General features: G+C 43.9%; 3 protein-coding genes across 6 annotated transcripts; 2 read left to right on the forward strand and 1 right to left on the reverse strand.

Annotated features, from left to right (window-relative positions):
* Positions 1–12,467: 12,467 nt before the first annotated feature.
* Positions 12,468–60,587, reverse strand: CMPK2 (cytidine/uridine monophosphate kinase 2). 2 transcript variants are annotated; one of them, XM_072143529.1, is made up of 6 exons: positions 60,500–60,587; positions 17,284–18,126; positions 15,865–15,976; positions 15,258–15,459; positions 14,429–14,662; positions 12,468–12,629 (listed from the first exon to the last, which is right to left on the reverse strand). In XM_072143529.1, exons 2-6 carry the CDS (start codon positions 17,947–17,949, stop codon positions 12,509–12,511), a joined length of 1,335 nt encoding a protein of 444 aa, XP_071999630.1. In that variant the 5' UTR covers positions 17,950–18,126; positions 60,500–60,587; the 3' UTR covers positions 12,468–12,508. The 2 variants fall into 2 exon arrangements, with proteins under 2 accessions (XP_071999630.1, XP_071999629.1); XM_072143528.1 differs by lacking the exon at positions 60,500–60,587 and adding an exon at positions 23,122–23,205.
* RSAD2 (radical S-adenosyl methionine domain containing 2) lies at positions 25,051–31,988 on the forward strand. Its single transcript, XM_072143527.1, has 6 exons — positions 25,051–25,435; positions 26,547–26,708; positions 27,317–27,546; positions 28,724–28,873; positions 29,883–29,915; positions 30,602–31,988. The coding sequence occupies exons 1-6, from the start codon at positions 25,126–25,128 to the stop codon at positions 30,764–30,766; spliced, it is 1,050 nt and encodes a 349-aa protein (XP_071999628.1). The 5' UTR covers positions 25,051–25,125; the 3' UTR covers positions 30,767–31,988.
* RNF144A (ring finger protein 144A) lies at positions 44,662–100,863 on the forward strand. Of its 3 annotated transcripts, none has more exons than XM_072143532.1 (8): positions 44,662–44,744; positions 63,916–64,061; positions 86,003–86,107; positions 87,568–87,628; positions 91,027–91,234; positions 91,428–91,575; positions 97,556–97,645; positions 100,180–100,863. In XM_072143532.1, exons 2-8 carry the CDS (start codon positions 63,927–63,929, stop codon positions 100,309–100,311), a joined length of 879 nt encoding a protein of 292 aa, XP_071999633.1. In that variant the 5' UTR covers positions 44,662–44,744; positions 63,916–63,926; the 3' UTR covers positions 100,312–100,863. The 3 variants fall into 3 exon arrangements, with proteins under 3 accessions (XP_071999633.1, XP_071999631.1, XP_071999632.1); XM_072143530.1 differs by lacking the exon at positions 44,662–44,744 and adding an exon at positions 49,025–49,183; XM_072143531.1 differs by lacking the exon at positions 44,662–44,744 and adding an exon at positions 49,401–49,600.
* Positions 100,864–144,179: the final 43,316 nt, after the last annotated feature.

Here is a 144,179-nt window from a genome sequence, read left to right on the forward strand (position 1 = left end):
TACAGGACCACTGCTCTACTATATACAGGGCCACTTCTTCTCCAGCTCTACTATATGCAGGACCACTAATTCTCCAGCTCTACTATATGCAGGGCCACTTCTTCTCCAGCTCTACTTTATGCGGGACCACTAGTTCTCCAGCTCTAATATATGCAGGAGCATTTCTTTTCCAGCTCTACAGGATGCAGGACCACTTCTTCTCCAACTCTACTATATGCAGGGCCACTAATTTTCCAGCTGTACTATATGCAAGGCCACTTCTTCTCCAGCTCTACTATAAGCAGGACCACTAATGCTCCACATCTACTATATGCAGGACCACTTCTTCTCCAGCTCTACTATATGCAGGACCACTAATTCTCCTGCTCTACTATATGCAGGACCACTAATTCCCCACCTCTACTACATGCAGGACCACTTCTTCTCCAGCTCTACTATATACAGGACCACTAATTCTCATGCTCAACTATATGCAGGGCCACTAATTCTTCACCTCTACTATATGCAGGACCACTTATTTTCCAGCTCTACTATATAAAGGACCACTTCTTCTCCAGCTCTACTATATGCAGGACCACTAATTCTCCAGCTCTACTATATGCAGGGCCACTTCTTCTCCAGCTCTACTATATGCAGGAGCACTTCTTTTCCAGCTCTACTGGATGCAGGACCACTTCTTCTCCAACTCTACTATATGCAGGACCACTAATTCTCCGGCTGTTCAATATGGAAGGCCACTTCTTCTCCAGCTCTACTATATGCAGGACCTCTAATGCTCCACATCTACTATATGCAGGACCACTTCTTCTCCACCTCTACTATATGCAGGACCACTAATTCTCCTGCTCTACTATATGCAGGACCACTGATTCCCCACCTCTACTATATGCAGGACCACTTCTTCTCCAGCTCTACTATATGCAGGATCACTAATTCTCCTGCTCTACTATATGCAAGACCACTAATGCTCCACCTCTACTATTTGCAGGACCACTTATTCTCCAGCTTTACTATATACAGGACCACTTCTTCTCCAGCTATACTATATGCAGGACCACTAATTCTCCTGCTCTACTATATGCAGGACCACTAATTCCCCACCTCTACTATATGCAGGACCACTACTTCTCCAGCTCTACTATATACAGGACCATTGATTCTCCATCTCTACTATATGCAGGGCCACTAATTCTCCACCTCTACTATATGCAGGACCACTTATTCTCCAGCTCTACTATATACAGGACCACTTCTTCTCCAGCTCTACTACATGCAGGTCCACTTCTTCTCCACCTCTACTATATGCAGGGCCACTAATTCTCCACCTCTACTATATGCAGGAGCACTTCTTCTCCAGCTCTACTGGATGCAGGACCACTTCATCTCCAGCTCTACTATATGCAGGACCACTTCTTCTCCACCTCTACTATATGCAGGACCACTTAATCTCCACCTCCACTATATTCAGGACCACTAATTCTCCAGCTCTATTATATACAGGACCACTTCTTCTCCAGCTCTACTATATGCAGGACCACTAATGCTCCACCTCTACTATATGCTGGACCACTTCTTCTCCAGCTCTACTATATGCAGGACCACTTCTTCTCCAGCTCTACTATATGCAGGACCACGTCTTCTCCAGCTCTACTATATGCAGGACCACTTCTTCTCCACCTCTACTATATGCAGGACCATGTCTTCTCCAGCTCTACTATATACAGGGCCACTAATTCTCCAGCTCTACTATATGCAGGGCCACTAATGCTCCACCTCTACTATATGCAGGACCACTTCTTCTCCAGCTCTACTATATGCAGGGCCACTTCTTCTCCAGCTACACTATATGCAGGACCACTAATTCTCCTGCTCTACTATATGCAGGACCACTAATTCCCCACCTCTACTATATGCAGGACCACTAATTCTCCATCTCTACTATATGCAGGACCACTAATTCCCCACCTCTACTATATGCAGGAGCACTTCTTCTCCAGCTCTACTATATGCAGGGCCACTTCTTCTCCACCTCTACTATATGCAGGGCCACTTCTTCTCCACCTCTACTATATGCAGGGCCACTAATTCTCCACCTCTACTATATGCAGGACCACTTCTTCTCCAGCTCTACTATATGCAGGACCACTTTATTGGACTATTTCTTCTCACATATTCTGGACCTCTCCAGTATGTCTGCTCAGTCCAGCTCTTCCATAATCTGGACCACTCCTTCTCTTAGTCTTTCAGCCTCCTGGTGGATAGACAGGTGGCATTTAATGCCAAATTCTCCTTAAGGAGTTTGTTTTCCATAGCTTTTAAAGTATCACTTAGAGGAGCATTTATAAATTTTGGCGCAGGGTGCCACTGGAACGTGATATGTTTTCGGTGGGATGTAAGTTTGTGCCACAAGGGATCAATGAATTGGTTCATGGACTAAAAGCTTTAGAACTCCCTGGACCGACTTTTAGCTGGGCTCTTTTTGTATCACAAATTGCGTCAAAAAATAGAACAAGTCGAGAATGTCGGAAAACAACAATATTACAGCAAATTCCCGAGAGGGAAAAAAAACACCACCAGTTTTCCATTTGAAAAGCAATAGTAAATGCCCCCTTTGGTGTAATATATAGGTAATCTACTATAAGTCCTGTAGAAGGAGCGGATGTAGTGTGCGGTGAACTACAAAGATCAGCCACATATATCACTAATATGACATCCACTGCTCCTGAGCCCTGATCACACATGGTACCAGGTTTCTCACGTCTGGAGGGGATGTGCGAGAGATTAATATTCCTTATGCTCCTGGGGAATACGACAGCAGGACCGGAGTTTTCTGTTGTCAAAAAGTGTCATAAAACACAGAAGGTGTTGGGAAGTGTTTTATATTGCAACTGGTTTAAAAGAAGAAAAGAATTAGATTAGATTTAAAGGGATATCCCTAATAAATTGTACAGGAACGTGTTTATATCGATAACCTCATACATACTGTCCCTCCATGGTCTCAGCCATGAGGTTTCATGTGCCCTATGTATAAAAAGTAAACGTTGCTATGTTCTGCTTTATGACGGTATCACAGCAGAGATGTCTTCGCAGCGTGCACCAGACAACTCTGACATTTGGCTTGTTGTTAAGTCCAATTTTACTGAGAGTCTTCAGCGGATTTAATTACAGATAATGCATTTTGCTTCTTATGGGAGATGTGCAGCTCTCTGGTGCCATCTAGGGGGGCTCAGTGCATTCACCTGAAATGCTATGGAGAAACTCATCAGCATTATGGGGCACATTTCCTTACCCGGTCCTGCGGAGTTCACGAAAGTGCATTGTCCGACGATCATGCATTCTGCCGCGATTCACTAAGATTGTGCGCCTGATATCCTGCATGTGTCGCTTCCCTGCTCAGGTCCGACAGAGTTCACCTTCTTCTTCCTGGTGCATGTAAGTGCTTGGGCTTGTGACACAATCTGAAAGTTAAATCCCGCGATCAGTCCAAATCAGTTGGATCGTCTGACGGCAGGTCCCCGATTTCTGACACATGAAAGCCAACGCAGCTGCGCCAAAATCCGATCACATGCGTCACAATCCCAGTGCAGACACCTGTTAAATACCTGTCAAAGCTGCGCAAATCCCGAAAACCGTGAACAGTGCGATCCATGACCTTTAGTAAATAAGCCCCTATGTAGTCACAGTGTCCAGGGACAAACTCTCTGCTGCATGTTAAAGGGACTCTATAGACAGACTTTACCCCCTTAAATTACTACACCCCTGAGGAACGGTGTGCAATGGCCTCTTGAGAATTCCCTCTTATAAGTGAAATTTCACCCATTAACCCCATACAAAGCTCCTACAAAGTCATGTGAAAATGAGCAGAGGAGAGTTAGATGTGTTTGAGGTAAGTTTGCAGGGGGAGTGCCACTTCAGACCCCCTTATCTCCAGTTCCATAGCACCTAGAAAATGCTGGTATCATATTAAAGATACGGCTTAAAGCCATTGTGCCATTGCAGCAAATAAAAATTGTGTGTGTATAATGAAAAGTAATTTTCATTACACAGGTGCTTGGCTCATTATATTACTGGTCATGTGATGTCACACAGGTGCATGGCTTATATCCCTTGTCATGTGATTTCACACAGGTACACGGCTCATTATGTCCCTGGTCATGTGATGTCACACAGATGCATGGCTCGATATATCACGGGTCATGTGGTGTCACACAGGTGCATGGCTCGTTATATCCCTGGTCATGCCATTTCACACAGGTGCACAGCTCGTTATATATCTGTGGTCATGTGATGTCACACTGGTAAATTATTCTTTATATTTCTGGTCATGTGATATCACACAGGTGCATGGCTCGTTATATATATCCCTGGTCATGTGATGTCACACTGGTAAATTATTCTTTATATTCCTGGTCATGTGATATCTCACAGGTGCACGGCTCGTTATATCCCTGGTCATGCAATTTCACACAGGTGTGCAGCTCGTTATGTCCCTGGTCATGTGAAGTTGCATAGTTACACGGCTTGTTATTTCCCTGGTCATGTGATGTCACACAGGTGCATGGCTCGTTATATATCTGTGGTCATGTGATGTCATACTGGTAAATTATTCTTTATATTCCTGGTCATGTGATATCACACAGGTGCATGGCTCGTTATATATATCCCTGGTCATGTGATGTCACACGGGTAAATTATTCTTTATATTCCTGGTCATGTGATATCTCACATGTGCACGGCTCGTTATATCCCTGGTCATGTTATATCTCACAGGTGCACAGCTCGTTATATCCCTGGTCATGCAATTTCACACAGGTGCGCAGCTCGTTATGTCCCTGGTCATGTGAAGTTGCATAGTTACACGGCTTGTTATTTCCCTGGTCATGTGATGTCACACAGGTGCATGGCTTGTTATGTCCCTGGTCATGTGATGTTACATAGGGGCATGGCTCGTTATATCCATGGTCATGTGATGTCACACAGGTGCATGGCTTGTTATATCCTTGGTCATGTGATGTCACACTGGTAAATTATTCTTTATATCCCTGGTCATGTGATATCTCACAGGTGCACGGCTTGTTATATCCCTGGTCATGCAATGTAACACAGGGGTATGGCTCGTTCCCTGGTCATGTGATGTTACATAGGGACATGGCTCGTTATATCCCTGGTCTTGTGATGTCACACAGGTGCACAGCTCGTTATAACACACAGCTCTGATTGCTTTCTGTGACATAATGAGCCGTGCACTTAAAGTCTGGAAAGCCCGGTCCCTTACAATCTGTAGGTCGCACAGCAGGGGGCGCAGTGCTCGAGCTGGTTTGTCACCTATATAAATACAATGTGCAGGGACTTTAATTATTTAAAGTTGGTGAATGGTCAATGGTCGGCGTAGCAGGAGGGTCTGGAGTAAGTAGAGGATCCAGGGGAGAGTATTCTTTTTGAATTTCTCAGATCTACCAAGCGATGTGAATGTCCTGCCCCTATGCCCCTGCTCAGCCGATATGCCGTTTTCTGACCTTTAGGGAGTTAAGTACCTCGGTAAAGTGAAGGAAGGACCAATTGAATCTAAGGCAAGGTGCCAGTCCCAGAGCCACCACATTTGGAAGCAAAGCATTGAAGACCGGGAAACTTATTTGAATCTTCCTTACCCAGAATGCAGAGCAAGCAGGCATGGGGTGACCTGCAAAGGACATCCCCAAAGTGAATTCTTTTGGTATGTGAGTATTTCTACTACCATCATTTCTAAGTGACAAGGAGTTACTCAAACTTGTCTTTGTTATCTACTTACCCGTCCTGTTGCGTCCGCCGATTCGGAATGTCCGACGAGGATTCGGGTCTGCCGCGATTCACTAAGATTGTGCGTCCAATTTCCTGCATGTGTCGCTTCCCCGCTGAGGTCCGCTGGAGTTCACCTTCTTCTTCCTGGTGCATGTAAGTGCGTGTTTTGCGACACAATTTTGAAAGTTAAATTCCGCAGTTTGTCCGAATCCGTCGGGTTGCCTGACGGCCACGCCCCCGATTTGTGTCGCATGAAAGCCGTCGCCAAAATCCGATGGTGTGCGCCAAAAACCCGGGGCAAGTCAGGGCAAATCGGAAAAATTTGGGAAACCCGGCGGAAATGCGTCCGACGGACCCTTAGTAAATGTGCCCCCATGGGTCAAATTCTGGATCTTTCTTTGTAAACCTATAAGAACATGTAATCTAATAGAGAACGGCCTGCGATTCAAGATGGAAAAGAACAATACAATGTAGAATAATAGGAGAGCATATAGGTTACACAGGGAGGGCGCTATTATTTATACAGTGGCCTATTTGCATCCAATCAGCCTACATGCTGGAGGGTGACCTGTGCCGCTCTTCATTCATCTCTAATGGGAAAAAAGATGAAAGTGCATTAAAATCCGACAACAAAGGAGACATTTATATGCTAAATCGTCAACTTATAGAAAATTATATCCAGTAGGAGACACACTCATAAATCGATTATTAATACAAAGTAAAATGCTAGAACCTTCATATTCTAATGACATTGGAAAGGTGAATGTCTTCTTGACGACATCCCTGAACATGCTGCGGTTTTCTTTATTGGGTTATTGATGGTGGATCCATACTATTAGTTATCATGGATTTATTGGTGAGGTTTCCGTTTTCAGGAATTCCACAGGATTATAGCAACCTTTTTAGCTGGTGACAGGTTCCAATAGCCTATGCAATGCAGATTTTAGCAGATTTTGCAGCCTGTGTGCCAGTGTCACAGGCATATAGAGTAGAAAAAAATGGCACTCACCACCTTCAGATCTTCTTTAGGTATTTATCTTTGTATACTCACAAAGGAATGGCAATATGCTATTCAAACAAAAGGGAGTGGAGGACAAAAGATGCAGGACATTACAAAGCCTTTAAACGACGGCCGTTTCGCGCTAGAGCACGCTTCATCCGGTGCGTTTCTGTGTGCCAGTGTCAGTCTCCACTCCTCCACATTCATGTAGCTAGGGGGATGGTGAGGAAGGGAGGAAGATTGCATAGGGGGACACAGATACACCAAGGCTGATGCAGATGCTCCTCCCTGGGACTGACCACACACTGCTGGCAGGGAGCCAGGTATTGTGAAATAAACTTTTATAATGTACTGAAATGATTTAGAAAGTGGGGAAAGAAGTGCTCCTCTCTCTTCAGTTTTCTTATAGTATTTCATTAGCCTCCTAAAAAAAATGTATAACTTTAAAGGGAAGGAGTCAGTTATGAGTCCGGGTGGGGGTTCAAACAAGAATCGCTTGCTAACGTAATAAGGGGGAGAGGAACAGAGGAGAGGCTGGGGGAGGGAGAGGTCAATGAGTGAGTAGGACGGATTGAAGAGAAGACGACAACGAGAAGCAGACATGACTACCTGATCAAGTCAAGTGACTGCAGGTCCTGGACACAGCCTGTCATGTGTTTGTAAATGTATGTGTATGACAGGTACAACAGTTTCTTTTAAAAACCATCAAATAATTATTCAAAAATAAATTTATACAATAGTTCAACCATTTATGAAAAATTTATGAAATTTATGAAAAAAATACCATAGACTATATTTGCCAAAATACATGTTTATAATAGAGGTACATCCCTCATATACATGAAGTCATCAGCGGTGTAATGATTGTGTTTGCAGAGGGTGCGACTGTGACCGGGCCTGCAGGGTGAGGGGAGGGCCCGTGGCTGTCACAGTTCTGAATGACAGCATTTTCTGTAATATTGAATTGTGACAGTCACGGAACCCCATGATCCAGCGCACAATCTACTGTCCAGCATCTTCTCAGTGCGCTGGATATGTCCTTCCTCTGGTGGGGGATGGCCAGAAAGAAGCCTTGCCCCAGGTAGGGTCCCACCTGTCAATTGTGACAGAGGGGCACAGGGGTTTTTACTCGCATTCTCTGCTAAATAAGGTATTTATTTCCTTAGTCTATAAAAAGCCCTTTTACTATTGGAGGTGGGGGAGCAGGGACTTATGGCTACTGTGGGGGGTCAATATAATTAACTGCTACTTGAGTGGGGAAACAATATGACTAATGGCTACTATTAGTCATATTATTATTAGGCTACTATGAGGGTAATATGAATGAAGGTTACTGTAGGGAGGGTCAATACGATTAATGGCTACTTTAGGAGGCAATATGAATAATTTCTACCTACTATGGGGGCACTATGACCTGGCTACTGTGGGGGGCACTGTGACTGTTTGCTACTATAAGAGGAACTATGACTATACTGGCTACTGCTGGCATACACTTGTCACCTGCACCAGAGCTTCCAGAGAAGAGAGGTGTTAATAGAAGGGAAATAAGTATTTATCAATTTTTACCCTCAAAGGGGTATTCCCATGAAGACAAGTTTCTTATATTTATTCAGGATAACAAAATAGCACACTCTCTAAGTCACTGTTATTGACAAAAATACAGCATTTCACAGACATAAGTCCAACCTGTCTCTATCAGTCCTGCAGTACACAATTTCAGTGGCCTCTTGTATCTTCTGACTTAAGGGTTGGCAGTGATCTTGCCTGATGCTGTGGATCTGAGCTTCTCTCTCCCTTTGTTCCCTGCAGGGGCACCTCCCCCATGCAGCCCAGGATGGAGCTCACACTGATGCACAGGCACTGACTTCCTGCCGGCAGCAGTGTGAGGAGAGTAAAGCTACACACAGATACATTCTTTATCCTGGGCATTGGATTACAGTAGAGCTGACAGTATGTAATGGCTGTGATAGCAGAGGGGAGAAAGGCATGTGTAATATCCATCTCATGGATCTCATAATCTCTGACCTGTCTCATCTCTCTTTCCAAGTGTCAGATACTATTGTCAAGAAACTAAATGAATGTGTATATACACATGTGATAATCTAACCACATTGTCACCACACAGAACTAGAGGGATCATAAAGTGTCTGCTTAGATAGTCCCCGCCCACACTCTGTAATCTTACACCAACCATCACTGATTGATAGGAGCTAAAACAGTAAAACTGAGTAAAATTGTAAAGTAAGGGGTTAAAAAGTGTCTTAATTGTATATATATCATAGGCGATTGAAATTAGAGGGCTTTCTTTCATGGACAAAACCCTGTTACTATAGGGGGGTGGGGACCAAGTACTTATGGCTACCGTGGGGGAGCAATATGACTAATGACAACTGTGAGGGAGCAATATTAATAATTTCTACTGCAGGGGGCACCATGACTGTTTGCTGCTTTAAAGGGAACCTGTCACCAGGAGACCCATTTTTAGCAGTCCCCCAGTCCCCACAGAGCATAGTACATACACTGCCAAAGTGTTTTTGTATTAAAAATTGGTTTTACAGAAAAAAAGGTATGTTATATTGTACCTTTCATTAGCATCTGCTGTGTGACTAGGCACTCGTCCGCTGGGAGTAGCTGGAAAGGAGCAGTTCCCCCCCCCCCCCACTCTTGGGAAACTGCTGCTCCATGTGTCCTTTTCAAATATATGAAAACACCCATCACTTGGCTTAGCGACGCCCCCTGCTCCTCTACAGCCAATCCAGAGTGAGGGGAGTTATTCATATATTTGAAAAGGTCACATGTTTCCCAAGGGTGGGGGGGGGGACTGCTCCTTTCCAGCCCCTCCCAGCGGACGAGTGCCTAGTCACACAGCAGATGCTAATGAAAGGTACAATATAACATATCTTTTTTTCTGTAAAACCTATTTTTTAGGCAGTGTATGTACTATGCTCTGTGGGGACTGGGGGAGTGCTAAAAATGGGTCTCCTGGTGACAGGTTCCCTTTAAATTTTACTATATCGGCGGGGTCATTGTGACTTGGCTACTGGTGGGGGGCATTGTCCCTAAGCTACTGTGCGGACACTATGACTGTTTGCTCCTATGGGGCGCTTGTGACTATATTGGCTACTGTGGAGGCACTGTAACTAACTTAACTGAGGACATAAAAGAAAATATGAAAGGATAGAAAAACATTTTTCTCATGAAAATAATTATCTGCCTGAAAAACAACATTTAAACAATTGTTATTAATTTCCTTTAAAAACAGACTACTCATGAGCCAAAGCTAGAATCGGTAAATTAGGCTTCTAGTGTATGAAAGCAGCGGTGGAGAAAAAAAAATATTAGCCGACCACACAGGACCATTGGAACACATCACACACGAGATTTGATATGCTGCACATTTGCATGTGATACTGAGCTAAGGTCTCCTCTCAGATCAGGCACTTACCTCTGCTGGGTGTAACCTGCTGATCTCGCTAGCTACTGCATTGACAGAAAGTGAACTAAATAGACTACTAAAAACCTGCCGGATACGTTTCTGCATTTACCTTTATGGTCATTGCATCATCAGCGGCTCAGTCATAGAACCACGTAAGGATAAAGGCTGGTGGACACCTGAGAAAATAATCCTATAGTCCGGGGAAGGGCATTCCAGAGAATTGGTGCAGCTCTGGATAAGAATGAGGGCACAACCTAAGGTCTCATGCACACATATGTGTTTTAGGGGCCCCATTACCTTCACTGCCCCATTACCTTCTATAGGCCCAAGCACATGGCTGTGGATTCCTCGATCCCATGCCTGAGCTGACTTCCCAAACCGTAAAAGATAGAGCAGCACATCACTCGCCACTGACAGAACAACCTCCAGCTTCTATGAAGTATAGCACAATAAAACACTGAACTGGTGCAAAGGGGGTGGGATTCAATGCATTTTGGATATAATGGGGTGGGGGCTGTCAAGAATTTTGCCCCTGGGCCCAGAGGACTCGAGTTAGGCCACATGAGGTCACCTGTGTAGTTTGTAAGGGTTACAAGTCTGTACCAATCTTGATTAATGTGCATCTACACTCACCGGCCACTTTATTAGGTATACCTGTCCAACTGCTCGTTAACACTTAATTTCTAATCAGCCAATCACATGGCGGCAACTCAGTGCATTTAGGCATGTAGACATGGTCAAGACAATCTCCTGCAGTTCAAACCGAGCATCAGTATGGGGAAGAAAGGTGATTTGATGCCTTTGAACGTGGCATGGTTGTTGGTGCCAGAAGGGCTGGTCTGAGTATTTCAGAAACTGCTGATCTACTGGGATTTTCACACACAACCATCTCTAGGGTTTACAGAGAATGGTCCGAAGAAGAAAAAACATCCAGTGAGCGGCAGTTCTGTGGGCGGAAATGCCTTGTTGAGGCCAGAGGAGAATGGGCAGAATGGTTCGAGCTGATAGAAAGGCAACAGTGACTCAAATCGCCACCCGTTACAACCAAGGTAGGCAGAAGAGCATCTCTGAACGTACGTCGAACTTTGAGGCAGATGGGCTACAGCAGCAGAAGACCACACCGGGTGCCACTCCTTTCAGCTAAGAACAGGAAACTGAGGCTACAATTTGCACAAGCTCATCGAAATTGGACAGTAGAAGATTGGAAAAACGTTGCCTGGGCTGATGAGTCTCGATTTCTGCTGCGACATTCGGATGGTAGGGTCAGAATTTGGCGTCAACAACATGAAAGCATGGATCCATCCTGCCTTGTATCAACGGTTCAGGCTGGTGGTGGTGGTGTCATGGTGTTGGGAATATTTTCTTGGCACTCTTTGGGCCCCTTGGTACCAATTGAGCATCGTTGCAACGCCACAGCCTACCTGAGTATTGCTGCTGACCATGTCCATCCCTTTATGAGCACAATGTACCCAACATCTGATGGCTACTTTCAGCAGGATAATGCGCCATGTTATAAAGCTGGAATCATCTCAGACTGGTTTCTTGAACATGACAATGAGGTCACTGGACACAAATGGCCTCCACAGTCACCAGATCTCAATCCAATAGAGCATCTTTGGGATGTGGTGGAACGGGAGATTCGCATCATGGATGTGCAGCCGACAAATCTGCAGCAACTGTGTGATGCCATCATGTCAATATGGACCAAAATCTCTGAGGAGCTTCCAGCACCTTGTTGTATCTATGCCACGAAGAATTGAGGCAGTTCTGAAGGCAAAAGGGGGTCCAACCCGTTACTAGCATGGTGTTCCTAATAAAGTGGCCGGTGAGTGTATATCTTTCCTTCTCAAAGTACAGAAAAGTATTTTACTAAATGGTCCTGAAATTTAAAATATATTTGAGTCTTACTTCCTTGTCTCATCCTAGAAAACGTATTGGCTTATTTCATAAAGTTGTAGACAAATAAAAGGAATTTGTTTGCTTGCAAGGTTATTGTAATCTGTGATGTAAGGTACAGTACTGCAGTAATCGAAAGTCACCAGCGGAGGGCAGCAGAGTCCACATTCAGAAATTATAATGTACAACTACGGAAAATATACATACACAAAACGCATTATAGATTCCAGTCTGCAGTGGAAATTGGGTTTTATTCTTGTACAATCAGAACAATATGGTGATTTCACAGCATTCAGCAGCAGATCAGTTATGTCTGACTTCATTCAATCAAATAAAGACACTTGTTATTTCACTGTATCTTTTGCAGTGTTGCCTGTGTTTATTTTGGACATTTACAGTCATATGTTACAGTGTTTCTTTATAACAGTCAGCGCCTCCTGTAAAACCTTCTCCATTGAGGGGCTGGCGTCAAGGATGACACAGCGGGGGTCCTCCATTCTCTTGTATACTTCCTCCACTCTAGAACAATAATTAGGGTCAGCAACATATTAGACAACTTTTTTATGGTCTTTGGGATAAGAAGTAGTCCAACAGTTTCATCAGCCCCATGTTGTTTAACAAGCTCCCTATATCATCAACTCCCGCTCCCTACATAATCAGGACCACGACCTATGTCATCAGCTCCCACTCCCTACATAATCAGGAGCACCACCTATGTCATCAGCTCCCACTCCCTACATAATCAGGACCACCACCTATGTCATCAGCTCCCACTCCCTACATAATCAGGACCACCACCTATGTCATCACCTCCCACTCCCTACATAATCAGGACTACCACCTATGTCATCATTTTTCATGCTGCCATGTGAGTTCACTGCAAAGGGGCCACTAAGGCTCTGTTGCCCAGGGGCCTTCTGATACCTGGAGCCTACCCTGAACAGCTCCTAATCCCTACATAACCAGGACCACCACCTATGTGGACTGCCCCACAGCCAATCCCCTATGTCTAGCCCTTATCTGTCATTAGGGCTGTCCCGTTTTGTCATTGAAACCACTCCCATCCATTAATGAGACAGTAACCTTTATTTACTTCTGGTAGATTTACCAACTTTTTCAAATAACAATAAATGGGGGGATTTATAGTGCAATTCTATGCCATGCAGGACACAGCCCCCCACCAGATATAACAGGGGGCGGAGCCTGTATATCCGACGGCGCATGAACAGGGAGGTTAACATCAGACGCTGGTGCACCATGTGCCAGTGTATGCTAAATCCCCCCAATTTCTCTATAATAGAAAGTAGTACAAAAGTTTAATAATCGGCCACCTCTGCACCTTCCGCTATAGTGTCCACACATTCCCTTAATGGCCCCCACGTTGTATAATGCTCCCCATGTGGACCCCATATTATATTATGCCCTGTTTCCTTTGACTCTTTGTAATGCCCCCCTAAGGTGGATCCCCACTTATAATGCCCTTTTATGGTGCACAAGATGTGCATTAAATGGGTTGTACCAACCTTGATTTTTGTAACCTATATATAGGGGTCCCATTCTCATTAATTGATGGAGTTGGGGGTTCTGCATATGTACTGCCAATCCGTTCAAGACTATGGGGGCGTCATAAATTGCTGAGCACAGCACTACAAGTATTTCTGGCATCCTATTTACTGTTTATTAGAGTCCTGGATAAAGCTCAGCGCTGTAAGGATGTAAGCCGGACCTGCTGCTTCATTCACTAAGTGAGCACGGGACTCTCTCCTGTGGATCAGGGATGACAATCAAATCCATCATGACAGTGGTAATCTTCTTATATGTGTTATCCATGACCTATAACCCTGTCCCCCCTCCCCCTCTGCTCCTGCACAGCACTTCCCCCTGCCTCTGCCTGATATAATCTCACTGCAGCAGAGGGAGGGGGAAGTGCTCCGGTACAGCCTGTGAATCAGCAGCACTAAGGGGCTCTGAAAACACCACCAGTAGCACTTCTGTCTCATTAACATAATTGTAACAATAATTGTTCTAAGTTCTAAATTATATTTAGAGGGAAGCCATGGATAACAAATATAAGAAGATTACCACAGTCACGGTGCCCGGAGCTATGAGTAATGTCCCTGGTTTTATCATGGTGGATTTTGGTGGTAGATTTGTGGGGCACCACAATCCTAATACCACAATCCCACATCCCAATTTTGGTCAATAACAAAGGTCAATAACAGGGTTTGGTCTTATTGTAATAAGAATGTAGAGAGCATGAAGGTGACATAGGGGTCTGCAGACCACCCTCAGATTTGCTGGTTATTTAGGGCCCTCACCTTTGTCTGAACATGTTGTTAGCTTCTAGCTCCTTCTCTTCTTTGGTCTCCTGAAGTCCTCGCGTGCGGATACGTCGGATTCTCTCCTCATCAGAAACAGTCAGAAGAATGACAAGGTCGGGCTTGAGAAGATCATCTGGCCAATGGTAGACATCATGGTGGGGGTCTGGTAGGTTGTGGATGCCCCCTCCTATCTCTGTGGCTATGGCATAGGCAGCTGTACTGTGCCAGAACCTACGAAAATCACATTTTGTTAATCAAGTCTTTGCCTCTGAAAATATGGGGGCAGGGTAACACACCTAAAAGATGGAATACATATGAGTTAAGGACAACAAATCTTCTTGTCAAGAGGTAATGACTTATGAGGTGAGTTGGGTGGATTGGCTGACAACAGATGTGGCTGGAAAGTGTATTCTGGTTACATCTACTTGTCCCAAAACCCCTAAACTTGGTAATTGTTGGGGTTCCCATCAGTCAGAGAGAAAAGGGGGTCATCTTGTACCTTCCCAAATGAATAAATGAAAGAGAGTGACAAGTCATGGACTAGCTCAGGGTGCCTCTGGCAGACTCTAATAGTGATTGCTGTATGATAGTCATGGAGTCATGGAGTGATAGTCTCAGATGGGTGACAATTGGTTCCAAGTTATAACTTCAGTGGTGCAGTTGCATTCAACCGCACTATAAAAGGTTAACGTGTGTATAATACAGCAGGCACCCGCTCCATATGGAGAGGCCTTAGTGCATGAGCCCTCTCCCTACAGCCACAACACCGTACATTTTTGGCATTGGTGTCAAAAGCTTAAAAGGTACCTCTAGACTTGTCACACACCTGTCCATGATAACTGGAGATGTTTTTGATGCTTTCGCTATTTCCGCAGCTCCGATGTAATTGCCCACGGCGTAATAAGCCCTCTTTATCAGCGATGACTCCGAATCGAAGATGGACCTCCATTGGTTTATGGACCCAGGGGGAGATCTAAGTAATTCCGCCTTCAGGTGACTCCTAAGAGACTCTGTCAGGGTAGTTTTTCCTACAAGGCAGAAATGACAAATGACAACTTGTACACATACCGGGACTTACAGTAATATCATTATGTGACAAAGGCCAAAATCTGGTACAGATGTCATTTGGATCCACAGCCTGAAAAGTTATTTCCTTAATCTTCACATCAAGATTTTCCTATAAGCAGATATTGAGGCTCCTTAAAATTTCTCCAAAAATGGCCGGATAATCTGTAGTCTTGGTGTCACTAGTGATGACTCTCTGGTGGGCCCCAGTGTTGGGCTGAAAGCCACATGTGCATCAACCCCAAACCCCCATCGGGGCTGAGAGGTCATTTCTGTCGCTGTGTGCAGTTCGAGGCCACTAGTAGGCCGGGAAGGGGGTGTAAGATTGGAAATAAGTGACATTTTACTATAGTTGTGCATTTACTTACCTGTGGCATCAAGTCCCTCAATAACTATGATAGGAAAGGGTCCTCTCTCCGAATGTCTATGCTGCTCCATTGAGGCCAGAACTTTCTTAGCTTCAGGGATCACAGTGGAGCTCTAAACCCAAAATAAAGAGTCAAAATGGTAATCTGAGGTGTGTATTATGTTATGCAGCATCTGAGGTGTGTATTATAAGTTTCTGCAGCAGCTTAGGTGTGTATTACTATGTTCTATAACAGCTGAGATGTGTATGATAAGGTTCAGCAGTACTTGAGGTGTGTGTTTTGATGTTCTATCTGCAGAGGTATATATTGCGAGGTTCTGCCACAGCTGAGGTATGTATTATGAGGTTCTGCAGCAGCTGAAGTGTGTATGATAAGGTTCTGCAGCAGCTGAGGTGTGTATGATAAGGTTCTGCAGCAGCTGAGGTATTCGATGAGGATCCGCAGTAGCTGAGGTTTGTATCATGAGGTCCTGCAACAGCTGAGGTGTGGATAACAAGGTTATGCAGCAGCTAAAGTGTGTATTATGAAGTTCTGCATCGGCTGAGGCATGTATGAGGAGGCATCTGTGGTGTCTATTATGATTTTCTGTTGCAGTTGGAATGTGTATTACTATGTGTTTTGCAGAAGCGGAGGGTGTATTATGAGGTTCTGCAGCAGCTAAGGTATGTATTATGATGCATGCAGCAGCTGAGGGTGAATGGTGAGGTTCTTCAGCAGCTGAGTTATGTATTATGATGCAGTGCAGCAGCTGAGGGTGTGTTATGAGGTTCTGCAGCAGCTGATTTGTGTACTATAATGCAGTGCAGCAGCAGAGGTCTGTATTGTGATGTTCAGCAGCAGCTGGAGTGCGTATTATGATGCTCTGCAGAAGATAAGTTGTGTTGTAAGAAAGGTTGTTGATTCCTATAAGATTGACACTGCTTCTGACGGAAAAGATATATGGTGCCCATGTAACACTTATGGGCCCACGTTTATTAGTGCACTGCTTAACAGTGCAGTCTGTACTATATGCGGTTTGCCTGTGTAGTCTGCAGGGGGCGCCAGATTCAGGATTTCTGGCGCCCCCTGCACTGCCCTGACAGAGTGCACCACTTTTATTCGGTGCACCTTTAAGATGGGGCGTGTGACACAATTCTGTCAGACTATGCATGATAAATGTGGCGCATGGTGTGACCGGAATGCTCATTTCAGTACCAAAATTCCCATGGTGCCTAGTCCAGCTGCACAACAAAATGGTCGCGTGACACAGATATGTGGCGCGGACACTTCTTAAATACATGTACAAGCAGTATACACTAGAAAGAACATGCAAAGTCTGACAAAACTGGAGCAAGGTCCATAGTATATGTGCCCCAATATCTCTGCAGAACCATCAGGTTCCATGTAATCCCATAGAGACAGGTGTAGAACACATCTCACCTCCTCCAGCACATCACATGCATCTTCCAATGAGTAGAAGACAGCAGAACCTTTAATACTGTCCACAAACGGAGATGACACGGGTTCCTCAACTCGCGTTACTTTGGACCTTGTAATCTCCTTTGCTCCTCCATCCAGGTCCCATAGACATTGCCAGATCTCCGGTTCCTCTTCTCTCTTATAGCCGCACAGCTGAATGTCCTTCCTGTACTCCATGAGAACATCACAGAGTCTCCTCTCTGCATCAGGGCAGCCTGGAGGGGGTAAGATGAAGAAGCCCTTCTCTAGAGATTCGTGTAGGTTCTCTGGATTATAGGAGACCAGTTTTAGGATCTGGCTGCCTGGAAGCTCTTCAGATAACTGTAGTCCTAATGACTTGTGTAGTCTTGTAGTTTTAACTCTTTGTCCTTTAGTTACACATACAGAAAAGGCAAGTCCTCCTGGAGGCAGCATTGGCCAGTCATTAGGGTCCATGGATGGAGCCTGAGGTCCATGGCTACACAGTGTAAAATAGAAAGGGTTGGGGGAATATTTGCTCGGTTCCACAGCAAACATCCGTGACTTCAAGTCTAGGGAAGACCCGGCCATCCTTTTGCTTTGTATAATTCCAGATCTTAGATGTAAGAAAAGTCCTAGAACAAGTCTGTGTCTTCTCCAGCCTGGCATCAGGAAGGTCTTATATAATCCAATTATTGGCCGGAGCCTTCAGGTCATTACTAGAGGGAAGGGAAAGCCGATGACTGGGGAGAATAGAAACTCACATGTTCAGGCAGCCGGGTTCTTCCCAGTTTAGTTTCTGTTTCCTGACAGATGACGTCGCGCCGATTACTTTCGTTTTCCAAGCTGAAAGCAGAAGAAGAAAAACATGTTTACACTTGAGAGGAGCCGCAGGAGAGGACAACGCTGGATGCCCTAGGCTGGGGATGTCAAACTCATTTTCAGCCAAATGTCAGTGTATTACTGTATAAATGTATCCGCTGCTTCAGTAATTACATTTATACAGCGTTACCATTACAATCAGCCATTGGGGGCAACCACAAAGCTGAACATATTAAAGCTATCGAAAAAGGCCAGACTTGTACAAATGATATTTACAATAAGATCATCATTTTATTGAAACACATAAACATACATATAAGGGGGAGGGGAGAACAGATGCCTGCAAAATAAGCAACCTGTGCTGGAGACAATACAATCCATCTGGGGTATGTGGGCATTACCAAAATCATATGAGAATGTCTCTTAGTTGTATTGACAATAGTTAAACATGTATATTTGGAAATGGAAGGTAACGTATGTGGTATCAAGAAGGGTACAAGAAGGGTCCGCCTTGGTATAAGTTAGTAGACACAAATACATCAATATAAAAACTTATTGCACAACCCTGTATTGCTGTAAGTACTATGAATAGTAAAGGTGCTGGTAGTTAATCAGGTTTGTATGTACAATAGTGATAATACACATTAAAGTCCGCTGCAAGGTGTATCAATGGTTTAAGAAAGCTATTGTTCAATAACAATAACTTGAGACATCGTGTCGGCTCATAATATGTGTCCTCTCCAGCAGTCAAAGTGCCCCCCACAGCAATCAGAGTGCCCTGCAAAGCAGTCAGAGTGCCCCCCACAGTAATCAGCGTGCCCTCTCCAGCAGTCAGAGTGCCCCCCACAGCAATCAGAGTGGCCTCTCCAGCAGTCAGAGTGCCTCCCACAGCAATCGGAGTGCCCTGCAAAGCAGTCAGAGTGCCCCCCACAGTAATCAGCGTGCCCTCTCCAGCAGATTTTCCCTGAATTGCCCTGGGATTTTTGCGCACGCGATGGTATTGTGGCGATTTCGGAAAAAACGCCGTATTTTTTTTTAAAAAGTGTCACTTGACACGCACTTACCTGCACCCAGGGTAGGACAGTGAACTTCAGTGAACTCCGACGGAATTCAGCGCAGCAGCGACACCTGGTGGACATCCGGCGCACTACCATAGTGAATCGCCGGAAGACCCGAATCCCCCACTGAGAATGCGCCGCTGGATCCCGACAGGACCGGGTAAATAAATCTGCCCAATTCTGTACAATTGGAAAAATAGGAGCTGCACGGAGACAGGGAGCCGTAAAATTGATGGGCAGAAAAGGACCTCCCGGGGGGTGTCGGGAGGTTAGTACAATTTTTTTTTCTTATAGGCTGGGCATTCCTCGTGAGGGGCTGTATACTGGGGGCTGCAGGCTGTATACTGAGGGGCTTGCGCTGGTTGGCTGTATACTGGGGGCAGGCTGGGACCATTTCCTACCCTTGGCTTATAGTTGAGTCAATAGATTTTTTCCACTTTTTTGTGTTAAAATTGTCTTGGCTTATACTTGTGTCGACTTATACTCGAGTATATGCGGTTATAGGTGAATGCTATGATGCAACGGAAGATGGTGTTGGAGATACGCGAGAGGCATGGTTTGACAGATTCAGGGTTTTTCAATAGTTAATAACAAGTGTGCCTACGTTATAGTATCACCAGCTGCTTGGGGAGGAAGGGGAGGTTTATAGTATGTATTTGTTATCTTTCTTTATTTGAATATGTTTGGTTAAATAGATTGCTGTATATATTCAAGATATGCAAAATGTATAACTTAAAGGGGTTATGCCACGAAACTATTTACTACAAAAAGCTGTCAAAGAGGTTAAAATATTTAAAAAATCTATTTGTAATGGTTACCTGGAATTAAAGATACCTTTCTATTTGTTATTATGATGCTTGTTCAGCCTCTACTCTGTTCCACACAGAAGCAGATGTGGGAGGGGCCTAGCCAGGCACATGCACAGCACTGACAGCGGCAGTTATTGCACAACTCAGTGCTACAGAGCGCTCAGCCTTCAGAGTCTCCTTCCACCTGCTGTGCTCAAATAGTCCCTGCATTTACTGATCCCCAGCACCGCAGGAATCTGCTATTGGTGCTGTGTGTCACCTACCAAAGCCCTGACACTGCTTCCTCTCCTTTTAATCATTATCAATATATACTTGAATAAGAAAATAAATTTGAAATAAATTTGAGAAAGGCTCAAACACGAGCCGAAACGTCGCTACTGCACATGGAATAAAAGGACCACTTTTTGTTTGACTTGGACGTCTGGAGTGCGGATGGATGGATGGCAGGTGATAGATAATAGGACTTAGATAGATAAATAGGTGACAGCTTCTCACATGTTATTGATCTTTAGCTACTTCCCTGCTAGTCAGGGACAGGGGCCCCTTTGCAGGACAGCAGTGTAACATGGAGGGACAGTGCATGGAGGAGAGTACAGGAGGAGGACTGCAGGAGAGCAGTGTAACATGGAGGGACAGTGAATGGTGGAGAGTACAGGAGGAGGACTGCAGGAGAGCAGTGTAACATGGAGGGACAGTGCATGGTGGAGAGTACAGGAGGAGGACTGCAGGAGAGCAGTGTAACATGGAGGGAGAGTGAATGGTGGAGAGTACAGGAGGAGGACTGCAGGAGAGCAGTGTAACATGGAGGGACAGTGCATGGTGGAGAGTACAGGAGGAGGACTGCAGGACATCAGGGTAACATGGAGGGACAGTGAATGGTGGAGAGTACAGGAGGAAGACTGCAGGACAGCATGGTAACATGGAGGGACAGTGAATGGTGGAGAGTACAGGAGGAGGACTGCAGGACAGCAGGGTAACATGGAGGGACAGTGAATGGTGGAGAGTGCAGGAGGAGGACTGCAGGAGAGCAGTGTAACATGGAGGGACAGTGAATGGTGGAGAGTACAGGAGGAGGACTGCAGGACAGCAGTGTAACATGGAGGGACAGTGAATGGTGGAGAGTATAGGAGGAGGACTGCAGGAGAGCAGTGTAACATGGAGGGACAGTGCATGGTGGAGAGTACAGGAGGAGGACTGCAGGAGAGCAGTGTAACATGGAGGGACAGTGCATGGTGGAGAGTATAGGAGGAGGACTGCAGGAGAGCAGTGTAACATGGAGGGACAGTGAATGGTGGAGAGTACAGGAGGAGGACTGCAGGACAGCAGTGTAACATGGAGGGACAGTGAATGGTGGAGAGTGCAGGAGGAGGACTGCAGGACAGCAGTGTAACATGGAGGGACAGTGAATGGTGGAGAGTACAGGAGGAGGACTACAGGACAGCAGTGTAACATGGAAGGACAGTGAATGGTGGAGAGTGCAGGAGGAGGACTGCAGGACAGCAGTGTAACATGGAGGGACAGTGCATGGTGGAGAGTACAGGAGGAGGACTGCAGGAGAGCAGTGTAACATGGAGGGACAGTGAATGGTGGAGAGTGCAGGAGGAGGACTGCAGGAGAGCAGTGTAACATGGAGGGACAGTGCATGGTGGAGAGTACAGGAGGAGGACTGCAGGACAGCAGTGTAACATGGAGGGACAGTGAATGGTGGAGAGTACAGGAGGAGGACTGCAGGAGAGCAGTGTAACATGGAGGGACAGTGCATGGTGGAGAGTACAGGAGGAGGACTGCAGGACAGCAGTGTAACATGGAGGGACAGTGAATGGTGGAGAGTACAGGAGGAGGACTGCAGGACAGCAGTGTAACATGGAGGGACAGTGCATGGTGGAGAGTACAGGAGGAGGACTGCAGGACATCAGGGTAACATGGAGGGACAGTGAATGGTGGAGAGTGCAGGAGGAGGACTGCAGGACAGCAGTGTAACATGGAGGGACAGTGAATGGTGGAGAGTACAGGAGGAGGACTGCAGGACAGCAGTGTAACATGGAGGGACAGTGAATGGTGGAGAGTGCAGGAGGAGGACTGCAGGACAGCAGGGTAACATGGAGGGACGGTGTATGGTGGAGAGTACAGGAGGAGGACTGCAGGACAGCAGTGTAACATGGAGGGACAGTGAATGGTGGAGAGTACAGGAGGAGGACTGCAGGAGAGCAGTGTAACATGGAGGGACAGTGCATGGTGGAGAGTACAGGAGGAGGACTGCAGGAGAGCAGTGTAACATGGAGGGACGGTGTATGGTGGAGAGTACAGGAGGAGGACTGCAGGACAGCAGGGTAACATGGAGGGACGGTGTATGGTGGAGAGTACAGGAGGAGGACTGCAGGACAGCAGTGTAACATGGAGGGACAGTGAATGGTGGAGAGTACAGGAGGAGGACTGCAGGAGAGCAGTGTAACATGGAGGGACAGTGAATGGTGGAGAGTACAGGAGGAGGACTGCAGGAGAGCAGTGTAACATGGAGGGACGGTGTATGGTGGAGAGTACAGGAGGAGGACTGCAGGAGAGCAGTGTAACATGGAGGGACGGTGTATGGTGGAGAGTACAGGAGGAGGACCGCATCAGGAGAGGTGAGAGCTCAGCCTGTTACTTGTGTTATCTCTGCAGCCTCCTGTGTGACCTGACTAATGGTGGAGGGAGGAAAGGGCTGATACATTGCTATGATCCATGTTAGGGGAGGACTCCTCTGAGCAGACATGTCTGGCTGCAGTTACCTTGTATCTGCTGCTGTAGGCTCCTGTGTGACCTGACTAATGGTGGAGGGAGGAGAGGGCTGATACATTGCTATGATCCATGTTAGGGGAGGACTCCTCTGAGCAGACATGTCTGGCTGCAGTTACCTTGTATCTGCTGCTGTAGGCTCCTGTGTGACCTGACTAATGGTGGAGGGAGGAGAGGGCTGCTACATTGCTATGATCCATGTTATGGGGGACTCCTCTGTGCAGCAGATAGTCATGTATGTCTGCAGTTACCTTGTATCTGCTGCTGTAGGCTCCTGTGTGACCTGACTAATGGTGGAGGGAGGAGAGGGCTGCTACATTGCTATGATCCATGTTAGGGGAGGACTCCTCTGTGCAGACATGTCTGGCTGCAGTTACCTTGTATCTGCTGCTGTAGGCTCCTGTGACGCTGGTAAGCAGTGGCCATCACAGCACAATCTTTGCCCCTCCTCCTCTCTCACCTCCTATTGGCTGCAGTGTGTCAGCTGATCTCTCAGTGTGGAGAGGAGCTGTGTGGAGTGATCTGTAGTGCAGAGCAGCTGGCTGACTCCTTGTGCGCAGACTCGGCCAGATCAGCTGTAGCTCAGGACAGGACACAGCTACCACTAGAGGGCGCCAGCAACCAGGACAATAGGAGTTCTCAGTAAGGCTGGAGATTTTGTAATAAGTGTAAATGGTGAAAGTACTTGTCACAATGCATTGGACCCATTACAGCCATGTGCTATGGTGACACAACCCCTTTAATTGTGAAATTTTTTTGTTCCTTGTCTAAAGAAAAAAGAAAAAGTCTTGTACTGAATCCGGAGTGTTGAGTTCTACTTTTAGACCTGCTTTTGGAGCAACCTCCATAATATTTTGGCTAATTTCCATACAGAGACCCCCTTTCTCCCAAACCACGCCCCTGTTTGAGAGATCACATCACCTTTGATGGACAAAACAGAAAACAGCCAAAAAATGGTCTAGAAGCTTTCATAAATGTGCCGGAAGGCATTTTAGACATTTTTTTGTCATTTTTGGGCGCAGAGGCAATCATGAATTCCCCCATAGTGTTCACAAAATTATTATTTTTATGCAATCATTTTGTTATAACTGAAAGTTTGAACTTTAACTGCATCTGAATTGTTTTGTTAAAATTTCATTGTGGTAATGAACAGAACCAAATTTAAAGACATATTGGGGCTTATTTATCATGGGGGATAAGTAACACGGGGACAGTAACGCCCCCTGCCGGCCCACTCCTGGCCAGCCACACCCCTTCGAACCCCACTGGTGTGAAGGGGGTGGATTGGGGCAAATAATCGCAAGTGCTAGCATGCACACTGACGTGGCGCAGAGGCCCTGATAAACATCCCCCATTATCTGGTTCTGCTTGTCTGCCAACCAGTATGCAGTTGTATCTGTGTCCTGAGACTATGGATATAATTTAAATGTAGTTATTACGGGATCCAATACTATATAACTTAATTTCAATGTTAAGCCCCTAGTGACATATTGGAGTGTCTTAGTTGCTTAAAGAAAATCTAGTATCAAAATCCATCATGATAAACAAGGGTCACTTACTCATAGATCCAGGCACCGTGCCTTTATCCATACTAATGAGGCAGAAGGGCTCTGGGGGTGTTACCAGAGCCCTTCCATGCTTCAGATTAATAAACTGTTACAATGTCTCCCCCTGCTCACTCAGCGTTTTCTCCTTCCCTCTGCCTGATGTAATCTCACTACAGCAGAGGAGGTTTCAGAACACGGTGGGAGAGGGAAGTGCTCCTCTACAGTGTAACAGCCTATGAATCTGCAGAATGATAGGGAGGCCATGGATAAGGAAGGAGGCCATGGATAACACATATAAGAAGATTACCACAGTCACGGTGCCTGGATCTATAAGTAATGTCCCTGGTTTATCATGATGGAGTTTGATGGTCTCCTTAAAGTTGGTTTACCATCTCCCAGATGACATAATCATGCAAGGTAAGGCATGTACCAGTACAACATATAGCTGTTTATACAAAAGTTTTTTGTTTGTTTGTTTTGAACTTTTTTTTTTTTAATGTGCAAAAGAAGTAAAACATGTATACAGCAAGACATATATATGTCTTTTACACAATCCCAGACTGATGGAATAGCTGAGTAATTGTACAATTTCATATCAACACAAAAACAAAGTATTCAAGAAGGAAAGAAACTTTAGAAGTCCAAAGGAAAGGAAAGTACAGGTGTAATTGTAATGTGAGCCACTAGAGGCGCTGCTGAGAAGGATTCCCATTTCTTATGAATGGAAACTGAAACTTGTGCTGATGTTCTTGCAGTAGGAAGATAAGAGGAGGAGGAGTATATAAGGAGTCTGGTGTGGAGATCTGCATCCACATAGCATCACAGCTTCTCATCATGATGTCCCTGTATCTGCTCCCAGTTATGGAGGTGCTCACAGCTGTCTGGAGGAACATGTCCTTCCTGCTGCAATGTATGAAGATGCTGTCATCCTGGTGCTGGATGGAGATTTCAGGGACCAGGAAGGTTTCTTCTCCTAAAATTATTGCACCCCAAGATCCTGGCCGGGTAAAACCCATCAGTGTGAACTATCACTTCACCAGGCAATGCAACTATAAATGCGGCTTCTGCTTCCACACCGCAAAGACGTCATTTGTGTTACCCATAGAAGAAGCCAAGAAAGGACTGGCTATGCTAAAAGATGCAGGTGAGTCAATGACGGCTGCAGAACCGACCCATACGAGGTCCATATGTCAAACTTTGTATTAGTGCAAGTTTTAACAAAGGGACAGATGTATCACAGTTCTGCACACAAGTATCATTGTTGTGCCTATATTCTGGCGCATTGTTGCTCCAGAATTATCAAAAGCTACAACCATCTGTGATGAGTTCCTGCCTATTATTAATCACTTTACACGCAGTTTAGGTGCAATATGGGTGCAATGTTAGATTCGGACGCTTACATGTGATCCTGCTACAAGCTCCTCTCTGCTTCTCTCCTGTACCCCAGCATGAGAATAACCCGCACAGCAGCACCCAGGTGTGTGACACCCAGCACCCAGTGATCTCCTCAGCAGTGGCTTCTCCTGGAGGGGATACCCCAGTGCTGATCTCCTGCTGCCCCCCTGTAATTCTGCACAGTACCCCCCTCAGACACCAGTGGGGTCATCCTGCTAGACGGGGACACTTGTACTATCAGCAAACTTCTGCAAACTTCTCTCCTGTCCTGCTCTGAGCTGAGGCTTTTGCAGATTGTTTGTAAATAGAAGGTCATGACCTGTAAACTAGTGATGAGAATTCCGGCTCTTCTTAGTGAGCTGGCTCATTAGGCTCCGCTCAAGAAGAGTCGGCTCCTCTGGCTCCTGAACCAATCCCTATTAAATCTATAATAGGGAGCCGCAGGCCAGTCAATCACCTCACATCACTCCACTCACTGTTATTGGGGACATCTTTGGCTAGTGTATTGTTATGGGGACATCTTTGACTGATGTATTGTTATGGGGACATCTGTGGCCGATGTATTGTTATGGGGAAATCTTTGGCTGGTGTATTGTTATGGGGACATCTTTGACTGATGTATTGTTATGGGGACATCTGTGGCCGATGTATTTTTATGGGGACATCTTTGGCTGGTGTATTGTTATGGGGACACCTTATCTCATGCACTGTCATGGGGACGTCTTTGGCTCATGTATTTTTATGGGGACGTCTTTGGCTACGTGAATACATGGCAGCGCTGAGTTGGCGGATCTATGGGATCATGAGAAATGGTCATTTCTATCATTTGTATTAGAGTCACCATTTATTCTTCTTCCTAGGAATGGAAAAAATAAACTTCTCCGGAGGGGAACCATTTCTGCAGGAGAGAGGAAACTTTGTCGGGGAACTGGTCAAGTTCTGTAAGAAAGAGCTGAAGTTGCCCAGTGTCAGCATAGTCAGCAATGGCAGCCTGATCACCGAGAAGTGGTTTAAGAGCTACGGTAAGTGAGAGTCACGAAGATATGTACTGTAGGTAGCCCTTAAACAGGAGAGACCCCGATGACCTTTCATATAGACTTTCGTAGACACAAGGGGTCTGCTCCTGGGTTACCATCATCCACTTGCCTTTGCTCCCCAGAGTTTAAATGTGAATTAGCTCAAAATAGTCAAGGGGGCGGTGACCTGAGGTATAGAATGCCATGCATGATTTTGGTTTTTATAACAAGTACCTGTCTCCTATTCTGCTATGTCTACTTTGGTAATTACTTCATTATCCATAAAATGATGGGTCTGTTGCATTTTTTCTTAGTGTTACAGACGTTCTCTGTTATTCCTCCTGGAAACATACGAACATTCACCGGGAACGACAGATTAGGAGTCAGATTATTCTGGATCATAGTCTATTGACAAGAGAAGTAATACTGAGTGTTTAATATACATTTCCAGGAGGAATAATAGAGTTCTTTAAAAAAAGGCAACACAAGTGATTCATCTGTCACCTCTTCTGACCCGTCTGTTTTAACAAAGACTTTCCAGTGACTAGAGATAGGACATAGTATCAGGATAATGCAAGAAAATACATAATAATAGTACAATATGTGCTTTCCAGGAGAATACTTGGATATACTCGCCGTGTCCTGTGACAGTTTTCATGAAGAAGTCAACAAACTCATTGGTCGTGGTCAAGGCAGGAAAAACCACGTGGAAAAACTAATGAAGATCCGTCAGTGGTGCTGTGACTACAACGTGGCCTTTAAGATAAATTCTGTTATCAATAGTTACAATGTGCACGAGGACATGAGAGACGAAATCACCATGATCAGTCCCATACGCTGGAAGGTAAGGAAACCAAGTATCTGAAACTGTAAAGATACATCACATTCTATATTTTATGATGAATGAGAAGTTACTTATAGGGAATGGGTATCAATCATGGAAAGATGTGGAAAGATACCTTTCTGTGTGCTGTTAGTAACAGCAGAACTGTGAAAAATGCATTTATATTTCAGAAATGTAGCTATTTAAAGTATACTTAGTGCATGTCCTCACACTGCTGTGCTCTTTGCTCTCTGTATTGATCTGCTTCACAGCCATTTCCCTTTGCTTTGTAACAAAAGGTTCCAGGCATGGAGCAGGCTCCATAAAATATCCCCCACCCTGTATACTGCTTCCCTGTTCCCCCCACTTATATAGTCCTACCTCTCTGTATCCCTACCCTCAAGTTGTGATGATCTCCTCTATACATTGTGGCCCCCCTCCTCCAAATAATGTGACCACCTCCTACTACATAGATTGTGGCCCCCTCCTCCCCAATACATGGTGGCCCCCCTTCTCCAAACATTGTAACCACCTCCTCCTCAATACATTGTGCCCTCCTCTTCCAAACATTGTACCCACCTCCTCCTCAATACATTGTGCCCTCCCCTCTTCCAAACATTGTAACCACCTCCTCCTCAATACATTGTGCCCCTCCCCCCCCCTCTTCCAAACATTGTACCCACCTCCTCCTCAATACATTGTGGGAATCTTGGGAGGTATGCAGATGTTGCTTCAATCAGAATCCTTCTACAGCTCTTAAATGAGAAGAAGAGAGGCGTGATCAATGTTGCATTCAATCAGAAACATTCAACAGCTCTTACTCAGAGCAGTAATAAGGAGTAACTCATATAGCATTCAATCGATAACATATCATCACTCTTACTAGGAGTAGAAGGGGGGAAATGGTTGATGTTGCATTCAATCAGAAACCTTCTACAGCTCTTACTCAGAGAAGAAAGGTGGAGCTTTGAAGCACCTGAAGGAAGGCTTCTAAGACAACGGCTTTATGATAAAACAGCTCTGCATATCATTATCTTATGCTTCATTTGGCTTAAATGACAGATAAATTGTACTGCTGACTAGATGGCAAAATATGTAAGATGATATTTTACAATCGAAGTTGAGAACATTAGTAGTCACATGATGCCGTCCAATTATGAATATGAATCATCATGATGTCACTTTTATTATTTCTTAGGTGTTCCAGTGTCTCATCATTGATGGTGAGAATTCCGGAGAAGAAGCGCTGAGACAAGCCGAAAAGTTTGTCATCAGTGATGATGATTTTAAGGGTTTTCTGGATCGTCATAAGGACATCAAGTGTCTGGTTCCAGAATCCAACCAGCAGGTATTTATTATTATCTGATACCTTATATATGTGTTTTCTATCAGATTCCATATTATACAACAATGAAAGTGCTAGAATTTAAAAAAGTATTCTGGACCCTCTTTGGTGGGCTTCACCTTGGACACAAGACCTCTAGAGCAGTGGTCCCCAACTTTTTTTGTATTAGGAACTGGCTAGAATTTTTTCCAGGGACTGGTGGTGGGGGTGGTGACAAAAATTTTTGCCCCCTTTCCTGCCATAATTATAATATCCATAGCTATGTGCGGCTATAAAACCAGCAGGTGTGATGACATTTATTTATTGTATGACCCTGGGGTTTAAAGGAAATCCACCATGAAAATCCATCCTGATAAACCAGGGGCACTTCATAGATCCAGGTGCTGTGACTGTGGTAATCTTCTTATATTTAGTATCCATGCCCTCATTTCTTCTAAAATCAACTTTTAGAAATTAATATAATGAACCCGAAAGGCTCTGGGCGGGCATTATTTGAGCCCCTCTTTTCTGCAGCTTCACAGGCTCTTACCCCTCCCACTGGGAAATAATAAGAGGGCAGCGGGGTGGGGGGAGCTCAGTGTAACAGTCTGTGAAGCCAGAGCACTGTAACACCCCACTGAACCCTATTGGCTCATTAGCATAATTTTAAAAGTTGCTTGTAAAAGCCTTAGACAGCCTTAGAAGCTGCATAATGGAGGAGCTCTGGTAACACCCCCTGAGCCCTTCACTAGCATAATTTTGATTTTAGAAGGAAAGAGGCCATAGATATCAAATATAAGAAGATACCACAGTCCCGTTGCCTGGATCTATGAGTAAGTGTTCCTGGCTTATCATGATGGATTTTAATGGTAATTTTCCTTCAAGCTTCAGTACTAGTGTTTTTTTCCATCCCCCACAATGGTAGCGTCATTGACTGCCAAATGATAAACTGCATGTCCTCCAGGTAGCAGTGCAGGTATCTTACATGTTACATATATGAAGTTTTATTCAATTTACATATTTTCTCTCCTAGATGCGGGATTCATATCTCATTTTGGATGAATATGTAAGTTAATAACATTTTAATATAAACTGTATTATGTCATAAAGGTTCTCTCCGTATAACAGCATATTTAGAATCATTTGAGAGGGAATTAGACTTCATAAGAAGTTTGTCTGGTTAGTAAGATAACCGATGGATGTCGCACTGATGCCTATATACTAGCTTTACTTAGCAATTGAGGGATTTAAGCCCCTCCTCTAAGACTTCCGTATCCAGGATGCCAACTTTTGGCCAGGGATTGCACAAACTCTGACCGATTTCTTGTTGGGGCAAACCTCATTTGCCAGGATTGTTGAAAAATTCACTACAATGAATAAATTCTGTACAATTCAGCAAAAAAAAAAATTGGTACAATCTTAGCAAAAATAATTGGTATAATTTCAGCAAAAAATCAGTACAGTCTCAGTAAGTTTGGTTCTGATGTCAGCTATTCTAATGGGAAACCCAGTGATACATTGTAATCTGTACAAGAACTTAGCGTAATGCTTCAATTCCCCTGTCGTGCCACAACAGGAAGTGAGATGAAGTAAGAAAAGTACAATAAAAACCTGATGAATGAAAAAATATGGGGTAGACATAGGATTAGTGGGTGGAGAGACCCCACTTGTATTGCAGGTGGTACAGCTGCTATATATACTTACTATGAAGCCCTCAAGGTTTCTCATAGCCTTTATGTACTTTGATTCCAGATGCGTTTCCTTGACTGCAGAAACGGGCGCAAAGATCCATCGAGGTCAATCTTGGATGTTGGGGTTGAAAATGCCATAATGTTTAGTGGTTTCGACGAAAGGATGTTCTTCAAAAGGGGAGGAAAATATGTGTGGAGCAAGGCAGATCTGAAGCTGGACTGGTGACCAGCGCTCTATGTCTTCTGGACTTGTTCAAGTATGGCAGCTGTACATCTTTAAGTGACTACATGAGAAGAAATTTATATTGTTGTCCTTTAGAGTCTAAACCTTCTAGTATCTAGAACTGTATCCCTCAACATTCCTACACTGAGTGTTTCTGAATGTTCCTACATCAAAGCAAACTAAAGCCTAAGTCCATACATGGGCTACAGCGTGAAGATAGTATGAGTTCCCCTCAGAGACATGGCATGTACCCTTTGAAAGTCAATGATCTGGATAACCTGTCCTCCAGGAAAGGACATATTGCTCCAAAGCTGCCACATTTACTAATCACTGCCTACGATCAAGATTCATGTAGCTCGAGGATAGAAAGCTCCTCCAAATTACTGAGATGTTTGTTGCAAAAGAAGGACAACTATATAGAATCAACTTAATCTCAAGGTCCCAAAAATGTCCATTGTTTAGTTTGGTTGAGGATTACCTGGCATGTCCACCAGCGATACACATATGTAGACATCTCATGAGAATAATCCATCTCATGGAATATACGGCACGTACACAGAAGATCCAAACAGAGAACCCAACGTCTAATGGCTTGTAGAAGTTTCCATAAATTTTACTTACAAAGATGTATTAGATGCCTACACATTTCACTTTTGACCCTTGATCATAGCAAGAGAACTATGACTGAGGGTCCCATGGCTAATGTGTAAGTAGCTACTGCCTGGTGGTTTTATGGGCCTTCAGGAACCTCACACCTTGGTCATATCACTAATTCAGAGCAAGTGACTTACTCTTATCCTTCCAAGTTTTCTGTTTGCTCTTTGTTTGTTTTATAGGTAACATTAACATATAGTTTTACAACTTTATTAAAGGGGTTGTCCACCAGTAAAGAACATGAACAACTCTATTACCTGTTTTCACTTCATTTTTGTTATGAGCATCATTGAACGAAACAGTCAATGAGCAGATGAGCTGACGGAATGTATTACGGGTGTTTTAGGAAATGACACTATTATTGTGGATAATAAGTTGAATACTACAGGAAAATACTAAAAAAAAGTCTATAGGAATGTGTAATTTATTATGAGAATGTTTTTGTCGTTTTGCATTACATTTGTTTTTAAGGATTGTTGTATCTGCCATGCACTTTACTAAGTCATTTTTGTAAATGTATTATATTGCGATTTGCCCGAATGTGGAATAAAGTTTTCATATTTGTATTTTACTTTAAATGTTGTTGTTATTATAATTTTCTTGGGAGAGTTTCTTGGTGGTCATCCAACTATGTACACAAAATATGAATGGGGTTTTTAACATCTTCCCATCCTGTGCTATAAAACATAGTACTAGCACATGTCCATGTAGTACAAGACAACACGTTCCCATTACCCCTTTTACAACACAGACACTCATGTGGGTTCACAATCTAATCAACCTACCAGTATGTTTTGGAGGAAACCGGAGGACCCGGAGGAAACCCACGCAAACACGGAGAGAACCTACAAAATCATTGCACATGTTGACCTTGATGGGACTTGAACCCAGGACTCCAGCGCTGCAAGGCTGTAGTGCTAACCTCTGAGTAACCATGCTGCCCGTAGCATTAATTTATCTTCAGCTGTAGTCTGACTCAAAGGCACCGAATAATACCCTTTAGGATGTTCAAGTATCGCTAACAAATCATTCCCCACAACTACTTGTCACTAAGCCTCCAGTTGAGTTTCCAGAGCACCTACTAATTCCCTTCCCCACCCCAAAAACACCATCTCCATTCATCAACTATGAGGACCCCCACCACAGCCACTTGGGCTTAACACCATAAGCCCTAATGTCTTCCAACAGCCACAAAGCAACTTAAATGCCTTCCTGCATGGACAGTACCCATAAATCCATCCTCACTTCTTCAAGGTTGGCCCGTCTCCAAATCGCACCCTCATTCCTCAAAAAGAGTGAAAGCCCAAAACAACTCCCTCACACTATAGACAACCAAACTGTGATCATGCCAGGAAACATGGCCCAAAGTCTCAACAGATTTATATCCCTCACTAATTTACCCACAAAGCCCCCCCCCCCCCTACTAGAAGAACTGATACGCCCCTGTCTAACCAAGTACGGTTATCACATTCCCTCATCACTCTATTACAGCCAACTCCCTGAAACCCATCAATCTCACATTCTCGTTGGATCCCTAGTTGATGTCTGTCTGGTTGTACTACTGCATGGAGAGCCCCCCTGAACACAAACGTGAACCTGAAGCCCCCATGTCCCCCAACTACCATATCTATACTCAATGCATCAGCAGGGGTGTTGCACATACTGTGAAGGGAAACATGAAGTTTCAGTCTTCTGAGGGGTAAGCAAGGTCAATTAATTATCCTTTTATAGACACTCCCAGAAAGCACAGGTTCTGGAAGGCACAGGAAGTGATTCAGAGTCGTCCGGACAACCTACGGATATGGCACAACAATAAATCACAACCCAGATTTTTTTCCTTTCCATCTAACCCTGAATGGCTATAAGATCCCTTTCACTAGCCTCAGAGAAACAGAACCTTATCAACCGAATTAAGCTGCCACCAGTTCTTGTTTAATATAAGCCTGGTCCGCGGGCTATATAGTGTGAGGAACCTACCCGGTAGCATGTATATAAACCAAGACATGGACGTGGGGATTTGTGGATCGAGATAAAAGAGCAACACAAGTAAAATTTTATATCCAATTGCCTTAAGGGCACACTAGACAAACAGTATATATATATATATATATATATATATTTTTTTTTTTTTTTTTTTTTAACAGAGTAACTGTATATCAGTTCCTACAGGGAACTGGTAGGCCACACTTAAAGATCCTTCCTGTGCTAGTGATGGTGAATCGTTTGCTAAGGCAAAGACAATGGGCATCAGGGGTTCTCTGATTATATTAGGTGTAGACACATCCCCAGGAGGGCTTTGAGGACCCTCCTACCTGGTATTAAATCCAGAACCTTGGAGAAGACATAATTTCTCCAGGGGAAGTCACAGGGTCAGGGTGAATCCCTGGATCACATTGATACCAAACTTGACCCATTTGTTATGGTTCCATTCAGAGATATTTGTATCTCGGTGTACAAGAATGCTAGAAACTAGTGAGACATAGCAATGTAATTCCCCAGGCGATAGAGTCCAAAAATGTAATTGCTCTTGGGCTGAGATGGACCATAACCCATCCCAAATGAACTTTATCTCTTGTATATGCAGGTGCAAGTATTTATGTGGCCACCAGGTGGTGCAGTGACTGCACTATTATGTGACGCACAGTATCACATACTATTTATGTACTTTTGAGTATTTTACTACAAAACTTTTTATTAAAAGAAACTTGACAGATACAAATGACATGCAATCTTATATGACCACTATCCTGCTAGTGATCCTTCATTATGAGACCTAGTTGATATTATAGACAATATTATACATTATATTAATGTTACAGTGGTCTCCTGCTGTACTTTGCATAATGAAAATTATTTGTAAGACTGGCCATGGGCCATGGGCTGTATGAATATTATCGCTCCTACAAATCTGGAATCACTTCCTACGTATGGGACTAGAAACAACTTCTTGAAATGGAGGATGTGGGGGGCGTGTCCGGATGCCGAGGGAGTAGGACGCGTGAGAGACAGGCTCCGCTCTCCCCGACCCGAATAATTGCGGTACCCGCTGCCTACCTCAACGCCATGGGCCACCGCCGCAAACAGAGGACGGCCAGCACCTCACCGGACCGTTTGGGGACACCGCAGACGACCACACTGCCGGAGATGTTCGCCAAGGGAACCAGGGCGTCCGCGGCCAAGATGGCGCCGGCGCGTGCCACAACTGCAGCAGACACGGACTTCCCGGAGCTCCCACCTGCAGGTGCAGATGCCTGGACTATGTCTGGAGTGGGCAGATACATAGGATCCCAAAGTCGGTCATGACCGCTGGATCCACTAACGGAGGCCTAGCCCTACCTGATCTAAAATTATACTATTTCTCCGCCCACCTCCGACACATAGCTTCCTGGTCCACTCTCCCGGCCTATAACAGGTGGACAGAGGTGGAAAAGTTGTGGCTGGCACCGTATCACCCAGGAACCTTGATTTGGGTTCCCCCGAATGACATACCACCATCCACCCTCCTGGGCCCTATACAATTTACTAGAGACATATGGTTTAAATGCAGAGTGCGTTTCCAACTAGCCACCCTTAGGTCGCCACTCACCCCGGTACTTTTTACCCCACACCTCCCAGACAGTGTGACTTCAGGAGGTTTTAAACCTTGGATAGAGGCCAAGTTATTCCAGATTAAGGTCTATACGGACGCTCACAGCAGACTGATTCTTCCCCTCGCCACCTTGGTAGAGAGGTTTCCGACTCTTGCAGAAGGCCTCTTTCAGTACAGACAAATTAAACATTATATATCATCTCATATGGGTCCGGGGGACCAGGGCCCTCTTCCAAGGGTTTAATTTCTAGCATTTTAAACTCCACAGTGAGACTTACTCAGCCTAGACATACGTATATGGCCAAATAGGAAACATGGTTGAATAGGAAATTTTCTATGGAACAATGGCAGAACGCTAAAAAGGCCTCCATAAACTCTCTTTACAAAGGAGAACCAAGTGAAACTCCTTATGCTTTGGTACCACACCCCCGAACTGTTGCACAGACTCAACCCAAATATCTCAAATACCTGCTGGCGATGAAACAGGGAGGTGGGTTCTGTGTACCACATTTTCTGGTCATGTCCAGCTATAGTAAACTACTGGAATATGATTGAAAACCTCTTGCAGGAGATCCTGGGAACTAGTGTCCCCTTGGATCCGACAGTATATTTATTGAATTTACCTCCCACAAACATCAAAGGCCCAAAAGCCAGGCTGCCCCTTCACGTCCTAACGGCAGCCAAATGTTTGATTTCCCTGTTTTGAAAGAGAACGGCCCCACCCCCTTCGACAGATTTGTATGTCCAAATTAAAAATATGAGGTCGATGGAACAACTGACTGCTCAATTGAACAACAAATTGGATCGATTTGGATCAGTTTGGTCTTCATGGGACATTCATTGTATGACTAATAGTCAAGGCTCTTAGGCCATCTGCTCTGAGTTTTTCGCACCGTCTCCTAAACGTGTGTAGCTAATATGACAGGATTGTTGTTTTGTTTCTCCCCATTTGTCTTTTATATGGTTATAAGGCTAATAACATCTACTATCTAATGCTCCTTTCATTAGACATGTCTATAGACCATGTTTGGGCAGATGTTTCTGTCTGTGATTGTTAAAGATAAAGCAAAATAAATAAAGAGTTGAACAAAAAAAAAAGGAAATGGAGGATGTGTCCCATCTGACTGCTTTCAGTCTGCGGTATCAGGACCTTCAAAGGTCCTGAAATGGATACATGTGTATTGAGTGCAGGAACAGATGTATGAGGATTTCATGTGTGAAGGTCCTTCTCAATATTAAATTTGGTGGGTGGTTTGGATGGCCCTGGGCCCCCTGGAAGGCTTGGGCCCCAGGCTACCGCCACTACAACCTATGATGGGCATAGGGCAGTCTAACTGGCAAAGGGCCACTAAATGTTACGAGGAAGCATTGATATGAGGATGCACTAAAGCCTATAAGGGGAAACAAAAAACAATGAAGGGGCACTATTTCCAATTAGTAGTCACAAAGGGGGATAGTTTATGTGGTGGTCATAAAGTGGCATTATAACTGCCTGGAGAGTGCAATAACAGCTGTACTACTGTGGGGCATTATACTCAGATGTGTCTGGAAACAAAACTCCTATAGTTCCTCTAGGCAACTAATGAGAACTCAGCTTTCATTTTATAAACTGCTGTGGGAAAATGAAAGCTGAGTTCTGATTGGTTGCCATTAGCAACTAGACCAGAGTTGCCTTCTCCTGTGTGGTTCTGCCACTGTATGGGGCCTTCAAGGCCTTATCTATTACAGTATATCATTATTTCAATTTACTAATTTGGTTATGATGGTAAATGTGTATATACACCATGGCCCATACATAGCCTTATTGTGGTTTGGACCTATGGAAATGTTATCATTGTTATTATTGAGGGTAATGCCTGGCACTAGGATGTCTGTATACCACTTTTTTATTGGGGTCACAGGTTATGAATATTATTAGTGTCATATTAAATCACTGTATGAAACGATATCTTCTGTACAAAACACAGGGAGAAGATACAAATGTCTGATCAAGTTTGGTCACGTTGACTTTAGATTAGTGGTGTTGTTCACGAATGAGCCGGCTCTTTCGTGAACGACGTGAGCCGATGGCTCACTTAACCCCACCTCTATCCGGCTCACCACGCCCCCCTTAACCTGATACAATCGGGTTAAAAGTGGAGTGGTGTGGGGTGAATAACCCCACATATTTAATAGAGAGCCATTCAGGAGCCAGAAGAGCCGGTCCTTCTTAGTGAGCGGAGCCTTATGAGCCAGCTCACTAAGAAGAGCCGGAATTCCCATGTCTACTTTACATGTGGATCATCCCGATTATATGAAGGGTCAGATATCTGTGGTCCCAACTCTGGTTTGCTCTGCTTCAGGACCGCCCATCTGACAGAAGAGAGCCTAATTAGCATAATTGATGCTTTTGGGGGATGCTAGAAAATAATTGTGGCAGAATCAGAAGAGCAGCACTAATCAAAGGATCAAACACCGTCCTCCTGAAGGATTTGTTGGCTGAGAAGCTTAGCAGAGGCAAATAAGGAGGCAAAACAAATCATAGATTACCAGGAGGAACAACAGAGGCGTGCCACAACACAAAAATCTGGATAGAAAAATCCAATAACAGCTCCACCGCTATTCACAGGCTGCATCTGGTATTGCAGTTGCAACCATCCATCTTCTAAATGGTACGGAGCTAGAATATTAGACACGCGCCTTGGACTTTATTCACAGAAATTAGAAAAAATTTCACAGGCGCCATTTCTAATGATAAATGGTAGGTAAAAAATGTGATTAAAAAAAAAACTGATATATTAATAAAATAAAAATAATAATAAAAATCCAGAATTATGATCTTGGCTAAAGCCGTGGAACAGAGACCGTTGTTATCAGCCACTGACAAAAATTAGAGCAGATGTGGAATTCTTGGAAAAATGATCATAGGGAAATATTTGGGTTTGCCTTACATAGAGCTCTGCGTGAGTCACATCTCCAACGCTCTCAACCCCCCCCCCCCTGTGATATATGGCTGACACTACGGAACCGCCACCACAGCGTAACCGTTTCTGCAATCTCCTATTTTCAGCTTTCAGTCTGTTTGAAATCACAGGGAAAACGAAACTTTTTTTTTTCTACCAGTAATTTTCGCGGGAGGAAAAAGCGAGCAGCTACTGTTTATAGAAAACCAGTTATTTTTGTCAAACGTCCAGGACTGCGGTCTCTTTCATTCAGCCGTAATCTGTCATTTCCCTAAAAACCATTGCACAGAAATAGAGGTGAAGGAAGACTGAACATCGTGTCCTACTTAGGTGAAATACAAAACTTTTACTAGCTCTTCATTTTATGATTAGTTTTTAATGTTTATTATTATTTTCAATTTTTATTCAGAGACATATTTACGGAAATATTTGCTTTATTTATTTTGCTTTTTTTTCGAATTTTTTTTCAGACACCATGACATGAAACGATTCATTTTATAAGAGAGGGTTGGGAGGTAAAAGGGTGGGGAGGAGGAGAGCTCTCCATCACCTATTGTCAATTATGTGATCCTGTGTTATCTGCTCTTAGCTCTAAAATGTAGGAGCTACTTAGCTGATGGAGTGTGTGACCACTAGTCCACTTAAAGGGAACCTGTCAGCAGACAATGACCTCATAAACCACTACCAGTATGTTGCCAAGTAGCTCAACACCTTTCAGATTATCTTTCTTTCATGGCCCAAGGTGGTGACATCATCCAGAAAATCAACTTTGAAGTGAGAAGTAAACAGGTTGTATAAAGTCAAGGAGGCGGAGATTTTAACACTGAAGTCAAGCTCTCTCTCCCTCAGAAAGCCCCCTATCACTGTAATTAATGGTCCTGCATCCAGAGACATCACTAACCAGATCTCCTGAAGCCTGATGCATAATGTCAATAGCAACGGAAGAGGTGTTCAGAGCTCCAAACCTTGAATTTAGCGTAAAACTCTCCGCCTCCTTGACTTTATACAATCAATTTACATCTTGCTTCTAAATCGATTTTCTACATGATGCCACCACACTAGATCATGAAAGACCCATGATCACTTTTCAAATCTCACCGGCTCATGTGGCTGGCACGGCCCTGGGGAAAGCATAAGTGATATTACGGTGGAGCTTAATGGTGCTCTGCAGAGCACTGCAGGCTAATTTGCATATCTTATGAACTTATTTTTTACAAAAATACAGCCATGGAAAGATATAGGAAATCAAGCTTGGGACACAGAGGGACGGGATGGGGAAGTACGTAATAGTCATCTATCACCAGTTATTCTAATGGTAGAGGTCCTTTAAACCCTTTGCCATTTTAACTGTATTGTGAAGAGGATTGTGTACAAGACTCTGGTCTCCTTTTGTAGTGGGAATTGGGTCTTCAATGATAACAAACTGATCACCCATCCTATGGATACGGGTAGGGCCAGATTACAATCAGTGAGGGCATCCGGGGAACGAGCCCCAGGGCCCCCACCATCCTGCCTGCCTCCTGTACTGACACTTTAGCAGCTCGAATGGTCACTAATTGTAGAACCCCCCCCCCTCGATTTCTACCAGTCGTGGAGATGGTGTGAAAAGGTAAATAATCTAAATTGCTGGGAGTTCGCTAGCAATTATGATTATTTCAGGACTTGTACACCAGTTTTCTTCACTCCCATAGAGTTTATTATGGATTTAATATGATTTATGAAAATTATTTATGAAAATATCGATTTTTCGCAATACTGTTTCTCGAAAATATTTGGAGGTCCCCATGAGTTTCTCTACCCTGAGGCCTTTACCAGACTTAATTGTTTGTGTTTCAGGTTCATCATTGGTTCAGCAATGCAACCAATAACAGCTCACCTTTCATTTTACCAGTGCTCATGAATATTTTAAAGGGGAGCTCTGATTGGTTGCCATGGGCAACTAGAAATATTCTGACTTTCAGACAGCCCCAATATTTCTCCCACACACACAATGGCCACACTTAAAGGTATTGGAGAATGTAACTGTCTGACAGATAGACCAGAATGAAGGTGTGAGGAGAACCCTTGAGGTGAGCAAAATACGAGCCAAAATTTGTAACCTCTGGTCCTTTAAATGAAGCCAGCAGAATTCTAGAGTAGAGATGAGTTGATTGCTTTATAGATTTGATTTGTTTCGAAGAATTTCGGGAATTTTCTGGCATCAAATGGAATCTGAATTTTCCTTGATTTGCTAGCACTACTGCTGCCAGACATCCCAGAGCGTGGAATTAGCATTAGAATTAGGGTTAGAGTTTACACTAATACTGACCCCAATAAAGAAAATTGTAGAAAACCAAAGACAAAATCAGTGTTTAGAGCGCTAAAAAGAGTAATATAACGTTTCCAGGACCCTTGAAGCCACATTGGTTCAGACTGATTCGATTTGAACCAAATTTGAGTCTTTTGAAAAAAAATGGTAAAGCTTCAGCTTATCAAATCTTTGAAAATTCACTCATCTCTAGTCTGGAGCACAAGTCTTTCCTTATCATGAAAAGACCACCGCCAATCTGATACTGATCACCTAATCTAAGAGCATATTCACACTGGCGCGTCTTGTTTCCGCTTTGCTTCCATTGCTTCCCATAGGGGGGGGCAATTATCATTGACTTTCTGCCAGAAAAATGGCATTTTTTCCCCTTGCTGCACCTAATGCCCCATATGTATTGAGTGCCGGCGCCACAATATTAGCCCTTTTCCGACACTCCCAAATTTTTCTTTTTTGGGAGCACAATCTGAGCACAATCCAACACTTTTCCTGCGGTTATAGATCTCGAACAAGTTTTTTTGGCACAATTTTCGGCACACATTTTTTGACCTGCAAAACTCTGGTTCTATGGATTCTAAAAGACGATGGATTCTATTTCACCTTCATGAACGTGGAGACAGTTCTAAACCTTTTCGGTCCTGCGGTAATTCATGAACCCATTGAACCACAATCCCAGTGCAAATTATAGCATGACTTGTGTGCCGAAAACACGGACCCTGCACCAAAACAGATAAATGCCTTCTCTAAGCTCCTATTGCCTTCTGTAATCCGAATCCGATCAAAAATGGGACAGGTTTAGAACTTTTTTCCATGACCAACGGATCAGTGAAAAAAAAATAACTATGTGAAAACAGTCATAGAAATCAAGGGCTCAGTAAGGCATCCATGGAAATCACTGAACCACAGATGTGAAAAACACCAGTGTGAAACAGCTCCAAGGATAAGGTCACCAAAAATGGTTAAACTGGTTACCATTTTCATGGTATTCATACATTTTCAGAAGCAGGCGGTCCAAAATAATATTTTCTTTTTAAGAAAAAATACTGATATTTACTCATTTTTTATTTTACTCATTTTTTCCTTTTTTTTACATGTACTTTATGTATTTGTGCCTTTAGTTCCGGAAGCTCAGGGGACAGATTGATCCGACTTGTTCAGAGACTTATTAAATTAGATAACATTCAACCTCCAGTCCTGAACATGACCATTTATCTAAATAATTCACATAATAATCCCGAATGTGGTTGTAGAGGACTGGAAACATGAAGGCGGTATTATATTTCTTATGACAATCAGAGAAGCCACGAATGTTCTATAGCCAGCACTGACGTCAATAGGAAGAGACCTGTTTCTAAGGTAATATCTAGTAGATGAGCTTCTCTGAGTCATGGCCCATAAGTACTAACCATGTATTTATAACAGCGCCAGCTGTGCACAGATAATTGTTACATTTCCCCATCACCTAGAAAAATCTTCATCTCCTAATGAGACAAAACACAACACGTAACATCTCAACGGCAAATGGTCATTTCCTACAAGGAGCAAATAGATCCCGTAAATGACATGATATCACTGGCCTGGAACGCCTGGATTGATGGTTATTTATCATTAGACCAGCTCCTTGGGGCATTTCAATGTCTGTTTTTGGAGCTCCGCTGCCCATCAGATTCATTATACAGGTGGTCCCCGAATTACAGAAAACCCCTAGTTAAAGATGGACCCCTCTGCCCACTGTGACCTCTGCCAAAGTCTCTGAATACTTTACTATAGTCCCAGACTGCAATGATCAGCTGTAAGGCGTCTGTAATGAAGCTTTATTGATAATCCTTGCTCATATCACAGCAAATATTTTGAAACTCCAATTGTCATTGGGACAAAAAAAAATTGGTCTGGAGCTTCAATTATAAAATATACAGTTTCGACATACAAATTCAACTTAAGAACAAACCTATAGAATTTTATCTTGTACGTAACCCAGGGACTGCCTGTAGTGGCTTTGGCCCTTAAATTAAATGTTTTTATGGTCTATTTTCTGTCCATAGTTTTTTTTTTTTTTTTATTAAAGTCCCAAAAAGGTCTCAAAATAATGAAAAGTACATGGACCAGACTGGGGTAACTAAGACTTTTTATGGGACTTTTTGCAAAAGTCTCAAGTCATGAATCGGGCTTTGCAGGTTGTTGCACTAGGAGTAGTTCTATGTTCACACCAAATGAATGAAGAGATGGAAATAGTCCTGTGAGACTTTTTAGCAGTGAAAAGTCTCAAAAAACCTCAATGCGACTACTTTATTTTTGCCAAAAAAGCCCAGGAAAACCAATAATAAATAACCCTCTACACCTATATTTTGACTAACCTTACTAAAAAAGATAACTGATGAGGTCAGTTCTAATATCTCTTTAAACAGTTAACGAAAAAATAAGGGTCAGACACATGAAAACCCCACAACAACAACAACTTTAACCCCCTGCTGCTGAAGCCACTTTTCACCTTTCTGACACGGCCCATTTTTTCAAATCTGACATGTGTCACTAACCCATGTGGTTATAACTTTGGAACGCTTTAACACAGACAGGGTGATTTTGAGATTGTTTTATCGTGACACATTGGGGCATATTTACTAAGGGTCCAAAGCACGTTTTTCCGCTGGGTTTCCCGGGATTTTGGCGCACGCGATCGGATTGTGGCGCATCAGCGCTGGCTTTCACGCGACAGAAATCGGGGGCGTGGCCATCGGAAAACCCAACGGATTCTGAAAAACCGCAGAATTTTTTTTAAAAATTGTGCCGCAAGAATATCACTCACATACACCAGAACAAAGCAGGTGAACTCCGGCGAACCTCGGCGGACCTCGGCGCAGCAGCGACACCTGGTGGACATCGGGCACACAACCTTAGTTGTCCCTCTAGTGAAAATACCAACAATGCTTATACCAAAAAGAATGTAGCACATATAAATATTCACTAGCATGAACAAACAGCACATATAAATATAGACCAAAAATTAATATACTACACTACACATCAATATATACCAGCATTAAATATACTATACATATCAATATATACCAGCATTACATGTTCAACAATACAGCAAGAAAATTAGCCAAGGCACTATTAACTCTTATTTTCAAATCTGTCCTAAGGCAGAAAAACGCCTTATCGGTCAGGCCTAAAACGTAACTTATGATTATTATTATAATTTCAAAGTGGACAAAACCAAATAATATCACACTGACTGCCTTAAACCTCCATGCTTGGACTGCTATCATATCTCTCTAAGTATTTGAGGTGAGTATCCCCTCAATATATAAGTCTTATTATTGGATCTTTCCAGTGATCCTATTGATTAGCAGCCTCAATCATGAAATTTAAAAAGACAAACGAGCCCCCCCTCCCCCCGACATGTTTCGCCGGTCAAACCAGCATCATCAGGGGATCGGTAGCCCCGATCCGCTGATGACGCTGGTTTAATATAAGTTTAATATAAGTTTAATATATATATATATATATATATATATATATATATATATATATATATACAGGCAGTCCCCGGGTTACATACAAGATAGGGTCTGTAGGTTTGTTCTTAAGTTGAATTTGTATGTAAGTCGGAACTGTATAATTTATCAGTGTAACCCCAGCCAACATTTTTTTTTGGTCTCTGTGACAATTGGATTTTAAAAATGTTGGGTTGTCATAAGAACCAGGAGTAACACTAAAGCTTCATTACAGACACCTGTGATAACTGTTATAGCTGTGTATTGTTGTCTAAGGCTAAAGAACAGTAAATTACCAACATCCAGAGGTCCGTATGTAAGTCAGGTGTTCTTAAGTAGGGGACCGCCTGTATATGGTTTATATATATGGTTTAATATAAGTTTCAAGGGGTTTTCCCATGAAGACAGAACTGAGACCCTCACTGATCAGCAGGTTAGGCTCTATCCCGTGGATTGGGCCTAACTTGTCTTTATGGGAAAACCCCTTGAAACTTATATAAAGTACCGAAATGATTCATAATTCTGACAAAGGCATAGCACAGGCTATTGGAACCTGTCACCAGCTAAAAATGACATTACTGGTGACAGGTCCGCTGTAGTGCTGGCTACAGGATGCACATAAAGTAACAGTAATTTTTGGAGTATTTATGACTACAAACATACAGAACGATCTCAGGACCCAAACGTCTACATCTCTTTAGAGGGGGATGAGTTTGATGTTTTATGACTGGACGTTCAGCTACACGGCATCCATGCAAAAGTGGAAGCCGTAAGATAAGACATCGAGTAAACAGATGAGCCAGTGCAGTCTATGCACAGAATATTTGTATCTCCCTAATGATCGCTAACCTGGTTGCCGAGAGACTCAGGCGGCGTTTGTGACATCCACTGTTCAGTTCACTCCGTGTTTACCATGTAGAAGGCTCCATTCACTGAATCCAAATTGATAAACAAGCTGAGATGCTGAATGGGCTTGAACTCAAAGCCACAGACGGTAGGACTGCAGGTTTTGTCAAAAATAATGACAATGAAAAGGGCTTTTTGACAAAAATAAGAAAACATTACTTACCTGTACCCCGATGGTACTTGAACTCATCTTCTTTCCGCTTCAGCACACCACAGGAAACATTGGGAGAATTGATCATTGCCGGAGGTGGAGGACGCTTCATGGTCTAGTCCCCTGTTTAGTCCAATTCCCCCATACACATACATGTTTGGTTCTTCTGGGATCTGGCATAAGATTCCATAAGAATAATGGATCAAGTGTGTACAAGTGAATATGAATGTTCCCTCCAGAGGATGTTAGAGTAGACATGACACATCAGGTGTTTACATGGTGGGTACATAAGTGTCAGTAATTAAAGGAAACCTACCACCACGGATCTACCTATTAAGGTAGATTGGGTGGTAGGTGCCTCTATTGTACATAGGGCTAATCCTCACGTACCATGTATCTTTTTCTAACTTTTATTGCCCTTTATTGCTAATTTACTAAAGAGGCTACTGGGGCTTGTAGTAGCTGGGCTAAGGCTACACGGTGCGGCTACTCCACGCCCCAGTAGCCTCTTTGATCCTCCTACCCGCATATCTTTGGCACGCAACTACGAGGAGCTGCATGCCCTCGTCCGCGAAGCCGTCATTCTGCAAATCCGCAGAACGCAGGCCCGCAGCTGAACTGTGGCTTCACGGACGAGGGCGCGTTGAAGATATGAGAGTAGGAGGATTAAAGAGGCTACTGGGGCGTGGAATAGCCACACCGTGTAGCCTCAGCTCCGGCTACTCCACGCCCCAGTAGCCTCTTAAGAAAATCTACCATTTGCTTTTCTACATTGTGAACCCAACATACCTTGAGAATGCTGTATTCCAGTATAAGAGTGGGTCATTATGGATCTACAGTATAGGAGTGATACTTGTGTGTCAGCTATCCTATACACGGTATATATCTGTAACAATTGGTTTAGTGATAGCTTGAGAATACTGTAGCTACACTGATGCAGAAACATATCTTGTTTAATCCCTGTTCTGAGTGGTTTTACTAAAAAAACTATTATAAAGTTATGATAATCAGGCTCTGTCACACTGCTCCAGCCTTGGTTTGCCCAGCATTAGAAGAGAATATGTCATCACTCTGTTGTACCTGACAGGCAAAAGTAATCAATCCCTGCACCATCCCCCAGCTGAGTCATCCAGCTCAGGTTGATTAGTCCTGTCTGGGCAGTTCAGGCATATTGAACTAATTTGTGTCACGGTTGCTCCCGTGATCCCTGTCTCAGATTGCGGGCGCATCCGTGCTCCCCCGTGTGCCCCCGCTGCAGCCCGATCTCTTCACTCACCTCCTGCTCTTCCCCGGACTGCTGTGCGCGCGCGTCCCCACCCCCTAGGGCGCGCGCACGGCTCCTGATGAAAATTTAAAGGGCCAGCGCACCGCTAATTGGTGCACTGGCTGAACACCTCACCTTTAAGAATCCTGCCTCTTCCTGTGTCCCCTGCCGGATCTTTGTGCCTCATAGCCTTAGAGAAAGCTTCCAAGCAAGTATTCCTGTGTGTTCCCACTCCTGAGTCCTGTGTTGCCGTGTTACCCGAGTTCCTCCGTGTTGCTGTGTTCCGTGTGCCTGTGTTCCCGTTCCAACCTGCCTGGACCTCCTGTTGCTGACCTCGGACTTGGACTTGACGTTGCATCTCTGCCGCCTGCCCTGACCCTGTGCCTGGACCTGACTACGAGATTGTCATCCGCTAAGGTACCTCGACCTCGTCCGCCACCGCGGGCTAGTCGCACCTGTGGAACGACATGGTGGTATCCTGCCGCAGCAAGTCCAACCCGCTTTGCGGCGGGCTTTGGTGATTACCAGGTGCCGCTAGGCTCCGATCCCGGGTGTTGGGTAGTTCCATCTCCCGCGGTGGTCCAGAGGATCCACTGATCCTAACAATGTGTTTATGTACGGCCGTGTGCACCCTGCTTTTCCAAGGTCCTGAATTGTATTTTGAGCCACTCATTTCAGGTATAAAACAAGATAGGTTTCTGCACCAGTGTCGCTACAGCATTCTCAAGGTATGTTTGGTTCAAAATACATAAAAACAAATGGTAGATTTTCTTTAACATCATTACAATTTCTTTAGGGTTCTTCAACCTACCTTGACAAGCCATCGATTACAGACTAATACCATAAAAATCATGTCCGATATCATTCTCTGGAAGGAAGTAACTCGCTATTGGAGACATAAAATGCAAAGAATGGATATTCCCATTGCACTAGATACTAGAATACAGGCAGTCCCCGGGTTACATACAAGATAGGGTCTGTAGGTTTGTTCTTAAGTTGAGTTTGTATGTAAGTCGGAACTGTATATTTTATCATTGTAATCCCAGCCAGAACTTTTTTGGTCTCTGTGACAATAGGATTTTAAAAATGTTGGGTTGTCATAAGAATCAATATTAACACTAAAGCTTCATTACAGACGCCTGTGATAACTGTTACAGCTGATCATTGTAGCCTAGGACTAAAGTACAAGAAATTACCAATATCCAGAGGTCCGTTTGTAACTATGGGTCGTATGTAAGTCGAGTGTTCTTAAGTAGGGGACCGCCTGTATGTCCTCATATGTAATTCAAATACAAAACAAATGTAAACTCTCCCTTGTATATGGATAGTAGATCGAGTTTTGCCCAGCTGAAGACCCTACATGAGCCACATTGTCACATTGTCCATGTCAGATGTTATACACCACTTGGCGGCTGTAGCTTTCCATTTACCAAAAAAGCATCATGGACAGTGCCACCAACAGTGACCCCATAATCACAGCCCCTTATCCTCAAACACTCCAGTCCAGTGTATAAGAGAAATCTTCAGTAACTTCAATGTGGTTCTCTCCCCCTGCCAGGGAGTGAACAGGCAACGAGAAGCCAAGTTCTCCTGGACCTGCTCCCTCCATGTCTGACCGCTGCTGCTGGCTGGAGATTTGCCTGTCCCGTCATTTCTGGTTTTTGCCAGACATTTTTAGAGACGAGGGAAATATTAGGCAATGACTATTTTTATTATGTTGTACTATACGCAGGAAGCAGTTATATAATCTCACGGCTGAGCTTCAACATGAACTAAAATTATTCTCAAAACTGGAAATAAAGGGAATCACCACAATTTACCTACCCAAACTATTTGCTATGTTACATGGGGCTATGCCCAGAGATGCCACCAATGCCTTTGTTTTTTTATTTGCCAGCTTCTCCTTCCCTGAAAAAAACTTCACTTTAGAAATATGTAAATGAGGCAAAAATTCCTCGGGGGCGTTAGCAGAGCACCTCCACGGTCATAACAACGCTGTTACACAACCACCACCCAGCGCCTTCTCTCATCCTCCACCCTTCAGCTACGTTACTCCTGGGTGGGGTCGGTTCTAGGTTTCAGTAGGCCCCTGGGTGACACAGCCTCAGTGGGCACCTGTCAAAGTCAACTGTTCCCTAAAATATTCCCTAGTTTATTATCCCAAACAGCCCCCTCATGGTTATATATAAAGCCCCCTCACTCCCTATGGATCAATTAGATACAACCCCCCTCACCTGCATGGATTCCTTATGTACAGCCTTATGTGGCCCCCCCCAGCAGTTCTGGGCCCCAGCACTTGCCCAGGTATGCCGAGTGCTGGCGCCGACCCTTCTCCTGGGTGCAGCGAGATCTGGAGCAGGAGCAGGATAGAGAGGCTCTATCAAAGCACTTCAGCTAAATTTATAAAGTGATGCTTTGGTGTGGAAGGAGTAACTAGTTCATGAAAGCAAAGGTCAGGATAACATTTGCGGGCAAAGCCATAAATACTGTAACATTGCAGTTAGCTTGGGTAGGAAATGCGCTCCTGAGTGCACTGTAGGAGGAGCCTAAATCTCCTAGTGCACCCATTTTCTTCTTTCTGCTCCTTTTAAGAGCGAATGTTAATCAATGTATGAAAAAGAAGAGAGATGGGTTAGACTGGGATGGGCTGATTTGCATAGAGGTACAAACTAGGATTTCTATGAAATGATGAATTTTTGGGAAATAGGAAAGATATCTCTGGGAGGATTATAAAGTGCTGCACACATTGCTGCTTTGACTTTAGAGGTGTTTTAGATGCAGATGGTTTCCCTTTAAATAATTGAGTGCTTCTGCATGTGTTAATATTCTCACTTTCCTTGCATTCTTAGTACTTAGCTGACATCTTACAATAGGATGCCAGGGATAAGAGCTCATGCAGACTCCCCCCAGTGTGAGTCAGTGCACTCCCCCTGCCAGTCCCTCCAGATTCCTTGCGGCTCAGCTCTAGCATCAGGCACATTATCCCAGCAGCCGGCTCTGCGCATGCGTGACTTGCAGACTGCATCAGGCTCCTTGTCTTGCTGTGCAGAGGCTGTAATATCCCTTCTGTCCAGGGACCACAGGGAGAAGGCTCCTGCCTGCAGTGCTGGAGGTGACATACATGGCTCTAATGCTTTCTTCTATGTTGCTTTCTTCTTGCTGGCCTCTCTCTTGCATTATGTGCTTGTCTTGTGTATAGTGTTTGTGTTGTGTGTGTAGCTGTAGTGATTATATACAGATGATACATTGTAGGAGCCCTGGTTTGGAGACTGCCAGGCACTGTACTCTCTCCCCTCCTCCTGAGGCTGTCACCAGATGAGGAGGAAGAGGAGGAGAGAGCCCAGTACTGCTGTTATACTGGGGGACATCACAGGAGCCCTGTACAGCTGTTATACTGGGGGACATCACAGGAGCCCTGTACAGCTGTTATACTGGGGGACATCACAGGAGCCCAGTGCTGTTATACTGGGGGACATCATAGGAGCCCAGTGCTGTTATACTGGGGGACATCACAGGAGCCCAGTGTGGGGTAAGAGAGCTGCTGCTTACACTACTGGCTGCAGGAGCCCAGGGGCAGAGAGGCTGGAGAAGCATATATGTATAGTGTGAGGGACAGTGTATACATGTATAGTGTGAGGGACAATGTATATATGTATAGTGTGAGGGACAGTGTATACATGTATAGTATGAGGGGCAGTGTATACATGTATAGTGTGAGGGGCAGTGTATACATGTATAGTGTGAGGGACAGTGTATACATGTATAGTGTGAGGGACAATGTATACATGTATAGTGTGAGGGGCAGTGTATACATGTATAGTGTGAGGGACAGTGTATACATGTATAGTGTGAGGGGCAGTGTATACATGTATAGTGTGAGGGACAATGTATACATGTATAGTGTGAGGGACAATGTATACATGTATAGTATGAGGGGCAGTGTATACATGTATAGTGTGAGGGGCAGTGTATACATGTATAGCGTGAGGGGTAGTGTATACATGTATAGCGTGAGGGGTAGTGTATACATGTATAGCGTGAGGGGCAGTGTATACATGTATAGTGTAAGGGACAGTGTATACATGTATAGTGTAAGGGACAGTGTATACATGTATAGTGTGAGGGACAGTGTATACATGTATAGTGTGAGGGGCAGTGTATACATGTATAGTATGAGGGACAGTGTATAGATGTATAGTATGAGGGACAATGTATACATGTATAGTGTCAGGGACAGTGTATACATGTATAGTGTGAGGGACAGTGTATACATGTATAGTGTGAGGGACAGTGTATACATGTATAGTGTGAGGGACAGTGTATACATGTATAGTGTGAGGGACAGTGTATACATGTATAGTGTGAGGCGCAGTGTATACATGTATAGTGTGAGGGGCAGTGTATACGTGTACAGTGTGAGGCACAGTGTATACATGTATAGTGTGAGGGACAGTGTATACATGTATAGTGTGAGGGACAGTGTATACATGTATAGTGTGAGGGGCAGTGTATACATGTATAGTGTGAGGGACAGTGTATACATGTATAGTGTGAGGGACAGTGTATACATGTATAGTGTGAGGGGCAGTGTATACATGTATAGTGTGAGGGGCAGTGTATACATGTATAGTGTGAGGGACAGTGTATACATGTATAGTGTGAGGGACAGTGTATACATGTATATTGTGAGGGGCAGTGTATATATGTATAGTGTGAGGGACAGTGTATACATGTATAGTGTGAGGGGCAGTGTATACATGTATAGTATGAGGGACAGTGTATACATGTATAGTGTGAGGGACAGTGTATACATGTATATTGTGAGGGGCAGTGTATACATGTATAGTGTGAGGGACAGTGTATACATGTATAGTGTGAGGGGCAGTGTATACATGTATAGTGTGAGGGGCAGTGTATACATGTATAGTGTGAGGGGCAGTGTATACATGTATAGTGTGAGGGGCAGTGTATACATGTATAGTGTGAGGGGCAATGTATACATGTATAGTGTGAGGGACAATGTATACATGTATAGTGTGAGGGACAGTGTATACATGTATAGTGTGAGGGACAATGTATACATGTATAGTGTGAGGGACAATGTATACATGTATAGTGTGAGGCGCAGTGTATACATGTATATTGTGAGGGACAGTGTATACATGTATAGTATGAGGGACAATGTATACATGTATAGTGTCAGGGACAGTGTATACATGTATAGTGTCAGGGACAGTGTATACATGTATAGTGTCAGGGACAGTGTATACATGTATAGTGTCAGGGACAGTGTATACATGTATAGCGTGAGGGGTAGTGTATACATGTATAGTGTGAGGGGCAGTGTATACATGTATAGTGTGAGGGGCAGTGTATACATGTATAGTGTGAGGGACAGTGTATACATGTATAGTGTGAGGGACAATGTATACATGTATAGTGTGAGGGGCAGTGTATACATGTATAGTGTGAGGGACAGTGTATACATGTATAGTGTGGGGGCAGTGTATACATGTATAGTGTGAGGGACAGTGTATACATGTATAGCGTGAGGGACAATGTATACATGTATAGTGTGAGGGGCAGTGTATACATGTATAGTGTGAGGGACAGTGTATACATGTATAGTGTGAGGGACAGTGTATACATGTATAGTGTGAGGGACAGTGTATACATGTATAGTATGAGGGGCAGTGTATACATGTATAGTGTGAGGGACAGTGTATACATGTATAGTGTGAGGGACAGTGTATACATGTATAGTGTGAGGGACAGTGTATACATGTATAGTATGAGGGGCAGTGTATACATGTATAGTGTGAGGAGCAGTGTATACATGTATAGTGTGAGGGACAGTGTATACATGTATAGTGTGAGGGACAGTGTATACATGTATAGTGTGAGGGACAGTGTATACATGTATACCGTGAGGGACAGTGTATACATGTATACCGTGAGGGACAATGTATACATGTATAGCGTGAGGGACAGTGTATACATGTATAGTGAGAGGGACAATGTATACATGTATAGTATGAGGGGCAGTGTATACATGTATAGTGTGAGGGGCAGTGTATACATGTATAGTGTGAGGGACAGTGTATACATGTATAGTGTGAGGGACAGTGTATACATGTATAGTGTGAGGGGCAGTGTATACATGTATAGTGTGAGGGGCAGTGTATACATGTATAGTGTGAGGGGCAGTGTATACATGTATAGTGTGAGGGACAATGTATACATGTATAGTGTGAGGGACAATGTATACATGTATAGTGTCAGGGACAGTGTATACATGTATAGTGTGAGGGGCAGTGTATACATGTATAGTGTGAGGACAGTGTATACATGTATAGTGTGAGGGACAGTGTATACATGTATAGTGTGAGGGGCAGTGTATACATGTATAGTGTGAGGAGCAGTGTATACATGTATAGTGTGAGGGGCAGTGTATACATGTATAGTGTGAGGGGCAGTGTATACATGTATAGTGTGAGGGACAATGTATACATGTATAGTGTGAGGGGCAGTGTATACATGTATAGTGTAAGGGACAGTGTATACATGTATAGTGTGAGGGACAGTGTATACATGTATAGTGTGAGGGACAATGTATACATGTATAATGTGAGGGACAGTGTATACATGTATAGTGTGAGGGGCAGTGTATACATGTATAGTGTGAGGGGCAGTGTATACATGTATAGTGTGAGGGGCAGTGTATACATGTATAGCGTGAGGGGCAGTGTATACATGTATAGCGTGAGGGACAGTGTATACATGTATAGCGTGAGGGACAGTGTATACATGTATAGTGTGAGGGGCAGTGTATACATGTATAGTGTGAGGGGCAGTGTATACATGTATAGCGTGAGGGACAGTGTATACATGTATAGTGTGAGGGACAGTGTATACATGTATAGTGTGAGGGACAGTGTATACATGTATAGTGTGAGGAGCAGTGTATACATGTATAGTATGAGGGACAGTGTATACATGTATAGTGTGAGGGGCAGTGTATACATGTATAGTGTGAGGGGCAGTGTATACATGTATAGTGTGAGGGGCAGTGTATACATGTATAGTGTGAGGGGCAGTGTATACATGTATAGCGTGAGGGACAGTGTATACATGTATAGTGTGTGGGGCAGTGTATACATGTATAGTGTGAGGGGCAGTGTATACATGTATAGTGTCAGGGACAGTGTATACATGTATAGCGTGAGGGGTAGTGTATACATGTATAGTGTGAGGGGCAGTGTATACATGTATAGTGTGAGGGGCAGTGTATACATGTATAGTGTGAGGACAGTGTATACATGTATAGTGTAAGGGACAGTGTATACATGTATAGTGTGAGGGACAGTGTATACATGTATAGTGTGAGGGACAATGTATACATGTATAGTGTGAGGGACAATGTATACATGTATAATGTGAGGGACAGGGTATCTATGTATAATGAGACAATGTATAGGTGTATCATTCGATGAACATCTTATAGTGTGTAGATGTATTATGTATGGTGTAAAACACAATGTATAGTGTAGATGTATAGTGTGAGGGGCAGTGTAAAGATATATAATGTAGAGCTCAATGTATGTATCTATCTATAGATGTATAGTATATAGAATGCATGCCTAGGACTATGTATAGTGTAAAGTGTACATGTATAGTGTAGAGCACAATGTATACATGTAGATGTATAGTATGAGGGAGAATGTAAAGATGTGTAGTATACAGTATAGATGTATAGTGTGAGGGGCAGTCATATGTGATGGGAATGTCCCCCTGACAATGAGTGTTACTTCTCTGTTACCAGTCTCTGTAAAGGAAACTTCTCCGGCAGATGCTGTAATATTGTCCTGTATGAGAGCATCTGAAGGTTGTGCTGCAGGAGATGACGTGGGATAGACTGGAGGAGGGTTTTGCTGTACATATTGTTACTATTTATCATTTGCTTTATGATACTTCTGTCTATGGTAAACACATTGGGGCTCATTTACTAAGGGTCCAAATTGCGCATTTTCATCGGGTTTCCCGAATATTTCCAAATTGCACCGAATTGCCACAGGATTTTGGCGAACGCGATCGGATTGTGGCGCATCGGTGCCGGTTTTCACGTGACAGAAATCGGGGGCGTGGCCGTCGGACAAGCCGACGGATTCGGATAAACTGCAGAATTTAAAAAAGAATTTGTGTCGCAAGATCAGCACTTACATGCATCGGGACGAAGAAGGTGAACTCCGACGGAACTCGGCGCAGCAGCGACACCTGCTGGATATCAGGCGCACGGACCTTAGTGATTCCTGGCAGACCCGAATCAGCGTCGGACAACGCCCCAATGGGGCACATTTACTTACCCAGTCCAGTCGCGATCCCGCAGTGCATTGTCCGACGCTGATTCGGGTCTGGCGGGATTCACTAAGGTCCGTGCGCCCGATATCCAGCAGGTGTCGCTGCTGTTCTGAGTTCCGCCGGAGTTCACCTTCTTGCGACACAAATTCTATTTTTTAATTTTGTTTTTTTTTCTGAGTCCGTTAAGTTTTCCAACGACAACGCCCCCCGATTTCGGGGAAACCCTTGGAAAATGCGCAATTCGGACCCTTAGTAAATGAGCCCCATTTTGTCCCTGATCTATTATTTTGGCGGCGCCAGTTTTCTATATGACTTTGCACTTTGATCAGAAGATCTTTGGCTCTCACACGTGGATGTAAGAAGTGTTTGCGCCAGTTTTGTGTTTCGGCTGCGCTGTGCTGACAAAACAGAAACCTGTGTACCTAAAGGGGCGAGTTACTGCTTAGTCTGAGTTTGGGACACATTTATTGTAGCGACTCTACAGAATTGCGCTGCACTCTCTATTTTAAAGGTGCTCCTAAAAAAAAGGATGGTGCACACTTCCCGAGTGGTGCAAGGTGTGCCATATTATTGAACATAGTGGGCCTCATTTACTAAGGGTCGCACGCTGCACTTTTGTTGGACTGTGCACCCAAAGGGTTATTTAACAAGGTATTTAACAAGTGTCTGTGCTGGTATTGTGGCACATGACACATGACACTTGAGCGTCGTATTTAACTTTTAAATTGTGTCGAACGTTGTGGGGGTCATTTACTAAGGGCCCGATTCGCGTTTTCCCGACGTGTTACCCGAATATTTCCGATTTGCGCCGATTGTACCTGAATTGCCCCGGGATTTTGGCGCACGCGATCGGATTGTGGCGCATCGGCGCTGGCATGCACGCGACGGAAATCGGGGGGCGTGGCCGAACGAAAACCCGACGGATTCGGAAAAACCGCCGCATTTAGGACAAAAAATGTGTTGCGAAAATTACTCTTACCTTCACCAGGTATAGGCCGGTGAATTTCAGGGCATTCCAGCGCGCCTCCGGGGAACTTCAGCGCAGCAGCACCACCTGGTGGACGGCGGAGGAACTACCTTAGTGAATCCCGGCCGGACCCGAATCCACCGCAGAGAACGCGCCGTTGGATCGCGAAAGGACCGGGTAAGTAAATCTGCCCCTGTATGTTAAAGTTGCACCACAAAAAATAAGGTGAACTCTGTCGGGCCAGTGCGGGAAAGCAACATATTTATGATTTCAGGCGCACAATCTTAGTGAATCGCCGCACGCAACATTATACACAGACGATGCACTTTGTGTGAACTCCGGTGACCCTGTAAGTAAATGTGCCCCAATGTGGTTATTCTGCTTTTGTCTAGCTACAACTCCCATTATATCCCAACTGCTAGGAGTCATAGTTGTGCAATCGCCAGTTTCAGGGCGACGCTTTAGTCTTTTATTTTACCGCTTCATTATAAGCAATTGAACATGTGGTGCGCTATAGTCACTAATGTATATTTAGGATGCATCATTTTTATTGCTGCACACACTATCTGTCTGTCTCTCCGTCTATTTATCATCACTGACTTTAGTTATAAATGCTGTAAATCTCTAATAGGTTGGTATTTAGGACCCCCAGTGCTCTTTGGCCTCCTCTTACATCTCCTGGTCCATGGGTGTGGTGGCCATGTGCTGCTGCCTGTTGGGGCTCACATTGGATACAACCATAGTATGTATAGCTGATAATGAGGGAGCGCTGATGTCAGAAATCATATACTGTATTGATCGCACTTGTGGAGGTAGATGAACGCCGGTTGCATTTGAATGTAAGTAGTTATTGACCGCATGATGCTTGTTATTTACCTACAGCGGGGGCGTCCAAACATCACTGCTGGAGTAGAGGACTCGTGAGTACAAGTCGTCATTATAGGAGTGAGGGGGGGGGGCGTTTTTGTGTGAATGTGGGGGGAAATGATCTGGGGCTGTTATAAAGATAAAAATGATACAGACTATTGGGAAGTACAGGACACACAGGAGATAATGATGAAGCCTGGGAGATGGCGGCTGAACACACAACTAGTAATTCTCTCCGAGACATGATACAATTTACAACGCGGTTCACTGAATTTAATATCGTGCAAAAGGATAGGAAATGCACATTCTGGGAGATTTTATTCTGCTATAGGCTCTTAAATGGACTGACACTATTGCAACATTTGGTTTTCTGAAAATTGCTACATTTCTGCAATGCATCCTCAATGTTTCCTTGTCGGGAGCCTGGTCGCTGGTGAATCTCTAAACTGCTGAGGATTTCTGGAAACATTACACCATTGAGGAGACCTGCAACTGACCATAGTTGTCATACCTCTGTTTATCTATAGGGGGGAGTATTGAGGTCATTTGTAAGTTGCAATCAGGTCTAATATAGTCTTGAGAAACATTGTCCAAGTTCTGAAATTAGAAGAAGAGTTTGGGGCTTCTATTACATAACACAACTCCCGGTGGCATTCATAGCTTGATACTGTGAGTAGATGAGTGTGGGGCCCTCTGATTGCCAGGGGCCGGAACCATTGCTTTAGTTGCTTTATTGGTAAATTCAGAACTGGACAAAGGAACTGCAGGTCACTTCCTGTCTAACATCACTCCATTTACTTCCTACCATCACTGTTCCATTCACTTCTTTCCCTTCCTGCCCAGCGTGGCCCCCTTCCCTTCCTGCCCGGCGTGGCCCCCTTCCCTTCCTGCCCGGCGTGGCCCCCTTCCCTTCCTGCCCGGCGTGGCCCCCTTCCCTTCCTGCCCGGGGTGGCCCCCTTCCCTTCCTGCCCGGCGGGACCCCGTTCCCTTCCTGCCCGCCGCGGCCCTGTTCCCTTCCTGCCCGGCGTGGCCCCCTTCCCTTCCTGCCCGGCGTGGCCCCCTTCCCTTCCTGCCTGGCGTGGCCCCCTTCCCTTCCTGCCCGGCGTGGCCCCCTTCCCTTCCTGCCCGGCGTGGCCCCCTTCCCTTCCTGCCCGGCGCGGCCCCCTTCCCTTCCTGCCCGGCGTGGCCCCCTTCCCTTCCTGCCCGGCGTGGCCCCCTTCCCTTCCTGCCCGGCGTGGCCACTCAACTCCCTATGGAGAAGGGAGGGGTGAGGAGCGCTCACCCTCGTCCCTTCTCCACCATTTGCAGTGGCCCCGGATACAGGAGCCTAAGACTATATACTAAACTGTATTTACCATGGATAAATTGCATAATGAATTCACTCAGAAGACTTATTCATATTTGATGCCCTTTAAGTAGATGACAAGGTCCCTTCCACTGACCTCCAGTATGAGAAATACATATTTCATGGCAGCATTACTTACACACCAGCTTCAGATCCGATATTCATCTACCTGTATAAAATCCATAAATACCTGCCCTACTATATAGCATATACTACAGAGCGGGCTTCTATAGTATCTTATCTACCCATTCTTTGTTCATCCTGATCCACCTGTTGCATGATTAAAATTCCAGCACTACAATAAAAACTCACACTAACTGGCAGATAATAGAAGAGGGAGAGTAACTGTGTATAACTAAGGGAATGTAGAGAATATTTCATGTGTGTATGTGGAAAGTAGGAGTGTAACAACCTCAGTACAAGGGATTGGCAGTCAGTGTCCTGGCCCGGGGTGATTGACAGGTCACTAAAATGAATGGATCTATACAACATATATAGAATGTAAACATATTCGTTTATACCATCCCCTCTGTATACTGCACTTTTTATGGAACCTCCTCTTATATATGAGATATTTTTCTTGATAAATTTCCCCTTGATGCGCCGAGGAGAGTAAATTGTATCCATAGAAACGTTTATCGGTAGGACACGCCGTGTCAGGCGTAGCAGCGCTCGTGCCGCACAGTACATTGCATTTCCATGGATATTTTCATTACTTTTTCCATTGACATAGATTATGAAGCAGATCATTTCTATAGGGGATGGAGGATGATGGGGCTTGGTGTTGCCTTTGTCCTATATATTTCAATTTCCACATTTTTAACATTTTTCCACGGCCTCCTGAGGACTCGAATCTCCATGTGGTGATGACAGCTCCTGCATAACGTAGGTTGCCAGATCAGAAGAATTGCTGCGGTGCATGAAATGATGGGTTAACGTGTATGGATTATATATACATCTAGTACAGAGCATTAGGGGGGCGATGTATGACTCAGGGAGTCTCTCTCTGCCCCCTCCAGCAGTAACAAATAGTATCATTTATTCCTGGAATGTCTCTAAATACATTCAGTATCCTCTGTAATGCTCTACGGAATATGATGGCGCTACATACATAAATGTTATTAATATTATTATCCACAGTGAGAAGGAGATCTGTCAATTTGTTTTACAAATCCCCCCCCTCCTTCATTTAATGTTCATCTCATGGCAGGGCAGGGAGTTTGTTTCCTCCTGTGCCATAGCTTCCAACTGTATCACCATCCCAAAGATGCCAATACAGTTAGATTGACACACAGCAAGGAGATAGTTCTACATTCCACTACTCTCCTGATCCCTGTATTTAAAGGGGTTGTCCACCCACAGGAAATTAGCTCCTATGCACAAGATAGGGGCTTACTTACTGATCGGTGGGGGATATCGGTGGTGTGACCCCAAGGACAGGGACTGGAATACCCCTTTAATTTTACTTGGATACCCTTTTAATCATCCGCTGATTATTTATGGTATATATTCGATAAAGTTGCCATAGATGTTTTGGGTATTGCAGATGAGCCGGAGTTCAGTATCGGTTCATACATGTCATTGGAATAGTTTGGTGCTGAGTGCATGTACTTCAGTAACATTCAGACAAATAGGACATGTGTGGAAATGTGCAGTGTGAATTGTGTCTAATACTACATGGAAGCAGCGATGTGCATCCCACATGTGCGCCATTCTTCTATTCCGCGTCATGGCCGCGGTCTTCTAGTATCTTACGTACAAATTCAAGGTCATCACGGATGTTGATGAAAGAAAAGCATTGAGTCTTTAGAAAAACAAGGATCTGTGCGTCAAAAGCGATGGACAATGTGTGAAGGCGAGCGATTGTCTGATACTGCTCCTGTATACAATGAGGCATCTGTAGTGGATGTCAGCGGGGAGCTGCACTCTATGAATATTTGGCACCTTATCAATGTGAACATGTACTGAACTTGCTGGAGCCTGAACACAACATAATCTCCCCCCATATTATTCTTCTGCCATCACAGACCACTTCCTAAGGTGGCTACACGCATCCGAATATTGACCGCTGGACCCCACCATCAGCAGTATATTGGGGTGTTACAGTAACGAGCTTGGAAAAAAATTGTGGAAATCTAAGGCCGCATTCACATGGCCATCGGGGAGGATGTATTTGCGGCCGCATATACGTCCCCATTGATGGCAATGGCGGCCCGGTGGGCATTCGGCTGTATGAATGTACCCTAACATCAAAGATCCAACATGATAAACCAGGAAACTTACTCATAGATCCTCTGATAATCTTCTTATATTTGCTCCTTCTACAATCAAAAATTATGCTACCTCCCCTAAAGGGCTCTGGGGGGCATTACCCTCACCCCCTTCCTCTGCTTGCTGTAATCTCACACAGTGGCAGAGGGAAGTACTCCTGCACAGTGTAACGGCCAGTGAAGCTAAAGCACAGAGGAGCTATGGTAACGCTCCTCCGGTGCCTTCTGTTAATTAGCATAATTTTAAAAGCTGATTTGCTAAGGAAGGAGGCCATTTATAATAAATATAAGAAGAGTACCAGAGTCTGGATCTAAGATTAAATCAGACTGTGCTTCATGTTTGGGTGCACTCTGCTCCATAGTGCGCAGTTTGCCTCATTATTAATAAATGTGGGCCAATGACTTTAATTCAGTATAAAAGAAGGATTATGTAGCGATCTCTTCCATACTGCTCCTCAGCTGTATATATCATATAGTGTAATGCCCCCCCCCCCCTCACTCTGTGCTTATGGATGGAAGTTTACAGATACATTATGTAAGGTTAGAATAATGCAGGCTGTTGTAGAGCTGAGCTGTCGCTGCAGTGTTACAGGAAGCCTCTGTATCCCCTTTTCCTGTTACCTTGTAATCTTTTCTATGCGGCCGGCCCCGGATTTAATGTGGGGAATTAGGAAACACAGATGGGTGTCAGTAACCATTCCTCCGTTACCTAGGAAAATAATAATAATGTCAGCGCACGGCTCAGTGTTGCCATAAGTTACATAATTTTCCATCACAAATATGAAGCTGTGTTCACACGAGCCCCTCTGTACCTGATCTCTATGAGACCGATAAATCACTGAGCTGAATAATACTACAGTGTAAGGGCTCACATTAATCATCTGCAATTAAAGGGATATTCCCTTTTCACTGATTTATGACTTATCCACATGTTGTATCACGTGTGTACATGAGAGGAGTGGGACTTACCTGCGAGACCCACACCTATAATTAGGATGGGTCATACCAGGTGTATACATGAGAGGTGCAGGACTTACCTGCCAGACCCACACCTATAATTAGGATGGGTCATACCAGGTGTATACATGAGAGGTGCAGGACTTACCTGCCAGACCCACACCTATAATTAGGATGGGTCATACCAGGTGTATACATGAGAGGTGCAGGACTTACCTGCCAGACCCACACCTATAATTAGGATGGGTCATACCAGGTGTATACATGAGAGGTGCAGGACTTACCTGCCAGACCCACACCTATAATTAGGATGGGTCATACCAGGTGTATACATGAGAGGTGCAGGACTTACCTGCCAGACCCACACCTATAATTAGGATGGGTCATACCAGGTGTATACATGAGAGGTGCAGGACTTACCTGCCAGACCCACACCTATAATTAGGATGGGTCATACCAGGTGTATACATGAGAGGTGCAGGACTTACCTGCCAGACCCACACCTATAATTAGGATGGGTCATACCAGGTGTATACATGAGAGGTGCAGGACTTACCTGCGAGACCTACACCTATAATTAGGATCGGTCATACCAGGTGTATACATGAGCGTAGAACCACGAGATGCTGGAGGAATGGTCCCGTTTTGTTGGAGGCGCTGCTGTCGGAGTGGAATGAGTGTGTACACTCGATAGAATGTAAAACTTCTTTATTTGTTGAGAGACACTACGCGTTTCGGCCCCGGACCGGGGCCTTCGTCAGGTGCAGTAATAATACGATATATATTACTGCACCTGACGAAGGCCCCGGTCCGGGGCCGAAACGCGTAGTGTCTCTCAACAAATAAAGAAGTTTTACATTCTATCGAGTGTACACACTCATTCCACTCCGACAGCAGCGCCTCCAACAAAACGGGACCATTCCTCCAGCATCTCGTGGTTCTACGCTTCCTCCGCCGAGTCCGACATCTGCTATATGCCCGGACCTGACCATCCCGTTGGCAGCAGCTCTCACGTGCGATACACACGCTATAATCGATCACTCCACAAGGTGAGAACCTGACTTTTCTACCTTATATATGGTTTTTAGAAATACACTTGAATCTCTCGCCATTCTTGTCTCCCGCACCGTGGTGAACTGGTACACTACGTGCACCAACCCATAGCATTTTTCGTCTCAGGTGTATACATGAGGCAGGGACCCGTTCCTAAGGGTGATGTCACACATGGCGTTTTGGGGCCGTTTTTAGTTAGTTAGTTTTTTTAAAAACGCATGCATTTTTGACCAGTTTGAGTTAAGATAATTGGTCAAACCTGTCAAAAGCGCATGTTTTTTTTACAATCTGAAAACGCACCAACTAAAACGGCCCAAAAACGACCTAAAAACGGCACGTGTCACCACCCTAAGGCCCCTTCCACACTAGCGTTGCATTTCACGTCAGGGTGCAATGCGTGAAAAACTGACGTTTTTGGCTGCGTTTTTGTTCCATTTTTCCTTGGAGTAATTAGCGTTTTTTTGCGTTTTCGGCGCGTTTTTCACGCGAGAGTCAATGGGAGACTCGAGCATTTTTCAAAGGGACCATGGTTTGGGATTAAAATGTGTTATTTAATTGAAAAATAATGTCTTATGATAAGTTGCAAACATCTGCGATCTATTCTTCACTGTTCCCCGTGTATATTATCTCCCGACAAGTTAGCAGATGTGAAGAACAGTGAAGAATAGAATAAAAACAGTGAACACAGGATCATTTAAGAGAAAAACACAGTGCAGAACACAGTGCAGAATAGATTACAGATGTTCGGCACATCTGCTTACTTGTCGGGAGATACGCACGGAACGGTGCGCCCAAAATAGCATGTGAAGAACAATATATATGTGTGTGAAGAACACATTGCAGATGTTTCTCTTAAATGATCCTGTGTTCACTGTGTTCACTGTTTTTATTCTATTCTTCACTGTTCTTCATTGTGTTTTTTTAATTAAATGATCGTTCGCGAGCAGGGGAAATACTGTTATTCTGGTCACCTAGCAACCCTTACGTTTAAAACGCATTGCACTCGCATTGCACTTGCAATGATTGCGAGTGCAATGCGTTCTTGATGCATCTCCATAGACTTGAATGGGGCGTGAAAAACGTGCAAAACAACGCTAATGAAGAAAGACCCATTGAATACAATGGGACAGAGTGCAATGCAAGTTCTGCGCGTCAAATGCACGCGCAGAACTCGCGCGTGAAAAACGCCAGTGTGGAAGGGGCCTAAGGGTGGCGTGGCGTTTTGAACACATTTTTGGCCCGTTTTCAAGCAGTCCATCAAAAAACCTATGTGTTAAAAACCGCATGCGTTTTTCAAAAACGTATGTGTTTTTTGAAAACTCATCCGTTTTTGACAGGTTTGACCAATTATCTTAATTAAAATGGGTCAGAAATGGATGCTTAAAAAAGGCCCAATGTGCATGCATGAGAGGTGGAGGACCTTTCTATAATGAGAACCGGTCATATCATGTCCATGTGTATACATAAGAGGTGTAGTATCAAGCTGTGGGTCCCTTACCTATAATCCGCATGGGCCATACCATAAACATACAAGATGCTTTTACTAATTATCGGATACCATGTGTCATTGCATTTCCCTGAGAGTCTTTCAAATAACAGTAGATCAGAAGAAAACTTTCAGCATGTGCTTATTAAAAATATATTTAAAGAATATCATTATTATTATTAATAAATCTTCCGCCCATCCTAGAAGCTGTAGACCCTGTTAGAGAACCTTTTGGGGAACCCGACTACACCTGTGCCGGTTTGCAGCTCAGTTGCATAGAGATGAATAGACCTTAGTTACAATATTACACATTACCTGTGTCTAGGTGACAGAAAGCGGCCATGTTTTGGAAGCTTGAACAACCCCTTTAAGTAAAAGGACACTACAACCCTACAACATTGTAATATTTTGACCCTATAATAATCATTCTGTATATAAGTGATGCTGTATATTCTGGTGTGTTTCTATAGATATATATACATTATTGTGTGTGTGTATATGGATGCCTATTGAATATTTCTATTCTTCTTTTTGCTTTTAGCATAACCTGCCATGACTACAGCAAGATACCGGCCGACGTGGGATTTGGCTTTAGACCCACTGGTTTCCTGCAAACTTTGCCTTGGAGAGTATCCAGTGGAACAAATGACCACAATATCACAATGCCAATGCATCTTCTGCACACTGGTATGCATGGATTTCCTAGCATTATTTCTCTATATGATGGGGAAAGTGACGGCCCTGATGGTAACAATGGCTTATGTAAATAGTCCAGCATGTACAATAACATCCAGTCCCTCAAAGTGGTTTTCCAGCATTTGCAAATAACTCTAGTGTGCACCGCGACAGCAGAAATAATAACATTTCCAGTAAACTTACAAGGGGGAGAATCACTAAGGTAAATGGGCCTTAAAAGGAAATGTACCATCAAAATCCAGGGGACACTTACTCATAGATCCAGGCAGAGTGATTGTGATAATCTTCTTATATTTATTATCCATGGCCTACTTCCTTCTAAAATCAACTTTTAAAATTATGCTAATGAGACAGAAAGGCTATGGGCTTCATAGGCTGTTACACTGTGTGAGATTATATCAGGTAAGTGCTGTGGGGGAAGTTCAGCACAGTGTAACAGCCAGCAGCGCAGAGGGGCCCTGCCCATCTCATTCCTTTAAATTAGTCTCAGACAACCCCTTTAAGTCTATTCTGAGACCCCTGTTGCTACACCACACCGCAGCTGGAGTGAAATGGTGGCAAATTTTTACCGAAACAATTTGGTAAAGGTTTTTATCCACTTTTCAAAAATACAGCAGAGGAAAAACTGCATTAAGTTCCCTGCATTAAGTTTTTACGCCTAAACTGAAAAAGTTGGAAATCCCCAATTTTTTACTTTTTGATGCTAAAATTGTACAAAACAACACATGGTATATCCTGTTCTTAGGCTTAACAACCTAAAGTTTTATCATCTAGTCTGATCCAAATCAGTCACCAACAATACATTGGAGACGAATGGGACCAACGACTCGGGCTGCTCAGTATTTTTATGATGGTGACTGCTTAAAGGAGAATTCCACTTTATATATAGCCTAAATCCATATAATGGTCCAGTGGTTACTACATATGGAGGCAGCCATAAAATGCACTAAATTCACACATCACAGTGGCTCATACTTGTGCACCTTTCAGCTATATTTACATATTATTATTATTATTTTTATTATTTATTGTTGGTTATTATTCTCAGCCATGTTTGTAACCTTTGTACTTGTACATGGATGAAGTAGGTCAGTTGGTGATACGTGTTTGGTCACCAATAGTTCCACTTCTGGGTCAACCAGCAAGGGAAGAATAAGGGTCTCCAACGTGAAGCGAGTGGTGGGGCACATCCTTGGTCACTACTTGGTGATCAGACAATGGTCCTTTATTGTACGGAAGTCTTTCCTGACTGTAGGACAGAATCCTTTGCGCTTTATATACAAGCAACCTGCACGCCCTTGCCATAGCCAATGCACCTCCTTCTGGGTGGTAGATGACTCTTGAGTCATGCACAACCTCCTCAAGCCCCAGTAGGTTGACATATCTTAAAGGTGATGGCTACTCCTTTACATAAGTTGCCTGTGTGCCTTTACTGCCTTGTGGATAATCTCTAAATGTTCATCAAGTGATTCAGCAGCCCTGCTGCTTACTTTTTTACTGTGTACAGATCCTCCATGCTTTTTTGTTTACATCTCTGAGCTCAGCTGAATAGTAGGAGCTGTAGCAGGAGATCATGACTCATCCTGCTCCTCCCTCTCCCCTCTTCGTGTCACTGTCAGTGAAGACACACTGTGAGTAGAAAGATACAGTGGGAGACACCATAAGGTCAGTCTAGAGGAGTGCAAGAGAGGAAGCTGTGTATATATAGAGGGCAGCATGGTGACAACAGGGAAAGGCTGAAGCTCTCCAACCAACCCCTTTAAGGTATCATTTGATCTTCACTGGCTTTTGTTAAGCAATAGTTGCATTGTAAAGGTACATATTATTCCTTATTTTTAGTAAATTAAGTTCTTTTGATCAATGTGTCCTGGATATTTCCATTACTATTAGTCATGAGAAGAGTCTAGAAGGTGCTGAGTGGAAACCCCCTGGATTCGGCATGTGCACCTGGAGGGGATCTTTAAGAGGAAGTATGTATAGCGTACAAAACTAGGATGTTGGCTTAGACATGACCTACATGACTTCTCCATGGCCTTTCACAAAAACATAATGAGAGGAAGCAAATCCATACGTTGCCTAATGACTAATCATAGCCAGGCTGGTGGTGAGGAGTCCATGTGCTGAGCTGTGGAAGGATAAATCACAGCTTCATTGCCGTCATAAAAAACTAGCAGCAACATCTTCTGAAAGCTCTGTCCACCACAATGAGCTCAGGAGACAAAAGAAGGATGAAAGCCCAGAGGATACTATTGTGTTATGTAGCTCAGATCGCATCGACAGATGGAGTCTGCGGAGTCAACTGCGGAGTAGCCTTTGCCCCTACATCGCAGGTTCTCGCACTTCTAATGCTCCGGTTCTTGGAGAGATAGAAGACTATGTATGATTAAAGGTCTGTGCAGGGTCATTACTTTTGTAGCTTCTCTACTGATCTGAGAGCTTTCCAATTGTTATTAGCATCTCAGATATACATAGGTGTTAGTGCCTCATGGCCCAAAATCTGTCCCTTTATGGAGTGTCGGGTATAGAATTTTCAGATGTTGTGTACATTATACAGTATATTTGCTGCTCAGAGTGGAGTTTGTTTTATATTTTGTAGAGACTTCTTAATATGCTTCAGAGAGAGAGGGGAAAAACTTGTATAGATAGCCTACTGCTCCTCAGAGGTGTGACTTGTATCCAGACAAACTCCGCCTTCCCTCTTTAAGACAGCTTACTGCTTCTTAGAGGTTCTGTCTTAAAGAGGAAAGGCGGAGTTTGTCTGGATATAAGTCACACCTCTGAGGAGCAGTATGCTGTTTTAAGGAGGGTAGACAGAGTTTGAATAGATATAACCTGCGTCAACATCTGCAAAGAGTTTGTATGTTCTCTCCGTGTTTGCGTGGGTTTCCTCCGGGTCCTCCGGTTTCCTCCCACACTCAAAAACATACGGGTAGGTTGATTACATTGTGAGCCCTATGAGGACAGGGACCGTTTTGGCAAGTTCTGTGCAGCGCTGCGTAATCTGGGTGCGCTATATAAATAAAGGTATTATTATATAACTTACAACTCTGAGGAGCAGAAGGTTGTCTTTAAGAGGGAAGGAGGGGTTTGTTTAGATAAAAGTTACACTCTGAGGAGCAGTAGGTTGCGTTAAAACGGGAAAGCGGAGCTTGTGTGTGTGTGTATATAATATGTTACACCTCTGAGGAGCCGTAGCTAGCTTGTAAGTTAGGGAAAAAAGGAATGTTAGTCTGTCAGCTCCCATATCACCCCACAATTGAAAACAGATTTGTGTAAGGCACTTTACAATCTTCCTTGACAAAGCTTTACCGCTTCCAAGTGATCTATCATTTTTTAAACAAATTAATTTTTAACTTTAACTCCTTTTTCTCCTATTTCCTTTTCTCCTATGTCTTTTATTCTACAGATAGTGTAAATCTTTGTGTAAGGGATAATGATGGGCAGTCATAACCATAATAGAATGGAGAATATGATTGCACCTCTGGGGATCAGTAGCCAGTCCTAAAGAGGAGGAGCTTATGTAGACTTATGTTACACCCCTGAGGATCATAAAGTGATGTTTATCTGCATTTAGAGAAAATCTTTGTGAATGGATCTTAATGTATTTACTATGCTATAACACCCTTGTGTTTTTTCTGCTTGCTGTCAGTGAATTGAAACAAATGTCTGGTTCTGTTCATGCTGAAGCTTCACAACTGTAATGATTTTTCAGCTAGATGATGTCTCCTCATGTGACTCATCCTGGAATAATTCTGAGTTACATAATAGGGGAGATGGCCAATTTTTTTTTCAATGGGCGCCTTTGAATTTTTATTTTTTTCTACATCATTTTAGGGTAAATGAGGACGTGCACTGCTTCGCATGTCAGTGACTACTGAACATGTCTCTTTGTCTGATTTCTACATCTTCAGGTTATGTGGTATGGGGGATGGGCATAACTCCTTGAAGTGTATCCAAACTTTGTTTTGTAATAAGCAGAACTCTTGTATCAGGTTCTGGGGCCCAGGTGCAGCCTCTATAGCCGTATATTGTTATATATGAGTGACACAGTAGCGCCTGTTAGAGTGCAATGTTCCCTCACTCTATTCTGTGACTGTATAATAGGATTCCTTCGTGGACAGGATCGGGCGGTGATACTTGATCAATGGTTTATCATCTGGCAGATGTCAGCTGACTTATTATTGCAATTATATCCTGAAATAATCTCTATTGGTATCGGAGTTTCTATTCTTATTTATTCCCTTGCAGGAAATCCCTGATGTTGTATTCTTTGCAGAGCAGGACAGCTGCACTCACTTATAATAGAGCTACTGGGAGCTTATATTTCATAGTGGAGTTGCCCTTAAAGGGGTATCTCCTGGTGAAGGCAGGCCCTTAACCATATGTTCTGTTGGGGTGTATGGACATCTAGAGGTGGATCTCTCACCAAGTATCTCCCTGGAGAACTGTTCCTTTATCTTAAGATAACTACTACGTCCAAGGCTCAATTTCTCTACTGATGGAAAACGAATAGACAATGGAACCATTATTGAAATGAAATCTGCCATCAAAATCTATCATGATAAACCAGGGGCACTTAACCACAGTCACGATGTATGTGGATCTATGAGTATCTTGTTACATGTGTTATCCATGGTCTCCTTTCTTCTAAAATCCACTTAATTTTATTCTAATGAGACAGAAGGGCTCTGGATGTCATTACCAGAGCCCCTCCGAGCTGTAGCTTCACGGGCTGTTACAGTGCTCCTCTCCCCTCAGTATCCTCAGCACTTCACCCCTCCAACTGCCTGCTCCTGCACAGTGTAACTGCAAAGTCAGGCTTTGGTAATGCCCCCAGAGCACTCTAGGCTCATTTGCATAATTTTAAAAATTGATTTTTTTTTTTAGAAGAAAGGATTTTCCAAGTCATATACTACATAGGTGATGACACATGGAGAATATAGGGATAGGGGTTCTATTTCACCAATAAACATAATCATAGCTACCCACAGAATAATAATGAAAAAAAAACAGCTTGGCAACCCAACTCTTCGCCACTTCGGGAATGCGCATGAAAATAAACGCTCAGTACACGGACATATTAAATCAATTTTTTTTGTTTACATCGAACAATGCGTCAGACAGATATTTCATCAAGCATAATCCCCCATTGCGTGGTTCATATAGTCCAGTGGGAACTCCCAGGGTCTGCAGGCTGAAACGAACATGCAGTACGGCGTCAAGAGCATCATGTGACATTTCGAGGCGTAGCCCATTCTTTGGACATGCTCAGTGACTATCCAACCACCAATATATATACTGCAATCAATATGAACACCATTCTAAAAAACATAAATACAAATATTAAAAACTATTGGCAGTATGATATATATGATATTGACAGAGGATACATACTCTACATAGGTAATTTAACTCATTTGTTTATCATCTCTATATGAATCTAACCTGAAGTAGAATAGAGCCCAAAACTCCTTCCTAAATGACTTAATGCAGAGTAACATAAAACAGAAATTATTACAATGTGAAGTATATCGGATCTTCTGGCTTGAGACACTATTTCCAAAAGGAATGAATGAAAATTGCAATTTTGGTGTCTTTCTGTAAATGTATTAAGTTGTTTAGGAAGGAGTTTCGGGCTCTATTCTACTTAACATTAGATTCTTAAAGAGATGATAAATTAGTTAAATTACCTATCTAGAGTCGATATTATATATATCATGCTGCCAATTGTTTTTAAGGAAATAGGAAGGGGGGAATAAGGTAGTTGACAGAGACGCTGGCTGTGTGTGACTAAGGGAGTTAACAGAAAGATTAGTTGTGTGTGATTGGCTAAAGTGGATTCATGAGTGAGAGGGAAATGTGGGAGGTAACAGAGATGCTGGCTGTGTGTGACTGGCTAAGAAGAATTGGCTGTGAAGGGATTGAGGAAGTTGAGAGAGACATCGGCTGTGTGTAACTCGCTGAAGATGAATCCGCTCCCTTATTCCCCCCTCCCTCAGGTATAGTGGAGGAAATTAATGACAAGGAAGACGTAGGCTACGTTCACACTGCCGTATGGGGGACGTATATAAGGCCGACGTATATACGGCATATATACGTCTCCCACGGACCACGGGAGTGGTACAGTGCAGCACATGTGCGGTACCGTTCCATAGACAGGGAAAGATGGGACACGTCCTATCTTTCCCCGGAATACGGCGCCGTGCCCCATGTTTCTCTATGGAGAGGGGCGGGGGTGAGCAGCGCTCACTCACTCCTTCTCCCCACGGGGCCAATGTGTGCCCGCCGTAGTACGGTACGACGGGCACAGGTTAATGTGAAAGTAGCCTTAGGGTGATTTGCATATATGGTAACACAAATTTACTTACAGGTCTCTTTAAAATAATGCATATGGTAGGTTTTTAGCAGTTTTTTGGGGTCTGCATCAGATAATATTAAATTCTGCAGGACCCCAGCACATTTTTGTGTGTGTTACCAGAGTTCGTTTGGGTTTTACTTCTTAATTATAGCTAATTACAGTCCTTTACAGAAGACGTGCGGCCATAGTGAGTAACTTTGTATAGATTCTGTAAGAGGAATAAATGTCCTGCTTATTCAGCTGGAACACTCCGGAGAGGAACAGACTCGGCAACGCACGCTGCCTGCATAATAAGGAGTAATGTGGACCTCCCTGGCAACGCTCCGCACCATGTCAACACTTCTCACTGGCAAAAATCTCTTCTCTTGTGTGGCATGCTAGCCGGCCTGATAACCGGGGTAAACAGGCTGATTCCCAGGGACAATTGTCTGCAGCACAAAGATTTTCTCATTCAGGAGGGGGAGGGGGTGTCAGAGATGATGCTTGCCTGGTGTCTGGACCTCTGTCAGGGTTTGCTGGTCAGACTTACTAAGACAATTGCAGCTACTGTAAGAAATTATAGATTGCATAGGATGATGTTAGCAATGAGGACAATAGCAGTGATATGTTAGTATATTTTCAGTAGACGGACACTTTATACTATGGGAGATGAGGCTGTGAATGAATGCACTCAAAGGAAATCTACCATGAAAATCCATTGTGATAAACCAAGGACACTTACTCATAGATCCAGGCACTGTGACTGTGGTAATCTTCTTATATTTGTTATCCATAGACTCCTTCCTTCTAAAATCAACTTTTACAATGATACTAATAATTCTGAAGGGTAATGGACATGTTACAGAAACCCTCTGTGCTCTTGCTTCAAAGGCTGCTACACTGCAGCATCACTTCTCAGTCCTGCCATCCCACTTGCATTTCCTGAAATCTCAGCAGTGGTGAGCACACATTGGGAGGGGGAAGTGCTCCTTTACATTGTAGAAATCAGTGAATCTAAAGCATGGAAGGGCTCTGATAACACCCCCAGAGTCCTTCAGACTCATTAGCATAATTTTAAAAGTTATGGAGGAAGGAGGCCATGGATAACAAATATAAGAAGATTACCACAGTCACAGTGCCTGGATTTATTAGTAAGTGCCCCTGGTTTATCAGGATGGATTTTCATTGCAGATTTCCTTTAATTCTGTGGGTGGTATGGAGATAGTTAAAGGGGTGTTCCCATTTCAGTAAATAAATGTAATTGGTTGAATAATTAAAAGTGTAACAATTTTACATCCTATATGTACATCTAATGTTGGATTTTGGGTTTCCACTGCCTGATCCTCTTGTTCTCAAGATATTTTTCCAGCCAGTTTTCAGTTTCAAAGAGAGAGGCATCTGCTGGTATCTCAACAAAAAGCCTTCAAAACATCCCATTTTATGAATAAGTGAAGGGACGCTTAGATAAGCAATGTTTACACAACCCATCCTGTGGATGGATAGGTGGATGGATAGGTGCGTGGATAGGTGGATGGATAGATGGGTGGATAGGTGGATGGATAGGTGGATGGATAGGTGGATGGATAGGTGGGTGGATAGGTGGATGGATAGGTGGGTGGATAGGTGGGTGGATAGGTGGGTGGATAGGTGGGTGGATAGGTGGATGGATAGGTGGGTGGATAGGTGGGTGGATAGGTGGGTGGATAGGTGGATGGATAGGTGGATGGATAGGTGGATGGATAGGTGGATGGATAGGTGGGTGGATAGGTGGGTGGATAGGTGGGTGGATAGGTGGATGGATAGGTGGATGGATAGGTGGGTGGATAGGTGGGTGGATAGGTGGATGGATAGGTGGATGGATAGGTGGGTGGATAGGTGGGTGGATAGGTGGGTGGATAGGTGGATGGATAGGTGGGTGGATAGGTGGGTGGATAGGTGGATGGATAGGTGGATAGGTGGATGGATAGGTGGATGGATAGGTGGATGGATAGGTGGATGGATAGGTGGATGGATAGGTGGGTGGATAGGTGGGTGGATAGGTGGGTGGATAGGTGGATGGATCGATGGATGGATAGATGATAGATTGTCCAATTTAGCATAGTCAAAAACACTTTTCGGACAAATAATTCCTCTAGTAACACAGCTAATAATTTCCAGCACTCCCAAATATCCAAAATCTTGACTCTTTATGCCAAGTTCTACATTCCGATTCACATACTGGGAACCTTTCTACTATAACATATTAGCTAGAATGTAGTGTTCTGTCTGTCCTATTTGCTTGATTTTTAGAACACATAATATTTGTGGAGCTTTATACACGAGGCGTCGATTTATATAAAAAAAAAAAAAAAACTGCTTGTCAACATCCAGAAATAGCAAACTATGGGGTAGAAGTATGAGGCGGGAAAAAGGATATCCAAATATTGTATCAATTGGGCAAAACATTGACTCCAAAATAATCCTGTGTTCTTCACACCTCAATACGCCCACTGTTGCCTGGGGAGATCCTAGGTTCAAATCTGACCATGGGCAGCAATTCCAAAAACAGACTGAAAGATTTTAAAACCTCAGTAGGAACAGATATTGATATTGTAACAAGCAACAATCCTGAGAGGATGGGAGTTATACACAGCGTTTGGTGGCTATGAACATGGGACCCCCACGGATCACAAAAACGGGGGTCCATTTTACCTCCATTGTACCCAACTCCTGTACAACTCGTGTTGTACGAGTTCAACAATCTAAGACGGCGCCATAGAGATGAATAAGCAGGCGGTGCATGCGCAGCCAACTGCTCTCTTCACCTCGTGGTATGATCATGTTCTCGTGATCTGTTGCAGTCCAATCACTGAGACCCCCAACAATCAGCAAATTAGCCCCTATCCTGTGGAGAGCTGGAGAACCCCTTAAAGTAAATTTGACCATGGGAGTGTAAAGAGAGATGTGGTATTTGTCATTGTACAGGGAGAAGGAGGAGATAAGCTGTGACATCATCTATTGTAAGTAGTGATGTAATAATGGGTCAGTGTTATCTATATAGAGGTCATTGTACAGGGAGGGGAAGGAGATAAGCTGTGACATCATATATTGTCAGTAGTGATGTAATGATGGGTCAGTGTTATCTATATAGAGGTCACTGTACTGGGAGGGGGAGGAGATAAGCTGTGACATCATCTATTGTAAGTAGTGATGTAATGATGGGTCAGTGTTATTTATATAGAGGTCATTGTACAGGGGGGGAGGAGATAAGCTGTGACATCATCTATTGTCAGTAGTGATGTAATGATGGGTCAGTGTTATCTATATAGAGGTCACTGTACTTGGAGTGGGAGGAGATAAGCTGTGACATCATCTTTTGTCAGTAGTGATGTAATGATGGGTCAGTGTTATCTATATAGAGGTCATTGTACAGGGAGGGGGAGGAGATAAGCTGTGACATCATCTATTGTCAGTAGTGATGTAATGATGGGTCAGTGTTATCTATATAGAGGTCATTGTACAGGGAGGGGGAAGAGATAAGCTGTGACATCATCTATTGTCAGTAGTGATGTAATGATGGGTCAGTGTTATCTATATAGAGGTCATTGTACAGGGAGGGGGAGGAGATAAGCTGTGACATGATCTATTGTCAGTAGGGATATAATGATAGGTCAGTGTTATCTATATAGAGGTCATTGTACAGGGAATAGGAGGAGATAAGCTGTGACATCATCTATTGTCAGTAGTGATGTAATGATGGGTCAGTGTTATCTATATAGAGGTCATTGTACAGGGAGGGGAAGGAGATAAGCTGTGACATCATCTATTGTCAGTAGTGATGTAATGATGGGTCAGTGTTATCTATATAGAGGTCATTGTACAGGGAGGAGGAGGAGATAAGCTGTGACATCATCTATTGTAAGTAGTGATGTAATGATGGGTCAGTGTTATTTATATAGAGGTCATTGTACAGGGAATAGGAGGAGATAAGCTGTGACATCATCTTTTGTCAGTAGTGATGTAATGATAGGTCAGTGTTATCTATATAGAGGTCATTGTACAGGGAGGGGGAGGAGATAAGCTGTGACATCATCTATTGTCAGTAGTGATGTAATGATAGGTCAGTGTTATCTATATAGAGGTCATTGTACAGGGAGAGGGAGGAGATAAGCTGTGACATCATCTATTGTCAGTAGTGATGTAATGATGGGTCAGTGTTATCTATATAGAGGTCATTGTACAGGGAGGGGGAGGAGATAAGCTGTGACATCATCTATTGTCAGTAGTGATGTAATGATGGGTCAGTGTTATCTATATAGATGTCATTGTTCAGGGAAGGGAGGAGATAAGCTGTGACATCATCTATTGTCAGTAGTGATGTAATGATGGGTCAGTGTTATCTATATAGAGGTCATTGTACAGGGAGGGGGAGGAGATAAGCTGTGACATCATCTATTGTCAGTAGTGATGTAATGATGGGTCAGTGTTATCTATATAGATGTCATTGTTCAGGGAAGGGAGGAGATAAGCTGTGACATCACCTATTGTCAGTAGTGATGTAATGATGGGTCAGTGTTATCTATATAGAGGTCATTGTACAGGGAGGGGGAGGAGATAAGCTGTGACATCATCTATTGTCAGTGGTGATGTAATGATGGGTCAGTGTTATCTATATAGAGGTCATTGTTCAGGGAAGGGAGGAGATAAGCTGTGACATCATCTATTGTCTGTAGTGATGTAATGATGGGTCAGTGTTATCTATATAGAGGTCATTGTACAGGGAGGGGGAGGGGATAAGCTGTGACATCATCTATTGTCTGTAGTGATGTAATGATGGGTCTATGTTATGGGTATGTGTCTAGGTGAATTATTTCAGTCTGCAATGAGCTGTGAACAGAGAAGAGAAAACAAGTTCTAATAGATGTTGCCTGTAGCAGGACTTAGCCCAAGCATGGAAACAATTATTCTATATGGTTTTTAGTAAAATGACTAAATCCTGTAAATGCGGAGCTCAGACTGAGGTGCGGATAGTAATTCATCTAGACTTGCCACAGACTGGGGGTACAGTCGTTGTGGTGACCCAGTCTAAACCAAATGGAAATTGCATAAATCAATATTTATGTAGCCATAAGAAGGCCTGAGGCATGACACACGCTTCGGGGGAGCACATACAGTATGTAAATGAGTTGTGGTACTTTGAGATCTTCAGGAATCTGCCACTTCTATGTGCCAAGATAAGCCTCATGTAACCCGGCCAAGTTTTCCTTGGCATACTAGACTTTCTTACATTCCTACATTGTGGCATGACTCCGACATTTATGGACAAAGGCCGTTATTGAAATCATTGTTAATAATACACATATGACATGTATAGGATGAGATGTGGAAAGTCAGGCGTATAATGGAGCCTGGATTTATAGAGTCTGAAACATTGGGGGGGGGGGGTCTAATATCTTTTTTTTCTAGAGACCTTGTTGAGTTGAAGATTTTGTAGTATAGAGTTTCTTCCAGGGGACTGTCAGTCTCCTGTTCGGCCAATCGTTCCAGAAATCCGACCTATGATTCGTAACCAGGATTACAGAACCAGATTTTCTGCCTACTTTGCTGTGCAAATGCAAAATGTTGCTAAAAAATTGCACAAAATGTTTGAACTTTTTGAAGCAAAAGCCTCCAGATCAGCATAAAGTATAACCCATCCCATGAGTGCTATTTGGAGAAGGGAGTCCTTTGTCGTATAGGGTTGTTTCTGGGGGACTTGTGGTCTCAAATCTGTAATCTGACCTCTAATTCTTAACCAGGATTACAGCGCACAAAAATATTGCTAAAAATTTGCCTTAAATTTCGCCACTTTTAAATCAAAAACAATGAAGTGCATGGATAATACCTCGTAGTTTGCAAAAGTGATAAAAATCGGGGCAGTTTTACACATTTTATCTAATACTTTATTTTTAAACCCCTATTAAATACCTGTCAAAGCTGCGCAAATCACAAAAACGCCGAACAGTTTGACGAAAGTGGGATCCGTGACCCTTAGTAAATAAGCCCCATTGTCTATATTCAAGTATAATCCAAGTTTTTTAGCCCAATTTTTTGCTGAAAATCCCCACGCAGATAATACTCAGGTATGTGTGTGTATATATATATATATATATATATATATATATATATATATAATAAACTTAGTACTTACCTCCCGCCCTCTTCCCCTTGCGTCCTCTTTTCCCCTTGGCTCCGGCTTCCGTGTGAGGAAGCCTGAGCTGAGGGGAGAAGAGGGCACCGGGGGTGAGCGCATGTGGTAAGTACTAAGTTTATTATTTTTAAGGGGGGCTTTTCTGCTGGTTTAAGTAGGGGGACACTATTGGACATTGTTTTATTTTAGGGGGCTCTGCTGCTGGACATTTTATTAAAGAGTTGTTGCTGCATTTCTCATCCTAGGCTTATACTTGAGTTAATACGTTTTCCGAGTTGTTTGTGGTTAAATACGGGACCTCGGCTTATACTCGAGTAAATACATATATGTGTGTACTGTATACGATACTTTGCGACAGAATTTGGCTTGTTGATGGCACCTAGTCTTGCCCCCCCCCCACCCCATCTAAGTCGCGTCCATTCACAGCCTAACCACATCTTGACAAGGTACAGCAAGCGTCTAAAACACATAATAAATGCGGAGCACAGCGTGTTCACTCTAGCAGTTTTATTTGGCACATATTAAGCCAGACTTTGTGGAGCGCTAAGCTTAGTGGATCTCCCTCAACCTGTCAATAACACTTAACCTTTAACCCCTTAAGGACGCAGCCTGTTTGCAGGTTAAGGCTCGCAACTTTTTTTGGAAATTTGACCAGTGTCTCTTCCTGTGGTAATAACTTTTCAACGCTTTAAGATATCTCTGTGATTTTGAGATTGTTTTCTCGTGAGACATTGTAGTTTATGTTAGTAGTGTCATTTCGGTGATCCGTTCCTTTTTTGGGGGGTAAAAATTCAAAAATTTAGGAAAAATTTGAAAAAAATGACTATTTTCAAAGTTTCAAATGTTATAATTTTTAGACAAAAAGTGATACCACAAATTTTTTTTGATAGAAACCTTTTGCCATTGGTCTTCTTTTTATATCCATAATTTGTTTTACGTTTCCATTATTTTTATGGATGTGAGAAGGTTTGAAGTTTTAGTAGCAACTTCTCAGATTTTCTTGAAATTTGAAAAATGCGAACTTTTTGGTGATCAATTCAGTTTGGAAGTGCTCTATAAAGGCTTATGTACTATATACCCCCACAAGTAAACATTTTATGAACCTAACATCTCAACCTATTCAAATCAGCATTTAAGAAGTCTGTTAACCCTTTAATTATTTTTCCGGAAGCATATGAAAATGGAGTGGAAATTTTGAAATTTCAATTTTTGATTTCAATCTTTCCAATTTAGCCCTAAAACGGATACATTCAGAAGGAATTTGAGGTAAATATATATTCCTAATTTCTTGCCCTGCTTCTTCCGAGTACGGCAATACCAGACATGTGGATGTCAGCTGCTGTTTCCCCGCACATCGATGTCCAGAACAGAGTTAGCGCTACTGGGAATTTGGAAGGCCAATTTGGCTGCAAATATTTTGTGGTGCCACAGTGTAATTGAAGAGCCCCTGAAGTAAAAGTACAATAGAAAACCCCCCAAAATGTCACCATTTCGGAAACTAGACCCCTCAAAGAATTTATCGGTGGTTGTGGTGAGCATTTTAACCCCCAACACGCTGGTCAAAATTGAATGCAAAGTAAATGGTGCAGAGTAAAAATTGTGTTTTTATCTCAAAAATGTCATTTTAGTGCCTCATATACTGTGCCCAACCCATGCCACTTTAGACAAACACCCCAAAAATCATTCTGCGGGTTGTCCCGAGTACAGCAATACCACACATGTGCCAATAATTTACAGACTGGGCGCACAGAAGGGATGAGAACGAAAGGAGTGAAATTTTGATTTTCCAGCTCCGTTTTCACATGTTTGGATTTGGAGTGCCATGTCATGTTGGCAGTGCCCGTGAGGTGCCAGTGCAATAGAAACCCCCAATAAATGATACCATTACGGAAACTAGACCCCTCAAAGAATTTATCGGTGGTTGTGGTGAGCATTTTAACCCCCGACACGCTGGTCAAAATTAAATGCAAAGTAAATGGTGCAGAGTAAAAATTGCGTTTTTATCTCAAAAATGTCATTTTAGTGCCTCATATACTGTGCCCAACCCATGCCACTTTAGACAAACACCCCAAAAATCATTCTGCAGGTTGTCCCGAGTACAGCAATACCACACATGTGCCAATAATTTACAGACTGGGCACACAGAAGGGATGAGAACGGAAGGAATGAAATTTTGATTTTCCAGCTCCGTTTTCACATGTTTGGATTTGGAGTGCCATGTCATGTTGGCAGTGCCCGTGAGGTGCCAGTGCAATAGAAACCCCCAATAAATGATACCATTACGGAAACTAGACCCCTCAAAGAATTTATCGGTGGTTGTGGTGAGCATTTTAACCCCCGACACGCTGGTCAAAATTAAATGCAAAGTAAATGGTGCAGAGTAAAAATTGCGTTTTTATCTCAAAAATGTCATTTTAGTGCGTCATATATTGTGCCCAACCCATGCCACTTTAGACAAACACCCCAAAAATCATTCTGTGGGTTGTCCCGAGTACAGCAATACCACACATGTGCCAATAATTTACAGACTGGGCACACAGAAGGGGTCAGGAATAAAGAAGCACAATTTAGGTTTTCAAGCTTCGTTTTCACTAGATTGGTAATGGGGGGTACCCCCGAGGTACCAGTACAATAGAAACCCCCAAGTAGTGAACCTATTTTGGAAAGGGCACCCCTCAAAGAATGTATGTAGGCTTGTATGAGCATTTTAACCCCCAACACGCTGGCCAAAATTGAGTGCAAAGTAAATGGTGCAGAGTAAAAATTGTGTTTTTATCTCAAAAATGTCATTTTAGTGCCTCATGTACTGTGCCCAACCCATGCCACTTTAGACAAACACCCCAAAAATCATTCTGCGGGTTGTCCCGAGTACAGCAATACCACACATGTGCCAATAATTTACAGACTGGGCACACGGCAGGGGTCAGGAATAAAGAAGCACAATTTAGGTTTTCAAGCTTCGTTTTCACTAGATTGGTAATGGGGGGTACCCCCGAGGTACCAGTACAATAGAAACCCCCAAGTAGTGAACCTATTTTGGAAAGGGCACCCCTCAAAGAATGTATGTAGGCTTGTATGAGCATTTTAACCCCCAACACGCTGGCCAAAATTGAGTGCAAAGTAAATGGTGCAGAGTAAAAATTGTGTTTTTATCTCAAAAATGTCATTTTAGTGCCTCATGTACTGTGCCCAACCCATGCCACTTTAGACAAACACCCCAAAAATCATTCTGCGGGTTGTCCCGAGTACAGCAATACCACACATGTGTCAATAATTTACAGACTGGGCACACGGCAGGGGTCAGGAATAAAGAAGCACAATTTAGGTTTTCAAGCTTCGTTTTCACTAGATTGGTAATGGGGGGTACCCCCGAGGTACCAGTACAATAGAAACCCCCAAGTAGTGAACCTATTTTGGAAGGGCACCCCTCAAAGAATGTATGTAGGCTTGTATGAGCATTTTAACCCCCAACACGCTGGCCAAAATTGAGTGCAAAGTAAATGGTGCAGAGTAAAAATTGTGTTTTTATCTCAAAAATGTCATTTTAGTGCCTCATGTACTGTGCCCAACCCATGCCACTTTAGACAAACACCCCAAAAATCATTCTGCGGGTTGTCCCGAGTACAGCAATACCACACATGTGCCAATAATTTACAGGCTGGGCACACGGCAGGGGTCAGGAAGAAAGAAGCACAATTTAGGTTTTCAAGCTTCGTTTTCACTAGATTGGTAATGGGGGGTACCCCCGAGGTACCAGTACAATAGAAACCCCCAAGTAGTGAACCCATTTTGGAAAGGGCACCCCTCAAAGAATGTATGTAGGTTTGTATGAGCATTTTAACCACTAAGGTGCTGGCTCAAATGTAATACAAAGTGAGTAGTGCAGAGAAACAATTGTATTGCAATTTATCAAATATGCCATTGAAGTGACAAAAGTATTTTGCCCAACTCATGCCACTTTAGACAAACACCCCAAAAATCATTCTGCGGGTTACCCCGGTTAGGGCAATACCCCATAGGAGGCAATAACCTGTAAGATGGAGACACGGCAGGGCTCAAAAGGGAATAACTTGTTGGAGCACAGACATTGTACTTTTTTTTTTCTTTTTGGCATCATGAAAGATTTGTAGATGCCAATAGGGGCCAGTACAGTAGAAACCCCTAAGAACTGACCCTATTTTGGAAACTACACCCCTCCATGAATTAATCTAGGGGTATAGTTAGCATTTTAACCCCACAGGTGGACCCCTGAAAAAGTGCATAATGGATAGTGCATAGTAAAAAATATCCATTATGTCATTTTGTGCCCAGCTGCTGCCATGGGAGACAAACGCCCTAAAAATCATGATGCATGTTTTCCCGGGTAAAGCATACGGGACAGTAATCTACAGGCTGGGCACATGGCAGGGCTTAGAAGGGAAGGTGCGGCATGCGGCATGATGTATAAGCTGTGCGTCAGGGTAACAACAGGGTACTCTAAAAATCCAGGGATGTATGATAAATTCGGAAGCAATCTTTCATACATAACCCTGGTTTTTCTGGGCATGTCTCACAGTGATGAATGGTGTCCTTCCGAATGCCATTTTTGGAGCACACCCTGCACCTCTTTTGTGACCTTCCCTTGCTGGCTGTTTGGGGAACTACTCCTGGAAAGTGCTGCCCTGGTACAATACGTGATGTGGCCTCACTTCCAGATGTGCTAGCACTCCCCCCTTCCTGGTCTCCAAAAAGAAAGTACTTTATTACCATCTCTTGAAATTCCAGGAAAGTTCCCCTCTGGCCGGCATATCGATGCAGCACATAAGCATTATACAATGCCATCTGCATGATGTGCACGGCCAGCTTCTTGTACCACACCCTCGACTTCCGCATGGCATTGTACGGCTGAAGCACCTGGTCAGACAAGTCCACCCCTCCCATGTATTTGTTATAATCTAAAATACAGTCTGGCTTGGGGGTTTCTGTACTGGCACCTCGTACTGGGACAGGGGTGGTGGTGTGCTCATGTATTGTGGTTAATACAAGGACCTCTCTCTTGTCCTTGTACTTAACACACAATACAGAGTCGCTGCATAGTGCCCTGCTTTCGTGCCTTTTAAGTTTTTGCCCAAGCAGCGACTTAGGGAGACCTCTCTGATTTCTGCGTACAGTGCCGCATGCCGCAGTATTTCTGGAAGTGAGGCACTTGAACAGGGTGGTGCTGGTGTAGAAATTGTCCAGGTAGAGGTGGTAGCCCTGGTCCAGCAGTGGGTGCACTAAATCCCACACTATCTTCCCTGTAACACCCAGGAAGGGGGGGCATTCTGGGGGCACTATAGTGGAGTCCTTCCCTTCATATATCCTAAACTTGTATGTGTACCCTGATGAACTTTCGCACAGCTTATACATCTTCACACCATATCTTGCCCTCTTATTGGGCAGGTACTGGCGGAATTGAAGTCTCCCTTTGAATTGTACCAGGGACTCGTCTATGCTCACATGTTTGGCGGGAGTATATGCCTGGGCAAACTTGGCACTAAAATGATCTAATATGGGCCTGACCTTAAATAACCGATCATAACTGGGGTCACCTCTGGGTGGGCACTGTGTGTTGTCAGTGTAGTGCAAAAACTTATGGATGGCTTCAAAGCGCATCCTGCTCATTGCCATGCGGAACATGGGGGTGTGGTACAGTATGTCTGTGCTCCAGTAGTCCCTGATTGAAGGCTTCTTTACTATCCCCATAAGGAGTATTATGCCCCAATACATGTACATCTCTGCTGCAGTGACAGGGGTCCACCTGTAGGGTTGTGCATAAAAGGACGTGGGGTTTTGGGCAATATGTTGTGCAGCGTAGAGATTTGCCTGAAATATAATAATATTCAGCAGCTCCTCATCAAAAAAAAACTTAAAAAAGTCCACAGCTCTGAGCCCTGTCGTGTCAAAGTTAATTCCAGGATGGCCCGTAAAGTCAGGGACCTGAGGGGTATAATTATCTGGGGCTACCCATGTGGGGTCAGTGGAAGCCCCAGACGCTTCTCCTGCAGAAGTCCCAGAAACTTCTCCTGCAGAAGTCCCAGGCACTTCTCCTGCAGAAGTCCCAGGCACTTCTCCTGCAGAAGTCCCAGGCACTTCTCCTGCAGAAGTCCCAGGCACTTCTCCTGCAGAAGTCCCAGGCACTTCTCCTGCAGAAGTCCCAGGCACTTCTCCTGCAGAAGTCCCAGGCACTTCTCCTGCAGAAGTCCCAGGCACTTCTCCTGCAGAAGTCCCAGGCACTTCTCCTGCAGAAGTCCCAGGCACTTCTCCTGCAGAAGTCCCAGGCACTTCTCCTGCAGAAGTCCCAGGCACTTCTCCTGCAGAAGTCCCTGGAACCCTACGGCGCCTTCTTGGGGGTCCTTCCAGGTCACTAGAAGATGAGCAGGAGGATGATGATAGGTAAAAGGGACCATCATCCCCACTAGCTGACTCGGTGTCAGAGGCAAGCATGTTATATGCCTCCAACACGGTGTACGTCTTCTGAGACATTGCACACAAAAAAAATAGAGAACTAGAAAAATTAGATAATGTGCACCAAACTACACGGATAAACCGTCTAGCAGGCACACAAAAAAAAAATATAATGCGCACCAAACTACACGGACAAGCCGCACAGATGGCACACACAAAAAATAATGTGCACTAAACTACACTGACAAGCCGCACAGATAGCACACAAAAAAAAAAAGATAATGCGCACCAAACTACACGGACAAGCCGCACAGATGGCACACACCAAAAATAATGTGCACTAAACTACACGGACAAGCCGCACAGATAGCACACAAAAAAAAAATGCGCACTAAACTACACGGACAAGCCGCACAGATAGCACACAAAAAATAATGCGCACTAAACTACACGGACCAGCCGCACAGATAGCACACAAAAAAAAAAAGAGAATGCACACCAAACCACACGGACAAGCCGCACAGATGGCACACACAAAAAATAATGCGCACTAAACTACACGGACAAGCCGCACAGATAGCACACAAAAAAAATAATGCGCACTAAACTACACGGACAAGCCGCACAGATAGCACACAAAAAAAAAGATAATGCACACCAAGCCACACGGACAAGCCGCACAGATAGCACACAAAAAAAAAGATAATGCACACCAAACCACACGGACCAGCCGCACAGATGGCACACACAAAAAGTAGCTATGTACGGGTACACCTACGGCGCTCTGGAAAAAAATATTACCAGGCACCGAAAAAAAACCTATGTGCACCGCGCAAAAAGGCGCTACAAATGCACCTAGCTTGCCCTAAGACAAACTAACTACCGCTAAGACTGCTAAAGATTCTGTGCAGCGCTATTCACACGGCGCACTGAAAAGTGCGTCCAGTGCAGAACAACGCTAACACAGCGCACTGAAAAGTGCGTTTGGGTTCAGAAGGGACAGACAGGGAAAAACGGAAGACACGTGGGATCACACAAGGCGATCACACAGGGAACACACAGGACACAGGAAAAAACAGATAGGGATGGGAATTTGTAGGGAACAATAGGGATCAGATAAGGATCAGAACACTATTTATAGTGTAAAAGTGTATTTTGGTGCACACAGTAACGCTCTCTCCTCTCTCCAGCGATACCAAACCAAAATGGTGCCGCTGGAGGAAGAGGAAAGGGCTAAAAGCACGTTTTTTAGCCCAAAATCGCTGTAATTGGCCAGTCAGGTTTGACTGGCCAATCACGGCGATCGGCGGGCGGGACCGATTTGATTGGTCGGGTGACGGAGACAGGAACTCCTCCTGCCTCTGTCACCCAATTCTCGTCCCGATGTGGTGACAATTCTAAAATCCTATGCGCTCGCGCCGTAGCTGTACAGCGCTGAGCGCTAATCGTCGGAAGCTGCGCAGTACAGCTACGGCGCGGAGCGCTAAGGTGTTAAAGACTCTGCACACATGTACAGTACAGTCACTGGACGTAGAATAGTAGAAGCCACTTGTCAACCAACACCGATCTAAAAGGTTACAAAAACATCACCTCTCCTGTCCAGTTATACGTAGCTCATACCATTGAAGTGAATGAGCCTCAACTGCAATACCACACAAAACCTGAGGACGTGGGAGGCGCTGTTTTGGGGAAGAGAGCAGCAATGTTTAGACTTTTACACCTTCATTTCACTACTTACTACTGTCCGGCCATATCTGCCCTTGTGTGTCTCACTGTTCCCAGTATAAGGGCAGATTGTCCCTATAATCACATAATCTAATATACCGTACAGCTAATCTCATCCGGGTTATGTAATGTCAGTACTGACAGCCGTATTATATGCCCAACATTCATTCATTTTATACATAGTATAGGAGCGTCTGGTATAGTTCACATGTGTGTAGATATCCTAGGAAATTCCTTATTTGCATTTACTTGCATGTCTTGTTTAGGACGACACACATGGCTGTCAATCAAATACTGAGTCCATTGATTTTAATAATAATAATAATAATAATAATATTGATTTTAATGAGTACCTTGCAATTCTTCATTGCCCCTGTGGTGGCGCTGTAGGGTAGTTGAACAATTTCTTGCGTATTTCCCTGCATATTACAGTAGATTACTGGGGGTTTTAGAAGAAACGCCCTCCAAAATGAAGGGATTGGCTGATACGGATAATTCTTTTCGGGACTTTCCCCATTTTTTTAACTTATAATTGATGCCCTACTAGTATATGACTTGGCTCCACATGGAAGGTTGGTACTATGAAAAATAAATCTCCTCTAAAAAGAAGACAATTGTCACTCTAGTGCCCCCTATTGGCAACTATTCTGTAAGTCAATGGCTGATGTAACTAGGTTTGGCCTCCTCCTTCTCTGAATCATTTGGTCACCGAGTTATCAAAAATGAAAATCCCAATGCAAATAGAAGGCAAATACATACTGGCTGTCACTTGTAGGAGAGACTCTGCCTCTAGTTATCTATTCGTCTGGTCTGCTGATGCGGAACCTACACTTTTTTCCGAAATAAGTTTTTAGTAGGCGATATTTGAAAATTTTACCCAATTGATTTTATTTTGTTCCTAATTCTTGGGTTGATTGGACAAACTGCGGCCAACTGCTATCACCGATCCTGCGGAGGTTACTGATTGGCCAAAGCGAATCCTATGATTCCTGACACACTGTTTTGGTTTTTTCTTATACTTGCGCTGTCCTCCTTGTGGATTTTCCAGGATTCCTAGAGATATATTGTTTTTTTTTTTATACAATATATTTTTATATAAATCAGCAAAGGAACAGAACACTGGTGCGGGAACTGGGAAACCTCAGTAAGGCCTCATATACTTTTTCTTCCCCCCTCTCCCTTAGGTGTCCCCTGCCACTAGGGAAACACCACCTTTAATGTTGCAGAAATGCCATGAATTGCACATTTTACCTTTTCCTCTCTTTTATGTTCCAGTGTTTGAAACAATACGTTGAACTTCTAATAAAAGAAGGTTTGGAAACTGCTATCAGCTGTCCTGATGCTGGGTGTCCGAAGAGGGGCAACTTACAAGAGAATGAGGTAAGTTAGCCATGATATGATAACTTCCTGTGTCCTTTGCCACGTTCACTTGTGTCACCGCGACGGAAAAAGGATAGAACGCGCTTTACGGCCCGGCAGTACGGCTTCCTATGGAGAGAGAAGAGGTAAGGAGTGCTCCCCCTCCACCTCTGCAGCTGAACATATGCTGTGCCCGGGTGCCCGGTGTAGCATACGTATGTCTGACAGTGACCATAGAGCTAGCTATTTCTAAGTTGATGCTGCGGTGCCAGGTGTTTTGCATTTTTCTTTTTGTGGAAGTAAAAAAAAAGATAAACAACCTAATTGAAAAATGGATATGGATACAATAATTATAATAAAATACTAATACATACTGAAATATGAAAACGTATGGGTTTTTTGTGGACGTGCAATGGACACACCCGTGTGGATGAGCTCTCACCTGCAAAATAGTGCATTGGTTTTGGCCATTTGCAGTTGCCGCTCCACCCGTGTGACCCTTATGGATTCATTGGGGGTGATGTTGAGTGACGTTGTTGTGGGCCAATGCTGTTTTGCGATTTTTCTTTGAGCAAAATGAACATCGAATGTGCAAAGTCACTTTGACATAGACCCGCCTTGCACCGAAATTCTTCACACTTGCAAAGTCAAGTTTTCACAATAGGTCAGAATTCATGATTTGTGACTTTCCACTTAGGTGCAAGTTTTGGCGCAAAGCGACACCAGTCACACCATGGTCTTTAGATTTTTTTTTTTCAACTTTGTATGCGACTGTCGCTAACAACCCAAGTAGCATAAGACATTGCCAGCAGATTTATGAAGGGCCAAAAGCCACTTTATGAATCTGAAGGACAGTGGTGCGCCAAAGACAGACCTAGAAGGAGCCGGCTGAATTATATATTAGACCCCACTTAGTTTCAGCCAGTAACAGTGGGTGCTGTCCTATGATCACTACTTACATAGGAACATATAAGAAAAGAAAGGCAGCACTCCAGATGCCAATGTAAAGTTATAAAAGAAAAAAACGGAATCCAGCTCACATCACCAGTAGTTGGCTCCTTTGTGGCACGGAGGTAAATTCGAAAGTCCAACTCTTAAAAAAATTATTCTTCTTTATTTCATATTATAAAAAGTTATTCACAGCAACAGTCCAGACATAGTGTGAATACAGACCGACACGTTTCGTCCTAATGTCAAGTTGTGGTGAAGATTATTTCATGTGCTGCAATGTTTCGATTTTGGATGCTGAAACGTCGCTGCACATGAAATATACTTCACCTCAACTTCGCAAAGGCATCTACAGAGCGGCCTGCCCTTCTTCATGTGCCTTCTGTAAGCCTTGCCAGGACCTGTGGGTGCTGCACCCTCCTGATCAGGACACAGTGCTGCGTTGGACCGTCTTCAAAGAAAACACAGATCTGAGAATGCGTCCACATGATTCCCTTTTAGTTCATATGTTCTCTTTTTCTCCTTTGTAACAGATTGAATGCATGGTGGCTGCAGAAATAATGCAAAGGTACAAGAAACTGCAGTTTGAAAGAGGTAAGTGATATAATATGGTATTTCTATGTGAGGGGAGATTAGCCAGGCAAAATTTTTCTCACACAGAATATAGTTTTTGTTGGGACAGGTAAGTAGCCATAGCTGGGGTACTGTAGGTAGCGCTGAGTTTGACTTTGTCATTAATATTGATGATTTATCTATAGGGCAGGTGATCAATATCAGATCAATATGGCTCCGACACTCATGTGGAGCGCAGCTGCAGTTACCTGGCCTGGCCACTACATTTGTTATGGCTCCATTCTTTGTGATATAATGTAACTTTACCTCAAGATTTTTATAATGTGTAGCGGGCAGAATATGAGGTAATTTACCAATATACATCTATTAATGGTTCTGCTCCGCTTTTTTTGATATATGTGAAGCCTCCTGTCTTTTACCTCATCAGTCAAATGGAGCGTCATGTGATCTCTAACTGTCCATGAACAATCGCCCTGCCAGGACCTAATGATACTATTCATGAATTTAAGGATACATTCACATGAACGTATGGGGGACGTATATAAGGCCGACTTATATACAGCATATACGTCCCCCATACATGGCAATGGGCACACGGCACCCTTCGAGAGCGGTACGGTGCAGCACACGTGGGGCACTGTACCGTTCCGTAGCCGGGAGAAAGGACATGTCTTATCTTTCGCCGTAATACGGCACCATGCGCCATATATTGCTATGGAGAGGGTCGGGGTGAGCAGCGCTCATCCCCTTCTCTCCTCGGCGCCGATGTATGCCCACCGTACTACGATACGATAGACATACTGGTATGAATGTAGCTTTATAGCAAGGTCCTGGCAGGGAGATTGTTCATGGAAAGATAGAGATCACATGACCCTCCATCTGCGGCCATTTTATGGTCAGGAATCTCTGGCTAATGAGGTAAAAGACAGGAGGCCTCACTTTACATGTCACGAAAGAGGAGCAGAACTATTAATAGATAGATATTAGCATGTTACCTAATATCCTACCCCCTACACATGAGATAAAGTTTCCAGCCCTTTTAGTACAGATAATGGAGCCATAAGAAATGTATTGGCCAGGTAACTGCAGCTCAGCTCCAAATGAGGGTCGGAGCCGCACTGATCTGTTTTGTGACATACCTATTGTCCCTTTACTTACCAATTTGGAGAAGTAAGCATTGGCCGCCTGCCCCTTCTCATGCCCGTCCATACTGAGCATTACATGGGATGCTTGGGCGCCTTTACCTTTAATGAATGCTCCATCATCTGAAATCTTCTTGCCAAGCTGCATAATTACCAGAGCAAGGAAGCCATGAATGATTTAGGCCGTGTTCCCCTCACAAAAGGTCTTCTATTATTGTCCTTCCAGCATGCCTCAGATGAAAGATTAAGAAATCAGGAGCCTCTAAAGCTATCTCCTTAATTACCAGCCGGGTCGTAGATCGTGCCCAATGTCCTTTCATCTTTGTGTTGAAAAGAAGTCATTGATTTAGTAGCAAATCTTTCAGGGAATAATATCATCTAGATCTAATTCATCTATGGGAGACCTATTCTTCCTACCATGTGTGACTGATAAGAGAGGTGACTGCTCCGAATTATAAGAGCCAATGCACATCCACAATGGATATTTGTTGGCTGAGCTGTGACGATGGACGGTAACACGTGCTCATTGCCTTGGACGAAGTTGCTTGTAAATGCATCGATTGGGCTATATTTTGATGATGGATCATTGGTGAGAATGAAGGCCTTTATATTCAAGATGTAAAGATTGTAGGAGACCTCTGGCAGTGGCTCTGTCCAATCATTACACATGCACTTTTGGCCTGACCAATCATGCTGTTCCCAATCATTACACACGCATTTTTACCAGAGCCGGTTATGCTCTGTCCAATCGTTACACATGCACTTGTGGTCGGGCCAATCATGGTCTGACCGATCATTACACATACAGTTTTGGCAGAGTAGATCATGCTCTGTCCAATCATTACACATCCATTTTTGGCCCGGCCAATCATTCTCTGTCCAATCATTACACATGCTGTTTTGGCTTTGCCAGTCATGCTCTGTCCAATCATCACACATGCAGTTTTGGCCTGGCCAATCGTGGGCTGCCGCCCAATCATCACTTATCTACTTTTGGCCAAGCCAATCATGCTCTGTCCAATCATTACACATGCACTTTTGGCCTGGCCAGTCATGCTATGTCCTGTCATCACACATTTGTAGGAAGGAGTTGGGAGAGATAGCTGTTGGATGGATGATTGTTACTGTCATGTTATGTGTATGGAGATCTGTCCATGAATGAAAGTTCCAATAATACATTTAGTTTTTTGCCCTTGCCCTGTAGTGTTCTTTGCCAATACCCAGTACATTGTATATGTGCTATATCGGTATATGGTACTGTTGGATTTTAAACCATCCAATTTCTTGTGCCTAACGTGTATGGCCCAGACACATGTCTCACACACGTACTACAAGAGACTGTGTAGGTCCTATTATCTCCTCATGCTACGTTCTTCATCTCACAAGTAGCTTGAGAAAATACACGGCCTTCCAATGTGATATTGTGGAAGTATTCCCCAGTGAAGGATTGTTTCTATGGTGGAAACCTCATTTGTTCCATTTGATGCTTTTATGCCGCTTATTCCCTGTAGAAGTTCTTCACCTTTGAGGAAATACATTGAGTAATTCAGGACCGATATACAGGGCAGAAATTCCCACCCAACTTAACTGCATGTAAAGCTTTGGATTATATACTACCCCAATGGTCAAGGCTACAGAACTTTAAAGAGATTCTCCTTAGATATGTAGACACTGTGGCAGATTTACTTACCCGGCCCATTCGCGATCCAGCGGCGCGTTCTCTGAACAGGATTCGGGTCCGGACGGGATTTATGAAGGTAGTTCCTCCGCCGTCCACCAGGTGGCGCTGCTGCGCTGAAATGCATCTGATCGCGCCGGAATACACCGAGCCGGACCAGGTGAAGGTAAGCGCTTCCCAAGCGACACATTTTCGGTTTTTAAATGCGGCGGTTTTTCCGAATACGTTGGGTTTTCGTTCGGCCACGCCCCCCGATTTCCGTCGCGTGCATGCCGGCGCTGATGCGCCACAATCCGATCGCGTGCGCCAAAATACCGGGGCAATTCAGGTACAATCGGCGCAAATCGAAAATATTCGGGTAACACGTCGGGAAAACGCGAATCGGGCCCTTAGTAAATGACCCCCATTATCTCTACGTCAGTGTACGGATGTTTTCTAATGTTGGACTTTAGGTCCATACGTCTTGATGACTATGGTCCATGATGGCATCTTTGGTACATTCTCATGCCCTGTGAATGTTCATCCAGTCAATTGCATTTGCAAAGATTTAGATATTGGCAGTACATAACCTTCTGATGTTTTCTCTTCTCTCCTGTTAGAAGTTCTTTTGGATCCATGTAGGACTTGGTGCCCATCATCATCTTGCCAAGCAGTATGCAAATTACAGGAGCAAGGACCCCAGAATCCACAGCTGGTACAATGCACATCGTGTGACATCGAGTTCTGCTCATCATGCAAGGCCAACTGGCACCCCGGGCAAGGATGCCAGGAGAACATGCCAATCACTTTTCTCCCAGGAGAGTCGAGGTACAGCATAGCCCTAACTGGACTGACTAATAATCCTAACATCTAAAATCTACCTATCTTTCTAATATCTACCTACCTCATATCTGTATGACCTTCCCCAATATACATGAAGCTAGAAGCCCTGTATATAAAGTAGTTAAGTCCTGCTTATACAGTATTATAGCGCTTACAATTTGGGATTTTTGCTCTACAGCTCTGCATTAAAAACAGTAGAAGACGACGTTCCGATCAAACGCTGCCCAAAATGTAAAGTCTACATAGAAAGAGATGAAGGCTGTGCACAAATGATGTGTAAGAACTGCAAGCACGCGTTCTGCTGGTACTGCCTAGAGTCACTCGATGTGAGTATATCATATGTGTCATTCGGGTAGTTGGAGATATAGTTAGAAATGTGAGTCGCAGATAAAGGAAATCTACCAACAAAATCCAGCATGAATAACCAGGGACATTACTCATAGATCCAGGCACCGTGACTGTGGTGATCTTCTTATATTTGTTAAAATCAACTTGTAAAATTATGCCAATGAGTCATAAAAACTCTTAGGGGGTTACCAGTGCACCTCCGTGCTGTAGCTTCCCAGTCTGTTACACTGTGCACTCTCACTGTATGCTGAAACTTCCTGTGATGCAGTGAGATTACAGCAGGCAGAGGGAATGGAGTGTAATGAAGGTGAAACGATTCTGAAAATGACGTCTCTAGACTCCTCCCTTTTTATTTTTACACTTTGCTTAGTTCATGTGGTTTCTGATTTTACTATCACGAGATATGTCTGAAATAAAGGTCTGATCCCTTTAGGAAGCAAAACTAGAATTGTGTTATACATGGAAAGTAGAAATAAAATCAAGAAAAAGGGGAAGTTGTCCGTATATTATATATGTAAAAAACAAACATATAAAAAAAATCAAAAACCTAAGAAGGTTGTCGTAGGTGTAAAGGTATGGTGCAATTTTTAGCCTAGAAGGAGTATGGGGGACATTATTCATAGTCTGTTAGACTGTTTTGAGCGTCTTTTAGCGCTAAAATCTGGCGCATCTAGTTAATTAGGCGCATTTATGCGCCATTTTCTGGCGCACGGCAAAGTTCGGCACTTAGTGATTTTGAGTCCCTGAGACTTATCTGACATAGTGAGTGCGTCCTATACAGATGTTTGCACGGGATCTATCACTATTTTGCGCCTAAAAAGGCACAAAATAGGCGCAGAAAATGCACCTGCTCTGAGCAGCTGCACTTCCAAAAAACTTCCCTTTTCATTACTAAAAACATACATTTTAGGTTCCCAAATGAAGAATCACCTCTATGCAACATGGAAAATCCTTCGGAGCAGTTTTAAAATGTAAAATTTCTCTAGTAACGACTTCATCATTGTCTATAGGATCATCTCTGGGAGTGATTATTGTCTTATTGTACAGATCTGAGAATATTATCAGTCTCCATTTCATGTACATTATAATAAAAAAGGCAAAGACTCATTTCAGCAAGAATTTTTTTTTTTTTTTACATATCTGTAACTTTTAGTCCCTGCAGTTGCATCACAATGATAGTTTTTTGTGCAGAGATGAAGCCCTGAACGTTCTGTCACATTTTCTCAGTCTCCTTTCATTATTGCTCACAAATGAGATCTAACAATTGCGCCAAAATTGGCGCTAATTTAGGCGCAAATGAATGGGACATGCGACAAATCCAAAGTGCATTTACTAAGGCAGAACCAGATCCATCATAGATCATTAGCCAAAAAGAAGAGCAAACCAGGCGCAAAAACAGGCGAACCTGAGACCCACTATGATTAATCTCCCCCTATGACTTTTTCAGTAAAACTAATAAATAACGTGTTCATTGTGTTAGTAGATGAATATCTATGCAAGGAAATCATTACAGTCGGTGTTTTCTGTGCTTAAAGGGGTTATCCGGGTTTAAAAAATTTTTTATGGCCGGGCTGGGGAGGGCTATTTAAACATAATAAACATGTACTTACCTCCTCCGGTGCTGCCGATGTCCCGCGCCGCGGCCGGTCTTCTCCGTGCGCCGGTTTCATTACACCGGCGCACAGGGAGCTTCCGGCCGGCCAGATGCTCCCATGCGCACCATCTCCCAGCGCTTACAACGCTGAGAGATAGGGACGGATGGGAGGAGCCGTCCGCAACGAGAACCGGAAGCTCCCTGTGCACGGATCGAAGTGACCGCGGCGCGGGACATCGGCGGCGCCGGAGGAGGTAAGTCCATGTTTATTATGTTTAACTAGCCCTCCCCAGCCCGGCCATAAAAAGATTTTTAAACCCGGATAACCCCTTTAAATAGCAAATTTAAATAATTATAGTAATTTTACATAATACATTTACTAAAGGGTGCACAACCCTTTTTTGTCACACTACAGAGTGGACTATGACTGATTCCCCAGACTCACCGTCCAGACTATAACTGATACCCCAGACCCCGCTGTCCATACTACGACTGTTGCATCCCCCCTGCCCAGACTACGTATGACACCCCGAATCCCCCTGTCCAGACTATGTCTAACACCCCGAATCCCCCTGTCCAGACTATGTCTAACACCCCGAATCCCCCTGTCCAGACTATGTCTAACACCTTGAATCTCCTTGTCCAGACTATGTCTAACACCCCGAATCCCTCTGTCCAGACTATGTCTAACACCCCGAATCCCCCTGTCCAGACTATGTCTAACACCACGAATCCCTCTGTCCAGACTATGTCTAACACCCCGAATCCCCCAGTCCAGACTATGTCTACCCCGAATCCCCCTGTCCAGACTATGTCTAACACCCCGAATCCCCCTGTCCAGACTATGTCTAACACCCCGAATCCCACTGTCCAGACTATGTCTAACACCCCGAATCCCCCTGTCCAGACTATGTCTAACACCTTGAATCCCCCTGTCCAGACTACATTTGACACCCCGATTTCCCCCTGTCCAGACTATGCCTGAAGCCCCAGATTCCCCCTGTCCAAACTATGGTTGACGCCTTCAAACCCAATGCCCAGACTGTCTGCCATCCCAAACCCCTCAGATCAGACTGACAGATGCCCCAACCCCCCCCCCCCCCCCTAGAATAGACTATGACTGGTATCTGTATTGTAAAAACTTGCAGCTTGAAATTTGAGATTTTTATTTCATTTATTTTTATTTGGGAGTGTGGGGGGTAACTTTGTTTTTTAAATTCTTTTTTCAGTAGGAGCACTGATATTCGGGGGCAGCTGTGACCGGGTACTGATAATATCTTCCCACTGTCACAGTACAGGATCGGGCCGTCACACATTCACTCACTAGATTTATCAATAGTGACACAAAATGCTCTACGTGCAGATTATTGAGTACTGGCACACTTCAATTATCTGGCGCACAATGGACACACCAATCGTATTTAAATTGAGTGCACCAGTTTTTATTTGAGCACTCAGTTTATTCGGAGTGCGCCAATTTTCTGTCTGACTTTTAACCTAAATTTGGCGCCCAGTGAAAAACGCCCCCGGAACGCCCCTTTAGGTGCAGTGTTCTGTGTTTTTAGCAGAAAACAGGTGCAGCCAGTTTAATAAATGAGGTCCATTTTGTGCAGGATGCACAACGCCATGGAGATAGGCAGAGCTCATGTGACTGGAGATCAGCATCTTTTACTGAATAACTGGGCTCTGGTCACATGACCTTTTATCGGTCCGCCGGCTGCAGCAATGAAGAGACGGGAAGAGGCTGCGTCCTGCCAGAAAGAAAACGGAAAATAGTTCTGTGCTGATGTATCTGCATGGGACTAAATTTGAGGAGTAAACCTCCCTGTACAAGCATTTATGATGCTTGTACAGGCATTAATGCGACCTATATATAGTATGATTTATAGATAGAGAAACCTAATATGAGATCAGATGATACCTAATATTTCCACATCGGGGATAGCATCCTTTCCAGGCATTGAGTCAATCATACGATCATACGGTAGATCTTCTCTGCAGCCTATAACTTTAATGTGATATTACTCTCAAAGCTGGGTGGTGGAGACCTAGCTGCTGCGACTCTCCAGAGAACATCTGTGTAGTCTGATATCTCTGTATGTTTCTGTAGAAAGACAGAATTCAGCAGAAGGGCGGGGACATGAGTGGAGCTAAATAAATAGAGAGGCACTATCATTACATAACGTTTAATACAATGTTTTCGTGTTAACGACCACTATGCAAGGTTTGTAAAAAAACTCTTGGTGAATGATGAATACATAATGTACCTTACACTCAGTAAATGAAAGTAGTGCCCATTCATACTTGCTGCAGACCATAAAATAGAACTTTCTTTACAAGGGCCCAGACCTTTCATCTTTCCTACTGTATGGATTCCCTGTGGCACACAGCTGGACCCACTATTGAGCGACGCCGTAGGGGGCAGAATTAGTAGGGGAGATGCAGCATAGTCTTTGACCAATTAATGGTCATGGTAAAGCATCATCCATTACATTTTGTTTGTTGAGTAGCAGGATACACTTGTAGCTCTTTTTTATGTTATGATTAATTTTGGGGTCTGTAATACATACATACACATACTCACACATACACACATACATACACACATACACACACACACACATGCACACATACATACACACATACATACATACACACACACATGCACACATACATACATACATACATACACACACATGCACACATACATACATACATACATACACACACACATGCACACATACATACACACATACATACATACACACACACATGCACACATACATACATACATACATACATACATACACACACATACTCAGCGGTGCCTCCTGTTGAGAACAGGATCACAGTAAGGGATTGTAGTCCTGCGGGAGGCCACGACTCACAGCATCATGGATTATTAGGATGATGTAAGTCCACCTCCCTGGAATGTAATCGGTGTGGTAGATCCAGCTAGAATAGTGTGAATTATCCCTAAGTATTTTTTTATCACAGATATTAGTGATGTTTTTGGGTGGGCGGGTGGAGCCCCAAATGTACGAATACATATAACATATCAAATGTAATAGGGTGAGGTCTCTTCCTCTTTTATCACCAAAATCTTTGCTTCCTTCTTGAACTTTTGGACCTATGTTTTGTCCCGGTCAGACTTTAATTTTTTTCTCAGGCCATTGATTAGAAAAAATAAAGGAAGTCCCTAAAATTGAAAAACGGAGGTGAAAATAATCCCTGAGGTCAGTTTCTTTTGTCATTAGGATTTGTAAGATAAAACAATGAGAATCCAAAAACCTGAGCTAAAAATCTTTTAGTAAGGCCGCCCACTAACATGGGAAAACAACCATATGCAACCCCGACCTTAGTGTTGCGATACGGGTTGCATATATTCCCATGACTGTCAATGTGCAATACATCCATCCATTTTGATGTATGTATTGCCCGCCTTACCGTACCGGGAGGAAAGATAGAGTAGGCTCTATCTTCCCCAGTTAGTACTGGTGTGCCCGCTTCTTCACATGACGAGGGGAGGGGTGAGAAGCACTCGCCCTTCCCCCTCTCCATTGGTTTTCCGTGTGCTTGCCTTACGAGCACATGTCAGTGTGATAGCAGCCTTAGAGCTAGTGCACTCAGCTGTGATCCATGATTGGTGGGCGATCAGGGAGACCCATTAGTGGCGCATACACAAGCATACCTACTAGAACCAGTACAAAATCATATCAGCCCAACAGGCCGGTGTACTAACCAGGTGGTAATCTTACTGATCCGGCCACAAAATATGGTCCTTGTGTTGTCTGCATTTGATCGGCCCACTTGTGATTTATGCAAACAGAACTTACAGTATCCTAGCGAGTAATTACTATTAACTACTCTGATTATGCTGTACTTGCCTCACAAATTTCCAAAAGTAAAGAGAGGGACACAAAATTTTGGGATGGTGAAATTATGTTCTTTCCACTTCTGGATTATGATTCCAACAGTGCTCACTGAAACCTTCTGTAGTTAAGAGATTCTTCTGTAACCAATGTCATCAGGATGTTTTGCAAAAAATAAGATTGTGAAGCTCTGGAGACAGCTCCCTGGTTTTACCCATCCTGAGAGGTTTCTTGTGTGGCACCTTGGTAATGAGACTTTTTTTTTTTTTTTTAATAGGCCATTGTTCGAGGCAACCAATATTATTTGTCAGGGATTGCTCTCTAATTATTGATAGATTTCAGCTGGTGTCATGACTCTCCATGGCTTTTTGCTCCTGTGCTCCATGTAGTTCATCATGTTGCTGGTTGTAGATATATCGTAGATCATGCCCCGTCTTATTTAATGTGACATTTCCACTGATATCTGCTTAATCTCTTCTCTCCCTATACCAGGACGACTTCCTGCTTATACATTACGATAAGGGGCCTTGTCGGAACAAGTTAGGTCATTCCAGGGCGTCCGTCATATGGCACAGGACACAGGTAGGTGAACACGTTTTTTTGCTGATCTGTTAAGAGACTGTTGCTGGTCACATAGAAGAAGTGCAGCAGTCAGCGGGGTAGCTACTTATATAATGGATTGTGTCCTGTATACAAAGGGCCTCTGCACATGGCAGAGCCGCGTGCCCAGAGCCCGTCCTGCAGAACATTGCGTCCTTTGTGCTCCAGGCTTACAGAGCCATGTGCTGCTATATGCTGCCACCATCCTACATCATAATCTCCTCTAAATGTACCAAGGGTCATATATTTTTAGTAAAAATACTGCCTTTTTGTCAGCCAGGTAGCAAATATATTAGGAGTAAGTCATTGGTAAAATATAAAATGTTCTTTAAATATTTTTTTTTTAAATTGGCATAAAAGTGGGTATTTTGGACTAATTTGGGGAATTCTGGAAGTGATGGAGATGGAAACTCCTCGTGACTGGAGATGTGGTTATTGGGGGGGGGGGGTACACCATTACCCATACTGCCCTCTGTTGGACATGAAGATACTTCTAAGGCTAAAATGAGTAAAAATGGTCAACACATAGTCCAATCCATATGTAAAGGGCATCCAGTATCATATAGAAATGCATATACACCGTTATACTTACCTTGTCAAAATGGCTCCAAATAAATGCAGAAGGAAGACAAAAATCTTGAATATCTTGAACCTGTATTTAATTTTACAGTATCACTGGATCTTGTATTTCGTTACCCTGCAGCCACTTTTGGTATAATACTGCCTCCTAGTGGTAAAAAGAAGAAATCCTGATCACAGCGGTGCTGATATTTGTAGATGATACAGATGACAAATAGCACATTTTTATAATATACCATACATAAAGAAAATAATTTAAATAATTCTATATATTTTCTTACATAGTCAGTACAGTATTTCTTATCTTGCAGAGGTTTTTATTGCTTCTTATATTTTGTCTTTGGAGCAGGAGAATATTTAAAGGGGTTTGTCCATTAAAGAAATTTTGCAAATTTTAATCCCCTAGTCATGTTTGCACAATAAAGATAATTCATAACCCCCATACTTTGCAATTTTACTCTTATTTTTACTTTTACTTACTTACTTTTATTGCTTTTAATGCTCCTATCCCTGTCTGGGCATGGACTCTCTACGCAGACACATTATGATCTCTCTAGTGCTGTGAGATGATGTGTGCTGACAATGTGCTTAAATTCTCAGGGTACAGGGTTTATCTACATTTTCATTTAGCTTCTGAACATTCTTCTTATATATGATACATAGAAAAAGAGACAGATCAGAGTCAAGCGATGGATATAAGACACAATTAAACACTCTGTTCTGCTATCTCACCTATAACACACACACAGAGTCAGCGCTGCCTCCCCTTCCCTAAGATAAAGACCTTATCTATCTGTAGCTTGTAGAGTAAGTTTCTGCATGCTGCTGCTTGTCATGTGGAAGTGCCTGTGTTGTGCCTGAGCTGGTCTTGTAATGCAGGGGGAAAGGGCAGGAGGGCGAGAGCTCTGCAGTGTGCAGATAAGAGAAGCTATTCATGATAAGAATCCAACCATAGGGACAGGGACCTGTGAAATGCTGTATTTTTGTTAATAACAGTGAATTAGAGAATGTTTTATTTTGTTATCCTGAGTGTATTTAAGAATCTTTTTATCTTGGAAATACCCCTTTAAAGGATTTGTCCTAAATGTAAATTATTCATAACAAAGTGAACGGTAAGGGTCCACCTGCTTGGACCCCCAATGATCCAGAGAATAAGGGTCCTGTTCTCTCTAAGGGGTGGAGTGGCTGTGCAAAAAATGTGCAAATCGGACCCTTAGTAAATGACCCCTAATGTCTCCAGTTTTATGGTGTATACATCTTATACTTTGTATACATATAAGTTTGTTTTTTCTGTTTTTTTGTGTCATCTTGATCACTTTTTTAAAAATTGAATTAAATATGAACAAAAAAAGTAAAATATGGAGGGATGCATACATTGTGCATACATAAAATCAACTTTTAAAATTATGCTACTGAGCCAGGAAGGCTATGGGCAGAGCCCCTCTGTGCTGTGGGTTCATAGGCTGTTACATTCTGAAGGAGCACCCCCCACGGTGTGCTCACTACCGCCAAGAATACAGGCGAGACTTAGGCTGCATTCAGACGAATTTATGGGGGACAATGACCTCCATACCTCAATGGCCTCACAGGGCTGTACGCTGCTGCACACTTTTGCTATGCGGGCATATGTTTGTCTAAATGCAGCCTTAGACAACAGCCTGTGTAAAGCCAGAGCCCAGGGCCCATAGCCCTTTAAGCTTGTTCGCATAATTTTACAAGGTGATTTTAGAAGGAAGGAGGCAATGGAAAGCAAATATAAGAAGATACCACAGTCCCGGCCTGGATCTATGTTTAAGTGTTCCTGGTTTATCAGGATGGATTTTGAAGACAGATTCCCTTTAGTAAAGTAAATTTGAGATGGGTCATGGTACATAGAACATAGATGATATCACGGACGATCCATTCACATTTTATCCATGTGTGTTTTTCCTCCGCAGGTGGTTGGAATATTTGCAGGATTCGGCCTCCTCCTGTTAGTAGCCTCCCCTTTCCTCCTACTGGCCACACCATTTGTCTTGTGCTGCAAATGTAAATGCAGTAAAGGAGACGATGACCCGCTGCCAACATAATGCTGAGGAGAGTCGTGTGGGTTCCCTCACCGGTCCAGCACACTCCTGATGGCTACATCACACTTGGGACACGTTGCAGCCTTCCCTGGTTCGGCCATCTTTCCCGGGACATGATCTGTGCCATTATCCCAAGACCTCGTGTCCTCGTCGCCCCTTCCAGGACCAAGGTGATGGAGGAGACATGAGGATTACTCCGCACAATGTACAGAACACATCATCCATCCACATAACAATTGTTGGGTCTGACTATGGTTCTGGTCTTGACGGTCCAATTTTAAACAATTTTTAAGCTTAGCGTCCTCCCGTCTGTATCATTCCTGATTTCCGACCTTGATTTGTGTGTCTTTTTTTTTCCGTTTACTTGTAAAATGCTGTACGTTTCATACGGTGCATTGTTCTAAAGGGAATGCGTTGCTGTAGGTTGACTCTTTGTTTTATACCGCCGGGTACATGGGACACTGAGCCTCATGTATGTTGCAGTCTGAATTTACCAAAGTGAGAATTGCTTAAAAAAAATTTGTAAAAAAAAGAAAGAAGTAAAAAAAACCTTCAACCCAGTCTTCTTAGATTTTGTTATTTTTGAGTCTATGCAATTTTTGCTTGTTTTGCACTTCTTTTCTCCCTGCGTTGTATGTTATCTGCACACATGGGGTAATATCTTCATACACACAATTGAAATCATAAAAAGGGCTTTTCCTAGTTAAAATTCTTGATAAGTTTTCTAAGGATAGGTTGTCAATATCATCAATATCAATACCCAGCATCCCCACAGACAATGGTGTAACTAGAAGCTGTAGGACCCCAGTGCAAAGTCTGTGCCAGGCCCCGACTATAATGTATGGTTTATAGTAATAGTCTTCTCATATGGGAAAGTGACACCATAAGGGCCCCCTAAACCTTTTTGGGCCCGGGTGCGATCGCAACCTCTACACCCCCCCAAGTTATGACCCGGCCCACAGATCAGCCGTTCTACAATTGTCCCTGGCCAGTCAACACCGTGGCTAGTTCGGACGCTATTCTGGCAATATGTCCAAGCTTGAACTCACTCATGACCAGAAAGTGGAGCAAGAAGCAGACAGCTCCATTCTCTGAGTAGTGGCTGAAACAAGTCATTGCACCTCAGCTCCCATTCAGATAATTGGAAACTAAATTCCACGACCTTTATATGAACACTTCACAGGAAGAGGATCTATCTACTTCCTGTTTCTGATCAAATTGTGTGATGCATGTCGGACCTCCACCAATCAGATACTGAGGCTTCTACTCTATGGATGTGTTATTACAATTTTTCATCAATAACAACCCTTTTGAAGGTGTTAAAATAATAATTATCTTATATACATATCTAATATACATATATATCTTATACATATATATACATATATATATGCGACATCATATTCTGCAGCGCTGTACAGATTTTGGGGGGACGTAAACATATAAAGTAAGACATTATAGAATTAACAGTCTATGAGAATGAAGGGGTAACACAAGAGGTATAAGAGATTGTATAATTTATAATAATATTATTATATAATATTATTTATATATATATACATTTTTTGATCTTACTAATTGGCTACAATGAAACAGAGTGAAAAATGTAAAGGGATTTGAATACTCTCCATACCCACTGTATGTATATATGTATATGTTTGTGTGTGTACACACACACACTATTCCGCGTGCCCACTACCGCAGGGTGTTTATGGTGTAGCAGTTGCGTCATTGTGGTTGGAATGGCGCCACCATCCCCTTTATACAGGCAGAGACACAGCGGACCCCACTTTGAGTGAACAGTAGCGTCTCAGCAGGCGCTAATAAGAGGTTTATTATTTTTACAGCCCCAGCCATGTATCATTTTTTCATTATTATTGGACAACCCCTTTTAGCATCCCAGCCACCATACAATGGATTTACTTGAATTTCATAATCATTCTGGAGTTTCTTAGAACTGCTTCTCTATTGTTCCTCTATTCCTACTGGCAACGTAAAATTAAATGTACAACTTAGACTTGGGCCAGTGTCACCCCAGTGCTCTGCAGATGGGATATGCTCGAGCTTTCATGATCAGGCATTCAGTAAGGGCGATATCCTCTGGGGAAACCTGGACAGTATTCAGCTCTTCAAACATGGTCTGTTATATATGGACTGTATCCACCCTCAAAACCTCTTTGCGGGCGTATTATATGGGGAAGGATAAGAGGAAAGGTAAAGGGCGGACTTAAAAAGTGAATATTTCCCTCTTATAGGTCTTTGTTTTTCATGGCCTGCACGGGGAGACACTGGATGGTCCTTGTGGTGGTGCCATGACAGTGGAGCACCCATAACCCCCGGCAGAGGTCTCAGCCTGTGGTACATAGTGGCGGGACACCTGGCCACAAAATGTTTGACACCTTAATGACATGTGACATAACTGAGCCACAGGAGGATGTTCCAGATGTTTCTTTCATGTAATGCAGGGGTGTTGGGGTCTTCTTATGAATCCTTGTTGGAGAAGTTTCCTCATCCTCTTCCATGGCTTCCTCCCCTTTTTCCTCCTGTACAGGTTTTTGCCATTTCTCCTCCTTTATTCTTTCCACCCTTCTTGCTGCTCCAGGGCGTCACGCAGCTCTCGTAAAATGGTTGCTCTTGCTAGCGGAGTCCTGAATGTTGGTCTGGGACTGAGGGCTAAGAAGATTCAAGTTACCGACCTTCTACCACCTAACACCCAAGTGTGATATCCACGATATCCTGATACCTCCATCTTGAATGAAGGGGATAGGAAGGGTAAAATGACAATTAACAGTGCGTAATCAACACTACAATAAGCATCAGCAATAAACGCTGTTATTCACCAACCCAAGTGATAGAATAATATTATGGGTGATATAGTGAACCAATCTATCAGTTAATGTACAACTGAAGATAGAGAAAAGATCTTACCAGTCCAGCAATAACCATGGTAGGGAGGTATTCTCAATGGTATGCAGAGTGAATAGGGAGGTCACATGAGTAGGTCCAGGTCAGGATTCAGTTGTCAGCACTGCCCCTGGTACACCCTATCATCCACTGACACTCCAAAATTTGCTCCTGCCCTAACAAGGACAGTCCCAAGCCATCCCTATTGAGAGGATGCCCTGGTACGCCCTATAGAGATGACCGTGTTCCCGTTGTGATACTGGGACTAGAGGTAATGGACCTTTCATCAGGGGAAGTAGTCATATTTATCGTTCAGTAGCCATGAGGGCCGCTGCATGCCCTGGACATTTGCCCACAGTGATAATCTTATTCCAGCAGTGATTATCAACTGCTTCATGCATGGTATATAAAAGGTTAGCGCACTGTTGGTCACAAATCCGCCTTATGGTCTCCTATAGAAACAACCCTTAGGCAGAAGATCGCACCACCAAGGAAGGTCCAGTCCATCAATCACTTAGACTGACATATTACAAGTTATACGACGCCAGTGGCAGGGTAACAGATGGCGAATCAGCACATCCCAGGTTGAATTCCAGTGTGCCATATGAACTGCTCCCGGTACTCACTGAACACTGCTGGCAGAGAGAAGATAATGTGAAAGAAACAATTAAAAAGTAGTGGAATTATTCAGATGCACAACAAATCTACATGCCCAGAGGTTATTGGAACCATCATGTAAAAGTGAAATTCCTGATGACAGGTTTCCTTTAATGTACCAATACCAACAAGTTTTAGTTTTTTTTTATTTATCCCTCCCATTTTTGGCTTAAAGGAAACCTACCATTTGATTTTATGCATTGTGCACCAAACATGCCTTGAGAATACTGTAGCTACACTGATGCAGAAACATCACTAATTTAATCCCTAAACTGAGTAGTTTTGCTGAAAAAAAAACTATTATAAAATTGTGATTATGAGGCTCTGTCGCTCCTGAGGCTGCCCCAGCGCTTCTCCTCTTACCCTAACATTGCCCTGCTCCAGAGAATGATATTATCACTGTGTTATGCCTGACAGGCAGAAGTAATCACTCGCTGCACCATCCCTTAGCTGCTGTGTATGAGTGATCCAGCTCAGGTTGATTAGTTCTGTCTGGACAGTTCAGGCAACTCTTATGTACAACAGCTAATCTGCACCCAGCTTTCCCAAGGTCCTGAATTTTATTATTGTTTTTTCAGCAAAGCCACTCGGTTCAGGTATTAAACAAGCATCAGTGTAGCTTAAAGTCAGAATCGCTCTGTGACAATGAAATCCACCTAGTTGACTGCAGTCTGGCTATAGACAGAATGTTATATTCTCCCGTCACGACACAGATTCCTTGTCAGGACCATGAGGCTCGTCAGCCCACTGATCTGCCTGTAGTACCTGGACACAGAGATAATCCATCCTGTCTCCCGTTTCCCATGATATGTTTCGGAGTTGTGCACAGCTGGGCTGCACCTGCCTTTATATTTATCTTTATCCATTTCATGGAATATTCATCAAGAGTAAAGAATTCGGAATATGTCATAACCTCGTTCCCCACAGCTGCTTCCTGCAGCCTCTGCAATGACACTGCGCAGGAGAGGGAACGCTCCGGTCACAGCGCTGCTCAGTGTATACTGGACCTGTCACCGTATAAAGCAAAAGTTCTGCAACTTTTTAAGATTTTTTTTGTAATTTTATTATTAGACTTAGTCAAACTGTCCATTTAGAGGCTGAGATTCTGTACATTGCTACCTCTGCTTTCAACAAAGAAGCAGATGCCTGTCCAGACAATGCTCTGTGAGCTAAACAGCCTGCACTCCAGACTGATACATTGTAGCATACCAGCAGTGTGACTTGTATACCTGCTGATGATGTATGCTGCTCACGGAGCATTGTCTAGATCAGTGGTCCCCAACCTTTTTGTAACCAGGGACTGGCTATGCCAACATTTATTTTCCAGGGATCCGGTTGGCTGCCCCCCCCCCCATAGAAAAAATGTGCATGTCCACAATTACCCTGTACCTAACTACAGCTCACTTTCCTGCAACCCACAACTTATAATGCCCCATTTCCTACAGCTACTCATCTGATAATGCCCCCATTCCTGCAGCCCCGTTTACTGTGGTCTGTCTTTATATGAAGGGGGCTACAGAAAAGGGGGCACTATAAGGCCTCTTTTTTTCTAGCTCCTCCTCCACACATTATAATAATTTCATCTTGTCTACAGCTCCTTCCTCCATTCTGCAACCTATCCGCTGTGAAAAATATATATACTCATCTTCCTTCTCTTCCGAAGCAGCAGCAGTCTCCTCTCCTCTCTGAAGTGGCTGTATGTGGCTGTGAAGCTGGAAGATGTGACGTGGTGACATCTACAGACTTCAGCCCAGTTTACAGCTGCCACATGGAGGAGAGAAGACATGACTGCTGCTGCTTCAGGGGCAGAAGTTCTTTGGCCATGACCCGGGACCCGGTCTTGGTGGTTGGGGATCCCTGTATAGCTTGTATCTACCTCTCACCTGATGTATATGTGCAGGTTTGTGGCATCTTCATGACATCACACACATATCCTGATAATATGAGATATATAACCTGGAGAGGAGGCAAAGGGGCTCACGGCTCCAGTGCACCTCCAATAAAAGGGGAAAGGAAAGAGACAAATACGGGGCACACTCTCCTAGCTTTCCTATACGCTTTCCTATACGCTTTCCTATACGAAACAGTGCTGGTGGACTCTCACCTTAGGGCACTAAAATCAGTGCATGGCGTGGTCCTAGAATTTCAATCCCTCCATACTCCAGGATAGCAGGTAGGTGATTTTCAGGAAGAAACAACTGATTGGGTTTGTAATAGAAACTTATGCAGTGGTCGGCGCCTTTCTGGAATTCGCATTACTTGATATAAATTTTAATTTTTTTTATTTTAAACTAAGCAAAGTGTTTCGGTCCAGAATGCGTTTCAGTTGCCATGAGCAACTAGAACAGTTTTGATCTCAGAGACTTCTGATCAATTTCTCCCAATCTTTCTAAGACTTGTTGTCTTTCCACCATCTACTAACCAACCTAACCCTGACCTCTCCGTTCTGTCTGTGGTATCATCATAACCCCGAGGCAGCAGGCACTGTCTTGGGATTGTACTGGACTCTGACCTCTCCTTTCCACCGTATATTCAATTTCTTGCTGTCTCTTGCGGCTTGCATCTCAGAATCATCTTTAGAATCCGCCCATTTCTTAAAATTGAAACCTTTAAAACACTTATTGTCGCTCTGATTCTCACTCGTCTAGACTACTCTAACTTCCTACTAATTGTCTTCCACTGAGTAAACTCCATTCCATTCTCAATGCAGCGGCCAGGCTTCTCTTTCAGATTAAACGCTACACGGATGCCTCCAGTTTGTGCCAGTCACTGCACTGGTTGCCCGTTCTTCCAAATACAGTTCAAAATAATGACCCTCACCCACAAAGCTCTGCATAATGCTGCACCTCCCTACCTCTCCTCTCTTATCTAAATATATTACCCAACCCGTGTTTTTCGATCTGACAGGAATCGTAGGTTACTATACTCCTTAATTTGAACCTCCCTCTTGCGTCATCCCAGACTTCTGAGCTGCATCAATTCTCAGGAATGCATTACACCTGACTATTAGGCTAATATACAACCTACAAAGATTTAAACATGCTTTTATAAAACCGTCTTTTTTAGGCAAGCCTATCACACTCGCTAACTGCATGAGTCTTCAACTCTCTCTTTACTAACTCATCCTGTGTCCTCCTCCTGTCTGTTATCTGGTAAACCCCTAATACCAAGCTCTAGGCTTCTCTGCAGCCCCATAGACCTTGAAGTTAGTATACAGGATGGCGGCTGAAGACTTGTGTCACCCCTTGTATCCTCATAGACTGTAAGCTCTTCTTTCACCCCCTCATCCTCATAGACTGTAAGCTCTTATGTCACCCCCTCATCCTCATAGACTGTAAGCTCTTGTGTCACACCCTCATCCTCATAGACTGTAAGCTCTTGTGTCACACCCTCATCCTCATAGACGGTAAGCTCTTGTATCACCCCTTCATCCTCATAGACGGTAAGCTCTTGTTTCACCCCCTCATCCTCATAGACTGTAAGTTCCTGTGTTACCCCCTCATCCTCATAGACTGTAAGCGCTTCTTTCACCCCCTCATCCTCATAGACTGTAAGCTCTTGTGTCACCCCCTCATCCTCATAGACTGTAAGCTCTTATGTCACCCTCTCATCCTCATAGACTGTAAGCTCTTGTGTCACCCCCTCATTCTCATAGACTGTAAGCTCTTGTGTCACCTCCTCATCCTAATAGACTGTAAGCACTTGTGTCACCCCCTCATCCTCATAGACTGTAAGTTCTTGTGTCACCTCCTCATCCTAATAGACTGTAAGCTCTTGTGTCACCCCATCATCCTCATAGACTGTAAGCTCTTGTGTCACGCCCTCATCCTCATAGACTGTTCGCTCTTGTGTCCCCCCCTCATCCTCATAGACTGTAAGCTCTTGTGTCACCCCCTCATCCTCATAGACTGTAAGCTCTTGTGTCCCCCCCCTCATCCTCATAGACTGTAAGCTCTTGTGTCACCCCCTCATTCTCATAGACTGTAAGCTCTTGTGTCACCTGCTCATCCTAATAGACTGTAAGCACTTGTGTCACCCCCTCATCCTCATAGACTGTTCGCTCTTGTGTCCCCCCCTCATCCTCATAGACTGTAAGCTCTTGTGTCACCGCCTCATCCTCATAGACTGTAAGCTCTTGTGTCACCCCCTCATCCTCATAGACTGTAAGCTCTTCTGTCCCCCCTCATCCTCATAGACTGTAAGCTCTTGTGTCACCCCCTCATCCTCATAGACTGTAAGCTCTTGTGTCCCCCCTCATCCTCATAGATTGTAAGCCCTTATGTTACCTCCTCATCCTCATAGACTGTAAGCTCTTGTGTCACCCCCTCATCCTCATAGACTGTAAGCTCTTGTGTCTCCCCCTCATCCTCATAGACTGTAAGCTCTTGTGTCTCCCCCTCATCCTCATAGACTGTAAGCTCTTGTGTCCCCCCCTCATCTTCGTAGACTGTAAGCTCTTGTGTCACCCCTCATCCTCATAGACTGTAAGCTCTTGTGTCACCCCCTCATCCTCATAGATTGTAAGCTCTTGTGTCACCTCCTTATCCTCATAGACTGTAAGCTCTTGTGTCACCCCTCATCCTCATAGACTGTAAGCTCTTGTGTCACTCCCTCATCCTCATAGACTGTAAGCTCTTGTGTCACCCCTCATCCTCATAGACTGTAAGCTCTTGTGTCATCCCCTCATCCTCATAGACTGTAAGCTCTTGTGTCACTCCCTTATCCTCATAGACTGTAAGCTCTTGTGTCACCCCCTCATCCTCATAGACTGTAAGCTCTTGTGTCACCTCCTTATCCTCATAGACTGTAAGCTCTTGTGTCACCCCTCATCCTCATAGACTGTAAGCTCTTGTGTCACCCCCTCATCCTCATAGACTGTAAGCTCTTGTGTCACCCCCTCATCCTCATAGACTGTAAGCTCTTGTGTCATCCCTCATCCTCATAGACTGTAAGCTCTTGTGTCACCCCCTCATCCTCATAGACTGTAAGCTCTTGTGTCACCCCATCATCCTCATAGACTGTAAGCTCTTGTGTCACCTCCTTATCCTCATAGACTGTAAGCTCTTGTGTCACCTCCTTATCCTCATAGACTGTAAGCTCTTGTGTCACCCTCTCATCCTCATAGACTGTAAGCTCTTGTGTCACCCCCTCATCCTCATAGACTGTAAGCTCTTGTGATCAGGGCCCTCACTCCTATTGTTCCATATGACTGTTTGTTCTGTGTAATGTAATATAGTTGTATATGTCCCCTATGATTTGTAAAGTGCTACCGAAAATGATGGCGCTATATAAATACAGATTATTATTATTATTATTATTATTATTATTATTTTCCATTGTACCATGTACATAAATGCTCTTTGATATTATTTTATATTTTGGAATTTTTCATCCAGAAAATAAACATCCACTTTATTGTAAACCCATTGGACCCACGTGCAGTCAATGGGGTCTTTTGTGAAGCAATGGGGGACAATTTACCGGGAGCTTCTGCTTTTTATATGATAAATGAAATAATGGATGTTACCAGCAGATGGCGCCAAAGTATAAACTATGTGCAGCTTTTCCTGTGTGGAGATAACTAGTAGTTTCTTCAATTCCTGTTCTATAGGTTTTAAATAGATTTTAGGTTTTGTATGTACAATGACCACCAGTCTACTGAGCTACTTGGTGAGAACTGACAACTGAACACAAGTAATATATGTATGGATGGATCGCTGAATTGGGGCAATTTTTGTTTTGGTTCTGTTTCTTAAAGGATAGATATCAATGTATCCTCACTAGAGATGAGCGAACATACTCGTCCGAGCTTGATGCTCGTTCGAGCATTAGCGTACTCGAAACTGCTCGTTGCTCGGACGAATACTTCGCCCGCTCGAGAAAATGGCAGCTCCCGCCGTTTTGCTTTTTGGCGGCCAGAAACAGAGCCAATCACAAGCCAGGAGACTCTGCACTCCACCCAGCATGACGTGGTACCCTTACACGTAGATAGCAGTGGTTGGCTGGCCAGATCAGGTGACCCTGGGATAGACTAGCCGCTGCCCGCGCTGCTCGGATCATTCTGTGTCTGGATGCCGCTAGGGAGAGAGCTGCTGCTGGTCAGGGAAAGCGTTAGGGTGTTCTATTAGCTTACTGTTAGGCAGGAGTGATTCTACAACAACCCAACAGCCCTTCTTAGGGCTACAATAACGTTATACGTTTTTTTTTTTTTATTTGCAGCTAGTACCATATTGTGAGGAATTAGCAGGGGGACTTGCTACCGTTGTGTTTAGCTCTTAGTGACACACATATCCACCTCAAACACCGAAGTGGGACAATTTATTAGGGGTTTGATTAGAATTAGGCAGAGTCTGCTGATTTTTTTTTTTTTTTTACCTTTATTTCATTTTATAGCTCAAACTCATCTTGCAAAGCACAAAATCCAGTTGTGTGCTGTCAGTGTAGGTTAGAAACTAGCCATAGCAATAGGATAGCATCGTTTTGTTAAAAAAAATAAAAAGATAAAAAAAAATAAACACAAAATTTTTTTTTTTTCAAGTTTACACTTTAATTTGGAAAATGTTTAACCCGAGGGCTAGGGGTAGAGGACGAGGGCGGGGACGTGGGCGTCCAACTACTGCAGGGGTCAGAGGCCGTGGTCCTGGGCGGGGTGAGACACCACCTGCTTATGAGGGAGCAGGGGAACGCCGCAGAGCTACACTCCCTAGGTTCATGTCTGAAGTTACTGGGAATCGTGGTAGAGCACTGTTGAGGCCAGAACAGTGCGAAGAGGTGATGTTGTGGATTGCGGACAATGCTTCTAGCCATTTGTCCACCAGTCAGTCTTCCACGCAGTCCACCCATGTCACCGAAATCGGCACTCCTCCAGCTCCTCCACCTCAGCCTCCCCCCCCCCCCCAGTCTGCCCCCTCTCACCAAAATTTGGCATTTGAACCGGCATACTCTGAGGAACTGTTTTCTGGACCCTTCCCACAGTCACAAACCACTTGTCCGGTTGCTGCTGAGCTATTTTCCGATGCCCAGGTTTTCCACCAGTCGCAGTCTGTGGGTGATGATGACCTTCTTGACGTAGTGGAAGAAGTGTGTAAAGAGGTGTCCGACGATGAGGAGACACGGTTGTCAGACAGTGGTGAAGTTGTTGTCAGGGCAGGAAGTCCGAGGGGGGAGCAGACTGAGGGATCGGAGGATGATGAGGTGACAGACCCAAGCTGGGTTGATAGGCCGGGTGAACACAGTGCTTCTGAGACGGAGGCGAGTCCTACAGCAGAACAGGTTGGAAGAGGCAGTGGTGGGGCCAGACGGAGATGCAGGGCCAGAGCTGGTGCATCAGCGCCAAATGTGTCACGTAGTCAAGCTCCCGTGGCGAGGGCTAGATTTTCAGAAGTCTGAAGGTTCTTTAAAGAAACACCGGATGACCGACGGACTGTGGTGTGCAACCTTTGCCAAACCAGGATCAGCAGGGGTTCCACCACTACTAGCGTAACTACCACCAGTATGCGCAGGCATATGAATGCTAAACACCCCACTCAATGGCACCAAGCCCGTTCACCTCCGGCCGTGCACACCACTGCTCCTTCCCCTGTGTCATCTGCTAGTCAGCCCCCTGCCCAGGACCCCGGCCCAAACACCTCCCGTGCGAAAACCCCATCTTCGCCTCCACGATCCTCCACAGCATCCACCAGCGTTCAGCTCTCCATACCCCAGACGCTGGAGCGCAAAAGGAGGTATAGCGCAACCAACCCACACGCCCAAGCCCTCAACGTCCACATCTCCAAGTTGCTTAGCCTGGAGATGCTGCCCTATAGGCTGGTAGAGACCGAGGCCTTTCGAAACCTCATGGCGGCGGCCGCCCCTCGGTATTCGGTCCCCCGCCGCCACTACTTTTCCCGATGTGCCGTCCCAGCCCTGCACAAGCATGTGTCAGACAACATAATCCGTGCCCTGACCAACGCCGTTTCTGACAAGGTCCACCTGACCACGGACACGTGGACGAGTGCTGCCGGGCAGGGCCACTATATATCGCTGACGGCACATTGGGTTAACTTGGTGGAGGCTGGGACCGAGTCTGACCCTGGGGCTGGTCATATACTGCCGATGCCGAGGATTGCGGGGCCTGGTCTCAAAGGCCTACTATGCCTCCTCCTCCCACCCCTCCTCCACCTCCTCCTCTGAATTACCATCCGTGGGCATGGCGCCATCAGTCGGTAGCTCTAGGCACAGCAGCAGTGCCATCGCTAAGCGACAGCGGGCGGTGCTCAAACTGCTGAGCCTAGGCGATAAAAGGCACACCGCCCAAGAGTTATTACAGGGCATCACGGCGCAGACTGATCTGTGGCTGGCACCGCTGAACCTGAAGCCAGGCATGGTTGTGTGTGACAACGGCCGTAACCTGGTGGCAGCTCTGCAACTCGGCAGACTGACACATGGCCATGCCTGGCCCATGTGTTAAATCTGATAGTTCAGCGTTTCCTCAAGACATACCCCAATCTGTCTGATTTGCTCACGAAGGTGCGCCGCATCTGTGCGCATTTCAGGAAGTCCAGCACAGATGCTGCCACTCTCAGGGCAGCGCAGTGCTGCCTCCAACTGCCCGCTCACCGACTGTTGTGCGACGTGCCCACGAGGTGGAATTCAACACTAACCATGTTATCCAGAGTTTACCAGCAGCGCAGAGCGATTGTAGACTGCCAGATGTCAACTTCCACCAGAACTGGTAGTCAGGTCAGTCAGCTTCCTCAAGTCTACAATGAGGAGTGGACGTGGATGTCTGATATCTGTCAGGTGCTGAGTAACTTTGAGGAGTCAACACAGATGGTCAGTGGCGATGCCGCCATCATCAGCCTCACCATCCCGCTGCTTGGCCTGTTGAAAAACTCTCTGGTCAGCATGAAGTCGGAAGCTTTGCGCTCCTCACAAGAGACGGGGGAAGAAGATTCCCTTGTTGATAGCCAAAGCACCCTTAGGTCTGTTTCTCAGCGCATATCGGAGGAGGTGGAGGAGGATGAGGAGGAAGAGGAGGAGAATGTTGGCGAGACACAAGAGGGGACCATTGTTGAGTCCTTCACTGTTCAGCGTGTATGGGCAGAAGAAGAGGAGTTGGAGGAGTTGGAGGAGGAGGAAATGGACAGTCAGGCCAGTGAGGGGAGTGAATTCTTGCGCGTTGGGACTCTGGCGCATATGTCAGGTTTCATGCTAGGCTGCCTATCCCGTGACCCTCGCGTTCAAAGAATTTATTCCAGCACCGATTACTGGGTATTCACTCTCCTGGACCCACGGTACAAGTAAAATCTTTCCACTTTCATCCCTGGAGAGGAAAGGAGTGTGAGAATGCATGAATACCAGTAGGCCCTGGTGCACAAGCTGAAACAGTATTTCCCTTCTGACAGCGCTAGCGGCAGAGGGCGTACTTCTGCGGGACAAGTAGCGAGGGAGAGTAGGCGAGCAGGCAGCTTGTCCAGCACTGGCAGGGGTACACTTTACAAGGCCTTTGCCAGTTTTATGTCACCCCAGCAAGACACTGTCACCTGTCCCCAGTCTCGGCAGAGTAGGGCTGATCTTTACAGAAAGATGGTGAGGGAGTACGTAGCTGACCATACCATCGTCCTAAATGATCACACAGCTCCCTACAACTACTGGGTTTCAAAGCTGGACATGTGGCACGAACTGGCGCTGTATTGAAAACTTTTTTGGACTGCCACATACAGGCACTCAATCTATGTAATTTTTCTGGAGGACCAGCTACCTGCTCCTCTGGTTTGAAAACTTTTTTGGACTGCCACATACAGGCACTCAATCTATGTAATTTTTCTGGAGGACCAGCTACCTGCTCCTCTGGTTTGAAAACTTTTTTGGACTGCCACATACAGGCACTCAATCTATGTAATTTTTCTGGAGGACCAGCTACCTGCTCCTCTGGTTTGAAAACTTTTTTGGACTGCCACATACAGGCACTATCCAAATTAAATTGTCTCCATAGCAGCCTCCACACATCGTCTTTTTAGCTGCCTTCACACGTTGTCTCCATTGCTACCTCCACACGTCATCGCCATAGCTGCCTCCAAAAGTAGTCCATATAGCTGCCTCCATACATGGTCTCCTTATCAAACGAGCTGTGTCAGGCAGAATTTTGGATTGTTTTCATGGCTTCCATGTTAACTTTGTCGCCACCCTGCTGTGTAATCCACAAAATATACTGGCAAACTTTTATCATTTACCAATATTATTTCAGCGCTTCTTGCGCATCTGTTTACATTCCCCTCACCCGCCAGAACCCAAACTTATAAGAACGCTACTACACTTGATCTTATACAAAAGGTTCTTAGAAGTGCTGTTTGGGGAGTAGCCTAGAGACAGGGGCTTGGATTGGCGAAAGCTCGCCTGGCAGCGGAGCGCCAGCTCCATCTCAAGATCCAACTAACATAGTTTTAACTGCAGCACCTTTAATCTACTACTAGTTCCCTGCCTCCATACATCGTCCCCTTATCAAACGAGCTGTGTCGGGCAGAATTTTGGGTTGTTTTCATGGCTTCCACATCAAACTTGTTAACTTTGTCGCCACCCTGCTGTGTAATCCACAAAATATACTGGCAAACTTTTATCATTTACCGATATTATTTGAGCGCTTCTTGCTCACCTCCTTTGGTTCCTCTCTGCCACCCATTGGTTTAAAGCATGAGTCCATTTAGGGTATGTCGCCATGCCACTCTCTAGCCTGCCGCTGCTGCCGCTGCCTCTGCATGCCGTCCCCTATAGTGTCAGGGTCAATTATTGGATGTTTTAGATGCTATCTAGCCTCATTCGGTCACTCTGTCATGGCCATGCTGTTGCCCATAATTTTGGCATAATGGTGCGATTAAGCAGCCTCAGAGGCATCCATGCATGCTGCCCCTGCTGTTTCCTGTCCATTTCCATTGGTGTTTCCATCCTTTTCTGAGGTTCCCAGGTGCTTGGCCAAGCTTCCCTGTGCAGATCCTTGGTCCCCTTGAAAAATGCTCGAGTCTCCCATTGACTTCAATGGGGCTCGTTATTCGAGACGAGCACTCGAGCATCGGGAAAAGTTCGTCTCGAAAAACGAGTACCCGAGCATTTTAGTGCTCGGTCATCTCTAATCCACACACAACACACAAACCGATCACCATGAGACCCCCTTTTGGCACCCCCCCCCCCCCCGCCCCCATTCTGTCCCCATAGAACATTGCACATAGACAGCTAAACATTTTTTGTATGGAAAATCGGTTTTATAGAACAATAGATAACTTATATATGACTAGTCAAGTCGCCCCCTGGGGGGGGATGAAGAGGGGTAAATTCCCCACCCCTCACCCTCGGGTAACTGCTCCTCTGTGTTTGATATTCAGAAGACTAATCCCGCCCCCTTCTCCTTCATTTTTACGCTCCCTGGCTCCCCCTCCTCCCCCTCCTCCCCCTTGCAGACGTCACCTACCCACATCCCACCAGCTGTCCGGAACTCTTGCTGACCGCAACAGGCATTCTTGTGCCTGCGCGTTCAGCATGTATCGTACCGTGCGCACGGACATGCACAGATAAAGCGGTGCCGGCTGAAAGGTCCCCGCATTCATCTGTGCATGCGCCACATTACGCTGCCAACTTGGAGTAGCTAAGCAGTTTGTGTAGCTCCCAGTGCCTCACTGTCTACGTAGCTACTCCGAGTCGGCAGCCTATATGGCGCATGCGCAGATGAATGCAGGGAGCATGCGGTCGGCACCACTTCATCTGTGCATGTGAAGGTGTGAAAATGCCTGACACAGTCAGGGGGGGGGGTCAAGCCAGGGTGTGTTAAAATTACCGGAAAAGGGCATGTGATGGGCGGGATTAGTCTTTTGAAAATCACACACGGAGGAGCGGTTTCCCGAGGCTGGCGGGGAAACTTCTCCTCTTCAGCCCCGCCCAGGTGGGCAACTTGACGAGTCACATGTCATTCTAAGGTCATATATAATTTATTTTTTGTTCTATAAAACGATTTTTCATACAAAAAATGTTGGATTGGGGGAAGATGCTAAAAAGGGGTCTCCCGGTGACAGGTTCCCTTAAACATTTTGTGCTATGTATGTTGCTCCTACAGAAGCCCCCAGGAATCTCACTCTCAGACCATCTTCTAGCAATATTATTTGTCTTATCTCCCGTTGCATTTATAGATTTAAAGGAACACTCCAGTCACAGCTGATTCATATATTTATTATTACCTTGTGCAGTCCAGAAGGGAGGAGCCGAACTCCAGGTTCTAGGAATACAATACAATACAAATGAGTCCTGCTCCTCCCTTCTGGCCCTGCACTATGTATTATTCAATTTATTAGCTCTACTTACTTACTTGTATAGACTGAGTTCAGAATTAAACTACACATACTCATCTCTTCTTCTCTTCATCTTGATCCCGGTGCTTATCTTCTTTAATATTGATCACCTGAAAAAAAAGGCTAAAAAGCAGCCCAGAGCAAGGGGACAAGATGTCCGGAGCTCCGGGCTGCTAATTATTCACGCCTCTTTCCACCTCCTTCTCCCATGCTGGAGGCAGGAGATAGAATGGAGGAATGGAGCTCTGTGTTTCTTTGATGATGCATTGCTGCACTACGGTTTATAGAAAAAAAAACTTGAGCGCTGCTTTAATCATAGCATGTCCTCCTTCATTCATGTTTTACCACCTGGGAGCATTTCCCTTTTGAAAATGATTTCCAAGAAGTTTGTGCTATTTCTTAGAAAAATAGTTCCTCTGGGGAGGGGCTTCCTACACATGTTATTTTCACCCTATAACAAATGGGATTTTTCTCTTTAAGGGCTCTATGTTAGCTTGATGGGCCTCCTATAATATATGTGACATCTAAGCTTGCACATATTGATACAAGAAGAGCCATATGTATTTTATAGTATTTCAAGGGCAGGAATGTAATTTAAAAGGGAGTAGAGGGTGCAGTTGCACCCTGTCTCAGGAACCCTAGAGGAAGTCTACCAGCAAAATCCATCATAATAAACCAGGGACACTCATAGATCCAGGCACCATGACTGTGGTAACCTTCTTATATTTGTTATCCATATCCTCCCTCTTTCTAAAATCAACTTTTAAAAGTATGCTAATGAGCCAGAAGGGGTGGGGAGCCTTATTAGAGTACCACCATATCCTTTACCTGCTGTTACACTGTCTACCCTCTGCTCCCTTAGAAATTCCCTCCTCCCTCTGCTTGCTGTTATCTCACACAGTGGGAATGGGAAATGCTCCTGCACAGTGTAACAGCCTGTGAAGCTACAGCACGGAGGGGTTCTAGTAATGCCCCCTAGATTATAATTTAGAAGTAGATTTTAAAAAGATAGTTGGCAATGGAAGAGGATCACCACACTCAGGGTACCTACATCTATGAGTAAGTGTCCCTAGTTTTGATGATAGATTTCCTTTTTAGGCCTCAATTTGTCATTATTCTTTCATATAAGAAGACTAGTAGCATATACAGTACATTGTAGATGTAGATGTTGCATTGGGGGCCTAGTAGTCACAGGTCTGTGAAGGATGGTGGCCATGAAGATTGATTCCATTGACGTGTGCCTGTGTGTGAACATGTACAAGTCTTCTTCTAGGTGTATATCCTAGTGACCAGGCCATAGTACACCATAGTACACCATGGCCATAGTACACCATAGTACACCATGGCCATAGTACACCATAGTACACCATAGTACACCATGGCCATAGTACACCATAGTACACCATGGCCATAGTACACCATAGTACACCATAGTACACCATGGCCATAGTACACCATAGTACAGCATAGTACACCATAGTACACCATAATACACCATAGTACACCATAGTACACCATGGCCATAGTACACCATAGTACACCAAGGCCATAGTACACCATAGTACACCATAGTACACCATAGTACACCATGGCCATAGTACACCATAGTACACCCTGCATTGCAGCATCCACATAGATAATGATATTAGGAGCCGTCACATTATTACAGCGTTTATCATGTGCAGTTAATGCTTTGGATTTCCTCTTCATTGTTTTCCTCATTAGTTTTATGGCCTCCTGATTTATGATTCTTATTACCCAAATTACAGACGATTTCCACATTTCTTCCACCTTCACTGCACAACAAATAATGAGATTTGCCTGAGGTCAGATGCATCATGTGACAATGTCTGCTACACGTGAGGAGCGGCGGGGGGTCCACCGTATTATGTGCCCCTGCCCCTGGCTATAGACATACACGCAAGTCCTATTTGTCTCATTACTCATCGCACTTCTGTTATATAGGTGTTTACTTTGGACAATCTCTACGGCCCCTGGACCATAATTTGATAATGGGGGTCCCATAGCCAGATCATTTGTATGTTATGGAAATACAATTGTAAAGGATTTTATTCGGAGTAAAATCAGCGGATTTCTGACAAACCTGTGGTACCTACCACACTATATACACCTGATCCATTAGACCTAGATGTACAGGCACAGTATGCAGGTGCATAGGGACAGTATACAGGTGCATAGGGACAGTATACAGGTGCATAGGGACAGTATACAGGTGTATAGGGACAGTATACAGGTGCATAGGGACAGTATGCAGGTGTATAGGGACAGCATTCAGGTGTATAGGGACAGTATACAGGTGTATAGGGACAGTATACAGGTGCATAGGGACAGTATGCAGGTGTATAGGGACAGTATACAGGTGTATAGGGACAGTATACAGGTGCATAGGGACATTATACAGGTGTATAGGGACAGTATACGGATGCATAGGGACAGTATACAGGTGTATGGGGACAGTATACAGGTGCATAGGGACAGTATACTGTGTATAGCAGTGGTGGCGAACCTATGGCACGGGTGCCAGAGGTGGCACTCGGAGCCATTTCTGTGGGCACTCAGACCATCACCCCAGGACAGAGTTCACCAAATAGGACCAAATCAACCAAGTCCCAGGCAACTTAAGAGATGCTGGTCTCAACGCTATTTTAAAGCAACACTTCATTGGCTGTTTGGAACTGCGGGAAAAGTGAGAAGGTGTTGACAGAACTGCATTATCTTTGGAGGTCCTCCGTCTGGACTAACCATTTTTCCTCTACAGAAAGACCCTGGAGAGAAGCTACGAGAGTCTGAATTTGCCCACCTTCTTTCAACTGTATTGGTGGCCTCAGGGGGTCGATAGGATTGAAAGATGTAGATGAACAGATAACAATAAGTTACTGCCTAAAATGCCAGTTTGGCACTTCCCGGTAAATAAGTGGATTTTGGTTGTAGTTTGGGCACTCTGTCTCCAAAAGGTTCGCCATCACTGGTGTATAGGGACAGCATTCAGGTGCATAGGGACAGTATACTGGTGTATAGGGACAGCATTCAGGTGTGTATAGGGACAGACAGTGGAAATAATTCCAACTTACATGTTAAAACATGAAAAAAAATCCTTCCTTTGCCCCTGCCCTGGACCAGGTACCTAAATTATTATTATTATTTTTAGAGCCCATTGTCCTTTTTTGTTGCCTGCTTTTATCAGTGTTTTTCTAATTTGATGTTATATTATGACGCATGGCCTTAAGGGCATCTACCACCAGATTACTAATAAGACTGCCCGCTCTCTCTAGGGAATGGGGGGGGGGGACTGTTTTTTTACAAGGTTTCGGCATCTTTAGTAACAAAATATTTATTTTGGAAAACAGCTGGCGACGCTCAGGCTTCCCCAGCTTTTAATTTATGCCCAGCAAGTCTCCTCTTGCTCTCGGTTTTGTGCATAAATTAAAAGCCCGGGAAGCCGAGAGGCACTCGGGTGCCGTCGGCCTGAGCACCACTGGCTGTCTTATACAGTTAATATTTTCTTATTAAAGATGCTCAAAACAAACAAGCAGTCCCCCCCCCATCCCCTAGACGGAATGAGCAGTCTAATGAGGACACTCTACCACCAGTAATCTGCTGGTAGATGTCCTTTAATGAATTTGGTGCACTGGCAAAAGAAGAACAAATAAATGTCAGGTATTGAGATTCTAAGCTGTGTTCAAATTAAGCAACAAAAAAATTAAGCTTCCTTTTCGACACTCAGCAAAAAAATGTTGTGAGTGTCGAAAAGGAAGCTACATATATATTAATTTTTGCACACATGGCGCATCACCAAAAAAAAAGCCTCCACCAAAAAAACAGGTAGACAGCGAATAACAAATAAAAAATTGCTCCAATTTATGTAGAACAACATTAAAACAACAATACGTGTGGATTTGCTTTTGGAACAAAATGATTCAAAATCATAAAAATTTAAAAACACGGGGAGAGTATTAATTTGCTCTCCCCTGCAGTTAGCGAATAGCACCCCCAGTGGTGGAGGAGCAGCATTGACTTTCCCACATAGTTTATTAATAATTTAGAGTAAGAGAGGAACTATTCAGAGTTCTAGATAGAGATGTTATAGAATTGTTCTTCACGTCAGGACTGGTCCCCTTTAAAAGTTGCAATGACTACAGAAAAGTTTTTTTTTCCCACTGAAAGAGGCAGAAGTAGCACCGGGTATTACTGGGAAGTCAGTGTGACAGACTGTCATTGTAAAGCCCATAGCTGAGGGTCAGTATAAACCATTCTCCCTGCCAAATCATCCATCTGCTCATTTATTTGAAAGGGAAATACATCTGTGTTTTTCCAACATTTTTCTTATTTGTGTTATTTTGCAGTTTTTTTTGTTTTTTTTTGCACTTTTCTGACAGGCAGCTTGAAAGACGGACTTTAATTCACATCAGTAAAATGCAGCGAAAAGGGTAAAAAATAAATGATAACCCGTTTCGCAATAGACAGACCAGGTGCAGCGCAGAGTTTAACAGATTTGTAAGCATATTCCATCAGATATCTCTCATAATCCCACACATGTGGGAAAGAGCCGGTCAAGACATTTGCCGGAAGTTGTGCCAGATACACCTTAAATTTAATTCCAGGCAGGAGCCAGATTGCCCATTGCAGCTGTTGTTTATTAGCAGTGCCGCTTCAGGCCGGTATGTTGGCAACACCAAGGTGTGATACTAAATTTTAGATGAGCAAAAATAAATGAGATAGTCGGGGAAAAGATATACACAGTGCACATAAACTTTTACTTTTTAGGTATAGGAAGACAAATAATGAAATGTAGTCTCCACTATACATATCAGGTATAACATTGCTTCTCCTTATATGTGAACTGTAGCAAAATATTAATTCTTTAATGTTACATACAATATTATGTCCCATTTACTGGAGGAGTCTTTTGAGGGGTGTAACTTCAGCAGTAATAAACATAGTAGCTGATATGGGGCCCGCAGTGTCAGAGGGCCCTAGCATTCGATCTGACACAATAAAGATTGGACGATGTGCGCCATTTTATACAGATTATGCTGCACATTGTACAGTATAATATGTATATAACAGTGCACATCATGCACAGTAAACACAGTGGGGCACATTTACTTACCCGGTCCCTGCGTGATCCCCGAGGTGCGTTGTCCGATGAGGATGAAGTCTGCCGCGATTCAACAAGATCGTGCGCCCGATGTCCTGCATGTGTCGCTTCCCCGCTCAGGTCCGCCAGAGTTCACCTTCTTCTTACTGGTGCATGTAAGTGCATGTCTTTCGACACAATTTGAATTTTAAATCCTGAGCTTTGTCCGAATCAGTCGGGATGTCCGATGGCCAAGCCCCCTATTTGTGTCCCATGAAAGTTGGCGCAAATGTGCCAAAATTCGATCACGTGTGCCAAAACCCCTGTTAAATGCGTTGCAAAACGCAAAACAGAAATAGTCGGGAAACCCTGACGGAAATACGGTTCTGCGGACCCTTAGTAAATGTGCCCCAGTAAGTCAGCAGCTCAGATAAGAAATGTCAGGGACGGAGGGGATAGGAGAATGGCAGGACTAGGGATCTCTCATCTCTAATTGCTGCTATGTGAGTACAAATGCATAAATAAAATATCCAAAATAGCCATTGTTAACCCTGTGTATTATTATTACACTTTAGTACTCATGTTCACTGACTAGCCTCAGTGAAACAGAACCTTATCAGCCCAATTAAGCTGCCACCAGTTCTCCTTTAATACAAGCCTGGTCCATAACGAGATTTTATAGGGTCAGGAACCAACCTGATAGCTTGTATATAAGCGAGATACAAACGTGGGGTTCGTGGATCGAGATAAAAGAGCAAAACAGGTTAAATTTTATATTTCATTGCATTAAGGGCACACTAGACAAACAGTACATACAATAGATATTAGGTGCAGATACACCTCTGTCCATCCCCAGGAGGGGTCATGGGTTCCTCCTACCAGGTATTACGTCCAGAACCTTGGAGAAGTCTTAACTTCTTAAGGGGAAGTCGTAGGGTTAGGGTTTTGTTATCATTTGATCTCGGTGAATCGCTTGCATTGATACCAAACCTGACCCATTTGCTATGGTCCCATCCCGAGTACTTGTATCTCTGGACCCAAGGATGCTAGAGCCTTGGGAATTGGGCCACTTTTATTCCCTGACGATAATCCAAAAATGTAGTTGCCCTTGGTCTGAGATGGACCATAACTCCATAACTGTCCCTAATCAATGTATTGGTTTAAGAGTTTTATGACCTATTGTCTACTGTTTGAAAATGGGGGGGAATCAGATCACGTCTTTGGAGTCGCTGTGGCTGTACAAGGTGTAAGTCAATAGCTACCCCCTACCGAGTTCCTCTGTAGGCTTTGCAGTGTTAGATAGCTCCATTACATAGCCCCCTCCCCCGGCTATATTTATCACACTGTCTATCCAGAACCTTCTAGAAGTGAGAACCGAAAGTTAATAAAAAAGGGTTTCACCATGGGTCTAAATGTGGGAAATCAGAAGTGGATGATTTAGAGGAATGGTAAAGTGTTAGCAAAGACTAAGGAAGTCAAAGACAGGGGAGACAGCTTGCAGACCTATACATCTCTGGCTGCAACAGTATTATTCAACCCCATATTTAGGGAAACATTTTATCAACTCCAGACTTGAGTTTGAAGGAACTATCAAGGCCTGAGCCACAGCCGACATGCAGCCAGTAGTACCTCAGCCTAGCCAGCTACCAGACAGATTCTACACTATTATTATTGAGGCTGTTGGATTACGATAATGGAATAAAGAACTATGAGTTTGATTCAACCATTATGGGCCTCCCCTATATCATCCCCGAGTGGATCTTTGCAGCCCTTCTTACAGCCTCTCAGTCAGCCCCATCAGGTGTGGGAAGATTACCATTATCCAGGAGAGGGGCCACCAGGACTACCCAGCTTGGCTGCATAACAGAACCACTCTATCCCTGGGCTATCACTCCCTAATCCATGGAGGACACGTTGCAACAGCAGTTAGGTCCACAACCCATCATGAGCTTGGGGCCAATTTTAAAGGGGGTAATTGGGCAATTGTCCAAGGCCCCAGTGTCCTGAGAAGCCTTGGACACCCTGAGCAACTTAACTAAGTTCAACAGAGCATTTACATTTAATCCACTTTCACTACACAAGACCACAAGACATTTTAATACCTTTTCACTACCCTAGACCACCAGGGAAATAGTTTATAGTTTATTAAAGGTTTAAAAATTTAGAGACTCTTGTATTATATACTTACTGTTTTGTCCTATATCTTCTACGGCCATCAACGACTCCATGATGTGCTTGCCGATAACCATCTCAAGGAAGAAGTTGGTCATGCAGGGGTTAAATATCCCCCCTCCCTCCCCATGGACCTGTTTTATTAAACTGTAAGCCTCAGCCGCCCAATGCTTCCGTACATCCAGATAAAGTGCAAATTCTAAATCCTGCTCAATAATGATAATGGTAAACGGAAGAACACAATGGACGTTGGTGCGAGGCAGTAACTCGCTATGACATTGCATTATGCATAATATATTTTAAATCTGCTCGGCGCAGACAGGAGCAGGTTCCTATAATTTATAACAATGTATTGTGTTTATCAGCCGTGATGCAGCCGCAACAGTTCCCTCAAACGGGAGAAAACTTCCTCGAAACATGGTACAAAAGAAGGTGAAAGATACAGTGTTCTCCGCAATCCAATGCAAATATATGCAAATGCGCTCATATTAGAATCATTGTCTACTTGTCATTGTCACATGGGGCACATCAAAGCCATATGACCTGATTTTGCACCTGCTGTTTAATTAAATTTACGAGGCGCACACTCCCAACTCCTGGTGATATACAAATCAGTTTTTACTACCGCGGCTTTCAATTTGCGAGACAGTCGACTGCTACGTCTGATCAGGAGCTGCCCAACTGCTACGGTATAACCTCATCATTTCTAGGGGACCGCAACATCGTTACCCATTACTCATGGGAATAAATATCAAGTACAGCCTTTACTATACTTTTTAACAGTAAAATAGTAAGCCCAGGTTTTATCGTTAAGAGGGGGTTCTGCCGCACTCAATGTATGAGGCTTCAAAGGCTTTTCTGACATCTTAAAGTTGTTTTCAATATACTTTATACAGGGCAATACAAGTGTGCTACCCAGAGGAGGTATCAAGGGGTAGGATAGAGGTTGGAAAGTCTCAGGTCATGAGCAGCAGTGGATTACTTCATAGGCGGTTTGGGCGCTAGCCCGTGGCACAAGCCTTCGCGGGACTCCATGGTCAACCAAACCACCCACCAAATTTTATACTGGGAAGGGTCTTCACCCAAGAAATCCTTGTACATCTGTTCCTGCTCTCAGTATACATTTACAGAAGAGCAATTTCAGGACTTTTAAAGATCCTTTAAAGATCCATAAACCAGATATCGAAAGCAGAAGTAAAGGACACATCCTCTATTATCCACGAAGATTCTAGTATGATATTTAGGAGGTTATAGGGCAGTGATGGCGAACCTTTTAGAGACTGAGTGCCCAAACTACAACCAAAATCCATGTATTTACCGTGAAGTGCCAACGCAGCATTTTAAGCAGTAACTTATTGCAACGTCTTCTTCCACATCTTTTAATTGTATCGGCCGCCTAATGCCACTAAGACAGTTGAAAGAAAGAGGGCAAATAGCTTCTCTCCAGGGACTCTCTGTACAGGAAGAATGGAGGATCTAGCAGGATGACCTCCGAAGATAATGCAGCCCTGTCCACACCTTCTCACTTTTCCCGCAGTTCCAAACAGTCAATGAAATGTCGCTTTAAGACAGCGCTGAGAGCAGCATCTCTTAAGTTGCCTGGAACTGCAGGAAGATTTGGTGGATTTGGTCCTGTTTGGTGAACTCTGTCCTGCAGTGTGGCCTGAGTGCCCACAGAAATGGCTCCGAGTGCCACCTCTGGCACCCGTGCCATAGGTTCGCCACCACTGTTATAGGGGCTATAATATTCATGGCAGTCTTAATCCGCCCCTGAGGGCCAGTGAGCTACTGGCCGTCCAACATTATGAGCTTACGAAGGGTCTCCCACTTGTTATGTGGTGAATCTTGGTGCCCTTTACATTAAAATAAAGACACAGAGACACAGAGGAGGCAGTTGACTAACAGCCTAACACATGTTGTATATATGCTTTTTCCATGATTTTACGGATTTACATTTCTCTGTCAATGAAGTTCCATCAAATCATTTGCAACAAAGTCCCTGCTATTCTTATTATTAGCGGCACTAGCAGATAGTCCCCCACTGGATAGGATTTATGTTTAGACTAATGTATACAAAAGATAAAAGGATGGATACAGCTCACATAGTTCATTAGTCCAAAGTTTATTTGGAAAGGATATATAAAAGAAAGGTCAGGTACATGGAGGGAAGACTGGAATCACTTGGTTTTCTCCTGATGTAGCACATATAAAAAACAACCAGTGTGAGTTCCAATCTTCAAGACTTTAGATAAGAATTATTAATGCGTTTCAGAAGGAACACATGACTAAAGACAGCGTTCCATCCAAAATGCATCAACAGTTCCATCGCTGTTCGGTTACAAATACTTTTGATCGGATGAAATAAAGCCTTGAAGATTGATCACACAGGAGGATTACCAGTTTCTACAATTTTCCATACATGGAGGCCCTACGCTGTTTATCTGCAGGAGTCCTTCCCTCTACATGGTGGAGTGCAGTTTGACAACTACTGACCCGCACACTTTTACCTGAGTAATAGTGTTTTTCCAAAATCCAATTTCTCTGGTGTAGAATACTGTAACTTACCTTCTTTGCCCATGTAGCCCTCTCTTTGGCAATACTGGTCTTTTTGTAGTACTGCTTCTACAGAATACTATGACCCTAGCTTCAATCCAAATGGACAAGAACCTTCACCAACAATGGTTCTGATGTTAGTCCCAAAATCTCTTCCCAGTTTCTGTCCTAAAACCTAGAATCAGTAAGCTGATTGCCTGGTGGTATGGGGTCGCCTGTTGGTAACTGTGTTACTCTCCTAGAAAAGCCACCTAAAATACTGTATATTAGAAATACCTGACTGGCATGTAATTATTCAGAAGTGCTCCAGGACCTAAGGGCTTGTGGACAATACATGAGGTCAAGAGTGGTGGATGGTTTCTGCCAGAATTGGCTTCACCCTTGTTCATAGGTTACGTGATGCATTGTAGGCAAGGTCAGGTCAAGTGGAAAGTGGCTGATCTACATTACCATGAACAGATTAAAGGGGTAAATTTGTAAAATGTGTCTCAAAGTAAGAAAGACAATGTTATAGTGCTCCAAATTTATCAGGTGTTATGCTAAATGATAAAAATGTTGTACAATAAGACTGCCTTGTGGTATTTTTGTTGCATTTGTTTATTGCCCCTTTTGCCGAGAATATGTCCCTTTTGGCGCACCAGTCAGGAAAATGCCTACAAACTGTCTTAAACCTTTAGATAAATCTGGTGCAAAATGTTCAGTTTTTTTGTGAAAATTAATACCAAATTCTTCCCTTTAACATTTTAGCTCCTCTCCACAATGCTTTTTGTCTTGCCCTTCCCTCACTTTATTTTGGATGAAAGTGATTTAAGGGGGCCGTGAATCCCCTTTAACACCTGGCATTTTTTTATTTTTTTATTTCTATTTTTCACTCCCCACCTTCAAAAATCTATAACTTTTTTATTTTTTACACGTAAAGAGCTCTGTTATGGCTTACTTTCTGCGTAGCAAATTGCACCTCCTAGTGACGGTATCTAATATTAGTACTTGGAAGCGGGAAAAAAATTCCAAATGCAGTGAAAATGATGAAGAAACGCATTTGCTCCGTTTTCTTGTGGGCTTGGATTTTACAGCTTTCACTGTACAACACAAATGACCTGTCTACTTTATTCTTTGGGTTGGTGCGATCACGGGGATACCACATTTGTATAGGTTTTATAAAGTTTTCATATATTTACAAAAATTAAAACCTCCTGTACAAAAATGATTTTTTGATATTGCCATCTTCTGGCATCAATAACTTTTTCATACTCCGGTTTACCAAGCTGTGGTGTAATTTTTTTTGTAATCTTTGATGACGTTTTCATTGGTATAATTTTTAGGACTGTGCTACCTTTTAATCATTTTTTATTGATTTTTTAATATTTTTCAAAATGGCAAAAAAGTGCAATTTTTTTACTTTGGATGCTCTTTTCCGTTACGGGGTTAAAAGCAGTAAAAAAAAGTTATTATATTTTGATAGATCGGGCATTTTTGGACGCGGTGATACCTAATATGTTAATGATTTTTACTGTTTATAAATATTTATATCAGTTCTAGGGAAAGGGGGGTGATTTGAATTTTTAGGGTTTTTTTATCATTTTTTTAAATTTTTATTTTTACTATTTTTCAGACTCCCTAGGGTACTTTAACCCTAGGTTGTCTGATCGATCCTATCATATACTGCCATACTGAAGTATGGCAGTATATGGGGATTTTCCTCCTCATTCATTACAATGTGCAGATAGCACATTGTAATGAAAGGGTAACACGAAGCAGCCTCAGATCTTTGGAAGACCCGAGGCTGTCATGGGGACAGATCGCTGGTCCCCGATGACTTCATGGGGAACGGTGATCCTCGGCAAGATGGCGGTGCCCATGCGCCACCATCTTTGTGAATCCGCCGGCAGCAATGCCTGCGCCGATCAGCGGGAAAACACCCGCAATATGCAGCAAAGACTTACTGGCTATGGAAAGGGCTCAGACTGTGAGCCCGCTCAATGGTAAGGGGTTAATTATGTATTCTCAGGCTACATACATGTGACACCTGAGGGCTATCGCTGGTTGTCCCCATTACACATGTTGTAGGGACTGCTTTGGGACCCATGGCCTATGTCCCCTAGCCATAGCGTTAGAGATAGTATAATGGCTGTGCTTGGTATTACAGCTTATCCTATTTATTATTACAGCTTTATCCTAATGTATTGTTAGGAGCTTTTGAAGCGGTAGCAACGCTCCCTACAGTATCAGAGTGCCTTCAAACATCTGAATGTCTTATATTAGATCACCAATTACCTAATTTCCCGGATAAATCCTTGAATACCCTTTAAGAGTTCTATCATTTTGTATTATAATCAGAATTAAATTAATACTTCATATTTAGAAAATAAATTACAAAATATTTTCTTAAAGGAATCAACCATCAAAATCCACCATGATAAACCAGGGACACTTACTCATTAATCCAGGCACCGTGACTGTGGTAATCTTCTTATATTTATTATCCATGGCCTCCTTCCTTCTGAAATCAACTTTTAACATTATTCTAATGGCCCAGAAAGACTGTGGGCATTACCAGAACTGCTCCGTGCTACAAATTCACACACAGATACACTGTCTCACAATAGCCCCAGCTCCCTTGGAACTTCCTGCCTTCCTCTAACTGATATCACACAGTACAGGAGGAGGGATGTGCTCCTGCACATTATAACAGCCTGCAAAGCTGCAGTACGGAGGGGATTTGGTAACACTTCTTATAGGCCAATTAGCATAATTTTAAAAGTTGATTTCAGAAGGAAGGGGGTCATGGATAACCTATATAAGAGGATTACCACAGTCACAGTGCCTGGATCTATGAGTAATGTCCCTGCATTATCAGGATGGATTTTGATGGAAGATTCTTTTAATTTGTCAAACAAAAAAGAAATGTTGCATTTAAAAAAAATTCTTCCATGTATTCACATTTTTTATTGCACTCATCAATTTATAATCCATCCATAGTCATTAATAGCATGTCGTGGGCTGCAGACCATAATATCAGGGTACACGAGGTACAATAGGTGGCAGCATCTACTCGTATCAGGCAGGAGCCATAAAAGACAAAGAAGAGTTGGCCCGAAGCTGTATGTTCTGACTACACCATATGGCTGAGTCCTTAACCTACAGAAGAATAATAGCGCCAGAAAATGTTTGTCATTTTAACATTAAAAATAAGTAAGACAGAATATTATATAGACTATCGCAAAATATTATACAATTAAAGGGAAACAGATGTTATTGCAAAACAGTATTTGCTGGAAGTCTTGTAGTTTGGAGGTAAACAAAGGCATTTGCATGTGAAAAAAAAAAAAGTCTCCTGTTTTGCATTTTTTATTTGTATCGGATGAAATGGAATCATGGAAAAACAAATATCGCAAAATAAAGTAAAAGGAAGTTATAAAAAATGATAGAAATGTATGAAGTTTGAATGGAAGTGCCAACACAGGGTTAATGTGAGGGCTATCAGCAAAAATGGACATGGCTCTGACAACCACATATAACTGAGACCCTGGGGCACATTTACTTACCCAGTCAAGTCGCGATCCCGCGGCGCGTTGTGCGACGAGGATTCGGGCCTGCCGGGATTCACTAAGGTCCGTGCGCCTGATATCCAGCAGGTGTCGCTGCTGCGCTGAGGTCCGCCGGAGTTCACCTGCTTCTTCCCGGTGTATGTGAGTGCTTGATCTTGCGACACAAATCGTTTTTTAAATTACACGTTTTTTCTGTCCGACGGCCACACCCACCGATTTTTGACGTGTTAAAGCCGATGCGCCACAATCCGATCGCCTGCGCCAAAATCCCGGGGCAATTTGGTGCAAAACGGAAATATTCGGGAAACCTGGCGAAAGTGCAGCGTTTGAAGGAAATCTACCATCCAAAATCCATCATGATAAACCAGGGACACTTACTTATAGACCCAGGCACTGTGACTGTGGTAATCTTCTTAGATTTGTTATCCATGGCCTCCTTCCTTCCAAAATCAACTTTTATAATTATGCTAACGAGCCAGAAGGCAAGAGGGGCTCTGGGAGCATTTCCAGAGAACTTCCTCACTGTAGCTTCACAGGCTGCTACACTGTCTTCCCAATCAGCACTTCCACCTTCCTCTGCCTGCTGTAAAATCACACAGTGTGAAGCTATAGCCATTATTGCTTATTAGCATAATATAAAAGGCGATTTTAAAAGGAAGGAGGGCATGGATAACAAACATATAACAAAAGAAAATTACCACTGTGCCTTTGGATGAGAGTTATCCTTAACATTTTTTTCATATTTTTTTCATAAAGTCAAAAGAAAAAAAAATATAGAAAACCAATAAACCCAACAGAATATTAATAAGAACATATAGCATCCATGTAGATGTGGGTCTGGCTTCAGTGCTGCTGGGAAAAAAAATTCTAACTACTAATTTATGTAGATAATACATTCTGCTTTTTTATATATACTATGCACTTTTATTTTGTATAGATTGTTGTTTATAAATGATTTATTCTCTGCATTGCAAAATCTGCAAATTGTTAATATTGGCACAATATAAAATGCTTTGAATTAGTTCTAGATAGATTGTATTAAAAACTGTAGGGGGGTTAAAAATGCTTTTGTGCCATTTTATTTTTTTAAGGTTTTGTGTTAAGATGTTGCAGTAACAATGAGACTCTCAGAAATATCTGAACTGACTTTGTCACCATCTTCCGCGCTTCTTTAGGTAATTTTTCAATTCAGCTCCCCTGGCTGGGAAGCACACCCGGGTGTGATGTTTTGCTGGATGCTAATTGAGTAACAGGTCAGCACACTCTCTAAACTGGGGTAGTGTGTCTCATGCGCCAACTAGAAAGACAGAGGGCTGAACCAATTGGTTTCAGAAGTGCTGACCGATCACTACATTTGCACCTGATAGTTTAATACACTGGTGCCTGTTATTGACTGTGTCTTATGACATTTGTGGAACTCTGTAGTGTTTTTGCTGTGATCCTAGTCTTTTGTCTGATCCTTGACTACTCTTCTGTCTTACAATTTTGTACCTCACTGCCATTGTGGATATCTTACTTTGTCTTGTTGTCTGTCTTGTATCTTTTTGTATGTCTGTCTTACTGTACTTTACACTTATCCAGTGTAGAGATCACCGCCCAGTTGTCAACTGCGGTTTAGCAGAGGGATGGAAATTAGGCAGAGGTTGGGGGAAGCTCAAGGCTCCAATTTTATCCCTGTCTTGACACATTGACCCTAAGTTGGGTTAACAAAGAAATGGAAATATAAAGAGCTTACCCATCTGCTTGATTTGGTCAAAAAACTGTAGTAAAATGTAGAACACTGTATACATGTCTCCAGATATTTAGCTTATCTTATGGTTCAACTGCAACACTTATCCTTATAAATGTATTCTTTTTTTTGGACCTGTCCATCCAACTTCCCAGGCATTTGGTAGGGGCAATAGAACAGGAACTGAGTTCCTTAAATGGGCATTTCTTGAAAAATGGGGCAAGAACAGGGCACCTTTATTCTACCTTTGTTAAGATAGAAACTGAACCTATATTACTAAGTTTCTTATGGGTAAAAATAAAGTTTTTAAGTTCCTGGTTAACCCCTTCAACATAGCACAAGTACTACTGCCCTTCCATGTGGTTCTTGGCACTAAGGCCTTAGAATAACTGCGACTTTGCACTCCCTATAGCTATTTGGATCATACTATGCCCTGAATTTTACTTTAGGTTTGCCTCCTATTAAAGGTGAACCTGTAACTACATTTTCACAAATACAGCTAGTAACAGGTTCCAATGGAGTCCTATTAACTAAATGCTAAAAACTGTTACTCTCACAACCACATAAATAAACTTTGTTGTCTTACCTGGCAAACAGCAAGATCTAGGTGGAGTTGTAGAGGGCATCTTCCTGCTCATGCCTCCTCGAACACTAAGCACTACATGCTATGTGAGTAGGTAGATGTTATCTAAGGTTCTTAAATCACTGACATTTGTAAAATCTACCCCATGTATGTATCTGATCACATGAAATCACAGAACGCCTCTGTGAAGGATAGGGAGGACTAGGAGGTATGTAGTCCATGTGATGAGATACAAATGTTAGTGGGGGAAAGAAACTAAGATGACATTACCCTGGTCACATGACATGGAGTGCTAAATGATGAAGAGGCATATGGCATGGCGAGGGAGAGGATGGTCAAGCAGGAAACCTTCCCTCTGTAAGATAACAAAGTTGATTTTATGGGGATGTGAAGAGAGCAATGTTTAGCTCGCTGTTTTTTTGAAAAATGTGGTAACAAGGTTCCCTTTCATTTCTTCTAATGGTGTCGATATCCACACAACATATAAACCCACCTAATCCGTAGACCATCAAAGTCATGGGAGAATCTTGATATGTGCATTATCTTAATTCTTCTCGAAAGTTTTGACATGATTGCGATGCTTTACACACATTCTGTGATGATCTGAAATCTTAGACGGTGCTGGAGATTGCTCACATAACTCAAAACCTGGGATCAGAGGGGAACATGAAAAACTCAAGGAGAAAGTTAAAGAAGGAAAAAAAGAAATCTGGCTTATCTCTCCATGATTGATAATTCAAGCTTTACCCGTACAGCGGGAACTGTCAGAGTGGCTTGAGCAGAAAACAGATGTTCGCTCCGCTCCTTTTCAACAAAATCTTACGTTACCCTTCAGGCGAGCCAGGTGGCTTTAGATCTTTTCCGTATCTTTTGCTTGAACTATCTCATTCCTGCTTCATTTCGGGCCAGCCTTACTGTTCCTCTCTAGGGGTGTATACGATTAGCTCCAATAAACTCTCCAAAACAACATTTGAAAAATTATGCCTTAAGTGCTCGGTGGAAAAAAAGCAAGCTGTTAGCAAAGAAGTGTTTAGAAGAGCTTGGTTGGTACTGTGCAGGTGCAGAGACTGGCATCAATCCAGGTCATGCTGGTGCCATAGGTTTTGTATTAACATAGGTTTTGTATTAACATTTGTCAGGCATGATAAAGTTTCTTTAGAAATTTTTTTTTCCCCCCCGGAAATTATAATAATAAAAAATTCTGTCGAAATATCAGTTGGCTTTTCAGCTTTGTGTTGGGATAATTAGAAGAGATTGCCTCTTTCTGAAAATAGACTTTAATTTGTTAATTTTATTACAATTAGCATTTAAAAAAAACGAAACGTTAGATTAAACTTTCCTGATTTCATGGAGTTTTACTTGTGACAACGTAATAAAAATAATTCAAGTTATAGTTCAGTAAGTCTACGCGGTATGAATAACAAGGAGTTAAAAAGGTTGGGAAACTCGTTCTGTCATTGATTGGGGTCCTGTGACGATCATTTTGGAATACAATATTCTGGATTGGACCTTAAAGGGAATGTCCAGGGTGGAAATGTTTTTCTTATTTTTCTAACAATAAAAAAAACTTACGTTGGCCTTTGCCAACTGTCCAGCCTCAGCCTGATGTATACTAGAGACTCCACAGTACCCCTTGTACCAAAAGTAACTGGAGGTATCACACTGGACTCCAGGAAAGGTCCAAGCAGGGCCGGCGCTATGGGTAGGCAAAGTGGGTAATTGCCCAGGGCCAGGGCCGGTTCTAGACAAAGTGGGGCCCTGGGCAAAACTAAAAGTAGGGCCCCAAAATAAAACTATTTTATGACCAGTCACAGTCAGTAAGAGGCTCCCTATAGTATGGTAAAACAAACTGTAATATGTGAGAATTTTATAGGATATGGATAGATAATATGGAGATTCAAAATTCAAGATTCATTTGAAAGAAGAGATTCTCCCCTTTCAGGGGGCCCTCCAAAGTAAGTATCGATTTTGTAATTTTCAAACCAACCAGTAAAGAAAAAGTCTGGACAATCCCTTATATCATATGATCTTCAAAAACAGCCATATGCTTTATGTTATTTTAACAGGCGATACACACTACAATTAAAACCATTCAATCCTTTAACCGCCAGGGTTTGGTGAGATTGTGTGTTTTGGGGCAATTAAAAAAAATGTAATAAAATCATTCTATGACTAAGAGTATGAATCCGATTTCCTTGATTTATGCCCCTTTTGGCCATGGAAGTAGCCAACAGTTTTCATTTTGGCAGTAGAATATCATGTGAGAGGTTACTGTCAGAGGTAGTTCACAATCAAAAATGATTGACCAAAGAGCAAGGGTGAGATCCGACCAGCTCCCTCCCCCAGTTGACAGCAGTCCATTCTGACCTGGCGCCAGAGCCTATAAAGGTAGATTGGGTGGTAGGTGCATCTATTGGACATGAGGATAGCCCTTTTAAGGGCTAATCCACACATTCCTAAAATCTTTTTTTTTTTTTTTTAAATCTTCCCTAGTATGCATATTTTCTAAAGAGGCTACTGGGGCGTGGAGTAGCTGGAGCTGAGGCTACACGGTGCAGCTACTCCACTACTGTAAAAGTGAACTGTCTATAGCTACAATTACCCGGAATGATACAACTTTTTTATTTTGCAATATCTTTCTTTTTTGCAGACTTGATGAAAAAAGAGGGACTTTGCGCTGCTACTGAGGCATTACTAGCTGACAGATCTTACAGCATTTTGGAAATTGCTTTGTAAATCCAGCGATACTCTAGAGATGCCGTCTCCCTCTTAGATGCGCTGTAAACCTCATTATCTTCTAGTTGAGCTCAGTATTCTGGCCAACTGTCAGATGGCTTGTGAATGCTCCTGCTAATGAAGTACAAAGCGTCAGGGGGGACACAAGTGCCGTCCTACTGTAATATTTATGCAGCCCGAGATTTTGGGTAGCGCTTTATCATGTATATGGGGTGTGAATGACAACATTTTAAGGCTGGTGTTGATTTATACAAAATAAACAGAATCAATTTCAATCTTTCTATATTTGGGCGACGTTTAGTAAATAATGAAGATGCTTACGAGAAGGAAATGGGAATGGGAGCTGGGGAATAATGAAGATACAGGGTTTAGAATGGGGGCGATTTGTAAAATATAACATTCTTTTTTTACTTCCTTGTTCCCTTATATAGGATGTTAAAGATAAGCAAGGGCAGGACTTTCTCTTGTCTGGTACTGGTTTGCACACTTATACATTAGTGATATGGGAAACATGAAGAACTCCTTACTAAGCCATTCTTTTCAAAGATCAGTCCAAAAATTTGGTAAAGAATTGTGATTTGGATAGGAAAATGCACAACAGGCTGCATGTTATAAAGCAGGAATAGCTGAGCATATTGTATATAGTGTCCTATCTGCAGGCAGCATGTTATAGAGCAGGAATAGCTGAGCATATTGTATATAGTGTCCTATCTATAGAGCACATGTTATAGAGCAGGAATAGCTGAGCATATTGTATATAGTGTCCTATCTGCAGGCAGCATGTTATAGATCAGGAGGGGTTGAAACGATTGTACATAGTGTCCTATCTGCAGGCAGCATGTTATAGAGCAGGAATAGCTGAGCATATTGTATATAGTGTCCTATCTATAGAGCACATGTTATAGAGCAGGAATAGCTGAGTATATTGTATATAGTGTCCTATCTGCAGGCAGCATGTTATAGAGCAGAAGGAACTGAGCAGATTGAACATAGTGTCCTATCTGCAGGGATCATGTTATAGAGCAGGAGGAGCTGAGTAGATTGTACATAGTGTCCTATCTGCAGGCAGTATGTTATAGAGCAGGAGGAGCTGATGCAGCAGAGGTGATCCAACTCCAGGAAGATTTACCCAATACCCAACCACTGCTGCAGTACTAAACACTTATAGATAAAAATAAATTGAGAATAGAGATGAGTGGACCCAAACTTTAGGTTTGATGGCCTCTGTTCAGTAGCTCCGTCTAACTTGGACTTGTCGCTCTATGGGCTGCTGAGCAGCCAATTAGGTAGCTTTTTTTGTGCTGAGCTGCGCTGTGATTGGCTTGGTGGACACCTGGTGGACACATCTGGCCAATCACAGCCATGTCTTGTTTCTAGGGGTGTAAAGCTGCCTGATTGGCTCCTCTGCAGCCCATCAAGCAACACACCTAGGTTAGGTGGAGCCATTGAACAGAGGAAACCAAACCCAAAAATTTGTGTCCATTCATCTTTAATTGTGAATACTACCTAGTGATTAAACAAAAACATCTAAAATTCACAGCCTTTACTACAAGCAATAATGTAGCATGTTCCATGAGATCCTACATTATGGAAATACTCTACTTTAGAACCATATTATAAATGTTGCGCAATGGCGGTACATGGAGTCCCTGAACCCATTGGCTCCTCCATTGTAAAGGGGGGGTTAGGAAACATCCCTTTAAGGCTACATTCATACGGACATAAGGGGGGCGCATATACGGCTGACGTATATACAATGTATATACGTCCCTCATACATCGCAATGGCCTCACGGCGCTGTACAGGCGCCGTACACGTGCAGGACCGTACTGCTCCGTACCCATTGAAAGATAGGACATGTCCTATCTTTCAATGGAATACGGCACCGGGCTCTATGTTAGGCTATAGAGAGCCCCTATCTATAGCCTAACATAGAGCCTGGCGCCGTATTCCGTTTGCTCTCCCCCTCCTCCTCTCCCCGGCACTGCTGTGTGCCCGCTGTGCTAGGTACCCGGGCAATGGTAGTGTGAATGTAGCCTTAGTGTGATGACTTTCTCATTCCTGTACATGACTTGAACATTTAGAAGAATAAAATCTCAAATGAATGAGTTCTATTTCTTGACTCTTTTTTTGCGCTTTGCAGATGCAACCCATTTTTTAAGCTTGGTTAATCCTGAATCCGTACAGCATGTAATCATTTTAATGTGCTTCATTTTGCTAATTTGAAAAACACATAGAAAGTAGTCTGCTCAGCGAAGATATGACAAGTCATGAAACAATCCCTTTTTATACTATGTTTTATTATTACAAATGCAATCTTTAATTGTCTCCTTGTTCAGGGGGCTATGAATAGGATACTTGTTCTGATGCCAACGTCTCCCGGTGCCAACATTAGTGGATTATTGTACCGTCCCATCTTCCTTGTTCTCCGCTATAGGTCTCCCTCTGCCTTCTCATGTTTCTCCCTGATAATGGGAGCCACATATAAAACATACTGATAATTCACTTTTTAAATACCCGTACACAAGGATTACTCGGGATTATATTGGCGAGATGTTTACTCTTGAGGAAGCCTTGTTGCGTCAATGATAGAATCGAGCATTGTCAATTGTCTCATCAAAGACGTTCGTGAATAAGAATGTGTTGGCTTTGGGTGACCCACTTTCACTTGACACTTCTAATTTTCTAAGAGCTTGAAAGGTAGACATTTTTGTTTTGGGGGGAAGAAGGTTTTTGGCAGAGATAAGGTTTTGTTTGGGGATGATTCACAATTCCTTTTCTTTCCTTTTTTTTGTTTATCTTTTTTTATACTTTTGATTTACAAAACTCAAATTTTTCAAAACTAGGCATTTTCAGAGTCAATTGTAATCAATTTTGTTCTGTTTTTTTTGTGTTTTTTTTTCCTCGAGCATTTCATTGTGCCATTGCACTGTGCAACAGGTTTGTAGACATACCGGGGGTCATTTACTAAGGGCACGAATCGTGTTTTTCCGTTGGGTTACCCGAATATTACCGTTTTGCGCCGATTTTCCCTGAATTGCCCCGGGTTTTTGGCGCACGTGATCGGATTGTGGAGCATCGGCGCCGGCATGCACGCTACAGAAATGGGGGGGGGGGGGGTAGTGGCCGTCAGAAAACCCAACGGATTCGGAAAAACCGAAAGTGTCGCTTGACACGCACTTACTTGCACCCAGCAATGGATCGTGAACTCCAGTGAGCTCCGACGGACTTCAGCGCAGCAGCGACACCTGGTGAATCGCCGGAAGACCCGAATCCTCCACAGAGAACGCGCCGCTGGATCGCGACAGGACCGGGTAAGTAAATCTGCCCCACTGTGCCCCTTACCTGGTTTGGCATTGGACCTATCCCAAGAAGAGTATCTAAGTGTCTAGGTTAATTATTACCATTGAACTAGTATCTGGACTCCACTGCTATGAAGACACAAGGTGCTACTGCTCAGACCAGTCAGAGGGAGACAAAGTTCAGGGCTCGCAGCAGATAAACAGAATCCTTAATACAAGCCTAAGGTCAGGGAGGACTGCAGACAGATAGAACCCAAGGTACAAAGCTGAAGTCAAAGCAGGCAGATATTGATCGGATCAAACCAAAGTCATTAACAGAATAGAGTCCAGAAATGTAAGTGGGAAGGTGCCTTTTATAACAAAGTTATACAACACCCCTGCCAATGCATAGGCAAGGTGGTTGTTTGCGAATAGCGCCCTATCCTGGTCAGGAGCTACCTGTTGAGCCTGCTCAACTTATCCAGATGCTACCCCTAGGAGAAGGCAACAGTTAACCCTGTGATATGTGACTGTCCAATTATGTTCTTGGAATACAAGCTGGAAGGTGATTGGAGAAGTGCTAACACCTGACCAAGGGGTATATAAACTCCTGTTTGGCGGAAGTGCAACACCCTCGCCGATGCAATGGCGAGGTAGGGTTTGCGAATACGTCCCACCTGCATGTAATCCCATTACACAACATGGTTCTGATAGGACATAGGGATATTGCAGTGGTTAATCCTGCCTGGCAAGGCAGAGGTTAAGTATTTTGTATAATGCCAGATGCTGTTATCCAATGATATGTGTTCCATCCTGTGCTCTGTAAGCTGAGATGTGATTGGAGGAGCAGCCACCACCTGACCAAAGGGAGGTAATAAAACCCCCTGGCCAGGAATGTTCTGGGTCTTTCCAGAGATCTTTTCAGAGAGATTCTGTTGTAGGAGAATCAGTGAGTGAGTGAGTGAGTAATCTCTGTCTAGCCCATACCAGAGCAGGAAGAGCCTAGCCCCTGCCTCTGAAGAGTGGAGCATTAGACTAGAGTTAGTGTAGTGAGGAAAAGGGGTATCATCTTACCTTTAAAGGTGATACCTGAAGCCCTACAGGACAAGCTGAAGCTTCCTACCAGGACACAGCTGCCTCCCAGCCTGCCCTCTACTTCCAGGCTGGTGAACTATCTCCTGAGGCTCCCTCCAACTCACATCTCGGCACCCTACCTACCTGTTAAAGGCACGTTTGCTGCGGTTCCTACGGTTCAAATAAAGAACTGTAAGTTGTTTTCTTCAACTTCTGTCTCCGTCTGGTCCCTGCTAATACGGCTGCCTTCATCACCGGCACCCTGTCCATCACCCAGAGACTCACACTCGGGACATTAAGGGGTTGCCCCAGGGAGATCCGCTATAGCAGCCTCTCCCTCATCTTTTCTTGCCAACACCACCCTGCTGAAGACCTGCCAGGCTGTAGGACAGCCCTCCGGTTCCCCCGTACCAAGCACCGTGACAATAGCGTGCTTAGGCCGCAACCGCCAGCCACTCCGGTACCGCGGGCCCCGGCTGTCTCCAGGCCTCACCGCAAAAGGCTAGGCCCCGGTGGGGGATGTTGCAAGTGGCGTCACGAACAGGATATATACTTCTGTGCCTTATTCTGGCACTAAAGACTGTGCTGCCTAACCCTGCTGCCATCCGGGTTTAGGCCCAAGTATTTGTGTGTTTCTACATTGAACTTTATACTGCTGCCACGTGCTGTCGAGCGCCGCTCCAGCACTCAAGAGGTTAATTCCTGCAAGAACTGTTTCAGCTCTGCTACATCCGGCGCTGCCGCGCCTGAAGATTTTTACCTCAGAAACTGTGGCGCAGCAAGTAAGTCCAGCCCGCCAAAACTTTCACTGGCGGGAAACCCAGAGACATCGCTAAGCTCCGCCCCCTGCGCGTATGGCGCGAATCCTGCCTCAGCGCGCTGTGGCGCAGCAGAAAATTCAGCCCGCCACATCTCCTGGCGGGAAAGACTCAAGCTCCGCCCTCTGGCGCGAAACTCTCCCGCGCTGCAAAGCCAGTGAGAGCCCACGAGGTACCTCAGAGTCAGCGCAGCCGCCATCCAGCATCAGAGAGGTTAATCGGCCATCTTGGATTTCTCCACGTGCTGTCTCCTGTCCTGCCGACATGCCGCACAGCCTCCGAGATGAAGAACCAAGTGTCGCATGGCTTGCCCACGAGCCTCGGGCCCCTTCCTCTGCTGCACCGCTTACTGCTGTCTCCTGTACGCAGTCTCCAATGGCGGATTCTCCACAGCGGCTGCCTCCTCCGATGACGGACCTCCAGAGGACCACCGCGGATGTGAGTACCGTGGCCCTCAGGGCCTATATCACAGTGACTGTTACTATATCTCCCTTAACCCCGGCTGGGGTACAGTCCGGCCTCCCTGCAGAGGATCAACATCTCCCCATAGGAGGCCCGGCTACAAAAGGGACTCTCTTAAAGGGGCCTGACCCCTTATCTAATGCTGCTGATCGTCCTGCGGAGTATCCAGGACCACCTGCTAAGAGGCCCAGGCTGTCCGGTGAGAATGCCCTGCCAGCTACAGAGGTTACCACCGCCAGCGCAACAGCGCCCCCAAGAGCTGCAGGTCAGTCCAGGAAAAACAATCCTTCAACTGTCAGCAGTGAAGAAGTTACAGCTTCTGCGGTCATCATCATGCGCTCCACAGCGCCCCCAGCTACAGAAGGTCAGCCAGAGAAGTGCCTGCCTCCTTCCTTTGCTGAGATGCCTGCCGCCGCAGAGGACCTCCCTGCTGTTCCAGCTCCAGCTTCTGGGTGTTCCATGTCAGCAGTTCCAGTATCTACCACCAGATGTCTTCAGGTGACAGATCTCAACACTGCTTTCTTCACCCAGGCTGATGATGTCCATGCTGCAGTTCCTGCTTCCATGCCTGCAGCCATTGCTCTTGAGCAGCAAGATTAACCCCTGAAGGGCTGTAGCCCACTTCAGGTACTGTGTACATATTGTATATTCCCTTCTCTCCATTTTCCCCAAAGAGCCAGAGACTTTCCTGAGACTCTTACCCTTGTTTATCTCGGTCAAGAGATTATACACTGTCATGTGCTATGATAGCACCCTTCCTCTGCCACAGCAGAGATTTCTTCAAAGGACTCTGTCCCTCTCCAAATAGAGGAGACCCTTTGCTTCTTCATTGCACTTTTCCCCACATCAAGGGCTGTACCCAGAAGATGGACTTTGTCATTAGAGACCTTCTGAGAGACTTTTGCCAGATACTCCAGGGAAAAGTTGCTATTGCTATTGATTATCATTTTGCACTTAATGCCTTCCTTTTTAGGTACGGACATTATGTTTGCACTTCCATGCCTTTTCTTTGCAGGAAAAGAGACATTTGCTACCGTGCTACCCTGAGTAGCCTACCTACCTCTGTAACGTTATGTTATAAGATGTGTACCCATTGGGCTCCTTAGCCAATGTGAGTTTACAAAAATGTTTGCACACTGTCATATATGCCAGTAGTCTGCATTAACCCTTTCATAGGCTTTTCAGGTTGTAGTGTGGCTGTGTCGGACCGTCTTTTATGTAAAACACTGACCGCTACCTGATCCCTCAAACTGAGGTTTGCACGTGGGGGTAGTCCGTAAACTGCGGGTCTTTAGGGGACCGGGGGTGTTACAGAGTTAGCACCTGGATGCCACCCATACATGGGTAAGGATGCCAGTCAGGAGGTACTCGTGTCGCATATGCTAACGCAATGCAGATATACACACTATATAATTGCCGCCAGGGAAGAAGCGTTGATATAACAAATATACAGGCCTTGGTGCAAGGAGTGGATTACAGGACATGACACCACACCTTTCCTACTGTACAGTTCGGTTTAATGGCGTCAGCGACCAACTGTCATACAGCTACATGTTTTGTCTCAGTCCGACACCAACCCAGGTGCCTGTCTCCAGGACCATGGGCGGTTTGTCCCTACACCTCACACAGCCTGCACTTCCCAGAAGTGCCCTTAGCCCCCTCTGTATCCCAAAACATCTGTAGTCGAGCCGAGGGCGGCTCTTTCAATTGCCCCAGGGGTATGCAACACCCTCGCCGATGCAATGGCGAGGTAGGGTTTGCGAATACGTCCCACCTGCATGTAATCCCATAACACAACATGGTTCTGATAGGACATAGGGATATTGCAGTGGTTAATCCTGCCTGGCAAGGCAGAGGTTAAGTATTTTGTATAATGCCAGATGCTGTTATCCAATGATATGTGTTCCATCCTGTGCTCTGTAAGCTGAGATGTGATTGGAGGAGCAGCCACCACCTGACCAAAGGGAGGTAATAAAACCCCCTGGCCAGGAATGTTCTGGGTCTTTCCAGAGATCTTTTCAGAGAGATTCTGTTGTAGGAGAATCAGTGAGTGAGTGAGTGAGTGAGTAATCTCTGTCTAGCCCATACCAGAGCAGGAAGAGCCTAGCCCCTGCCTCTGAAGAGTGGAGTATTAGACTAGAGTTAGTGTAGTGAGGAAAAGGGGTATCATCTTACCTTTAAAGGTGATACCTGAAGCCCTACAGGACAAGCTGAAGCTTCCTACCAGGACACAGCTGCCTCCCAGCCTGCCCTCTACTTCCAGGCTGGTGAACTATCTCCTGAGGCTCCCTCCAACTCACATCTCGGCACCCTACCTACCTGTTAAAGGCACGTTTGCTGCGGTTCCTGCGGTTCAAATAAAGAACTGTAAGTTGTTTTCTTCAACTTCTGTCTCCGTCTGGTCCCTGCTAATACGGCTGCCTTCATCACCGGCACCCTGTCCATCACCCAGAGACTCACACTCGGGACATTAAGGGGTTGCCCCAGGGAGATCCGCTATAGCAGCCTCTCCCTCATCTTTTCTTGCCAACACCACCCTGCTGGAGACCTGCCAGGCTGTAGGACAGCCCTCCGGTTCCCCCGTACCAAGCACCGTGACAATAGCGTGCTTAGGCCGCAACCGCCAGCCACTCCGGTACCGCGGGCCCCGGCTGTCTCCAGGCCTCACCGCAAAAGGCTAGGCCCCGGTGGGGGATGTTGCAGAAGCACATGGTCAGAGCATAGAGTCTGCAGACAGAACCAGACCTCAGGGTTTGTCTGCCACAGCCACTGTCCTAACTCCAGGCCAGGAGGAAGCCCCGATGCTCGGCGATACGCGTGGGGCATTTTTGTGTTCCTTTCCCCTACACTGCATATTACATGGTTACATCTTTGTGAGCATAAGTTTACTATTTTTTGTGTTGGGCAGTATTATTAGTAATTATTACCGTGCGGAGTCTCGCAATTGATTGGAGGCTTACAGCTCAGGGTCAGTATTGTCACTCAGTCTGTTGTACACCTGACTTTGTATATTTTGGTGTTATATTTTCCTGCATGTGCACACCGGTGCTGCCCACACATATGATGTATACTCTTTATAAGTGTTACATATATTTTTTGCACTAGACAGTCTTTTTGGGTAGTAGAGCTCTATAGCAGGACTTTTTTACATTATCAGGCTCCATTGTCCTATGGTGATATGCTACACAGGTGCAGTTCGCCTGTATCCCCTTTTCAATGTTTTTAATTTTGTCCGATTGCTGTTTTTGTACATATATGAATTCTAATAAAGATTCATTTTTTGGTGCTATGAGACTCAAGTCTCAAGTGTATTTTTAATGGAGAATGTGACACATCTGTTAAAGGGGTATTCCAAGAATAAGTATAATTCATTAATTCATATTCAAATGAGTCATTAAAATATAAGCTGATATGTAATTAGTTGTTATTTAAAATTTTGCTCCTCCTAGCAAAAAAATGATGTGGACATTCACTGTAATGAAGAATTTAAATGCTACTGGCCAACGTCCTTCAACTGCCTGGGCAGGTCATATGATTATTACTATGTTTGGCTGTAGTCGGTTGGTTTCTGTACCTCCAGTATGGCCAGTGCTGTGGTAAGGCGTCATCTCAGTGGGGTAATGTGCAGTGATGGTGGTCACACATTATTACTATGGTAACAGAGCAGGACAGTCTGTTATGTCATCACCGGGAGCAGAGCATAATACGGACAAGCTATTACTGAGAACTGTGGGATCATGGGATTTGTAGTTGTAGATGGCGGCCATCTTGGAGATAACTCCACCATCTTTAGAGAGGCCATAAAATTTTGTGAATCATAAAATTAAACTATTTACGCTCTGCTTTGTGATTAATGACATTAATTTGTGGGTTTTCATATTCCTGTAATACCTCTTTAAACTATAAGGCACTTTCATTGATGAAATGTCACCTGTAGAGAGG

Source organism: Engystomops pustulosus, chromosome 3 (assembly GCF_040894005.1).
Source record: "Engystomops pustulosus chromosome 3, aEngPut4.maternal, whole genome shotgun sequence".
NCBI classification, from domain to species: Eukaryota; Metazoa; Chordata; class Amphibia; order Anura; family Leptodactylidae; genus Engystomops; species Engystomops pustulosus.

Excerpts from the sequence above, each read along its gene's own strand:
- CMPK2 (XM_072143529.1), bottom strand. The coding sequence starts at position 17,949 with ATGCCAGGCTGGAGAAGACACAGACTTGTTCTAGGACTTTTCTTACAT. Across the intron at positions 15,977-17,283 it reads CATGTGATGTGCTGGAGGAG|AGCTCCACTGTGATCCCTGA; the intron begins GTGAGATGTGTT and ends TTTTGGGTTTAG. Across the intron at positions 15,460-15,864 it reads TGAGGGACTTGATGCCACAG|GAAAAACTACCCTGACAGAG; the intron begins GTAAGTAAATGC and ends TCTGCCTTGTAG.
- RSAD2 (XM_072143527.1), top strand. The coding sequence starts at position 25,126 with ATGATGTCCCTGTATCTGCTCCCAGTTATGGAGGTGCTCACAGCTGTC. Across the intron at positions 25,436-26,546 it reads GGCTATGCTAAAAGATGCAG|GAATGGAAAAAATAAACTTC; the intron begins GTGAGTCAATGA and ends TCTTCTTCCTAG. Across the intron at positions 29,916-30,601 it reads ATCTCATTTTGGATGAATAT|ATGCGTTTCCTTGACTGCAG; the intron begins GTAAGTTAATAA and ends CTTTGATTCCAG.
- RNF144A (XM_072143532.1), top strand. The coding sequence starts at position 63,927 with ATGACTACAGCAAGATACCGGCCGACGTGGGATTTGGCTTTAGACCCA. Across the intron at positions 87,629-91,026 it reads GAAACTGCAGTTTGAAAGAG|AAGTTCTTTTGGATCCATGT; the intron begins GTAAGTGATATA and ends CTCTCCTGTTAG. Across the intron at positions 91,235-91,427 it reads TTTCTCCCAGGAGAGTCGAG|CTCTGCATTAAAAACAGTAG; the intron begins GTACAGCATAGC and ends TTTGCTCTACAG.